The following is a 106,732-nucleotide window of genomic DNA, read 5'->3' as shown; positions in this document are numbered from 1 at the left end:
GGCAAAGTTGCTGTGTGTGAAGGTTATTTCAAAGGCCCATTTTTGATGAGAAATGATGCCTCATTTCTTTAAGGTTGAATCTGATGTATGATACATTTTATGTATAATATGAAAAGTAATTTTTTTTTTTTTTAAAGCCAGCAAGATCTCCTCTGTGTGTCTTCCAGTCATGGTAGATATCATCTCGACAGTGCTTGGGTGTCATGGGAGGCAGAGCATTTAACTGTAATCCACAGTGTTATCATATCTGTATAGTCAGTGTTTTACAGATGCCCATACATATTACCGCTTGTGTTTTTTCACTTTTTGTTAAATGATATGCAGTATTTTGGGAAGCAAAAATGTGGTTATATTTTTCAGTGTTTTTAGAGATTTTTCAGTTAAAAACTAAATATGCATTTTGAACATGGGTGGTATCTGATGCAATTTTTTTGTTTTAAAGCAACTCGGGCTAAGGATTCCCACAGAAACCAAGTTGTTTGACTGTAGCTGAACTACACAATATATTTCAAATTACATCATGATCATGACATTAAAGCAATAGTTTGACATTTATTGAAGTACACTTATTCACTTTCTTGCCAAGAGTTAGATGATAAGATTGATACCACTTCCATTGCCTGCTGATAAATATGAAGCTACATCCAGCAAGTTAACATATTCTAGCCAGGCTGCCAGCTGTTTTTCACCGTTTGCCGTCTTTATGCTTCGCTGATTTAACCAGCTGCTGGAGGTACCTTCATATTTAGCATTCATATGACTTGATGAGAAAGAAAATAAGCGTCTTTACCAAAATTACAAACCATTGCTTTGAAAAAAATAAATAGGCAGATCAATATCACTCTAACTATATTATGTATCTCAAGCACAGAACAGTTATCATTCTCTGCTTCCCTGTGACAGATACGTTCCACTGGTACAATCACATTAGAGTTTAGTAGTGGATGTTGGAATATTCTTACGACTGAATTCCAACAAGCATCACAGAGCTGCAAGCTCCTTCTAAACAAATACTCAAAGAGGAAAGGAAACTGAACCCAGCACTGTACTTTAAGCCCTTTGGGTGAATATTTATTGGAGTTGCATTTTACTCATTGGATTGAGTAACTGATGTGCTTCACATGGTCAGTTTTTAGTGATTGCCGTTTTTGCACCAAAGTAAAGGTGATTTTTCAGTGCGGGGCTGTACAGAGGAGAGACAGGCGCCTAGATCAACCCTGATTCTCCAGGGGCAAAACGTTTGAATGAATGAATGATTCATCCTCCTGTGCCCTCTCCTTCCTTCATTATAACCAGTTAAGCCAATACTTGTTGAGCTATAAATGAGCTGCTTGAAGAGGATGAGATGAGCTAAATTACTGAAGTTACCCTCCCCTTGCTACAGGACATGACTGCTCAGTAAAGCCCAAGAGGTTGCCTCAATTCAAATGAGTGTAGTAGATTGACCATTACTCTTTCAGTTATTTCCATTCCATCAGACTTTGAAACACCACCTGCACTTAAATGCACCACCCTCTGCTCTCTGTATCATGTCAAAGAGTTACTGAGCTCTGACACTTGGCTGCTGTCTTTTGTAAAGACGGACAGTAACGCCTCCTGCTGCTGAAGTGCACATGGCAGGGGAGATTTTTTACAGTAAGAGGCCCGAGTTCTGAGTGTATGTGTCTATGATCCAGGGGTTTACAATGTAAATAATAGAAAGTGGCTTTGTATTTGTTGCGTTTTGCTGTTTGTGGCGCTCTCTGTAATGATCCTGTCATCGTTTTAGCCAAAAGCATGATGCTCAGATGACTGTCAAAGGAACGTGTATCTGTTACTTTTCTGTGTTTCTTTTACAGAATGTCCAATTACAAAATGTACAATGACAAAACAATAAAGTGATGACATGTTGAATATGTAAATCAGTTTCCTGTGTGTTTTTAAAGTATTCTTAAGAGGGGGAATGCCACCAATTTCTACACATGCAGGTCAATTTCAGATTGAAGTAAGTGACAAAACTTTGCAGACATTGATTTTTCTCCACAGAGAATTAATCCTACTGACTTTGGTGATCCCCTGACTTCTCCTGTGGTGCCTTCATGAGGTTAACATTTGTGGTATTTCCAATTTTAACAAGATTTTTAATTTTGAATGTATTATTTTTTGGCTTCAGGTGCCGCTCTTACATGTTTCAGACAGTTTTTCATTATGAAAGTTTCTGTTAATATACATTGTGGTTTAAAATAAAACAAATTTACATTGACATCACAGTGTCATCCTCTGGTAGTCATGTATGCAGTGCATGGCTCATTTTCTCATTTCCTATCTTTGACTCTAACTGAACAAATATCCATGTACTCACTCAGTTTCCCATTCAGTAACGTTTTATCACTCAATTGAAAAAGAAAGTATAGTCTGTCATAGGATTTTCTGAAATACAATTTCATGTGTCATTTTTGTCTTGCTAAGGAACCCGAGTTAATAAATCCCTTACCATTCAATATTGTTAACATAGTTAGCTGTAGGCCGTGTCCCGTCCACAATAAGTGCAAGGCAACAGTGGTCTGCATATGCGGGGAGGCCTCCTCCTCAAAACTTCATCAGCTTCAACACGAATCGGCTGCAAAGTCATCGCACATCCTCTGTTAATAGTCTATATAACAACCAGTAATCTGTCAGCAGTAGCCAAATGCGGCTAAATGAATATTCAGAGCTATAACTAAACATTGTGGTAATGTAATAATCACAATGATAATATCAGATGAGCTGCTGGTGGGTGAAATAATACATGTTATTAATGAGGAAATCATTACATGACCTGCACTTTAAGAAACGATACAAGTGCAGCTCTCCTTCAACAGAGCTGTGCGCAATTACACACGCGGCACATCAGTTTAACTTTATTTAAATCTCTCGACAATTTTTAGTTCTGTGTTATAATTTAAAGAATTATAGATAATGGCATTTTTGGCATAAATTCATTTAACGTCTCTACAGCTGTTAAAGCCAACTGACAGCTGATCCAGCGCTGATCCTCTGTAGCGTCACGTGCGGCGACGTCCGTTTCTGATGACGGCTGCAGCTGACGGAATAGGCTCGTTGGAGATGAACTGCGCCTCGCCTGGAAGGTGGACGAGACCAGGCGGCAGCAGCAGGGGGCAGTGGCAAAAAGCTGCAGTCAAGTCGGACACTTTCCAGCCGCCGTCAAAGAATATACAGGAAGTCACAGAAATATTTACATCCTGTTAGAGCCATCTGTAGGCTATCTGTAGTTTGCACAACACGTTCGGATAGCTATGGCTGAAGAAACTGCACATGCGTTCTTGATCGCTGATGAAATTGAAGCAGAAGAGATCCCCGTACTTTTCCACTTTGCACATAAATTACACTGTGTTAATCCTCTTAATGGGCAGATGGGATGTGGTGTGATTTTTACTATTTAATCTCACAAATGTAACAAATAGAAATACAAACTTTGTACCAATGAATTGATCATACTTTTTAGGTTCACGGTTTTGAGGTCACACAAAGTGGATTTTTCTAAAATGAGAACTACTTTTCACTGTGGTCTAAATTTGTCAATCATAACTTTTTATTTGTTTAACTGTTATGATTGAGGTGAGAATCAGAACGACTGGGCAGATTTCAGCCCTTGGAAGTCATTTATTGAATAAGAATTGCCTACAAAGTAGATCTATGTAAAGGCACTGTCATTTATAAATCATACAATCCCTAAATTTAAGAAATTTAACTACTGAATTAATCGGAAGGTTGCTGGCTTAATTGTTGAAGTATCCTCGAGCAAGATACAGAACCCCAAATTGCTCCGGATGAGTAGGTCAGCACCTTGTATGGCAAACTCTGCCATCAGTGTGTGAATAGGTGAATGTGACAAGTGTTGTAAAGCGCCTTGATTGGTCAACACACTAGAAAAACATATAGAAATGCAAGTCCATTTACCATTTACCAACAGTTACGAAGTTGTTGTTTTTTTAATCAAACTCAAAGCAAACTCAAACTCAAACTGCTGGCACATAGGTAGCTGTAGACTTGGTTGATATTTTGAGAGCTGTGGGCATTTTTCAGGCAGGCTAAGTCTATTTAAGGACGTTATTGACTTGTATTGTGACTAAAACTCAGGATATTCAGGTTCTGCTGCATTCAATTTGAACTGAGTATTCATATTCTAAATTGCTGGAGAACCCATTTAAGATGAGATGTCTGTTTGTGTATGTGTGCCCATCAAGGTGCTAAAACATGGTTCGTCCTTCTGTGTTTCCAAATTGTTAACTGTCCAGAGGTCATATGGTCAAATTACAAAGTATGTGTTCTGATGTCTTGGTCCTCTTCAAATCCTCCTCTCAAGACTTTTTTGGGTTTCCCATAAGAAAATTCTACAAAACCAGTACAGTTTCTATTCTTGAGTTATGACACAGTTGGCAGCCCGTAAGTGTATGTGTGAGAGTCAGCTGAGTTGATGTAAGTATAGGTTAGCTCCATATCACTATAATTAGGGCAGTCTTGACACTCATTTATGCATGCAGCTCTCTGAGGCATAATCCAGGCCCTGGTCAGTATGAGGGTCAGACACTGAGCGAGGCATAAGCCACCAGCCAGATAGTCCTGAGATATTCTGGGATGCCATTTTAACTATTGTTTGTGCACTGATTGACTTTATAGCCCAGGGGTCTTCTGAAGCAGCAGACAGGTATCAGGAGGCCAGAAGGGCTGCAGCTTTGGTGGTTGACAAAGTAAAGACATGGGTGGGGTAGTTTTTAGGGAGGGCCATGGAGAAGGACTTTCAGACCAGGGTGGCGGTTCCCCTTTTTAAAAAAAGGGTGACTGGAGGGTGTGCTCCAATTATCTGGGTATCACACTGCTAAGCCTCCTTGGGAAAAGTTTATTGCAGGGCGCTAAATAGGAGGTTCTGTCCAATTATCAAACCTCAAATCCAGGAGGTGCAATGCAGATTCTGTTTTGGCTGTGGAACAGTGGACCAGCTCTTTAGCCTTGCAGGGTTGACGGGAGGTGCACAGGAGTTTATCCATCCCATCTAAATGTATTTTGTGGACTTTGAAAAAGGCACAGGACCACCACAGGATTTCAATTTGCTGCCTAATATTAACTGATCATATATTGTACATAAAAATATTGATCTAAAAAGTAACTAGCAGCTATAGCTGTGAAATAATTAATGCAGTGGAGTAAAAAGTACAATATTGTCCTCTGAAGTGCAGTGGAGTGGAAAAAGTTGCAGAAAATTCCATTGAAATGCTCAAGTAGTATACAAGTACCTGTAAATTGTGCTAAAGTAAAGAAGCCTACTTGGGTAACTGTACTTAGTTACATTCCACCACTGATGAAGTTATTATAATTAAAGTTCAGGAACTAGACCATGCCACCCTCCCTTGCTAATTTGCCACCTGCGCCTATCTAATGAAACCACTGGGTCTCATTAACACAAACACCCGTGCCTTTCCAATTCAATCTCCTGTGCAGACCTATATAGGTGAGCCTTACCATTCTCTCCTGTTCATCTCAAGTACTCTCCAGCATTGCCTCTCACAAATTGGGTTACCAACGAAGCGTGAAATTAACACTCAGCTGACTCAAAACATCACTGCAATGTCTTCTGCTGAGCTGCAGGAAGATGCTCTGAAGCTTACAGCTTACCTTTTAGTCTAGTATGTTACTACTGTACTAACAAAGCATGAGTGAGATGTCAGAGGAGAATAAAATATGGACATGTTGTTTATATACTTTCCAGTATTGCATCTCACCACCTAGCTAGGTAACAATATAACATTAAGTAAACACTCAACACTGGTCTCAGCCTCAAACCACCGCATGGTTGTCTGCTTAGCTGCAGACAGAAGCTGACGCTTACCTTTCACTCTGCTAAGATTATGTCACTGACTGTACTGACAAACTATAGCTGGCTAACTAGCTACCAAGCTAACTTTAGCAAGCAGATATGTCATATACATGGCCATAGACAGTTATGAGTTCACCAAGGTCCATGTCTCGGTAATTATTTTCTAAAAAAATAGGCCTATATTTTGTATGTATCTATACAGTATATGTATATATAAAATTAGAATTTAAAAAATGTGCGCTATTTAACTGTATAATCAGGAGTTGAAAAATCTGGTCAGTGTTTAAGTGTCAGTGTCGCACATCTACTTTAATTAATCTATTATTTTATAAATTCATGCACATTATGTTAAGAGGCTGTAGGTCAGCTGGTCTCAGGTCTGCTGGCACTCTTTGATTCTACCACAATCACGCCTCGGCATGACTGTTAAAAGCAGCATATGACAGAAGACACTATAACATGTTGACACAATATACTTTTTGGCATAACAGACATGGTTCGGTATCTTATGTCAGATGGCAGTAGGGTGAACAGATGGGGAGGGTGTTGTCTTTTAGTATCCTTTGGTGTCTGTGCAGCCATCTCACTTCACTGATGTCACTAGCCCTTTTCACACGGTGCATTATCTCTGCAGCGAAGGCTCGCCAATTCTCTGCATTTGTTTGTTCACACAGAACCAAGCAGCTCCAGTGTAAAGCCGCTCCAGTGTGTCAATTCATATAAGCCGCAGGCGATGCAGATCCAAAAGAGGCGTGACGATACAGATCATGACTTGAGATCTGTGTGGTTTTTTCAACGTTTCCTCCAGTGTCCACCTGTTAATCTAAACATGTACCTGCTGACTGTTTATAATAGTATGGATCCATTTATAATGTGTTGTGATTGAGATCCTGACCCACCATACATCCTGGAAAGTGACAGAGTTACATTTTTCCGCTCTAAATTACATAATTACATAATCACCATCAGTAAACAGCACACTGTCTGGCTCTCTCACTTGCGGGGAGGGATGCTGTTTTCTGGGGGAAAGTTCACTGAAGTCTCGATCAGAAGGGCTGGCTTCACCGTGATTTTTTTCAAGACAACACTAGACAACTACTATAGTGGACGACGACAAACACTTGGTGAGTTAAAGTTTTTTGCCAGGGACAGACGTTATTTTTCGGGCAGAAATGTGACTAAGAGTCAGTAGGACAGACAGGAGGACAGACAGGATGACAGAGGCTTCTCCACGTATAACTGCAGATTTTTTTTTCTTCATATAAGTTGCCAAAGACACTACCAGTTACCACATTACTGTTGTTTGGTCCCGTAAAGTTGCTTTGTGGGTAATTTCTCTTTTTTGTTGTTGAGTGAAGGATATGTTTAGCTGTCAGACTGAACACACTCCTGATCCATGTTTCCAGCTTATCCATTCACACAGACACCAGCTCACCTCTGCTGCGGCTCTGATACTACCTCCAGAGGCGGATCAGACCCGCAGTGAAACTGTCCCCCCTCTCCGCATCTGAAACTTTAACACCGACGTCGATGCGGAGAATCGGCGCATGATTCCTGCCCTGAAAGGGCAGTATGAACAGTGGTGGTTCTAGACCAATTTTACTGAGGGGGCCTGGCTGGGGCCAGAGGTTTTGTCAGAGGGGCACATTCAACCCGGGGCAAAAAAGACAAAGATTCAAAATCTCATTTGATTTATTTGTATTGTTATGAAACAACTGATTAAGCAGATTAAATAACAATGAAAATAACTGTTAGGTGCAGCTTTGGTTCATTTTCTCAGTACAAAATACAGTAAATACATCGACTGCCCTACTATTACAGCAACTGTATTCTGCGGTTTTGGTGATTTCTGGCAAACCGATCAACAAATCAAGATTCAGTCAAGATTCAATGCCTTTGCCCTCCTTGACTCAATGCTCAGTACACCCAGATTGCTGAGTCTCTCATCATTCATGGTGGATCTGAGGTACGTTTTCACCAGCTTTAACGTAGAAAAACTCCATTCACAAGAAGCTGTAGTGACTGGGATCACAACTGCTATTTTACAGAGTCTGTAGAGCTCAAAAAACACTTCTTTATATGGCTCAATGAACTGTACTAGCTCTACTGTATTGGAGGGTCTCTGCATCCCTATTTTTATTTTCCTGTCTAAGATCCTTCTGAATTGATGTAGTTCATGCTGCAGGTCATCAATATTTGAATCATACAATCGAGCAAATGAAAACAGAGCTGTCTCTTTCAGAAATGCATCTTTTTGGGGATTTAGAGCCTGGATGCTATTCATTAAGTCACAGTTTCTCTTAGAAAATCGTCTTTCAAGCTCACTGAGCATTAGATCGATGACAGGGTAGAAAAAGTTTGTACGAAACACGTCTTTATCTCGCTCTGACTCTCTCTGCCCAACTGTGGTCAGTACACAGTGCTCGCTGAGTTTCGAGCTTAGGGTTTTTTGTCGTTTTGCAGCTGGTGGTGTTGGATCACACTGCCCGAAAACATTCAACACTTCATCCCACACATCATCAAAAAACGACTCTTGTCTGAAATCAGTCAATGTCTGAACTAAAGCATCAACTAAATCTACAGCTTTGGAAATGTCAAGTGTTGAAGACTGTAGCATATCAGAGAGAAGTTTTGTTTCTCCAAACACTTTACGGAGTGTAACAAGATGCACTTTGAATGCAAGATCCATCTGTGCCAGCAGACCTCGTGCCTCAACAGATCTTTCACCATTACGTTCTTGGGCTATCTCTTGCAGTAGTCGCTTAAGGGCAGGCAGTCTATCCATGATGTTGCGTAGAGCTATAAATCGACATGCCCAACGAGTGTCGCATAAACGCTGGAGCTCTCTTGGTGAACCTTCGTACATGTCTCTTTGTATAGCTAGCCATTTAGGATGGACAGCTGATCCAGATGTGAACACATATAGTTTTTCTAGTAAGTAGAAGAACTCCTCTACCTCCAGGACAGCTTTGACTGTATCTACTAAAACGAGATTTAGACAGTGGGCGGTGCAATGGATGTAAAAGGCATATTTTGCTTCCTCTTTGATTCTCGCCTGTACCCCGGAATGCTTACCGCTCATGACGGAAGCCCCATCATAAGCTTGGCCTACGAGGTTCTTTTTGTACTCTAGACCATGATTTTCCAGAATGTTGACTATTTTCTCACTAAGCCCTGCTGCATCGAGCTTTTCTGTGGATTCAAAATGGAGAAAACTTTCATGAATAGCTCCATTGTAGTAGTACCTTAGAATGAGAGAGATTTGTTCCTTTTTCTTTACATCTTTTGTTTCGTCTGCCATGATGCTGAAGACTTCACAATTTTTCACTTCTTCTGTAATTTCAGTTCGAACCATGCCTGCTAAACAATCCAGAATCTCATTCTGAATGACTTTGCTTATGTACTTCGCACTATGAATGGAAGTCAACCTTTTTTTAACAGCTTTGTCGTGGTTAGCGATTGTGTCTAGAATTGCCTTGAAGTTCCCTTTATTATCTGAGTCTGCAGACACATTGTGACCTCTTTGAGCCATGTTCCGAGTGGCAGTGAGTAGGAGCACTTCCCCTATTGTTTTTATGTAGTCCCTATTTTCTTTGACCTGTCTGTTGTGCTCCTTGTTTAAGACATTGACAAGTGTTGCATTAGCTGCTGCAGCTTTCTGATAGTCCCTCCATGTAACCATGGCTTGTTTGTGCCGCTCAGACCTTGCATGCAGTGCAAAGCCCCCCTCTTTGTAAGATGCTTTCTTCCAGCTTTTGAAACCAACTGGCGAGTCAAAGACTGTGTCTGGGCTATTGGGAGGGCTAAAATGTCTGCAAGCGTAACAATATGCAGAGTCCAAGTGTTTTGAATATTCAAGCCAGGGGTGGACGTGGTACCAGGCTGCCTTGAAGCTCCTCCTCCTGTCCCCCATCAAGGTCCTTGGAAACAACTTTAGGTCTGGCTGCATTGGTGGGTCTTCTTTACATTTGCTGATGTCTGTGGACAAAGACAAACCAAATATGTAGGCTAAATAAACATATTCTGCAGGGATACAGCATAGACTGTATCCACACTGTTTAAGCACGCACGCACGCACACACACACACACACACACACACACTATTGTCTAAATATCCTTACTGTATTTATTAATTGTATTAATTAATTGTATTTTTATTGTATTCATTACATTCTTTCATTGTATTCTAAAGCCTAACCAGGGACTGAGACTTAAAATTAGCTAAAGCTAGATATCTTAAATGCATCACATTTTCCCATTTTGTAGGCATTGTTGTATGTATCATCCCTGATAAATAAACTTTAAAATAAAAAGTCTCTCTCTCACACACACACACACACACAGAGCAGGCAAATGTTTTTTTTTTCAACGTCACAAACCTGATGGTCCAGTGCTGGTGGATGCACATATATCTGTCTGCGTCTCACACTCTGCTTCACTCTCAGGATCTTCATATGTCTCTCTTTCCTGCTCTCTCTCTGTGGCCTCCTCAACTTCCTTCTCTTCAGCTCTCTCAACAGTATCTCCTGGCTCTGTCTCATTGTCTGTCTCGTGGTTATCTGTCTTTTTCGTGCAGAAATAGGACGTAATGTCCTTTTTTCTCTTCATTTTAACTATAGAGAAAATGCAATGGAGAGGAATACACAATACTTCAGCAACCCAGTATATAAATAACATTTATTATAATAGGTTACTGTTGCGGGTTTGCTTGGTTTTGTGTTGTGGTATGGTTAACTAACGTTAGCTAGAAGCTTGCAATCAATTCAAGTTGGCATTAACGCCTGTTCTGGCAGGCTACTGTTATAATTCAGAAAGTTAGCCAACAACATTGTTTGCCCAAAAGTCTTACCTTGTAACAGTTCGATATTTGTTCGTGGTAATCGTTGCTTCCTTCCTTGTTCCTTGCCGCCGAGTGGTGCAGCCTGGGTGCAGCGCACTAAAGCATCCGACTGGAATGTTGAGCCACGGTTTTAATCACCTGCTGTAGTGCCTTCCTGTCCTGGGCTGTGTCCTGTCCATGCTACCTTGTGAAGTTTCCAGTCAGGATGTTTTCTATTGCTGTGGTTACTGATAGTGGCCGGTCGTCTAGAGGTGGAGTAGACTTTACAGCTTAGTCTTTGTTGAGGAGATCAATGCAATAATAAAGTGTGTTCAGCTCATCCAGCAGTGTGGCCTCACACATGATGGGCGCTGTAGCACCCTATAATGTAATAATTTCCTGATAATGTAATAACGCCTGAAAATGTAATAACATTTGCACTTAAAGCTATGGTCTACGATTTGAAAGATTTGTTATTATTATTAACATCATTTAGATGGTGGTTATGACCCAGTAGTACCACCTACACAATGTGGAGAGTAAAAGGAACCAAAAAAAACCATTCTCTCTGGTGTCTGTAAAACTGAAAAGAAATTGACCAATAGGAACCATCCGGCCCGGATGGCTCCTATTGGATCAATTTTCCGATCCAATCCTCGCTCACTCTCCTGCTCCTGCTCACGTCTGGTCCCGACCCACTTCCGCATTTGAAACTACAAGCGGACAAGAGGTTTGTTTTGCCCTGAGCTGTTCAGCTGCCTCTGCTCGCCCCACCGACAAAGAGTCAAAGAAAGAAAGTGTCACTGTAAACACACAAACCGGAGATGTGAAACAAAGAGGGCTCAAACCGAATAAACATCGGGTCATCGTTTGAACGGTGGCGAAAGGTCCGTGAAGATATGGACCCGGTGCTGATACAGCAGCGTTTCTGTTGAGCAGGTAACCTTCGTCTTTATTGTGGATGTTGTGACACAGATAACTTTCATGCCGATGCTGCTGATGACTGTGAAAGCTGCCGTTAGTTTGTTTCTGTTATTAGACGTGCCTGTCGCTGCAGTATTGTCAACAATTGTTTACTTGTTCGACGGAGACGTTAGCCTCTATGCTCGCATTGTAAGCTAACAACAAGTCTGAGTAGCACCGAACAGCAGCTGGGACACACACAGGTTTGTTTTTCAGCCACAATGTGGAAGCGATCGTTGTGATGAAAGCTGACGGCAGCATCTGTTAGTCTCTTGGCCCTCAGTAACTTTTAGAAGTGGCTAACTTAGCTGTTGTAACTTATTACGTAGCTGTAAAGTAACGTAGCTGTAGCATGCTAATGACGTTACGCTAGCTTGGCTGTGGAGCTTAGCTGTGGACATTGTAATGACTTTCAAGATTTACGCGAGTTTCACCTTTCTCAGATCGTAGACCAGAGCTTTAACTCGATTGAAAATGTAATAAAACCCAATAATGTAATAACTTCACCAATAATGTAATAAAATAATCTGACTGATATTGTAATACAATTTTTACCGATAATGTAATACCTTATTACATTATTGGGAATTTATTACATTTTCAGGAGTTTTTTTTTTCTTCAAAACTGATAATGTAATACTTGACAGATAATGTAATATATATGTTCATTTTCAGTCCAGAGTTCTACATTTTGTGTAGGTGATTCACATGCTCCAAGCCCGCTGTGTATATTAAATGTGGTGACCGGCTCTGCACCGCTTCGCAGAAAACTTAAACTCTGCCTGCGTTCTGGGTTAAAGCAGATTATCCTGAGATGGCCACAAAAGCACTGAAAATCTGCTTCCATTACAAACATATTATCTTTGTGAAGCGAGGGGTTTTCCGAGGTGACGGCAGCAAAAATGAGATTACAGAGAGTTTATTATGGTTAGTTGTAACAAAGATGTATTTATTGAATTAAAAATGTTAACAGAAAACCATGTGACCGTCTGCAATCGTTTTTATATTATATGTGTAATGTAAACAGGTAAACATATGTTAGTCTTTTCTACAACAACTTTTTCACTTGAAAAAAAAATTGTCCACCCGTGAACGGTACACAGTGAAAAAATGCTGGGGAACCCCTGTCTTAAGCTATTTAGAGAAGTAGCCAAGCCTTGGCTAAAGTGTCAAGAAGTTAACATCAGTAAGAACTAGCATGTAGCCACATGGACGATAAAAACTAGTCTAAAGCCTACAGTACACTATTCTACCATTATCAAACTTGTTCTGGTATCCTACAGAAATCTGAAGGTATTGATGCTGAAACGTTGCATACTCAATTACCAAGTGTTCACATAAAAGGAGATATGTCTTTATTGGCCAGTCATCAGAGAGACACTGATCGTGTTCTACCTTGCAGGGCCTGTAGGTAGAACATCCGGGGTCAAACTAGCAGTAGCAGCTACAGGTAAACAAGCCGGGCTGTCGCGGGTGCGCGCGCAGCTCAGAGACGACATCTTCCAGGTCAGAGGTAGTAGATCAACCTACAGACCCCGGATGTTGACAATAGACGAGCCCGGGCTCAGAGGGGAATAGCGCTAGCGTATCATAACAAAATATTGGTGAAATGAACTAGTTTCATGGCAGATAATGCGTTATATAGAGGCTGTGTGTCGATGCCCCGTTACTCGCATTATATGGATATATCGGCGCTACACTGGATCTAATTTCATCCGAACGACGCCAAATGACACCAAAGTTATCTGGGTGAGTAAATGACCATATATTTTGCTAGAAATAAGGTCCAGGTTGTAAAAAACGGTAGTTATCCTTTAATACTGATGCATCAAAAACTTCAGTGTTGGTATTACTGGATCTTAGTGCTGCATTCGACACAGTTGATCACAACATGTTGCTCGACAGACTGGAGAAGTGGGTCGGAGTTTCTGGTACGGTGCTTAATTGGCTCAAATCTTGTTTAGAAGATCGAGACTTCTTTGTGTCGCTAGGTAATTGTGAATCTGAGCAAACAAAGATGACATGTGGAGTCCCCCAAAGCTCTATTCTCAGGCCACTTTTGTTTAATATCTATATGCTCCCACTGGCCCGGATCATGGAGTATCATAACATCTCTTACCACTCATGCTGATGACACACAGCTCTACATCACAGTGTCACCATATGACTACAGTCCATTACAGTCGCTGAGTGAATGTATCCAACAAGTCACTCAGTGGATGGGCCAGAACTTTCTTCAGCTCAATGCTGAAAAGAGAGAAGTTATTGTTTTTGGTCCCAAAAATGCAAGGCTTGAGGTCAGTGGCCAACTTCACTCAATTACACTAAAAACCACTGACCAAGCCAGAAATCTGGGTGTAGTTATGGACTCAAACCTGAATTTTAACAGCCACATAAAGACTATCACTAAATCAGCCTATTATCATCTCAAAAACATTGCACGAATTAAAGGACTTCTGTCTAAACAAGACATGGAAAAACTAGTTCATGCATTTATTCTTAGTAGGTTAGATTACTGTAATGGTGTCTTTACAGGTCTCAGTAAAAAATCAATAAAGCAGCTGCAGCTCATCCAGAATGCTGCTGCCAGAGTCCTGACCAACAGCAGGAAAATGGACCATATCACACCTGTCCTTAAATCCCTGCACTGGCTCCCTGTGAGCCAAAGGATAGAGTTTAAAATCCTGTTACTGGTCTACAAATCACTAAATGGTCTTGGACCTAAATACATGTCAGAGCTGCTGGTGGGATATGAAGCAGGTCTACAGGTCTACTCAGTGTCCCCAGGGTCAGAACCAAGCAGGGTGAAGCTGCGTTTAGCTTCCATGGTCCTCACCTATGGAACAAACTCCCTGAACGCCTGAGGTGTGCACAAACTGTCAGCTCATTTAAATCAGGGCTGAAAACATTACTGTTTACTGCAGCTTTCGTATAGTGTAAGACCTTTCTGTTTGCCACTGCCTTTCACCGAAGCAATTTTAAGGCTTTGAACTACACTGTAACTTTTATTTTCTCTGTGACTTTTGTTTTCTGTTATTGTGCTTAACTTGTTTTAATGTTTTGTTTTAATGTCTATATCTTAACTTGTTTTAATGTTTTGTTTTAATGTATTTTAAATGCTTTTATGCGCCTGTAAAGCACTTTGAGTTGCCTTGTGTCTGAATTGTACTATACAAATAAACTTGCCTTGCCTTGCCTTGCCTTTAAATGCTAATGAGCTCCGTCTGTCAACCCCTGCCTTGCCTGCTACACGTCCCTCTCAGGGAGAGGATGCCACTTATGATAGCGGTAGCATGCGCTAATGTTTACGGTGGACGTATCACTATGGCTCGCCGAGATGCTGTCGTTCAAACACACCAGTTTGACCCAGAATCAGACCCAGAAGGAGAGGCTCCTGAAGAAATACAGACTCTGCGGCTGCAGCAGGACTCCCCAACACAACCACCCGGCTCCCATCCCCCACTGACCTGCAACAGGTAACATCTAAAAACAGCTAGCGAAAGCTGTGTTTGTCTCCAACACAGTCTCCAAACTCTTGGACACTGTTCGCATAGTCTCTGTCTCCAGTCTGCACATGTTTCCAGACTTTTTACTGTGACAACCAAGCTCCCTCGTAATATTGTTAACATTAACCTCGCTTCAAACGCCATTGCATAGTGGAGTAGCCAATTTCAAGCTGACTTCACCATACTCGTAGGCAACTGTAAATACTATCAGAACGTGGCGACACTTAATAATACATTTTTTATTTGTAAAGCACTTTTCATAAGTAATCTCAAAGTGCTACAGAAACCAGAAACAAAATAAACAAAAGACTAAGAGAAAAAATCAGACACGTTAAAATCAGCAGTAGATAAAACAGCTAAAGGAGGAGATTAAAGTGCAGAGAGAGAATAAAAACATCTAGGGACGACCTAGGAAAGCCTGTCTGAACAAAAAAGTTTTAAGCCCTTTTTTAAAGGTAACCACAGACTGGGGTTGTCGTAGGTGTTCAGGGAGGGAGTTCCAGATGTGGGGGGCAGCAGAGCAGAAGGCTCGGTCTCCCATGGTGCGGAGTCGTGTGCGGGGCTGATGGAGGAGGTTGGTACTTGGACCGGAGGTTACGGGTGGATGAGTGAGGGGTAAGGAGGTCTTTGAGGTATTGCGGGGCGTTGCTGTAGATGTACCTGTGGCTCGGGTGCAGTTGCTGGGTCCCGTATGGTTGGGACTGATCCTTTTACAAGATTCAGTGTCGAGGCAAAGCCAGCTTTGTACTGACGCTCGTTACTGAAGCAGTCCGATGTGAAGTGGTTAGCACACACAACCCTAGCCGGCACATTGTCGTTAAAAATGAAACGCAATCACTGTCTCTTCTGTTCTTCTGTAGCTGGGACATTAGGCACTTATGTTGATTTTTACAACCAACAACAGAACACTTCTGGTTTCGACATGGTGCTTTCGATAGCGTAATGGCGGATCTCCAAGACGGTAATGCTGTACCTGGTGGGTGGAGACACTATGGGTGGGAATATTCAAATGACCGGTCAATGACGTCGGTGACCGATGCCAAATTTGACTGGCTCATCTGGAAACTGCAGGCAAGACACCGTCAGAAATCTGTATCTCACTCAAAAAAGCACGGATGGTCTTTTTTCAAAGTTTTTATGCGTATGGCAGCACCATAGACCCAAATCCCAGAAAAAGTGAGTTATTCATAATATGGGACCTTTAATGTCTTTTAGACATAGTGATCGTTTTTTTTTTATACCTTGTGTTAAACAAATAAACGTATATTGTTTTGGTAATCCCTTGTCTCGGTCCGTAATTTCCAGTCACATGATTAATTGGTTACTCAATACCAGGGGCGTCACTAGGTTTTAAGGACAGGGGGGGCTTAGCCCCCAGGAGATGCACAGAATGTGAGCGAACGTTTAATTTCACAAACAGCTAACAAAAACTGAGAAATTGCACGTTTTGGACAGATTTAACAGGGATATTTTACTGTGTAAATGTTTTAGGCCACCATTACATTTATAACACAGTACAACAACAAACACAGGAAGTACTGTATGTTTACAGCATATACATATCTCTCTTGGCTATCTCCACTTTCCAATCATTACTCTCCTAAATAAAAGCTCAAGTTAAATAAGTCTTATATGGTGCACTTGGACTGAAATGTTTCATATTTCATATTCATATCGAGTTCCATAAAATTCCAAGACTGTCTGCATCACAAATGACTCCATCCTGTGAAATCCTTTAGACTCACCTTTCCAGTAGAGGTTCCTCCCCTCTCACTCTCTCTGCTCCTCTGCCCTGACTCCTACAGGTTAATAGGGGTGGTGGAGTGATTATTATTAGTGTATTATTATTATTATTATTATTATTATTATTACTGTATTATCATCATCATTATTATTGTCATTATTATTATTATTATTATTATTATTATTATTATTATTATTATTATCCACATAATCATACGTGAATGAGCTGTTTCACGGTGTGCATCTGATGCTGGAGCTGATGCTCCAGAAGGAAGTCACCCCAAAGATAATATGAAGAGTGCACACCTAACTCTATAAACAACCAGGACCTTCACATTTCATTCCGGACTAACTAGCTAGCTACTGTAGCAGAGTTCTTTTTGAGCTGAAATGTAACTTTTGACCGCAAAACAACAAAGGTAAGACGTGCACAGAGATATACAGCACGCGTCTCACGCTGCCTCCTGTACAGGGGGCTCTCAGCTACAGAGTGTGCAAGCCAGGTTTTTATTTGTCAAACAGGGAGCATTTGGCAATTACGTGGGACTTTCTGCTGTTAGCTGGGGAGCTGCAGCTAACTTATTGTTACTATCAGCAGTGATGAATACTTACTCTCTTGAAAAAATTTCGTATATCCATTCTTGTTCACGTTCTTCTCCTAATGCTGCTCTAGTCGGTTCTGTGTGCTCCGCTCCCGGTACACACACTGCAGGTACCCAGGTACCGAGTGCAACCTAGGTTGCAGGGAAAACGTGGACTGGATTTCAGTGATGTGGGCGTGCTCTATATGAACAAGTGGAATGGACTGGATAACGACGCACTGACTCTGACTCTCTACCGCTTCCACTATGAAGTGAAGGGAAACTAAGATTTATGATCACAAGTTAATAATAACTGGTTTATTTATTTAAATTTAAAGTCTGGCCACATTATATTGAATTTGTCTGCACTTTTTTGTAAAAAAAAAAAAAAAAAAAAGGCCTAATGACGCCACTGCTCAATACAACGATGGCCTCCATTCCCTGCTGAATTCACTTGCTCCTGTTAAAACTCGGACTGTGTCATTCACCAACTCTGCTCCCTGGTTCACACCCCATCTACGTCAACTCAAAGCCAAGGGACGTCAACTAGAGCGGCTCTTCAAAAAAAACGGACTCTCTGTTCACAAACAAATGTACCATACCCACATCCTTCTCTACAAAGACACCCTCTCTTCAGTTAAATCACAATATTATGCAGGTCTAATCAGTGCTGCTGATGGGAACACCCGAGCCCTGTTCTCAGTGCTCAACAACACACTGCGCCCTCCGACCTCACTTCCTCCACATTTTTATTCCTCAGATCACTGCAATTCCCTAATGTCATTCTTCAATGATAAAATACTCAGGATTCACCAGCAACTGACCCCTCAAACTCCCGGCATTCCATCCCCCCAGGTTTTCCACGCCCCCTTCTCTCAAGTGTTGTCTAGCTTCCAACTGCCCTCTGCTGCTGACATTTCGGACCTCATTCTGAAATCAAAAACATCTACCTGTCAACTCGACCCCCTGCCCACTTCGTTAGTCACTGCCTGTCTCCCCTCCTTGTTACCCCTGATAACTGCCATCATTCACTCCTCCCTCACTTCTGGTTCTGTACCATCCACTCTTAAATCTGCTGCTGTTACACCTATACTCAGGAAACCTGACCCCAATGACTTCAGCAACCTACGACCGATCTCTAACCTACCATTTCTCTCCAAGATTCTGGAAAAAGCAGTGGCTTCACAGGTACATGCACATCTTCATAACAATAACCTTTATGAACAGTTCCAGTCTGGATTCCGCCCATGTCACAGCACAGAAATGGCCCTCCTCAAAATCACTAACGACCTCCTGATGGCAGCTGACTCTGGACTCTTATCCATCCTCATCCTCCTCAATCTGAGTGCGGCTTTTGACACCATCTCCCACACCACCCTCCTTGACAGATTAGCATCGATTGGTATCTCAGACACACCCCTGGACTGGTTTAAATCTTATCTTTCCGGCCGCACTCAGTTCATCCAGTTGAAAACTTTCACATCCCAACCATCTCCCCTTTCCTCTGGTGTTCCCCAAGGCTCTGTACTTGGCCCCATCCTGTTCATCATCTCCTCTCCCTTGGTCAGATCTTCCGTAAATTCAGCATCCACTTCCACTGTTATGCGGACGACACCCAGCTCTACCTTTCTTCCAAACCCACCTCCACATTCCCGCCCGCCTCCCTCTGTGACTGTTTACAAGAAATCAAAACCTGGTTCTCTTCCAATTTCCTGAGACTCAAAAGTGATAAAACCGAGGTTCTCCTCATTGGTCACAAATCCACTCTCACTAACACTCCAAGTTTCACCATCCCCATCAATAACTCCTCTGTTAGCCCCTCCCTACAGGTTAGGAGTTTGGGTGTCGTCCTTGACAGTACTCTCTCATTTCAAACCAACATCAATAACATTACCCGGTCAGCCTCTTACCATCTACGCAACATCAACCGCCTTCATCCGTCCCTTACTCCCAACTCCACTGCCATCCTGGTCCACACGCCCGCATCATGACCAGGATCCCATCCATCAATCACATCACACCTGTTCTGCAACAGCTTCACTGGCTTCCGGTCAAATTCCGCATGGACTTCAAAATTCTGCTCCACACCTTCAAGGCCATCCATAACCTCTCTCCCCCATACCTCTCTGACCTCCTCCACATCAACACCCCTTCCCGGACACTCAGATCCGCCTCATCTATCAGCCTCATTGTGCCTCCTGCCCATCTGTCCACCATGGGGGCCAGAGCCTTCAGCCGCTCTGCCCCCCGTCTCTGGAACTCCCTCCCCCCAAGCATCAGGAACATTGACTCATTCTCTACCTTCAAATCCCATCTGAAAACCCACCTTTTTAAACAGGCCTACTCCCTTGAGTGCCATGAAAGGCGCCTCCAAATAAAATGTATTATTATTATTATTATTACATGTAACTTTGAGTATCTGTGGCATTTTCTAGTGTTTGAGTTTGTCAGCATAACAATGTATGACTAAGTTAATTTTAAACCAAAGTGACGGCTCTGGCCACACTATGAAACGATACGCTGTCTCTTCTTGGCATACTGGTGTAAACAGGAATGCTTTATAAAAGGTGCAGACCACATTCTTGCAAGTAGTTTGAAGTTTCCACTCGTCTCGTGAATTTCTGGTGTAAATTTGCAAACGCCCCCCCTTCAAGAGCATTGCTTCCAGTGCCCCCTGACGTTCTCCGAATGCCCCCTGGGGGCAGCATTGCCCCTGTTGAGAAACACTGGCTTAAAGGCCACATGATTATTCGGAAAAAAAAACTCTTGACTCTTGACTCATAGAGCTATTCGATCTCATTTCTAAATGACGCGATTCACTCACTCCTAAGGAAAAAAAAAAGTGTGACAGGAAAATCCTGGCGGCGAGAGTTATGTTGTGCTCTTAGCGGGAAAAAAAGGAGCACATTCCAGTGTGCGGAACATTTTCAGGATTAAACCTGATAATGATGTACAAGGAGTCTCCAAAGCCCCCAAATTCATAATGAATCATAATGAACCTACCATGGATGAACAGTCATCCATGGTAGGTTCATTATGCTGTCTAACCATTCAAATAATACCGCAGCAAGGACCTGCAAGGAATTATTATTCTTTCGTTCTTTCTATACCAAGTAAATCACTTTTTGAGGGACTAAACACACTTGAAATCTCATGAAAATTTGCCCAAAAAAAGAGAAGTGGTGGAAATTTGAATTTTATGGGTTTCGGCTCACTAGTGCCCCCCTAAAACGCAGTCCCTGGGACTACTTCACCTGCATGTATGACATTCGGTCCACATGTGTATTGCACATAGACCTACATAAAAGTCTCTTGGTGCCATGACCTAAACCCAACAGAAAGTCAGCCATTTTGAATTAAGCATTCATTTTTGCCGATTTGCACGTGTTATACTTTAACAAAGTCGTACTACAGCTTTAACATGATCAATTTTGTAAGGGCAAATATTAACAATTTTGCAATTAGAATTTATTGAAGGCTTGAGTATTTGTTGAAGGGCGTGGCTGTGGCAAGGCAGAGAATATCAATCTTTCGCTAGGAAACAGGAAATTACTTTAAATCCACTCTTTTCACACATTTACATGCCAATATTTGCTCACAGTGCCCCCTACCGGCATCAGGAAATTATAGTTTTAAGGACTGACGTATTCATGGCTGGATGACCAATTCTGCCTCAAACAAGCTGAGAAAACATTCAAGACCTTGATGATGCTGTATTATGAACATTGTGAGTTTTCGTTGAAGGGTGTGGCTGTGGTGGCACAGGGAAGGCTGATGTGGTGCCATGAAACAGGAAATTGCTATAGCTCCAATGTTCATGTCTAATCTGCCACAAACATCACATGTTTGATAAGAGTCCCGGTCTGAACACATTGACATCTCAAATTTTGCTTACAGTCGTAGCGCCACCTACTGACAACAGTTTGCCACTTTGAATATAGTGCTCATTTCTGGCATTTTGCACGTGCTGTACTTCAATGAACGTGTCCTATAGCATTAGAGCAAATATTGAGTTATAATCATAGCACCCCCTAGTGGCATCAGGAAATTTCATATTTTAAACAGTGATGTACTTCTCCAACCCAGATGATCCGATCTGCCTCAAACATGCTGAGAAAACCCTTGAGACCTTGTTGATTCTATATTGTGAACATTGTGAGTTTTTGCTATCGCATTACATTTACAGAAAGTCTCCTTGTGCCACTGCCTCAAACCAACAAACTCCTCCTACAGCTTTAATCTAATCGGGGCGTTAGCTCAGTTGGTAGAACAGGCGTCCGATGTGCAGAGGCACTGACCTTGCTGCAGCGGCCCGGGCTTCGAGTCCGGCCTGGGCCCTTCGCCCCAAATCCACCTCAAATTTGGTCACAAAATCCTTCATGATAGTATGTGGTGAAGATTCTGAGTTCTCAATGGTTGCTGATGCAGTAGCAAGGAATTATTCACTATGAAACAGGAAGTTGTTGGACTTCTGTGTAAATGGTCCAGTGTTTCCAAAATGTTGCGTGTTTGATCAGAATCCCGCACAAAGCACTTATACTAGCCAATTAGAAGGTATAGTCATTGTGCCACCGACTGGCAACAGGAAGTAAGCATTGTCTGACAATCATTATTTCATTTACATGAAATTTTCATGGTGCTATCTATCCTTGACATGCTTAAACCTAATGTGTAATTACTCAGTGTTCTCTAGTTCCACATAGTGGACACAGTATGTATATATATATATATATATATATATATATATATATATATATATATATATATGTATATATAGATTTAGATATGTATATGAATTATAACTGCAACTATGTAGCGCTTAGGGGGTGCGGGGGCCGGTTCATCACTGCTTGCAGTTTTAATTTTGATTGATTCTTTTGTAGTGGCTACATTTTTAAGAAGAGAAAGAGTTACTCTTAAAAATGAGGAAAAAAAATGCAATAGGGTATGAAACCGCTGGTTTGTCTTTTAATAATTTCAACATAACACATGACAACTCAAAGATACAATGTACTGTACAATAAGTCAATAGTTCTGTTGTTGTTTTCATCATCTCTTTGGATCAACCAATATACAAATCTGTCACTTTTACATTGCAGCAACTGATTGCATGTGAGATATGTAAGAAAAAAGCAAGACTTCTCATTTTCTTTTCTCTGAAGCACATCATTTATATAATTCTCCCTGTAGTTGATAAAATCTGTGCTATATAAAATAGTAAGTGAAGTGAATGCAAATATTCTATTTTCTTTCACTTTTTTCTTTCCAGAGGTGGCTGTAATAGCAAGTGATGAAAATAAAATGGGCTAAGTCACTGAACGAGATACACAAAGAGGTTGGAATGCAAGACTTACATTAAGCTAGAAATATATAAAACTACATGTGGATGTTGTCTGCATCAGACAGTACCCAGTTTCCTTAAATTTAATTCATTAAAAGTAAAAACATAGAGAGGAGAGAAATAGACAGCATTATTAAAATTAAAATCAAATCAGTTTTTCTCAGGCTGAAACTGATGAACAAATTCCCTTAAAATGTTTATGCTCTGCACCTAGTAGTAAAGAGGAAAAGGTGAGGATAAGTGCTTTCCTAGTAGGTGCAGGTCGAGGTAATGGAGATACAGCCAAGCCAGGAACAGAACAACATCACTGTCAGAGGTCAGAGGAGGATCTCTCTGTCTATATGCAAGTGTTTAAAGATGACATATTATGCTCTTTGGGGTTTTCCCTTTGCTTTAGTGTGTTATGTAGCTTTTAATGCATGCCCAGGCTAAAGGGAGTTATTCCCTCCCACAGAAAACACTGAAATGCCTCATTTATATTCCAGCATTTACCTCCATAAATTATCTACGTCACTATTACCATTTTTACACCAAAATTAGCATGTTTATGCAGGTATTTATAAAGATGGGTAAACTCGCTAATAATCTGCAATTAACTCTGTTCACATTGCCTGTGAACTAGTTTGCCAGAGACGTGCTGGACAAATAGGGACCAATGCATTGCAGCCGATCATATACCTCATCAGAATTAATCCAGAAGATGTTAAACTTGTTTTAAAAAGTCTTAATCAGTAACATTCTGAATTAGACACAATGCTTTTTCCAGAGCTGATAACGGAAGTTGCTGAGAAGGGAGGCAACAGCTGTATCTTCAATACATGTCATAGCAATGTGCATGAGAAGGAGAGTAAATTGGCGCGTTCACCCAGGTCATGTGTTCACATCACAGCCGAGCAGGAGGCGAAAAATACTCGTGACTTCTGCAGGGTTAATTGAACTGGGAAGAAATCCCAATAATTTACATTAACATCTCTCATCTCATGAAAGGGGTATATGTGACACAGCACCACCTCTAGCTAGGGGACCATTCACCACCTAGGTGAAAATCCTGCACACCTCACTGTCTGATGTTTTCATGTAAAGATATATATATATATATATATATATATATATATATATACATATATATATATATATATACATATATATATTTTATATAAGGATGTATAAGGCACAGAGGAAAATAGACAGCTTTCGTTGGATATTTTTAACAAGACATTGTGACATTTTCCAGCCTCGTGAGTGGCAACAAAAATAGATATTGTTGACAAGATGTCTGGACAATTGACAGCTGTTTTTCGTGGTTACAGAACCAGGTAAGCCAAAACATTATCCTTTTCCAACATACATTTTAAAGTTTAACCTAAAGAAAAGTAAACATTTATTCTGACAGTTGGCTTGGAATCAACTTAATTTTTGATGGAAATATCCCTACAGCAACTGGAAAACTCTTGGGTATGCTTAGCATTTTACCTCGGACTGCTTTGAGGTCCAGTGCAAAGCTTAGCACTAAGCATGGGAACTGCTCTGTTGTTAGCTGCAAATATCAACACAAAGGCTTAGTCTTAAATCCCTGCATCTGAGGTTGTCAAGAATCAATGGATTGACTTTATATTTGATGGAAATAAGACAGAAATATCCTCACAACGACTGGACTATTTAGTTGCGAGTGTGTTTCACTCCTGAACAGCTCCAATAGCCTAACTTCACATGCTCATTTTGTGTGAATTTTACTCCAGACTTTATCAACCAGGGCCAAAAGTACAAGCTCAAGAATGGATCAATACCTGCTCTCTGTGACCTAACATCAAACTATGATGTTGTTAGTTCTGCCATGTTTTATGTTGTTTTACTGTTAATTTTACATGTAAGCCTGTTGAATTGAATGTTGGCTACTTTCAGTCTGGGGCGATGTAGGACTAATGTTGTAATAGCACTCAAGAGCCATAAAGGAATTGTTAAATTTGCTTGTGTTTCTAGCTTCCAGTCGGCCGCACTTCTATTGTGAATATCACCACAAGAACCGTTTCCTAACCAAAAACCGGCTAGTAAAATAAAACGAAATTCATATATTCAGTAAATAAATTTTTTCATGTATCTATGTCAATTTGGACATAGATCAAACTCTTACTCCCTGAGTGAGTGCTATTTAGTAGTAAGGAGTAGAAGTCACTATTTTGACTTTGGAATTCAAAATTATGAGACTAAATTTGAAGTAAAAGATAGTAAAGTTTTCACATATTAAATCTAAATGATAATAATAATTAAAAATGTCAATTTCATAAGTCAAAAAGTTTGATTTAATGAGTCAGAATTATGAGATACTAAGTTTATTGTGATTAATCATGTGTTAATTGTTCATTCTTCTTGAAGTGGGAATGGGCTTCTTTGCACATCAAAGTAAGTCCTTAAACAGGGTCCATTTGACCTCTGTGATGAATGACTAACTAAGTCTTGGAAACACCTCTGCAAACCTCACCAATACGAGCTCAGGTGGTACAACAGGCTTAAGATCTGTTGTTGTCAGTGATTCGCAGCTACAAGTATGATCTGACCACACTTGCATGTTCAACTTTTTACTTCTATCCTAAAATATCCAAAAATAAATAAATACAAAAAAATATCTTTTTTACCTACTTTAATGTTTAGTAACATTAACTTAAAGCAACATTTGAGTTATTTACCCACTTGGCACTGGAAAACAGAAACTGTGATTCTTGCATGAAGCTCATCTTTTTGGCAGGGGCAACCAGTTCAGTGACCATGGCGCTAAGCTCTAAGTGCTATATTTTGGGGTCACTCCTCACCTAATTTTGTTCAGTTACTCTAAAATGGCCTGAAAGTGGCATGTGAAAATGAATCTGTTGCACAGCCAGTCAATGACAGGTTATGGTCAGGTTGTTGCTTTGACACTACTCACATCAGTCTTGTTTCTCAGCACCTCAGAATGACAGATTTGTTGTTGCTGCTCCTTCAATCACTTGGCTATAGAGTTTGATGTAATAGATTTGGGAGACAAGGCAAGGCTTACCCAAAAACAAAAATGTTTCAAAGGAGAAGGGGCAGGGGGCTCTTATGTAGAAGGATATTAGTGAAAAGTCTATCAAAAATACTGTTATTCTTTTGGAAATGAGAAATACACAAAGGTGGATAAAGTCTACACATCAAACTAATGGGACAAACATATACAGGATCAATACAAAATTAAAAACATATGAACATATAAGCTGAAATTTTAAAAGAAAAAATACTCTTTTTTTAAAGGTTGAAAGTGCTAGAATTCAGATTAGCTCACAGAAACCCAGGGAGGACAAACTTAATACATGCCAAAAGCTTTTCCTTACCTTTTCTTTATTTAGGACTACATGAATGTTTGTTACAAAAATATAAATGCTCAATTTGATTGCTACAAATTTGGCTTAAGCCAAGAGGGTTTTTCTTAAAAACAACCTTTTTCAAAACTCAAAATAAAGATCAAATTCGAATCTTGCCATTTTTTAACATATTATGTAAAATCTTAAAAAGGTGCCCACAGCTAATTTATTTAGGATCAATAAAAAGTTTGATCATTTTACAAGAGCCATTATCAAAATAATGACTTTCCAGGTTAGACTACTAATAATAAGTGTAAAATAAATTTCAAATTAGTTCAGAACAGTCAGACTGTAAAGAAGCTTTTCCTGCATCAGTGCTTGCTGATTCTGAATTTCCAGCTGCTCCTACCTCCTAAGGGGAATATTCAACTGTCTACCACACAATCAGCTGCTCATTATTGGGGTTTAATATCCTACAGTATCAAAAATCGTATAACACTTGTAGCAGTTTGTAACAAGCAATCGTGCAAAAATGTAGTTTCTTCTCCCCAGGTTTTGGTAAGAAAAGTAAAACAAATAAAAATGAGGTGATGTGTTGTGTTGTTTTTCGAGGTCCTGTTTTACACAAACAGAAAATAATATATCATATGACAACAAACAAAACAAATATATGACTATGAGCAATACCCCGAGTTGTGCAGTCAGTCATGTTTCCCCCTGTGCTTTGAATGTCAAAGCCTGGGGATTCGGTGACTGCGTTCTTCCGGTTATCGCTGTATTTTCAGACCCTTTTCCTTTGACTCTAAAAAGCAGCAGAGAGAGCAGGAGGAGTACAGAGGGGATGGGGCCCGGGGATGATGAACACTATGTTGGTTCAGTTTGTGCATGTTTTCAGCTCACTGTCCATCTTACAAGAAATTGAAATGTTCTAGTGGTCTACAGTTGTTGTCCATTGGCAACCGTAGCTAAAAGCAGCAATATGTATTTTATTTTTTTATGTGCTATGTTTTTCCTGTTTTTTTTGTTTTGTTTTTTTCATTTTCACTCAACGTATAATGGCGGTTCAGGATCGCCTGTGCCGGTCTTCATCTATGACTAGAACAACATTTATGCACAACGTTAAGGATAGTTATGGATATGCCAATTATGTTGGTCATGCCACAGACAAAACACTAGATAAAAAGCACCTATTTCACTTTGAGGCTTAGGTTAACTTTGGGCTCAGGTTTTTATAGGCTGGTGGTGAGGTTAGAAAGGATCTAAACTCCAAAACAATCCAAAACCACTGAGCTTGGAGTGAAATCTGCTGGGGTTTCATCACAGCGCAGGGGTTACATATTCCACTGAATAAAGACCTATATTCATAGATTCATAGGCCATCCATTTCAGCATCCCTATGACACAATCTATCTAGTTCATATCCTAATTGATTATTAAGCCACTAACAGCCTTCTATAGAAACTTCCCATCCACAGTTCTGATTCAACTATACTAACTCAAGTACATGTAAAGATTGGATATGACAGAGAAAGCTTAAGGGGAAAAGCTAATACTTCATCCATTTGTTTGATCAAAAATGCAAGATACACACAAATGTAAACCTGCCAGACATCAAAAACATCATCACTTAGTATTAATACATCTACCTAAAATACACCTTACTGAGATAAAAGCAATAATAATATTCATTTTTGAGATATTTCGTACACTGCAATAACATTCTTTTACACATTTTTCCTCATCTGTCACTGTAATTCTTTTGTTTTTTGCCATTCACATATGTCGGGGTTCATTATTACCATGATGATGCAGCTTTTTCAAAGACTGCCTGAAGATGTGTTGGTATTTTATTCCAAAAATATAGATTTTAGGTGTGTCGGGCAGCCAAGAAACAGCTACAGTTATCATTACCATGGGGGCTTTTAAAGATATCTGTTCTAAGGAAGATAAGTGAAGGAAGGAGAGTGAGGAGAGAGTCTTTGTCTCAGGCAAAGACAAAAGGTTTCCCAAGGAGATTCCTAAAGGTGAAGTGCCTTCTGCAAAAAAAAGTGCTTCTCTCGAGGAACAGCGTGATTTTACATCATTTTCAACAAACTCACACATTTTCACATTTCTTTCTTTTTTCTTTTTTTCTTTTCTTTAAAATGTGTGACCTTGTATATGACTGGTCTATATGTTTGGAAGCTAACACGTTTCTTATCAATCATATGATAAAAGTCCATTTTTCATTTAGTGAGTGTTTTCATTCAAACTGACCTGACTCTAGGAGTATATCAGCTACAGATAGAAGAAAATAATGACATCCATCTACTTCTTTTTCTTGTTTGAAGAACACTTTTTTAGAGGCAGGCTAGCTTTTGTGGCTATACCCTCACCATCTGAGGGGAGATTTTAGAGTTCTGGTTAGATTATTGACTCAGTGTCTACATTTCCTCATTCCTTCACTGATTTCTTCCCTTTTCGTACTGATCATGATAGTTTCGGTTATTAGGTGGTTCAAAACTAAAAATGAGACACATTCTACCATGTTCTTACATTTGGAAAATAAAATAAAGTAAAACACAATATCCACTTCAAACTATATTTTTCTGGGTCACAACAAGACAGATAATCACTAAAAAATTATCTTGGATTTTTTTAATATTATTACTTTATAAAGTATGCAGTACCATGTCTTTTAGGCTACTGATCCTGCCCTCTATACTACTAAATAGGGGATGGAAGGGGGATAAAAGGGGAAGTAACTGGAAATTTAAAAAAAAATGGGTTAATACATTGCTATGTAACTATATGGTAGGAGGAAAAAGCCCAATAAAAGCTGCTTCAACTAATTTTCTCACCTTTTCCTTTTGATCAAAGGAGTTTAACTTCCTTTTAGGGCTTAATCAAAAGCTTTTGTGCGCTTTCATTTAAGGCTAAGTGTTCATTTGTGTATTTATTTATTCTAATTCTCCAACTTTTTGATCATGCCCTGTAAAGAACCACAGTCAGAAATATCCACGCAGAGCTGAACTGAGCTGTGGATGGTGTTGAGACCATCTTGGCTGGACAGGGCTGGGCCGACGACTGACTCTCTCACTGGAAGGCCTGGTGGAAACGAGGCAGTGTGGTAGTACTAAGGCTGGAGCTGAACACTGATGGGAGGGGGTGCAGGGGTCCGAGGCCCAGACCCCCGCTGGAGCTCTGCTGCTCCTGAGGTTGCGGTTGCAAAGAGGTAAGAGGTGCTGTAGCGACGGCAGCTGCTGCCGCGGCAACTGCTGCAGCATGGGGCTCGGCAGCATGCAGAGATGAGGAAGAGGATATGGAAGAAGAAGAGGAGGTCGCAGATGAGGTGTAGCCCATCACCAGCCCTCCTGTGCTCATGGGGTTGCTGTAAGGAGGCAGGTTGAGGGGCAGGAACCCCAGCAGGTGGGAGAAGTCCATGTTAGCAGCACACAGAGACTCAGCGATCACCGCAGGGCTCTTGGACAGGAGGGGATCTCCGCAAAGCTCATCCACCAGGCCCGAGGTGGGCTCCAGTCCGTCCTTGGGGGGTGAGGCAGCAGCGTGGGGTTCTGCAGAGGGGACCGGGCCTGGTGAGCCACTCTGCAGATCCATGAGGAAGCTCTCCATCTCCACTTTCAAGGGCTTATCCAGCAGGTATGAGGTAGATCCCAGCTGGTATTTGGGGGCTGGCTGGGGCTGGTGCTGCTGCTGGGGAGCCGGAGGTTGGTGGTGTGGCGGCAGTGGAGGGGAATGGTGGTGGTGATGATGGTGGTGATGGTGATGGTGATGGGAGTGTGGGTGAAGGGATCCAGGGGATTCCATGTGACAGCCCATGCCCATAGCTGCAGACAAGGAACTGGGCATCAGGGACGGGTGTGGGTGAGCTACCCCAGAATTAGACATAGCCTGGAGATGGTGGGGATTGTACATCCCCATCGGAAAAGGAGCCCCACTGGGGAACGGTTTTCCCATCATGGGGTCTTTGTTGGGACCCATGCCACACATCATGGGGCTGAGCTCCTCCTTCACAGAGCAAGGTGGTGACCCAGAAGCTAAAAGACCTAACATATCAGGAGGCTCCGTCTTAATTTTCAACAGCTCCTGCGAGTGGCTCTTCTTCACATGGCGTGTCAGATGGTCCTTCCTGCCAAATCGTTGGGCACAGTACTGGCACAGGAAGTCCTTTCGGCCCGTATGGACCACCATGTGTCGTCTCACATCCTTCCGTGTGTAGAAACGACGGTCACAGTGGTCACAAGGGTGTTTTTTCTCCTTGGTGCCACCAGAGGACTTCCCAGAGTGGCTCTTGAGATGCTCCAAGAGCACGGGTGTGCTCTCATAGGTCTGCATGCACACTTTACAGGTGAGATCCCCTGCAGTGGCAGAGTGCATGGCCACGTGGCGCTTATATCCCAGCTTGGTGTTATAGTGCTTCCCACACTCCTCACACTTGAAGGCCTCCTTGTTGGGGTCATGGGTCTGCAGGTGGTTCTTCAGGTGGTCTTTTCGGTGAAACATTTTCTCACAGAACGAGCACTGATGGGTCTTCTGTGGAGAGTGTGTGGCCATATGCCTGCAGAGGAACACAAGAAAAATGAGAGAATAAATGGTGGGGATGTTTAAATTACACATTCCTTATTATTACTATACTACACAATACTATATTATTGTCATGTTTGTAATGCAGTCCTCCAGTAGTGTGCATGCTAAAGTGACGCCTGAATTTCAACCAGTAAAACTCCTTGTGTCTTTGTGTACACAAATGAGTCACAGTGGTTTGCAATCAGAACCTAAATTGGGGTTTGAAACCACTTCCTGTGATTCACTGGATTCAAAACAAACCTAGAATGTTGATGAGTTTGAGACTTGAGTCATTTAAACCGGCATTGATTTGTTGTCATTTTTGGCCACTTATGGCAAACAAGCTGTAAACGCCTTCACCATATAAAGCTCATTTAGCAAAGGTGTGAGCAAACAGTTACTTAGAGAATGTTCATATTTGGGATTAACATCCGTCCTGAGTGACCTGATAACAAGTAGACAGCTTTATGCCTGTCAGTTCACACCTGGTATTATTATGAGTCTCCACGTGTGTCTCAAGTGACCACTTGTGATCAGATTTTACTTCCCTGTGCTGTGTGCAAATAAGCATGTACATCACTGGGACAAGTGAACATGACGTTTTTTACACAAAGTAAGAAATATCTTCTTGTTTAACATCAGCCAACTTAACAGAAATGCCCAAATAGTTAAGATTGTGTTGTAGACAGCATTTCATAAAGTGTATAAAGTTTCTCCTAACTCAACAACTCAAGCATTTTTTTAAGGGAGTCTGGGGACTTTCTCCATTGGTGACAAAGCAGTAGCATATATTTCTGTTGTCTTCTTTCATAAATTGAGTGTAAATGGTGAAATCAGTATAAACAGTGTGTTCAAACAGCTGCTAAATGTTGGCAGGTAAGACTTCAGCACTTTAGACACAGAAGCAGACAGGCTAGTACAGCCAAGCTGCCACAAACTGACACGTTTTACAAGGAAACACACAACTTCATGTTTTAGTGCTGAATTAACAAGAAGGAACGGATGATTTAGAATTTGTCGTCGCTGTTTTACAAAGTTTGTTCAGTTTTTTTTCACTTAAAATCATATGCTTTATAAGTGAGTCCGGGGATATTGCAGTTACTATTTCAATGGTTAGTTAAAACAGGCAGTGTGTTCACACATCTGCTGCTAGCATTGAGAGGTTAACAGAGCCTATGCATGTCATTTACATTACAGTAAACAGAATGAAAATGAGACAGTAATCCATTCTGCCTGTTGTTTTAGCTTCTTCTTCTTCTTCTTCTTCTTGTGTCACTGAGTTGAGTAGGCGGTCCTTCAGTGTGGCCCAGGACACATGTGCGTACACTCTGCTGTGTGGTCTGAGTGATCAGATCTCAAATGCCTCCTCATTGAGTGTTGGAAGTTTTCACACCTGTTCTTAGAGCTGTCCACTTGTGATCGGATCGACCAGGACAGATACTGATATCAAATATCTGTTTGTTAACAGCTGCCTACTCACACATCCAGCAGTTAGACAACAACACAAGCATTTATTTGGAGTTGGCTCCTTGCCCACCTGATGAATATGAGTCTAATATTCACTCTCCTTTTGGCTCTGTTTTATCTCCCCCAGGGTAAGTAGAGTACAGTGGGTTTATCGGCGCTTCTTTGCTGAAAACAACTGCCTGTTCATGAGAGCGGTGAACCAAAGCAGTAAAGTTGTAGGTTGTGAAACAAAAATAATTAACTGAAAGATGCTACAACTCTTTGTAGGGCTAGAGGGGAACTGCAAAGTGGTCCCTTTCACATACAAGTAGGCATGTGATCCTTTCTTAACATAAAAATATTTATACCTGCTTTAAAGATAGACTTCATTCAGTTATTGCTTTCTAAAGATCAAGTAACTATTCCTATACTATACACACAAACAAAAGTAGGAATTATACCATTTCTGAAGTGGCTCAATGGAGGTTCTCAGAAAGCTAAAGAAGCCATGAATTATACTACATTTAGACAAGAATGTGAATTGAGTGGTCTGATTAATGTGCAGTACCTGAAGAGTTTGTATTTCGAGCTGAAGGCCTTGGGACAGTGTGGCTGTGAGCAATGGAAGGGTTTCTCTCCTGTGTGACTCAAGCTGTGGAGCCGGAGCTTCTCTTGTGAGGCAAACAGGGCCCCACACACCAAACACTCGGTACCACCTGCTCTCCCTACCTCTTCTCCTTCTTCTTCCCTCTCCCTCTCCCTCTCTCTCTCTTTCCCCCTCTCACGCTCTCTCTCTGTCCGTGGTAGTGGGGCAGCGCTACCAAACAGCTTGGTGGCAGTCCGTTGTCCCTCTTCCTCCGGCGTCAGTGCGGTAATATGGTGTGAGGCATCGGCGGCAGCAGCTGCCATGGCAGCCCTAGAGTGCCGCTGCCATGAAAATTCACTTGTAGCTCCCCTGCCTTGCAGGCTCAAGTGGGAAGTTATAAGGGGTTTGTTGAAAAGAAGCTCACAGGAAGGGCCAGTGATCCAGTGGAAACATCAAAGTAAGCCAAAATCTGTGGTGAGATAGAAGGCACATGCTTTCAAGCTACCTGTTTCCAAGATGGTGGCAACATTGAAATTTTTTTTTCTCATAAAGCCTACTTTTTACCTGTTAAAATCTGACTTTTCCTTCTTTCGTCTTTGCACTTTCCTTCTCTTACTCTGCGTCAGTCGTTCCTCTTCTTCACTCTTGCTCTCTCCTCCTCACCCAGTCCCAACAGCTATGGTTGGCGGTGAGTGGGAAACACTGCTCTGCATTTTTATTGTTCTGTGAGGAGAGAGCAAACATGACAAACATCAACACAAGTTGACAAATAGTGACGGTGTCTTTTTATTATAAAGCTTTGACAAAATTGTCACAAAATGCATTAATACAGGCAACAACTCAAACCCTCAGGCAAGCAACTAAGAAATTAAACCTCTCCAGTCTGTAATTCAACAGGCCTGACTTTAAACATAATACAGTTGCGGTCAAATATTTCCATCCACTTGTAAAGAACATGTATATCATTGCAGTCTTCAGTTCCATTGATTTCTACAGCTCTCATTTCTCTGTGATGAGTGGAACACAAACTATTTTGTCACAAAAACATTCATGAAGTTTGGTTCAGTAATGAATTTATTATAGGTCTTCTGAAAATGTGACCAAATCTGTTGGATCAAAAATAGAAATTTTTTTAAGGTGATTATAGAAAGTTGTGTGAATGAAATGCTCTTTGTAGCATGGCCTCTTAACTTCTTCTGAGTTATTCTGATTGATAGCAGCTGGTGACTTTTCTGGACCCATTTCAATAGGGCTTGTTGACACACCCACTAGACTCAGCCACAAACACTACAATGGGAAAGTCTAAAGAGCTCAGCATTGATCTGAAAGAGCACATTATTGATTTGAACAAGTCAGGAAAGTCACTTGAAGCCATTTCAAAGCAGTTACAGGTCCCAAGATCAACTGTACAAACAGTTTGTAAGTATAAAGTGCATGGCACAGTTGTGTCACTGCCACATCAGGAAGAAGACACAAACTATCACCTGCTGCTGACAGAAAACTGGTCAGGATGGTCAAGAGTCAACCAAAAACCACCAAAAAGGAAGTCTGCAATGACTTAGAAGCTGCTGGAAGACAGGTGTCAGTGTCCACAGTCAAGTGTGTTTTACACCAACATGAGCTGAGAGGCTGCTGTGAAAGAAAGAAGCCCTTGATCCAGACGCAGCACCTTAAAGCTGGACTGAAGTTTGCTGCTGATCACATGGACAAAGAAAAAACCTTCTGGAGGAAACTCTGTGGTCACATGAAACAAAAACTGAGTTGTTTGGCCACAATGAGCAGCAATATGTCTGGAGGAGAGAAGGTGAGGCCTTTAACCCCAACAACACCAGACCTACTGTCAAGCATGGTGCTGGTAGTATTATGCTGTGGGCTGTTTTGCTGCCAGTGGATCTGCTGCTCTAAAGAAAGTAAATGGAATAATGAAGAAGGAGGATTATTTCCAAATTCTTCAGGAAAACTTCAAACCATCAGCAGAAGACTGGGTCCTGGGTGCAGTCAGGTGTTCCAACAGGACAATGATCCCAAACACACATCAGTGGTAAACAAATGGATCAATCAGGCTAGAATTGAGGTTTTGGAATGACCTCCCCAAAGTCCTGACTTTGAACCCCATTGAGAACATGTGGACTGTGCTGAAGAATCAAGTCTGTGCCAGGAAGCTGACAAATTTAGTTGAACCTCAACAATTCTGTCAAGAGGAGTGGTTAAATATTCAGCTAGAGGACAACCAGAAGCTTGTGGATGGATATAAAAAGCACCTAATTGAGGTGAAACTGGCAGAGGGACATTTAACCAAATATTAGAATTACTGTATGTATATTTTTGATCCAGCAGATTTGGTCACATTTTCAGAAGACTGTAATAAATTCATTATTGAACCAAACTTCATGAATGTTTTTGTGACAAGTAGTTTGTGTTCCACTCATTCATCACAGAGAAATGAGAGCTGTAGGAATCAATGAAACTGAAGACTGCTATGATGTACATGTGTGGATACACAAGTGGATATAAACTCATTTGCAAATTCCATTTTGAAAGCAAGTTTTCTCTGCACTCACTAGGGGGAGCTGAATGATAAGCATGACCGACATGACATGAACTGCAGAGGATCAGCATAAAACTTTTGTGAATGATGATTCTCAGTCACAGGTATACGACCATGTCTTTATTTGTATAATCATATGTGGAGACTGAAGTTAATTACACAGCCTCATCCCTCATGTGTCGTCAGATGACAGCATGGTGCATAAAGGCGGCTCTGTGTGTGTACATGTATGTACTTGTTATGAAACTGGATAAGGCTCCTGTAATCCTTGGGAAAACATAGAAACACACATAACTGCCAAGGTAGAGAGAGTGGAGTGGGGTAGGATGGGGGCTGGGCAGTGTTTACGGCACATACTTAGGCTCCATAGAACTCCAAGTCTGAAAGAAGTTTAAAACTTTCACACGAAAAAGGGACAGCATAACTGAAAACTGCACCAAAGCCTGAAATTGTTTGACAAAATAAAACACAAACTATACTCAACTGTGTTACCATGATATCGCTGAACCTGTTCTCTTGCTTTGGTCTCTGTGTTCCCTTATTTACCCTCAGTGACCTCTGTGACCCCTGCTAACTAACATACAGCTAAGTCCAAGGTTGAGTGGGCACGCCACTGATCGCATTGTCATTAGTCACATGAACTGACTAGAGTTCATCTAAGTACCATAAACGCATGTGGGCATACTGTATGTGACAGAATGCACACACACACACACACACGTACAAGGTCTGTACATACATACACAACTCCAAATGTAACAGCATTATTTCTGTGTGAGAGGTCAATGAGTTAAGAAAGACAGCTCTGATTGTTTTTCAGATGCTTATAATAACTATAATAGCCTGACATGCCAGTTTTCTTTGTTTCACAGAACCAGCTTGAAAGTAGGTGTTAGAAACTGTTACAACTTTTCCAAAAATACTTGTTAAGTGATTGGACGAATCATCTATCTGTCATCACAGTTTATCATGGGCTAACTTCATCCCATCAGATCAACAAAAGAAGAGTGCTACCACAAGTGGGGCCATTGGTAAATAGAAACTCTTGCCAGTCAGTCAAGAGAAGAGCAAAAATATCTTTTTCCATCAGGAAAAACCTTTCGTTGAATAAAATACTCTCTTCAGTTCTGATATAATTGATGCTATGGCAGCTACACTAACCTCTGGAGGAGCAGCCATCATTGATTTCAAACTAACAGCAGCTTCTCTCACTGGTCGACACATCTAAACCACGCTTGTAGATGCTAGGAGTTCCTCAAAGGATGCTTATTGGTTGAACCACTGTGTGTTCAGCCACAAACGCATAGCTTGAAGCCTAGCAGGATGGATACAACTGCCTTGTAGGTAATATAATTACATGTTTACACAGAAATGCACTAAGATGAAACCACAGGTTGGTACATGTGGCTAAAACATGTACATATGAGAGTTGTGAAGATACATTTTAGCACATGCATGGCTGTGTGCTCACTCATGCCTCAGTGTATATGTGCATACATGTGTGTTTGCTCTCATAATGTACATGTCTTTACAGTGGTGGTTAAGAGGACCTGACAGCTGTAGTGTTGTGTGGTGGTCATCACCCAGCAGGGCGGGTGCAGGGGGGGTGATACCCGTCCCATTGACCACCCTCAGGGAGCCCAGCTCTATTGTACAGCCTACCCACGTCGCACATTCCTGGCCTGAACCATGCCGTGTCGCTCTGTCCCTCTCCTCCGCACACAACAGCACATATAACACACAGTTCTGGCCAAATGCAACATCATGTACACACCCTCCCCTCAAGCCAGCATACTCAAACACACTCACAAAGGCGCACATACAGACAGGCAAATACCGTACAATGAACAGAATCCACACCATGAAGTTATAGAAATAAACCAAATAGTGGTTGAAAACAAAGGGCACACAGTGATAGACCATTTGGGATAGTTATTTCACACAAGGATGTCGTCAAGCTTGAAAAAGCCCAATTGATTCATGGTGACCATTCCAATATTATTACGCTTGCATTATGTATATACATAGCATTACTACTCTCTTTTCAATTAAATTGTTGTAGTTACCCTGCATATTAAGTCCAGTACATTTCTTAAGGTTCAAAATAAATACAATATTGGCCTAAGTCAATGTTATTAATCATTCATTTTGACCATCTATACCACCTCAGGCTGTCATGTTCTGCTTGATACACAAACTCTTTTAATGTGTTTTTATGTCTTATAATGTATATGAGTTATGTTGATGCTCCAAACAAATCCGAAGCAAGTTTTTTTCTGGGACAGTCAATTGAATACTCTATTTATATTATATTAATTAATTAAAATTAAGAAGAAGAAGAATTAAAAGAGAACTAATCTGTTACAAAAAGCGATTATAAGACATTAGTAAACATTAAAGACATTTTCATGTTTAGAAAAAATGCTATGTGACCTTTTACAGAGCAGAGCAGGTATTTTGACTGGTCACAGTAGTAACAGCACAGGTGTTAATAACATTGACAATGGCTCTGTTCTGTTTAAGTGTCCCAATAAGCGACGGCAGTGTGACAGGAAGCCAGCACGCACAATACCAGGACCTTGAAACTGAAGCAGCTAAAAAGAATTTAACCATTATTAACTTATAATTTGCCCCTGTGGTTCTCCTACTGTGACAAAAGGCCTAACCTATAGAGTGCTGCAGGGATGATGTTTTTTTGTAGTCTAATCCGGAAAATAGCGTCTCCCTGGTTCCCTTGAGAAAAAGCCCAGAAAAGTTTGTTTTTAATACTTACAGAATTTGTTTTTGTATTTGAAGATAATCTTCAGAATTGAAGACCACGTCAAAAGTAAAAAGCGAATGGTAGGCTATTAACGAACTACACTGAGGTCACCATTACTAAGCATCTTACTACACTATATTATATAAACATTAACATCCTCAAGTTAAGTTAGAGTTGCAACCAAAGTCTACCTCCAAAAGCATGATGATGTTTGATGTCTCCAACAACCTCTGTTATTTTATTTAGCCACGTTATAGCAACCAACATCAACAACTTTTAAATGGTTATTAACTGACGTATTTTATGTCATAGACCAAATGTAAAATATTTCTTAAGCTTGCGGGAAAGAAGGAAAGAAGTTTTAGGACTCATTCCTGCGGCCCTCTATATACAATCAATCAACCTTTATTTGTATAGTGCCAATTCACAACAAAAACGATCTCTAACACTTTCCAAATTGAGCAGGTCTAAACCATACTCCTTGATTATTTGATTTAGAGAGACCCAACACTTCCCCCATGAGCAAGCACTTGGCGACAGTGGCAAGAATAAACTGACTTATAACAGGCAGAAACTTCGAGCAGAACCGATCTCAATGGTGGGTCGTCATCTGCCTCGACCGGTTGGGTTGAGAGAGAGAGAAGAGAGAGAGAGAGAGAGAGAGAGAGTGCATGTGAGATACGTTGCAATAGGCAACAATTTCACTTTTCTGTTTTTTTATTCTTCAACATTAATACAAATATCATTTTACAGAGTCTACATAGATAACAAAGTAATTTCTCATAATCACTGCGATATTTATTCTTCCATACATCAACCATGTTGATGTGAGATATAGTGCAATTAACATTGTTTAGTTAACCTTTACAAGTGTAAAGTTGGACACTACATTGTGTTAGTATTACTAAGGAATGTTACATTCAGGTCAATATGCCCATCTGTTGTTGCTTGTATAGTTTGAGTTTGCCATGTTATGCTTTCAGCATACATTTGAGCATGCAGTACCTTTGATGTTATTCTGGAGAATATTCTGGACAGTATCTGTGATTGTTTTGGATTGTTGCAATAATAATAAACATACATTTGCATAAAGCAAGCATATTTGTCCACTCCCATGTTGATACGAGTATTAGAAACTTGAGAAATATCCCTTTAAGGTACATTTAGAACAGATTCAATGTGTGATTAATTAACTATGGACAACGATTAATCAGGATTAAATATAATCATCGATTGACAGCCCTAATACAAATATATATTTATGTAACGCCTGTTATACAGTGATGCACATAAGTTACGGAAGTAAAGGCTCGACTCCAAACCAGGCGTTTCAGGCAGTGCAGGAGCAGTGTTCTGTGGGAGAGAGTAACTCCCTTTGGCGTGGACTACGTAACACAATAAAGGAAAGGCAAAAAAACAGAAAGCATAATATGACCTCTTTAAGCTATAAATCTGGCTACTAACTACTCGAGGGTTTCCAGTGGTGGTCGAACTGTCTGTAGAAATCCCTAGAAGATACCAGAAGACAGACCCATTTCCCACAACATAACACTATTCCCCTGTTTTCACATGATTCAGATTAGTTGAACTTTTTATGAAAAACTGTATTCTATATCACTCTGCACCATGTCCTCATTTAGAAAGCATAGACATTAGCTATCATTATTTGTGATAACAGGTAATGATCACAGCTAGAACTAAACTAACATGAGCTTGAGCTTTGTTTGTGTTGTTTTGTTATATTGTAATCATCTTTCAATATACAAAGATATAAGACTATAAAATAGGCCTCAGGTGACCTCTACTGTGCCGGGGACTAACTGTGCTGAAAGGAGAACAGAAATGAAGAGGAAGAGTGAGAGAAGGAGGAGGAAAAGAAAGTTTCCAGTCTGACTCTGGGACGCTGTGTTTATTTATTAATTAAGCCCAGTTTGATCTCATATCGATAGACAAATTACATTCTATCTATTCTGGTTCAATTATTGCATCAATGCAATATTTATAATGTTTTTACACTACTGTGTTACATAGTACTGTATTGCACGATATGGCTACAGTATGTAGCATAAAATTGCAACCTATTTTGGGACAAAAAAAACCTTAATGTTGCAATAAAAAAGGAGAAAAAGGAGACAATTTTCTTTTTTATTCATTTACGTATTTTATTCATTTAAGTATGCATCATTGCTTAATGAAGCAATGATACATTTTATAGGCTAAAAAAATTTAGCAATCTATCAAAAAAAAGATCAATTAGATTAGATAAATTGATAATAAAAATAATCATTATTATCCAAATATCTCTGACATGTATCGTGAATTCAGTGGCAATCAATACACCAAAATAAAATATAAAAAAACAATTAATGCTATACAAAAATAATAATTAGTTGCAGCCCTAAATGTCAATAGTAGGTATGACTGATCTTTATGTCACACACTAAACAGGTAGTAGGTTATAGGTCAGAGCACACAGTGCTTCATAACCAGGGATTTCCGCCAGCACAAACAGCACAACTGCAGACATTGCCAACCACTAATCACACTTCACCATCACTGCAGTGATTACAAAGTAACAAACACACTGCAGCAAAATGGAACTTCATTCCAAAATGGCAGGCTGCTTCGACAAATAATCCACAGTACACTCACACTGAACCTCTGCTTACTTCCCCTCATCAAAAACGTTGAAAGCAGAGTTAAACTGCCACTTTCCAACTGCCGCGTGTCTTTAGTTTCTGTCCGGGATGAAAGAGCTTCCACATTCCTTTCCTGAGGGGTCAGAGGTCAGCCTCTGCACTGCCTGCCTGCCCGCCATGGCTCCCGCATGCTGAGTGACTAGTATTAACCCCTTCATGTGAGAAAGGTTTCAGGGTTTGTCAGATTTTTTGCAGCGCTGGTGGCACGATGCAGGACCAAACCAGGACATACCAGGCAAGACCAGACCACAGCAGGCTGGTTGCCCCGGCAGAACCGTGATCCACATAGCAGGACACTCAGGATACAGAAGCCACTTGACTAAACTATATGAACAAACTAAATATAGAAAGTGAGTTCACAGCCTGGAGCTTATGTGACAACAGCCACACTCGTGGGGAGAGGAGGAAGGGGGGTTTAGGGGTGAAGTGCTCCGGATACATATATGTGTGTATATATATATATTTATTAGGGCCAGGACTTTAACGCGTTAATTAAGATCAATTAATTACATAAAAATTAACGTGTTAAAAAAAATAACGCATTTTAATCGCACTTATTTTTGCACCGCGGAACGTTTCTCACTGGATGAGTTTCAGGCGTACCGATTATACTGGAGCACAATTATTTAACGAGTTAAAAAGCCGCCAACACTGATCACTGCCCATGGATCTATAAAGTTTTAATGTAGCCTGAACGCAGCTCAAACCGACCCGGTGCCTCAGCACTGCGACCAAGCTTTGATAAACACACCGGATCCGCGCCAGTTTATAGTATCCTCCTGTAGTTTAGCCGGTCGCTACTGTTTAAAAATTGCTCGTCGCAGTGGAGCTGAGAACAGCGGAGTTTCCTCTGCTGCAGCTGAACAGCTGACATGTGGTCAAGACGTAGGTAGCCTACAGACCTGTCACTGTCTCACGGTGCATAAGACTTCAACCTCAGAGCTCTCTGTCTTCAGACTGTCCTGACCTGTCCCTGAACATCACACAGGGAAAACATAGAGCTGCCTGTGTTTTATTAATGTTTACATCAGGCTGAGTTCAACAAATCAGTTTATGCTACTGTGATTTAAGTAGTTAAATACAGTAATCATCATAGTGTAGTGGCAGGAAAGACCATTTACCAAATAACGTGTTACTTAAACATTTTTCATTGTGCTGTGCTCTAAAAATAAACTAACAAACTAGTGCAGAGTCCTGTATAAGGAATGTTCAGCTTAAATTTTCCCCTTAAATTTAGGTTCTCAGGACAATCGCATCTTATCAGGTAATCGTTAATCGATCGATAAGGTCCATCAACTGGCGATTAATGAATGAATCGATAATTTGCATCCCTAGTCTGTTGGTCTTGGTTAAGTACCACCTTGAAAAAAAAAAAACAATGTTTTGTTGCTTAAGCTTACTGTATGTATTCAGTCATTATTCAATGGTATACTAAAACCCATATGAAAAAAATTGCTTCTCACTGTTCTCAGGTCAAATATTTATATGCGATTAAAAATGCGATTAATTTCGATTAATTAATTACAAAGCCTCTAATTAATTAGATTAATTTTTTTAATCGAGTCCCGGCCCTAATATATATATATATATATATATATATATATATATATATATATACATATATATATAACAATGCCAAAACACAGCATAAAATATGAATCAAAAACATCTATTAAATTAAGTGTGCATTGTAGGGCTGCAACTATCAATCACTGAAAATGAATCTTCCAATTAATGTCTTGATTAATTGATTAGTCAGTCACATCAGAAATCATTAAAAAGAAAATGCTGGTAAAAATATCCTCAAGCACTGTGACATCCAATGTCACTGTGATGTCCAAAAGTAATTTTAAATTATGATTAACATTTTAAAATGACTTGACAGGAAACTATTATCATGTGTTCATGCCTTCATGTCTGCTGTCGTTGAAATGCAGCAGACAGGAAGGCAAAATGAGAGGTCTGTACAAAACAGCTTAAAGCCCTCATCTATTTCAACAGTATTCCCTCTCTGTTTTACTCTCTTACTCCATCCGTCCTCCCTTCTCCCATCCTCCTCTATCTCCTCCCCCAAGTTTCAGTTCCTCTCCTGCTTGTGTTTTCTGCCCCAGAGTGAAGTTCTATGCATGGAGGGGGGTAGAGGGGTGAAGGGCTAGAGGAAGAGTTGCAGTCGCCAACCATAGCTCAGCTCTGCCATGCTAAACCCTCACCCATTCCGACAGTTAGTCCCAGCCACATTGGGCCGGGATGTGGCCATAAAACCAGCACTGCTGCCCTGGTGCCCTGGCTAAAGATAGCCCTGGTTGTGGTCTGGCTGGGGGGGAAGAAGGCAGGGCTCATCTAACTGTCACCAAAGAACACCTTCACTTCTCCACTGCCTACTTCTCCTGACCTCACCCTGCTGTTATAAGCAAGTGAAACAAGGCACATATTTCCTTAACGGTCACTATTTTCACTCATTTAAAGGCCTCATTTATATAATTATATGACATTATCTGACATTTTCTTGCTGATGACAAAATAGTGATTCAACCTACAACCAACTAACAAAAGTTGTACTGATCTAAACACCCATTGCAAATGAAGTCGGGGACTGACATGTCTAGAAACAGAAACAGTATTTTGTAATAACTAATAATGTAACCTGTTCACCCGTTTGCACACATGCAAGGTGCAGGCCTGCCCATTAGGAGGAACTTGGGTTAAAGCAGTTAGGGTGATTGTTTATTCAAAGCTGCTACTGTGCACTGTAATTTTTGTCCCACTGAACTTTTGCCACTGATAATGTCAGAGCAGAAACTCCTGCTGTTTTGACTGCGCAAAACCTGGACAGGTAACGTTTTAAATGAATAAAGGTTAATAGTCTGGCTCTGGTCCTAAATGCAGCTGTTGATGCTGTACTCTTAGTTACTTGTTTGAGTGTGTAGGTAGCCCTTTGGCCTTCACACCCAGAGTGAATGACGTTACTTATGTCACATAATGTCATGAGTTGCGCATGCAGAGCTGTTTCAGCTTTGCTAATGAGAAGATGCCAACCTTTGTTGAAAGCATGCCAGACAACTCAGTAGTTTTTAGCAATTTATAACCAACCAGATCATGCAAACTGTGAACATTTTATTTCCTCACTTGGAGAAAAAAAAGTGGCGGAGTAGTGCTCCGGCAGCACTACACCTAAGTACATTACCACTGTCACAAGCCTAAATTAACCAAGCTCAAAACAAATTTTGTCATCATGCCTTGATGAGCTCCAGAAATGTATTAATTGTCTGAATCTGGTGATAAGAGTTTAATATTCTGAAAGCCAAGACTTATTCAAAATTAAACAAAACCCCCAATCGAGCAAAAATCAAGATGTTGACATAAATCCACGTTTATCTAGAATTATGCAGTTGTGACATCTGTCACAGATGTAGGCTACTGTGACTGACTGAATCAATATTATTCATCCCTGGGTGCACAGAACAGCTTTGGCGTGAGTAAATTCAACCACGATGTACCAAGCCAGCCCACATTCATGAGCCAGCCTATCATACGTTAGCAAGAAAACGCAGAGCCGATCCTATTAGCGATGTTTGCTTAGGGAGGCAGGACTAGTAGAGAACAAGATCTGTTAACCGTTGGTGCACCAAATTTTTGCCGGGGACATTTTATTACTCACTGGATATTAGTGGGGACATGTCCCTAGCGTCCCTGCCCAATCCTACGCCCATGGTCATTACTACAGTATTACATGTGTACTCAGTAGTCATTACTACAGTGTTACATGAGTACTCAGTAGTCATTACTACAGTATTACATGTGTACTCAGTAGTCATTACTACAGTGTTACATGAGTACTCAGTAGTCATTACTACAGTGTTACACGAGTACTCAGTAGTCATTACTACAGTCTTACACGAGTACTAAGTAGTCATTACTACAGTCTTACACGAGTACTCAGTAGTCATTACTACAGTGTTACACGAGTACTCAGTAGTCATTACTACAGTGTTACACGAGTAATCAGTAGTCATTACTACAGTATTACATGAGTAATCAGTAGTCAAAAGGGGATGTCTTTTGGAGAACTTTTAATGCAGAAAATGGGCACATAATATGTCTTTCGTGGCGGTGGACTAAATGACCTGGGTGAGGGACATGTAGTGTGCTCTGGATTAACAAGTGACCCTGTTAGCGTTAACTGGCAGACAGCTGCTGGAGCTGGCGAGCTCTAGAGAAGACAGCCATGGGGACAGCCTGGACTGCTCCATAGACAAGACATATAAACACCTCATACTCAAAACTGCTTCAGTGTTAATTCCCGCTACAATATGTGTCTCCAGGACTACATTTTGCCATGATGCAAGCTTTTGGCTGGTAATTTACACCAGTTGTGATATACAATGGTAACCACCAAACATCAGACATAACTGTGACACGACTTCCAAAATTTTCTGTATGAATTAAGAAACAGGACACTTATAGCATGTTTCACAGTTAACACCAATGCAATAATTACACAGAAGTTTAACCACTTTATCTTTACCTTTAACTGACGACTCAAACAAATTTGCCAAATATGTCTGCTTGTCCAATGTAATGTTAGCTAAATAATGTTTACATTTTAACAAAACAACAACTCTGACCAATAAATCTAAGCAAATTTAAGAAAAACCAAATTATCTCTGTGTTGTCAGTCCACAGTATGCCCCATACAAACCCATTGCCATTATTTGTTATTAGCAAAGCAAGTATAGTAGCTGCAGAGTCCAGACTAAGCCTCCTTGTTGTAATGTTGGCTAAGAAAGACGATAGACTGTAATAGATCAAAAACAACTTGAAAATGTTATTAACAATGGCAATTTTGGCAATTATGAGACAAAGAAATAACCATATCCTTGTCTTATAATAGTTTACTCTCACCCCAAATAATGCAAACTAAAGGTGGCTTCTATTAAGCAGAAATAATGAGGATAAACTATGAATCGTGTTAGTCTAACTGCCTAAAATATATGGCCTGTTAGTAAAATGGTCTAAATGAACTTATGTTTCCCCATGATATGGCGTTATGCAGTGTATTGGTATGTCTATGCATGTTATTGTAAAGGGTACGAAAGCCAAAGGAGTCTGTCTGTATGCCCTGCAGATGATATGTGAGTGGAATAAAGGTTTTCTCATCTTGGCTCAGACTACAGTCTTGTGTTATTATTTCAATTTATCTTCAGAAGTATAGGCAAAACTTATAACCCTCAGCTACAATATTCAAGGTATTGAACTGGTGGGTTAGACTGCTGTTACAGTAGGTACAGGAGATTGGGGGTTCGAATCCCAGTCAGGGTGTTGCTGTCCAGGTGGGCCCTTAGGTAAGGTCCCTCACACTACCAGCCTACCTCAGTTATAAGTGGAGAAAACAGGAGAGTTAAACTGGCTCGATTGTCCAATAACATCATCTGAGATCTTTGTCCAGAAGAGTGCAGTCCTTGGAACAGCAAGGTAAAACTATCTATTTGTATTTCACGCACCTGTTTTGTTAAAGCGCATGTGAGACATACAAAATCGCGCTCACGGGACACAAGCAAATTGTTGTTGTTTTTTAAAACACATGCACGTCACTTCCCGGGCTCTGTACAAATGTTTTTACTGAACAATACGAAAATATGCACAGAAGACAATAGCACAGTATTAGTAAGAGTAACACGACAAGTATATTAGAAAATATTAGGTTTATCAGAGACATTAATTAGCATAACTTGTTATACTTTACTAATACATTCCAGCGTGTGTGTGTGTGTGTGTGTGTGTGTGTGTGTGTGTGTGTGTGTGTGTGTGCTATGCCTGTGCTGTGCTGACTGTTGAGGAGGATGCAGGGGTCAGCCAGGTTGTTGGAGGTTACACTCCATGCTGTCTATGTGACATAGGGAATGTGTCTGTTGGTGAGACTGAAGGCTATACACTCTAAGACATGCAAACACCTACACACATAGATGCATGAACAAGTCGTTGCCTATTCTTCCCACCTGAATGCCCTGGCCCACGAGTCTCAACTCAAATCCAGTCAAACAATTAAAAATGTGCATTCACACATAGAACACTTAGTCCAAGTGAAATTCAAGTCAATACATATATCATTGATGATTGTCTTTGACTTGTGTAACTATTTTATCAAAATTGAAATAACCCTGATTTTTTTGTTCAGAAGGGTGTAAAATATTGGTTTTGACACTGGTAGGCTAACTGTAGCTTACACAGCTCGCACAAAAATTAAGCTCAAGATTCCGTAATTTTCTGAAGTATTTTCAACCGGGGCTTTTGAGAATGCTCAGAATGCAAATCATTCTCTCTTTTGCCGAGGTTGGTTTTGAATTCCCTGCCATCAGTTTTAGCTTGACCTACACCCCATTTTCAATATTCTTCAATCTTATATTATTATATTATATTATATTATATTATATTACATTTTATTATGTTATGTTATATTATATTTTTTTTTTTTTGCAATTCAGCTATATAATCAAATTTAGTGTGTAAAAGCTAATGATGGCTCGGCAGATATTTAAAAATGAAGAATTAAAAATAAAAGTAGAAGTGGGAATTGTCAATGTTAGCAAGCTTCTGCAAATATCACCACAAGAAAAGCCTGTTTTTTTAGAATTCTGTGTGAGAAAAAAAAAGTCAGAACTCAAATAGTACAGATGTTTTACATTTCAGAGGACGCCATTGCTGTGGCGTTAAAGGTGCCATGACATGGCTGAAAAGGAGGTAGGACTTTTATTTTATCCTGCTGATTTTGCATTAGCTGCAGTGTGCACCAACAACCACCAGGTTGTGAACAGATCAGGGCCCTGAGCCTCTCTCTCCGCCCTCTGGAACCAGACACGCAATTTTATTTTCTCATTTATTCAGTCCATATCAAAGTGTGTGTGGAAGTGCATTAATTAGCGGTTTACTGTGTGTCAGAATCAAAATCCTGGTTGAGTATTAGTTTGTTACTCGGGACTATCTAAAGTTAAGGTTAGTTTATTGCACATAATGTGTAATCATGCATTGGCTCCATGCCAAGCTGCTGCTGGACAAACCTATATTTTGTTAACCTTTAAGATCTTGGTGTTATAAATAGTATAGGCTATAAACAGTAAGCAACATCTAAAATTATCCTCACTAATAAAGAACAAGCACTTATAATGTAGCCTAATAAAGCTTAACAGCTTAACATCAGAGCTGCCGGCTGATGTCCAGCACAGCCCACACACATGGGTCTCTGTGAGAGCTCCCCAGTCATCTCCAGGTAGAACAATTAATGCAAAACACTTACAGTATGGCTATTTTCAATGCAAACAGCAACAGACAATAAACAAGGCTCAAAATCAATGTGCAAATAAACAAAAATATAGGCCTGAACATTGTAAATTGGCACAGACATCAAAAAGGCTGCTGATCCTGCTCTATGCTCTGTGATATATTTTATTTTTTTCCATAATTTCTAGTAACTTCATCAAATGAATGCATTGTTTACAGTATGTGCGTATGAACACAAACAATAAAATGACATGCTCTGGCAGACATTTCAGCAGGTGCCAGAATGCTGGCGGTCCACACTGAATAAAACTTTGTGTTAACTTATTGACACTTTTCCCCACTCTGACTCAGGCTCTTTTTTAAAGATAAATGTGCACAGTCCACATATAGGGTCCGTGCATGAACATAATTCACTTGCACTTATTCATATTGCATAATGAAAAATGCCAGTTTAGGGGGTATTTGCTAATTTCATTGTCCTACCTGTGCTAATTCAATTGTATTTTGACGTATGTGAGCTCGTTTTTCAATAGCCGATGTTGTCTAAACACTGTTAACACTTTGCCTTTGTCATCGTCGCATTAAGCAAAGGTGTACAATGTGATTCGGCACACCAGATTGTCCATATATCCTATCATTCAACTTGTAAAATGAAAAGTGAACACAAGAGGTCAAGAGCCGGAAACAGAGACAGCTCTCCTTCAAAATAAAAGTTTCAAGTTTTTGAAGCATGCTGGCTGCAGCGGTAAATCTAAATATAGTTCAAATAGCTAAAGCTATAGCTAAATAAATTAACAAATCACCAAAATAATGATTTATTTATTTTATTCATCATTCATTCATTTATTTAGCCTAATTAAGAGAGATAATAAATAAACTTTTTCACATCAGATAGCATTCGTGGCATAATTATCTAATGAAGGAAATATCACAGTTTAACAGGTATGAACTATACACATTGTTTTGGCTATTTATCTTTTTTTTTTGTTTAGATTAACGACTTTTACTTTGAAGGTGACCTGTCTCCGTTTATGGCTCTCGACTTTGTGTGTTAAATTTTTATTCTTCAAGTTGGGACAAGTTGACATTCTGGTCCGTTGAAACGAATGGTGTTTAATTGTTTAATGCAACAATGACAAGTGTTTCAACAACATCCGCTATTGAAGAACAATCTCACATGCGTCAAAATACAATTGAAATAAACACAGGTATCACATGCAATTGTGTACACGAGAAACATTTACATGAAACATTATCACTCTGTCTTGGACGTTTGTATGTTTGAATGTGGTGTGTCACAACAAACTGGGATGGATCCAGGGGAAAGTTGGAGCTTGTGTTTCTCGTCAACACTTAATAACACCTAATTACCATTACAGTGGACCTTTTTGTTCACTTAACACTACATTTGTAACACTACAAATGTGCACTGCGCAACTGTGTCAAAATGAATATTGATGGCCTTAAACCTCTTAGTAGTTTTTTTCATCAGCAAGTTACTATAATAGCGACAGAAATAATAAATAAAGAAACTGACAATAATATCTGGCAACAACCACAGTATTGTATCAAAATCTTGGTATCCCAAATTATCCCAAATAATTATTCATTCTAATATATCAAATGGTATTCTTTTCTATAGGTTTACTAACTACCAAAATCATGAATACTGTGCTGAATATAAGGGATCTTACCTGTATTTATAGTGTAGCCTGATTCTGCACTTTACAGTATTCACGTCATCAGCCCATAACGTTACATGATGTTTTCACTGCTATGGCAACAAGTGGCAACTGCCGTTAGCATATATTAGCTAGTTTAGTCCCATCATCTAAAGAACAATAACCCATAAAATTACAATTTGGCATAGGTTGAACAAAATCAACAACATCCATAGTCTTTACAACCTTAACTATGTGTTGTCACAGGTTATATTGTCAAAATTAGAAAAATGCCTTTGAGCTGGCCGTAAACATATACCTCAGACTGTATGTTTCACTTATAGGCTTACGCAAGTACAAACAGTAACTTAATGTTACACATCTTTAGTTTATTTAATTTAGTTCACAGAAGAGCTGTTAAAGTTAAATATCAGACGAAGCAGTCATAGTAACATAGCGTTAGACTACATACATCTGCTTCCTGTGGAATCAACCAGTCGAAATACAGATAGCGCCTGTCATCAGGATTTTACTGTCATCATCAGGACTCAAGCACTCTGCTGCCACCTAGTGTCTACAGTTATTAAGTGCAACCCCCCCCCACCCCCCACCCCCGCTTCTTCTGTACAATTTCAGGAGCACCAGGCCAAAATTTAGGAGCACTACTTAAATCATCAAGAAGTGCAATACATTTGCTTTTGTGTTGTTTTTTGTGTCAGTCAGAGTGCATTAAAATAACAGGATCAAACACAGAAGTTTACAAAAATGCACATTGATAGCATTTCAATTAGGAATCAAAAATAAGGGGAACTATTAATACAATACAATTTATATTAGCTGGAACACTTGCAAAAAAATTAATCCAAATGACACTATTCAGCAGTAGTTAACTATGGAGAGAAGCTGCAATTTGGGGGCACCAAATCTTAATCTGGCCCAGGGCACTAAAATGAGTAGAGCTGGCCCTGCTTTGACAGTAGTGTCAGCAGCCCGACAGGAGAAAGGCTTCAGGTTGCGCTGGGATTGTATAACTTAACTATGAGCAGGACACACACATTTACTTTCTCTGACTGTGTGGAAATCTGATGTTTTCACATCATAGACTGGACTCCTATAACAGACAGTTACATCTGAGTCCACCGTAGGTTGAATATACATCTGCAGATGGACCTTATAGGCGACATCTTGTGTATGAAATGGCTGTATCCTCACAATACAGCGTTTTCATAAATTATGATAATCTGTCCATGGGTCACCTATCTGCCTCGGTGAGGCACTGTCTCACTCCCTCCCTTTCTCTGAAGGGGATAGGGAAGCACCGTGGTAAAAGTAACAAATGTGTTTAATTAAAACCGTGTATGTATTGAGGAAGTGCATCAGCTGATTGATCGTGGAATGTTTTGCTTGGTTTGTGATTGGTGTGGCAGCCACAGCAAAACATTTCTAGCAGAAATGCTCAACCTGGTGTTTCACGCAATGATGATCTTAAAAAAAACAAATCACTGAGGCATATTTGCAAGTCGCACAGGTTCTCCTAGGTATGGTTGCAAAATACAACTAAATGTTCACAGTCTTGAGCCCTGTCTTCCATGAATAGTCATCCTGCTTTCCAGTCAAAAATAACATCAACATGTTTTTTAAATGTATAATTTTTTACTTCCACCAAGGAGATGATGTTTGCACTTGTTATTGAGCAGTTCAATTTCTCATACATTCCAGTAGTGGAATATCGATAAATATCAATACTGAATATTTGAAACTGTTTCAGGACTCTTTGTAAGTGCTATATTGTCAGTTTCTTGAACACATTTCACCTCTCATCCAAGAGGCTTTTTCAGGAAATGAGACATGAAACGTTTTCAAGAAACTGAAACAAGTCCAGTTACCTACGATATAGCACTTAGAATTACCATGACCTGGATGACTGAGAACTTTCATCAACATGTTTCAATTCTCATTTTCCACAGTATTGATACTAATACCAGCTGTGCTTTCTCGCTCTCTCTTTTTCTGACAGTGTCCACCTGGGCCTACCTCCTCCCACTCCTCTGACTATGGTCAAAGGTCCTCTGGGTATATGTTATGGAGGTATTCCTTCCCTGTATTTGTTGGTTTGTAAGCCTGATCCATTTTGATCAAAATGCAATAGTTTTAATGCATGTATCAGTGTACACACACAGTGATCATGTGTACGTTCATGAGCATGAGAGTTAATAAAACAGAGAGCAGAAGTGATACATTAAGTATTTAAGTTTGCAGGGTTAGGGTTTAGCTATAACAAATTATTGGTATAGCTGATATTATTGTTGTGGCTTCTGTACATCTCCAAAAAGTCAACACAGGTGTATACACCAATATCCCCCTCACACACACACACACACACACACACACACACACTGGCACTCCCCGGTCTCAACTGCTTTATGTTGCTCAAAGAGTGGAGTGGAGCTCACCTGCATCAGGTGTGATCAGATCTAGCTGATTCGTCTCCAATGAAACTGGTCGTTTCTGAACTCAACTGAAACGTACCGCTTGGTGGAAAAGGGGCTAAGCTCTCCTTACTATTAGTATGATAAATTAACAAAATAAACTTACAAAATGTCATGGAAGGAAATGCACAGACCTCTATTTTCCTTGCTAAACAGAAAAATAAAACCGGACACCATTTGAATTCAAGTTTCTCTCTTTTACCAAACTAAAACAAGCTTAATTGCATTGTTAACTCATTGTAAAACATCACAACAGAGTCTTGGTTTGTTTTTCCACAGTTTAATTGGAATAAATCCTCAATTTACATAAAGGTTTTCAGCTCTTTGTGAATGTGAAAAGAATTATATGAACACATAGGAAGGACACTTCAGTAAATCACATATGATACTTATAATTCATATGTGACAAGATAAATAAGCATGTGTCCAGGTTTATATATGTCTTGGTAATTACTCCTGAAATAACATGGCCCTAATGTCAATAATTTACTTACTACTGCAAAGACAATTATGTAAAAACAAATACAGGATAACAAACATACAAATAACCAAAGCTGCAACTATCACTTCATGTGTAAAATTAAAAGGTCCCAAATCACTTGAGAACCTGTAGGTTCTTATACAAAGCACTTTTTTCATGTAGGAATGTGTCCACATTCACCAAACATGTTTATTTTCCACATTTGAAATTGTCTAAATGCCAGCAAGCCATTACTAAATAAGATTTGTGTAGAAGAATCAGTATATGTTGTATGTGATGGACAGAAAGAAACTATGTGGGTTTTGTTGATGAACCAATGCTGCGGAACATGAAAGCTGAGAAACTCCACTTAACATGAATTTTAGCTTATGGATATGATTAAGCGGTTTAAATGTATAGAATAATAGTTATTTTCAGCTGCCGGTGACTGTCTAGGTCTTTGAGGGTTCATCAACAACACAGCATATTTTATGAACTGGTCATATGTTTTACTGTTTTTGTAATGTGTAAATAAATAAATATAACCATCAAAATAGTAAAAAGCACACAACATCTCAGTGAGCAAACTGAGATGTTGTGTAGTTGAAGCATAAAGTAGCATACATCAGAAGTACTAATGGTAGAGTAGTAAAGTAAATGTACTTAAGAAAACCTGTAGGCCTGTGGCATTTTCATGACATTTATATTTACACCAGTTAAAGCAAACTTCATTGGCATTATTGGTAAGCAGTAAAAAACTGCCAAGTCAGACCATTAACACAGGATATACTGTTTGCCTGGCAGAGCTTTATCAAAATATTGACACTAAACACATGAACAGCATGACTGACTGAGTGTGTGTGTGTGTGTGTGTGTGTGTGTGTGTGTGTGTGTGTGTGTGTGTGTGTGTGTGTGTGTGTGTGCGTGCATGTGCGCGTGTGTGCATATGTGTGTGTGTTTGCCGAGGTGATTCTGGGGAAAGCCCTTCTGGCAGGGAGTCCTGGCCGTGACACGGAGCTCCACAGCAGCCAGAGATGTGGGCACAGTGCCAGTGGGCGTAACCCCTCCTTCCTCTAACTCTCTCTCTCTTTCTCACTCCAACATGTTTAAAGAGCTCAGCCTTTGCGGAAACAACAAACAGGCACAACAGCTGGCCTCCCTTACTTAAATACGTACATAATCACAGGATATTTACGGTATTAAAAATGTAATAACGAGTCCAAAGACATAAGTAAAGTCAGTAAAGTTGTGGGCCATGTAACCAACACAATCACCTGAAATGCAACAGTGAGCCCAGATAAATCGCTGTGACCATAATGAGCTACACATTTCACATAGTCATCAAATCCATTGTTCATATAAAATTTTAAGAGCATCTTAAATATTCATAATTTCCTCAGAATTCATGTGCATGATGTACAAACTACAAACTTCAGATTAAACAGACCCAAAGCCACAAAATCCCTTTCATACTAACTATAGTGGAGTTATCTCCCATTTTAAATTCTCAGCAGGTCAAACTGCAGTGTTGTCAAGTGAAATGAACTCAATGCACTAGCAGTTTTTCATCTAGTTTAAGGACAATTTTACTATTAATCAGTATTATCAGGGTAACTTACTTAATTTTTTCCATTGCCAACCTAAGCACATTTCCTTCTAGCGGAGAATAGATATAACTTAGTCAGTCCATATTATGTCGCTGTTAAGGGTCTATTTATTTTCGAAAACTAGAATAGCAGCACTCAGTAGAGCACATACCTCCACCAAGGCCCAACAGTCTTCTTTCATTCAATCAAACCTAATTAAATATCAAAATCTATAGCCCTGTATCACTCTAAATTTTAAACCACCCATAACTGCTTAACCATAATTTAAGATCACCAGATCTAGGATTATCAAATGGTACTCATAGATACCAGTCACCTTAATACACCTGATTTTTTTTCATTGAGATCCATGAATTATTCCCTGAGAAATTAACAAAAATGTGGAAAAAGTCCATTCTGACAATGTAAAATGTAAAATAAAAAAATTATTGGATCCGTTCATCTGGATCCACACCAGAAGTTAATGGGGTCTACTCTGGGCCAAGGACAGATGGACATGTGAAAACATAACCTTCTTGGCTGTGGTAATCAGTTTTTCACACCTCATTATACCTAAAGAGAGGTTGGTCGAAAATACAAAGTACTCATTTGATTATTACTGTGGTTTAATCTCATCAGCAATGTAAAACTGACTAATTTATTGTCTGTAGCATAGTTTTGTGCTTTATTAAACATTTTTTTATTTTCTTCTAAATTTCTATATGTGTGTGATTTACCTTGTATGTCTATGGCTGTTGTGTTGTCTGACAGTGTTCAACTCAAGTTGTGTTGATGTTTTGCAACCCTAACCTCAAGTTTGAGGTTAGGGTTGCAAAACATCCCGTATAATACAAAATTTTCCCGTATTGAAAAATAAAATGCACTATTCCTTACTGAATCAATACGGGATGCAACTGTTATGTATTTTCATGAATGCACTACTACAATGCATACACTACGTTTTGTCATGCTTAGAATGACAAAAGAAATACAGGTAAGACAACCAAAAAAGTTTCACAAGACATAGCAAAGATGAATGCATGTTCAAGTAAAAACATTAGTGTACATTTTGTCAATGTTCTGTCAGCGATGAAAGTAACCAGATAGAAGCAGTGACCAGTCGGTAGAATAGTTTCTTCAGGGCACAAGACATCAGAACAAAGACCGAGACAACTGAGTCTGGGACATTTCCCAAATTAAGTGTTCCTAAATTCTCTGTCCTATTTATTTTTTTCTTAATTTTGTTTTTTACAGTTTACAGATATAAATAAATATAATTATTTATTGCCTCAACATTTTAATGGTGATTTAACTATGCCACTAAAAACTAACATTTATGGATGAAAAAGTAAAGATCCTTTTTAAAGAATCCTTTTGATCATTGATCAGTGTCGGTCAATACAGCTTCTAGCAATCAGTGATTGGCCCCAAAAATCCTGATTGGAGCACCCTTTCAGATTGCTGCAGGGGCTTTTATATTAACAGACATTAAATTGCTATCACATTTCCATAATGAGGTGCTTGACAGGGTCTGTAGATTGAACAGCAGTTGTCTTATTTTTGAAAGCCAGTAGACCACAGAATGCAAAATGGCCTGATTACTAACGTCTAGTATGTGCTTTTCAGTGAGTTATAAGGCTATAAAACAATATCTATGTAAGACTGATGCACAACACACACACACACACACACACACACACACACACACACACAAACATAAACACAGGCACACAGTGATCATTTAGTTGTTCTGATTGAAACACATGCAGCCTGTGGTCTGAGCCAGTCCATCCAGCCGATGGTACTCTGACACTTTTGTTTCCCTGGGCTGCCACTAGCTCTCTCTGATTCAGATGGGGTCAGCAACAAACAATCTCTAAGTTTGGCAACGTCAGCTCTGCTTAAAACAACAGGCATTGTTAAAAGGGCTTTTGTTTACAGAAATCTACAGGTTTCAATAGATCCCACAGCCTTTACCACTGTGTCTTTCATTACCGCTCTCATTCTACCTTTAATTTCCCACTGTTATGTTTTCACCAATTTATCAGTTCTACATGTGTATTTTTCACGTTCATAGTGGAGGGGAAAAGGAGGAAAGTGTGTGTGTGTGTGTGTGTGTGTGTATGTGTGTGTGTAGGTTGACGGGAGGGGGAGTTAAAGGTAGACTTGTAAAAATAACATTCTTGCATAAACAGGGCCTTGAAAAATGGGCAGTGAGCTGCTTGCATTCCTTGGATTTTTCGAAACTTGATCACACTCTGAGAATCGTGGGTTGCAGGCACCTTAAGGCAAATGACAGCAATACGACACACAAGCAGGAGTGAGAGAGAGAGCAAGAAAAAGAGAGAACATAACAACATAACAAGAATGAGATGAAAAGACAAGAGAAAGCAACCAGCTGACAGGAATAGAGTGAAGAGAAAAATACTGAGAAGGGCAGATAACACATCCAAAACATGTACATGCAGGGGTATTTCAGTTCAACACTGCAATATGACAGTTTGTGCATTAGAGGGAAAATCAACTCATTTGTGCTACTTTGGAAAATAACAAAAAGGCTTAGTGACTTCAGTATACTACGAAAAAATGACAAAGCCCTACATTCACAGGGTTGATTGAATCAGATTACATTAACCAAGCAATGCTTCACCCATATCACCTTAACCTGTTCTTGCTCTGCAGTGACATAGAGCCTTGCGTTCCTATTAGCTGATTGTGACTGGACTGGGAATATCAGACTATCACCTCTAGAGGAACAAGGTGGCTCAGGGATACTTAGTTAGCATGTTGATATATATCTCTGCGACACAAAACATAGATGTCTTTGACATGAGGTCAAAACTGTTATTTCTTCAGATTCTGTAAAACTTTTTTGTCAATTTTTGAGTACACTACTCAAAAATAGTTAGGGTTATAGGGATATGGTTGCATTTATGCATGTGCATTGATGTGCAATAAAAGTCAAATGAAAGGTGTCACCTTATTTTTGGGGACCAAAAATATTCACAAATCACAGAATAAAAATTCAGATGTGTCACAGAATAAACAACCAAGTGAAACACTAAAATATCCCAATATCCCTAACAAATTTTAAGTAGTGTATTTTAAACCAAAATATTACATATTGCACCTTTAAAGAATCTTTTTGCAGAACCACCAAACCACCTTCAAACTGGAATATCAAATCCATATTGATAAAATTTGGTAAAACATCCCATCATACTCACAAATTCTCAGGAAAACCCTCAAAGTAAACTGTCCAATATTATCAATCTGACCTTCACTATCCTTCAGTTCAATATGCAATGCACAATGCAAGCTGTGAAACCTTGACAGGTGTAAAACATACTGAGGGACAGAAAGAAAGAAAACAAGAAAGAAAGACAGAAAGAAAGAAAGAAAGAAAGAGACAGAGAGAGAGAGAGAGAAAGAAAGAAAGAAAGACAGAAAGAAAGAAAGAAAGAAAGAAAGAGACAGAGAGAGAGAGAGAAAGAAAGAAAGAAAGAAAGAAAGAAAGAAAGAAAGAAAGAAAGAAAGAGGCTCTGTAAGCAGCTCTGTCTTCCTCTGAGAAAGGTTTAGGTTTCAGTTAAAATAGTTAACAGATTGCCCAGCATCCGTACCACAGCTCCTCATGCACACCATGGCCCCTCTGTGCCTACTAATGCCACTCCTTGTCAGGACAAAACCTACCAAATCAACTAGTCCACATTCTGTGAGTATTCCCCTGCAAACTGCAGGAGTACTAAATATGAAATTAACCACTGATAAATCAATAAAGGCATTGAGTGTGGGGTCCCCTCAAGGGGGTTTAAAGGTGAAATTCGCCATGTTTTATGTGGATATCCCAATCAGTGTTGATGGTAAATGTAGTGAATTCAGTCAATAAAATCTTCAGAGTGTTGTGTATTGACAGAGAAAGTTGGAGTATATGGTACACAGTCTGCCTACATGTACCAGGATGCTTTGCACGCAACCTCCTGATGGTCCACCCCCTAATACTTCCAAACCTACCCAGCATGTGGAGTTAGGCGTTTCAAACAGGGCTGTGTACAATAAGGCATCTGAAATGAAGTTAACTATGTCACTGGGAAGAAGAAGAAGAAGAAGAAGAAGAAGACGTCTAGTCCTACAAGCAGAATATCCATAGACTCATGTAGGTTATTTAGTAAATAAAAAGTATGAGAAAAAAAATATGAATTTATAACATTGTTTCACAATAAAAACCATCCAGATACATTGTAGAACTTTGAATAAATACAACAGAAACAATGATGTGAAAGATGACTGAGTGGACCGATGAACTAATAATCATTTACTGATAACCCGCATTGCAGCTACAGACAAATTACTAGTCATTTCAAGTAACACTAAAAGCAACAAGAGGAAAGATGCATTGACCTATGGGTTCCCAACCTGACCACTTTACCGTGTTATTTCATGGTATTAATAATGATTAAAAGTAATGATCAAAAGAACAGCACTTAATAAACTTTCATCTTGAATGTCGCTACAGCTGCAAGTAAGAGCAATATTATATGCCAAGTTTATTGGCTGTGGTCTGTCTGCTGAGAAGAAGAGCCTCATGGAAATTATATTTAAAAATAATGAATTGTATAAACAAATGAAACTCGTTGAAGCAAGTCATTTTGGCGTTTTCAAAGTCACTCTATGAAGCTGAGGCAGATTATTCTGTTACCACGGCAGTGAGCCCTCTGAAATTATTTGGTTACAGTTTTCATCAGGTCGGTTTCTCCCCTCTCCCCCTGGGAAAAGGTTCGGTTCAGCTTTAGTGTTTGTTTTCCACTTGCACACGCACAAACAGCTGTTGCATATGTTTTGAGAAGGGAAACCCTACGCCTACATATTTTCAAACTATATTTTTAATATGTTATAAATTACAAATGCGTTTTTGTTTTTGTGATTATATTTCTCAGGAAACAAGTGAGACATGAAAGAAGTTTTGTTTTTTAGCTTGATCTGAATGTATCAGATACCCAGAGGTGGAGACTACAAATCCAAGCTGAAGTGGTCTGTAGTTCTTCTGTAGAACAGTGACATCACTGTGACATCACTTAAACAGGTGAGAAGTGAGCGGGACCTATTGGTAATTAGGGTGTGGCCAGTGTTTTCCAGCTGAACAGAGTGTGCTAAATGTTGTGATATGTGTTAATAGTTTTGCGTGAACACAGTTCCAGTTTTAATGTTTATACAATGGAGAAAAACATAAGGCCAGCAGGTTCAGATTGAAACAGTAAAGTTGTCCAAGATCAAGTGTACAGTATCTTTAATACGTCTTTGAATTTGCACTTCTCTTTCTCTCCGTCTCTGCTAGTCTCTCTGTTTCAGTGTGTGTCTGAAAAAACAGTGCAGATGCTTTTAAATCTGCTTTTTCCTGACAGTTTTCTTTGTTGCAGAGGTCTGTCCATGCTAAAATGGGTGCTGTGGGTATTTGTTCATTTTCTTAATTTTCTTACAGTTTTTCTATGGCTTCGTATGTTACCCTTGTAGCCTCGGAGCAGTGGACGAACTTACAGAGCTGACGGAACTTTGACCTAATAGATGCAATGTGTACACACACACACACACACACACACACACACACACACACAGAGGAGGCCGATGATGTGACCCGATTGGCCAGGCTACACTGGGGCGGGGGGGTTGGGGATGAGTAGCAGGGAGCGAGGCAACATCATGTGACCAAGTCCAGCAGAGAGTGTTATAATAGGCCCCCTCTCGGAGTAGAGAGGCAGAGGCTGGATGTGAACCAAAATCCCTCTACCACACACAGGCTGGCCATTGTTGGCTATTCACTGGACTCCATCTCGGGGCACTTTATCATTCAATTAGGACAGCTTTCACACCGCACACCACAGAAAAGAGGCCTTCAATCAAACTGAAAACTTCACACTGGCCCTGGAGGGGACACAGAAAGGGGACTCGCAGTTGTCACCCCACTTTCATTTTTCCAACTTGTTGTTGTTAGCCGAGACTTTGAGTGCAAAGTGATGGGGGGGGGGGGGGGGTACCATTGCATGTTTGGTACCACGTGTGTGTTTATGAAGCTGATGGAATGCATTTGAGTGGGTGAGGGGTTTAATTTGGTAAGTGGTCATGGAGGAAAGAAAAACAGAGGGAGTGAGGAAAGGGGGGAAAATTCAAAGCTCTGAGAAGAGAATGGCACAGAGGAGTATACTTGAAGAAATAATGAGAAGGAGAAGTACACTTGAGAAAGGAGGGGAGACGGAGAAATGCACTGTGAAGGAGAGAAGAGAGGAAGCCCAGCTACTGATCAAAACACAGCATTAAGAGTGAAAAGCAGGAGGGGAGGGGAATGGAGAAAGCATTTCGATAAACAAGTTAGAGTGACTACAATCAGAGAAGCAGGTGTGTCAGCATCCTGCTGGCTATCAGGTTAGTGATCACTGATGTAGGCCCAATGCATGCAAGCCCCCCCCCGCTATCAGATGAGAAAAAGAGCTTTGGGGTAAAAAGTGTAATCCTCCTATTAAGTATTAATGATCAGTATATAAACATTTAATAACCAGTTTATAATACACTGTAATGTAGTTCTAAGTAATTATACAGACATTTTTATGAGTTTATTAATGTAATGGTCAACATCTGTAACTAGTAAACAGATAATTAATGATTAAACAACATGTCTTCAAATTTTATATTAAAGTGAAACATTGGTATTTATTTATCATGTTATAAATAAGATATTTTCAACTATTTTTAATTGTTTTATATTTTCAAAAGTAAATCTAATTATTAATTAAAACTGCGAGGAGTGATTAACAGGCGTGCTGCAGGCACCCAGACTGTGACTTTTCGACACGCCTCTGAAACGTCATGTGTTTTGGACTATGTGCGAAAGGGGTCAATGTGACATCCTGTGTCCACTATGTGGCACCAGAAAACACTCACTGATAACAGGTTAGGTCAAAGTATAGAGAAGAGATAGATCATAGTATAAAGTTAAGACTGGAGCACTCCATGAAAATGTTCTGTATATCAAAGAACGATTGTCACAAAGGGTTTACTTCCTGTTGACAGAAGATGGCGCAATGACTACAGCTTCTGTTTGGCATGTGGAAGTGCTATGGGTGGGACTCTGATCACACGTGAAATTTGGGAAAGATTGGATCATTTACACAATTATAACATATATTTGAATTTGAACATGTACAGTGGAGTTACAGCGATTTGTGTTTCATGACGAGACATTGACCTTCGCCTTGCCGCTACACACAATTTTCGCAATACAGAATCATCAAGGTCTTAAGTGTTTTCGCGGCATGTTTGAGTTTGATGTGGTCACCCGGCTAGAGGGAGGACCTCGCTCTTTAAAAAATGAGATTTTCGACCATGGACAGCTGAGTTAGAGCAACTTACTTCAAATCATCAATATTCACCGCCCCGCCACGGCCAAGCTCTTCAACGATAAATCAAACTTTAAAGAACTTTTCATTGCACACGTGTTGACATTGTTGACATGTTGAGTACAACATATGCAAACGCCCAAATTGAGCTTCTTGTTGGGTTTAGGTAGGTCATGGCACCAAGAGCCTCTTTTGTAGGTCTACATGTGATACACATGTGTACCGAATTTCATACATGTAGGGGAAAGCAGTCCCAGGGGTTGCATTTTAGGGGGCGCTGATGAGCCATTTTGAAACCCATAAAAATACATTTCCACTACGATCGAATTTTGTGCCAAGTTCCATTAGTTTTTGAGCACGTTAAAGCCCATAAAATAGCCAAAGCAAAGCAATCTTAGATGCGGCTGCTGCTGCTGCATCGGTGACCGCCATAGCGTTGGTAACCCACCCAACCAGATATTTTCCATCAGCTTATTTAAGCCTTGTGTAAACTACATCTCCTCACTATTTTTATAATATGAGCAAGAAAGAGGTTGTTAAATGTGAGAAGATTTTGGAAGTCTTGTCATTTATACACAATATACAAGGAGCTGCATATTGTAGCAAGTAGGGGTGTGCATCTCTCCCTTATAAGACTATTTGATATGTATCTAGATACATGGGCTACGATACGATTCTGGGACAATTGAATTCTGATTCCGATTTGGTACTATGTGATTCGATCCGGTTTGGGTACGATAAGATACAATATGATACAATTCTTTTTTTCATGTAGACATTAATTTTCTATTATAAATTAGAATAAGCCAATTCTTTAAAAGTGGCATTGCCTACATTCAAATAGATATTTCAGAAGACCAGGGAATCTTATGTATGAACTATATTTTTTTACTATTATGTATATCTTTATCTTAATCTGCAGTGTATAAAAAACACATCTGTTGTCTCATGCTGGATCTGAGGAACAACTATCCTGTTGTCTGGTTCTCCGTGAGCAGGGTCTCGCTGAGCTGGATCTGTCTGCATTGGACCTCTCTGAACTGGATGTCCCTGACTGTTTGTATCCTCTGCTTCCTAGTAGTCAGTGTATAAAACCCCCCCCTCTGATTAACAATCAGACAAATGTTTACTACTGATACCAAACTCAAAAGTTGAATTGACTTGGCAGTAGACTGTAAACAGTGTGCAGTATGGTTCAATTCAGCACATAATTTCAGTAGACAATGGCAGTTAACAGTGTGCAGTACTATCAGCAGTCACAGAATACAGCTATGATAGCAACAGGATCAAAAGCAGACAGGTCGTAAGTCCTCAGCAATAAATCAGGCTATAGATGTCATGATTACCTTAGACCTCGCTGAGTTGTACCGTCTCTACCACTGTTCTTAAATGCTGTTCTACAGAGCTTACAACCGGCCTGCCTTTAGTCCATTATTCCGTCCTTATAAAATCCAAATCTCTTCCAAACTTTTGATGTGGGATTTGACGGTGCATTTAAAATGTTGTCGGCGTTGTCGGACACGTTGCTTTTGTTTCCCTGGCCACACTACACTAATGTTTCTGTTTCCACATCTAGCGAGAGTCTCGCATTGACCTTTGAACTTCTACAAGAGTTTGAAGACGCTGTGAGGAAGTTGCTGCATAGCATCTTCACTCAAACGATTCATAACTTTAAAATGACTGATTGATCCAGAGGTCTGCGTATCAGTGTAGTCTTATCTTTAACTTTAAAACCAATTTCCAATTTATTTTTTTTACAGGGTATTCTGATCGCAACTTATCAAACTGCACCTAGTGGCCTTTCAGATAAAGGCAACAGGATAGGCTGAAAACTCAATAATAACAAAAAGAAACATTGTAAGGGGTCCTTAAGTTACAGAGGCCCAGAAAGGAAATATAGGGAGAGAGAGAAAGGGGCATGACATGCAACGAAGGTCCCCAGCTGGACCAGCTCTGACAGTGGACATTGATGTTGTACAGGACTAAGCATACAACATATACCCATTTGAGTATTGTCACACAAAGGCAAACTCTTTTGAGGTTAAAAAAAAGAAAGAAAAAAAGTGGCTTGACGATCCATAATTACATTTAAATATCTATGAATTTCGATAAGTCATAATGACAGCACACCTGCTGAACAGTCAAAAACTTTTAAAACATCAACAGTAATATAAAAATCTACTCAACACACATATTCAACAATTGCAAAACTATGATTAGAAACTAATGCAAAACTTAATATTTTTCTTATATAACTCTGATATGTAAGAACAACTGCAACTGCAAATTGTCAGAATGAAACTTCAATATACCTAAATAGCACTAGAACTACTTACTACTACTACTAAAAATATCTTTTTATAAATAGTTTTTTCTTTTACTATTCATAATGTGATTTAAAACAATCTGTTGTATTTTGTGAAGTGTTGTGTTTTCTGAAATGTTTTGTTTTCTGAAATGCTGTTGCCTTTTGCAAAATATGTTGTGTGAAATGTGTTTTCTGAATTTGTTTTGTTTTTGTGGGAATGTTGAGTTTTCTGAAAATGTGTGGTGTTTAGTGAAATGTTGTGTTTTCTAAAGTGTTATGTTTCTGAAATGTTGTGTTTAGTGAAATGTTGTGTTTTGTTAAATGTTTTTGTGTTTTCTGAAAGGTTGTTGTGTTTTGAGCCTCAGGGTCACTGTAGATCAGGTGACAAAATGTGTTGCATTATTATTAACCCACTAAATAAGTACATAAAATGAGATCATCCCTTGCCAGTAATATTAAAGTTGAGCTGAAATTAAAAACGTCTTTGTAGACCTATTTAACAAAATATGCCAAAAAAATGCAAAAAATAAATGTCTTTGTATTTTTATATCAAAATTTGTCATGTCAACCAATAACATTACGCCATCCAACCATCAATCAATCTTTAACTTTAAGTAGTGAGTGAGGGGCACAGAGCTAAGATTTCATGTCAGAAAGATGCAGAGTGTTTCATTGATAACTGCACAAAAATACAAATTTATATCTTTATTCACTTATTTGGGTGAAACTGAATCATATTTTATGAAGACAATGTTTTCCAGTTTTCCTTCTAATGTCCTCCGGCTGCTCTGCTCTGTGATAAACAAAGTTTTCTGATGTACAGATGGCTTTACTTGTTGTTAAAGTAACAGCAGCTAACTGTACTGGGCTCCAAGTGAAGACAGCCAGTGCCAGGTCCAAACACAAACTCTGAGACCAACTGCGACCAACATTATTTAGTGAGTAGGGGATTGCTGAGCAGGGCAGGGCGTTGTTAAAACTAATTTCAGAGGAAGGACGATGGGATGTTTCATCAGACGCTATGGCTACCTTTTTACTTTCTCCCTATTTTTCCCTGCTCCTTTTATACTCGCTCCTGAGTATAAATCATGAGCAGCGCAATCATCTGTCACTGCTACTGTAGCTGTATGTGTGTGTGAGTCTGGAATTACTCTCTCACTCCCTCTCTCTCTCCACACGGATCAGATTTCGTCCCGTCCACTGACTCACTATATGGCATCACTAGACTGGGCCATATTCCAGATACGACTGTGTCACTAACCCATACACACACACTTAACTCATTTGTTGAATCTCAACAAACGTGCCATGCATCACTCCTTTCTCTGTATGTGCATACTAGACTGTCTAGAACTGTTGAATTCCTTAGTTACAGCGCATGATACCAGTGACCACAATACTTCCACTTTGGCTCCCATCGCAGCTTCCATATGAACAGATAACAATAATAGGAATGCTGATGATCATGAATTCATTTTTACTTTACAGTTTTTCTTTTTTTTCCATTAATGAATTCATCACGATAAATAATCAATAACGATATCAATTGTTAGTTGCTACATTAGCCACCAACTCTGACCATGAGCTATTTGTATAAGTCAAAGTCAGCCTCTGTGTGACAAAGGTTTCTCATTGGCTGCCAGTTGGTTCTAAGTACACTTCAAAGTAAGTACATCAGTCAGTTAATCAATTGGTCAACCTGTTCAACTGATAACTCTTACTGAGGCAGAAATGTAACATTCACTCTTGACTTTGGCACTGCAATTGCCAAACAGAACCACAACTGTTTAAAAGTTGTTCTAGAGATTTCCTTTTAATCACACAATCTTTTTCCTGTGCCAGCACCACTGGAGGGCAGTGGGGGGCAATGCCTTTTTGAATCAACTTCGTGCCCCACAAAATCCTTAAAATACATTATATTATAATAAACAATAAATAGCTGAGCTGCTTCTGCACACGCATGTGTTTGTGTCCACATAGGCAGTGTTCTTGCTGCCTGCCCTATCTGTTTTCATGGAGTTAACCTTTGAAAACAGATAATTATCTGTAAATATGATGATGTGATTTTCCTTTACCCCTGCTGAAGAGCAACGAAGTGGGAGAGAGAAAGAGAGGGAGGGAGGGAGGGAAACAAAGAAAAGAGAGTGCACAAGAAAAAAAACTGCCTTATACCTGTTGTGTGTATTCTCTGGCTGTGACGCATGCGCTGCTAATGCATCCAGTGTGGCCAGCCTGTAACAGTCATCATCTCTGACTGTTGATTGATTACGTATTTAAATGAAGCTAGCTTGAAGTTTAGCAAAATGGACATAAGAAAATGGCTCTAAACCACATCCACACTACCAGAATCTACTACAGGATCTACATTTTAGATCACTTTAGACAGTTCTTCGACCTCAGAACCACCACCAGTTTTCAAATCCAGGAGACTTCTCGAAGCGCGATCAACAATGTCTCTGTCCTAGCTATACAGCAAGCTAGCCCTGCTAACATTAGTGCTGACTATTTAGCTATTTAAGATGCTATTACAGGGTTCTCGTTTTGAAACAAGCTAACTTCAAAAATATTAAAGTTTTCAACCAACTCATGGAGCTACGTTAGCTTAAAAAGCTAGCGATTAATAATTCTTGCTAATTAATTCTGCAAGTAACAGTCATATCAGCCAGCAAGTCAACGGGGGGCAGCTAGAAACAAGAACCCAGAATTAACATCTGTCTAAAATCAACTAGAAATACAGCCACATGCGGCTACAAACTGCAAGCAGCACTGAGTGGGTTTAGGTGAAATTTGGCTGTGTTTTTAATAGAAATGTATATGCTGGTCCCACAACACTGTATAGTCAATTTGGTGTTGATTGAATCAAACTTTAAAAAAGTAGATGTCACTTACTGTTTTTCAGATTAAGCCAATTAGCACCATATCCATCATGGCGGCCCGACAATCACCCAGACACTTAGAGAGCAGAGCACTCTGAGCTGGACTTGTGTGTCCAGTTTCAAGTCAGTCCAGCTTACTGCATTTGGGCTGTGGCCGAAAATTGCATTTGTAATAGCAGCACCATGGGGCCAATTTTGGCTCATATTTCTTGGGAAGCATTTCCACACCATTTACGGTTATTGGGCCAAGTTTTATGTTTCTATCTCATTCTAACTCATGGCAATATGAGCTGCAGCATGAATAATTATAAACCAGCGTGGTTGTATACCTCCATGCACGAGTGAAGTTACAATTTACATTCATATCTGTCCTGAAGTAAAATCAATGAGCTTGTTGCGGACCGCAATGCTTCAAATATGGATGTTAATGCATAGAAGCTACAAATTGTGAATTGTCGATGCTTCACACACGTTTAACCAAGCAGCACAGAAGATCTCTACAATCACCACAGTTGTGGGCACCAAGATTAGTGTCACCAATTCATTTTCCAACCAAATGTGAAGCATGTCTCATCACAATCTCCCTTCTGTTCCTGAGTAATGGTGTTAAACCAAGGCCTGAAAAGTGTTTTGCCAGAACATTATGATGTCACAGTTAGGGCTGTCCTGAATATCATTTTTGGTGCTTCAAAGCTTTAGTGAGAATTACTTAATTATTTTTGTTTTTCTACGATGGAGACAGCCTGTTTAATGGCTTTTTTTTTTTTTTAAAGCAACCTGATTACAATGACATTTAATCTTGTGAATTTATCAGGACAATTAGAGAAAATTAACTGTGACACTGCCAGTGTGATCACTTTAATGTCAACGCCACACAAAGCAAACAACCCTCACTGCAGAGTTTGAAGTCAATCCCACAGCTCCTTCTGCTCCAGGAAATTGTGGCTGCTCCCCTGTGTCACCCATACTGGTCAGGACGCACTCCAGGGCCTCCCTAATAGCGAGGCAGGTCAACTACGAGTGGTATACTTTATTTACAGTGTTACATGTAAATTACTAATGTTATTGTAGATCGCCTTCAGTTTTCTAATTGGTCAAAATAATGTACAGCCTTCTGATTTTTATGTCATAGCTAAAAAATATTTATGTCACTGTCCCAAGTTCAGTGAGGTGCTAGTGACTTTATTTGAGAGCTGTGACGCACAAAACTATCAAGCTTAAATCTCCTAGTCTAAAAATAACTAATGATAAATATAGCTGCTAGTGACTATTTGCTGGGTTCAAGCCTACTTAGCTCAAGAAACTCAAACAGCCGAAAATAAGACAATTGCAGCAATGAGCGAGATTTGGCATACTTTGTCAAATTATATCCACCAGGTTCAGAGGTGCAAAAATGTGGTATTTGTGGTGTTTTGGTAGACCTATTCCCAACCTCGGCTGGAAGGTATGTTTAAATTTTTGTGATGGTGTAACCACTCTTGGCCAATTTTTAATGTATTCAGTGATAGGCCACACCCACATCCAGCAATCAATATGGTATTGCAGATTTTGGTTAATAATCGTCCCCAGAGTATGCAAACCAAACTGGTGAGGTGAGGTTTTTGAGATACGCGATTTTGGTATTTGTGGTTTTCCTAGAAATGCTTTAATAGACCCATTCCCAACCTCAGCCTTAAGATATCCAAGTGTTATGATGATTGGACCAATGGTTATTTAGTTATGAGCAATTTATTCTAAGCCTCGCCTTTTGAGAAAATATTTTGATTGATAGCGTTTTTTTTACTTATCTTGCTCATTTATGATAGAAATGTGTATATCTGTCCCACAATGCTGTTTAGCAAATTTTGTGGTGATTGAGTAAAGTTAGAAAAAGTAGACTTGATAGACCTATATGCTCCAAGTGGATTACTACCACCTGGAGTTGTGTGTCAAATTCAAGTCAATTTGACTTACTGGGCCCTATTAAGAAAGTCTAAAGTGCAGCCCGCTAGGGCATTTAGGGCGTGTCCAAGTCCATTTTGCTAGTTAAGTGGTGCATAAGCTGGGCACAAGTGTGGCACATGGCGCAAAGTGGTGGTGTTTAGACTGTGAATCAGTCATGGGTGTGTTTTGGGCGGAACATAAATCAAACCAATCCAAGTGTCATCTCTCATTCCCTTTAAGAGCCAGGTGCACCAGGGCCTGACACACATTAAAGAGTAACACTCGTTTTCACTGAGGGACAGGGATGTGGTCCTCGGCTGCTGGACCCTCTGCCTCACCATTTCACAAACATCTGTCCCATCAACAACTCAGTTAGACTGCATAAGAAAATATAAACTGATATTTAACTGAGGTGGAGTCCCTCTGTGTGTGCAGATCTCAGTCTGTGGATCAGGTGGTACGGGTCATAAAAAGTATCATCCTGATCACTAACAGGTCGGGTGAGAGGGTGAAGTCCTTAATGAGGAAAATATTAAAGACATTGGCTGCGTTTCCCAGATTCGATCGTTCTTAAGGACTTAAGAAGGGTTCGGCTAAGAAGGAGCGCTAAGATACGGGTGTTTCCCAGATGCGTTCTTAACTGCCTTCTTAGGAGAACCTTAAGATCAAGCCAAAGAAGCTTCTTAAGAAGCTCTTATTGGGAGCTGTCCACCGCGGTGCTGCTGAAACTGAATCAATCGATGCCAGGCAAATCGATCACCCACCACTTTATCAGCGCACAAGTCACACACAGCGCCCTGTGGTCCCCCTACAGGTGCAATTAGGCTACGCATGTATCGTTTGTGTGTGTGTGTGTGTTGGGGTGTGGGTGCGGGTGTGTGTGTGGGTGTGTTGATGGCCGCGTAGTGCTTTATACCGATCCAGCACGGATCCACCAGGGAGGGGTTGTGGATTGGAATGAGGGTGCCATCCACCACACCGGTCACCCGGGGGATCCCAGCCACTGCGTGGAACCCTTGGTGGACCTGGCGGACCTCGTCCCGTGTGGTGGGCAACTTCATGTGGGTCCGGGCATGGCGCAGGAGAATCGGTGTCATAGCTGCCGCACTCCGTGACACCGATGCCTTGCTGAGGCCGGTGCCGTCCCCCACCACCTCCAGGAAGCTCCCCACTGTGTAAAAACGCAGCGCAGCCAGGAGCTGCACCTCCGGGCTGAGGCCAAAATTGCAGCAGGTTGCTCTCTGGATGTGTGGAGACACCAGAGTGATCAGCCGTTGGATCTCCGCACGGGGCAGCCGGTACTTTGCCTGGACAGCCCGGTCTGACAGCACGTCCAGTGGGGAGAAGTGCTGACGCACGTATGCATTTATGTAAACCGTCTGGCTTCGGTTCGCAGCGAGAATGTGCTGTATTGCAGCCATGGTTTCTCACACGCGCAGATTTTGGCAACGCCTTGTTGTTTTTTTATGTGTAGTACTATAAACTCATATATGCAGATGTGTGTGGAAAACTTAAACGTGTAATTCAATAAAAAGTTTTTTTTCCTTCTTCTTCTATTAACCTATGTTTCTTGCGCCAGTGGTCCGCAGCTATGAGCGCATTTCAACATTGAGCATTGTTTTATTATTTCGAAAAGTGGAGGATATAAATTTCCCTGACGCGGCTTGATCACTGAGCATTCGGGGGCTAAGAAGGCTGTTAAGAGTGGGTCAGCTCGATCTTACATTTCCTTCTTAGTGAAAGATCTTCTTAAGCTAAGAGCGACTCTGGGAAACACATCCTTCTTTCACAGCGTTCTTAAGAGCGCTCCTAAGAAGATCTTAGCACTTAAGAGCTTCTTAACAAATCTGGGAAACGCGGCCATTATCTGAAGCGATCCTCCAGCAGCAGAAACCATATGTGTATCTCTACATTAACATGCGCATTTGTGCACAAGGAACAGCTGATGAACTTTATTGATTATTTAAAACTCCTGACTCGTTTCCTCTGGAGAGTTTATAACTACAGCTTTCAGTTTTGCTGATTAAGGGGCCACGATATTTGTTACAGTGACATGAGTGTGTTCATGGAAATGTTTCAAATAACTGAAAGCAACCTCTCAAATCATAAAATGAGTACATGGACGGTGTGAACCCGCCTGTGTAGACGCATCTTACTGTCTCAATAATGCACTCTTTAAATAGCAGGAAACACACTGCGCCTTTGACCTTAGACCAGCTTTTTGTTGGTCTATGATGCCGTCGCTTTCTGCTGCCTCAGGATAGCAATCCGCCATCAGTGCGCCTGACCACACCTCACTTAAAAGCCCCATTCACGCTGCCCTTTCAGTGCAGGAATCATGCGCCGATTATCCACACCGTCGTCTGTGTGAAAGTTACGGAGAGGGGGGACAGTTCCGCTGCGGCTCTGATCCGCCTCACCCGCAGATTCCATTGGATATGGTACGGCTGCGTTACGGCTCCGCCACGGCGGCAGAGCTGATCCGTAGCACTCTAGTCTATGTATTAAATTCCACCAGGTCCGCTGCGCCGGTGTCTGCTAGGTCCCAGCTCTGGCAGTCCGCAGCCCTGCGGAGCAGATACGCAGGACTTCTATTCTGGCGGACGCCGCAACACAACGCAGCAATTCAGCCGAATTTAGCACAGAGCAGACAGGAAGTCAGACACGAAACAACAACAAGCCATCCGGATGATTTTCAAAATAAAACACTCCGTGTTGATACAAGCACAAAAACCTTAAAAAAGAGACAAATACAAGCTCTTCTTCTAATCCATCGGTCGGGAACACTTCGTGTTGTTGTGTTTGTAACACATACATATAACTGCGGTCGTGTGTGATTATGTAATTATCCTCGGTTTCGTAACTCCAGCTGATCGGTGGAGCTGCGCTGTGGCGGACTCAAAACGCAGCTGGTGAGGGTTGCCGGATGAGGCCGACGGATCAAAATCCAGAGCGGATCGGGAGTGTGTTGGTCTGATGGTGTTCACAGTCTGACAACTAAACAGATCACTCACTCATTAAATAAAAGAGAAATGACCCACAAAGCAATGTTACAGGACCAAACAACAGTAATGTGGCAACTGTTAGTGTCTTTGGCAACTTATATGAAGAAAAAAAAATACCACAGTTACACGTGGCGAAGCCTCTGTCATCCTGTCTGTCCTCCTGTCTGTCCTACCGACTCTTCGTCACATTTCTGCCCTAAAAACAGCGCTTGTCCCCGGCAGCAGAGCCAGGCTGTCATCTTCCACTATTGTGTTGTTGTAGTTACTGTCTCTGGCAACTTGTACTGAAAAAAATCAAGGTTACGGTCAGCCCTCCCGACCAAGACTTCAGTGAACTTTCCCCCAGAAAACAGCATCCCTCCCCGCAAGTGAGAAAGTCAGACAGCGTCCTGTTTACTGATGGTGATTATGTAATTATGTAATTTAGAGCAGAAAACGTAACTTTGCCACTTTCCAGGATGTATGGTGGGTCAGGATCTCAATCACAACACATTATAACAGCATCCAATTGATTATAAACAGTCAGCGGGTACATGTTTAGATTAACAGGTGGACACTGGAGGAAACACGTTGAAAAAACCACACAGATCTCAAGTCATGATCTGTATCGTCACGCCTCTTTTGGATCTGCAGCGCCGGCTTGCTATATGAATTGACACACTGGAGCGGCTTTACACTGGAGCTGCTTGGTTCTGTGTGAACAAACAAAGGCGGAGAAATGGCGACCCTTCGCTGCAGAGATAATGTCTGAAAAGGCCTATAGACCAACACACCCAGGGGAGCACAGGTGGGCACAGGTACATTTGCTATTTACACAACGTGGACGCTGGGCATGAAAATGACAACTGCGTCTGAAACTAGCAATGACAATTGCAATGACGCTGTGAGCCGCTTTGTGCCGAGCGTAAGATAGAGCCCAATGTTTTTTTTTTTTGGCAAATGTGGCCAGATTTGGCTCATAATATGTTGAAAAGCATTTGCACGCCATTTCCAGTTATTTGGTCAAGTTTAATTTTTCTCGCTAGTTCCAGCTCACAGCAATTTGAGCTGTGGCTTAAGACAAATAATAATAAACCAGCACTAAAACAATGTAAATGGACTTGCATTTCGCTGAGCGCTTTTCCAGTCTACTGACCATTCAAAGTGCTTTACAACACTTGTCATATTCACCCATACACATGCACATTCATCCACTGATGCCGGAGGCTGCCAACTGCTCATCAGGAGCAATTTGGGGTTCAGTATCTTGCTCAAGGACACTTCGATATGCGGCTGGGGGGAGCCGGGATTCGAACCAGCCACCTTCCGATTACTAGACGACCCACTCTACCCCCCCGAGTTACAGCCACCCCCAAATATAGAGTTCTGCACTTCAGGCTTGAACCCTAAGTAATGTGATGCATAGTGAATAATGTTGCACTGCTGCTGCTGGGTTATTTGGGATTTTTGATGTAATGCATTAAAAAAAAAATTATTTGGGTGTCGATTACTATGGCAACGGTTGAAGTTTTGAACCATTTGAGTCAGCCCTAGTAACGGTGAAGTTGACCTTTGACATGTTGGATAAATAAAATCACTTCACTTAAATTGATCCTATTACACATTAGTGTGAGATTTTGTCAAAATAAGTGTATTAATTCTTAATGGCCGAGCACGTTTTCTGAAGTGACAGTGACCTTCACCTTTGACCACCAAAATCTGATCAGTTCATCCTGAACTGATAACAAGAAAACATAATGCCTATAGCCACAGCTGTTGGCAGTGCAAAGGATTGAAATTACAATAAACTTGAGTTGTGGCCAAATCTGCCACTGTTATCATAGTCTGCTGTGCCATGCTAGAATGGAGCACTTGACAGTCAAAGAGCCTGTTTATACCTAATATTATCCGTCCAGGCTGTCAGCTCAAAGTATATCGGTTCATTACAATGCCGCATCTTGAGTGACCATTTGTGATGTGATCTCACTTCTCTGCTCTATATGCAAATAAGCACGGACATCTTTCTGTTAGCAGAGACAATGCATTGTTGATACAGTGTTACAGTTTTACAGGCCGACCAACAGTAGTAGGCAGCATGCTTGGACAAAGGACAAGTTTTTTACATAAAGAACAGGAAGGCCCACATAATTAAGAATTTGTTAAAGTCAGCATTTCACAAAGTTTATAAAGTTTCTCCAAACACAACAACTCACAAAACTGGGCAATTTTTTAGGGGAGTCTGGGGACTTTCCTTCACGGGCGACAAAGACATTTTTGTGGCTGTCAAGTGCAAACTTAAGAAAACACATGCAAACAGACCAAATACAAGTAAATTAAGAAAACATCTTTATCAATTTCCTATATGTATATGCACAGCATATAGGAAACACACTATTAATACACACAACACAACTAGAGTTGTTCCGATTCCGATGCCTCCGATACTGCCGAAAATGCCGGCATCGGTATCGGCGAGTACTGGAGTCCAGGCACCGATCCGATACCACGTAATTTATTAGCCTAGCTCCGTTAGCGCCGAGATTCTACCGGATACGTGTCCGCTGCGTTACGGCTCCGGTACGGTTTGGCTCCGTCGTCCTCGTCCGGCAACCCCCACCAGCTGTGTTTTGAGTCCGCCACAGCGCAGCTCCGCCGATCAGCTGGAGTTAAGAAACCGAGGAATTCCCGCGATGATTACATAATCACAGTTATATGTATGTGTTAAAAACACAACTACACGAAGTGTTCCCGACTGAAGGATTAGAAGAAGAACACGTATTTGTCTCTTATTTGAGGTTTTTGTGCTTGTATCAACACGGAGTGTTTTATTTTGAAAAGTAACCGGATGTCATGTTATTATTTCGTGTCTGACTTCCTGTCTGCTCTGTGCTGAATTCGGCTTTATACTATTCTTTTTAAAAATAAATGGCTTTCATTTGCTGTATTCATTCATTCAACAGCATAAGTATCGGAATCGGTATCGGGAGGGAAAAAATGGTATCGGAACATCTCTAAACACAACTAAATGTATGCATGTGCTGTGACAGCTAAAAACATTTCAATTAAGAGAAACGTTCAAATACACAAATGAGGCAAAGTTAAAAACACACAAACCCCGAGAACAAATGCAACAGAAAATCGCTGCATATCCAATCAACACAACAGAAGTGCTCCAGGCCTCTAGAGACCATTTTTGTTGATAACAAATGTGAACAGCCTTTGAGAAGCTGTTGAAACCTGGTATTACTGTAACTTCCATCCTTAATGATCCAATCACAAGTGGACAACTCTAAGTCTGTAATTTCATACCTGGCATTTACATGCACCTCCACATGTGTCTCAAGTGACCACTTGTGATCCGATATCACTTCCAAATAAACATGTTTATAAAGTTTCTCCTTATTCAACAACTCACAAAATTGAGCAATTTTGTCAGGGAATCTGGGGACTTTCTCCACAAACTTTTACACTTTTTACAAGGAAACACACAACTTCATGTTTTAGTGCTGAAACAAGAAGGAACCGATGAATTAGAATTTGACGTCGCTGTTACACAAAGTTTACGTTTCTCCTCACTCAAAAACTCAAAATTGTGCGATTTGTTAAGAGAGTCTAGTGATATTGTGGTTACTAGTTCAGTGGTTGGATCAGTTGAAACAAACAGTGTGTTCACAAACATCTGCGGCTAACATTGCCAGGATAATGTGATTTGCATTTGCATTTCAGTTAATCAAATCGAAAACAGACAGTGTGTAGCTGTCTAGCTTCTTCTTCTTCTTTTACAGATGACGTCAGTTGAGTAGGCGGTCCTTCAGTTTGGCGCAGGACAGATGTGCGTACACACTGCTAAAACAATGTGGTCACATGCGGCCAGACCACCTCTGAATGTGGAGTGATCAGATCTCTAATGTGTCCTCAATGCGGCTTGTGGGTTGCTCACACCTGTACTCACAGCCTGTGATCGCTAAGGATGGTGGTTAAAGTGAAAACTCTCGCCAAAATGCAACCTAGGCTTTTGTTGTGAAGGAACCCGAGTCAAATCTTCGTGTTAAAGCATAATTACGACGAAAAAGCCACTTTCAAGATTTACCATACTTTCGTTCCTCCATATTACGCCGCACTCGGGAATCGACGCTTCTCGACTGGCAGGACGGCTACTGTTACTGCTAACATGAGTTGTTCAAAAACCTTCTTTTTAGTAAACTCTGTGTACACAAACAATGTTCTCAATGCTCGTGTTCATGTGTAGAGACCCTGGTGATACAACGAGCAATGTTTCATGTTGTGTCGAGTCTTCTTAGTGTTTTAAAAATAGCTGTTTTGATGCTACCGTAATGTTGCCCCTAGCACGCAATTGAAAATGATTTTGACCCGAAAACGAAAGTACAGAAAATCTTAAAAGTGGCTTTTTCGTCGTAATTATGCTTTTACACAAAGGTTTGACTCGGGTACATTCACAAAAAAAGCCTAGGTTGCATTTTGGCGAGAGTTACACTTTAACTCCAGGTGCAACCAGGCTCATAATAGCAACAGTATCTAAATGCTGTCAGGGTTTAGTGAATGGTCAGTTGAGAAAGTTTGTCACCTGCTGTATAACTTTTAAAGCAACATGGATTAGAAGTCTTGCTAAAAGAGAAAGTCAACATCTACAATTCCATGACAACTGGGCAAACACCTGTTGATTGGTTGTGTTAAGTGATGAAGAGCTACAAAACAAAAAGGATGAATGGACTTCGCAATGAGACTATTTTGTCAACCCCTCTGCCACCCTTTCCTCTCACATCACCAAACTCTGATAAGTCTGGAAAAATAAAAGAGGCTTCAAAATATCACCAAATATGCAAACCTTGTTGGCTCTTTAACTGCAAGTCATTTCTGATTCCGTCTTGTGTTTATTTCCAGCAGTCCCTCTATGACTTAATCTGCAGCAGATCATCTTTGCAACCGACAGACTTTCCTCTATTACTAAGTCAGTCAGTGCCTAAGGTTAAGTACAAGTCTATCAGTGTCTGAGCGACGACCCCCTAAACCAACACTGTGTTTACTGCAGAGAGAGAAAAGCCTATTAATAAATCTGTTGCAGACAGCCTGGCGGAAGTGCCCTGGGGGCTGTAAACTCAGTCTTGAAGAGAGGGATGAGGGGCAAAACAGAGAGGGATGGATGGACAGAGAGACAGACAGAGAGGATGAAGAAAGAAAGAAGAAAAAGGGAAGGGAAAGAAATTAAGACACATGGAAATAGGGAAAGGAGGGGGAGCGGAGGGAGAGGAAAGAGTGTGTGTGTGTTGCATGTTGTAAACCATGGGTGCTGTTTGATGGATGGATCTAGGTTCTGAAAAGCCACAGCTGCCTCGCTCTTCCTAGAAAAATATCCACAAGGAAAAGTGGCAGTATGTGGTTCAAGCATCTAGCATCCTCTTACTATTTCTGACCAGCATACTGCAGGGCCCATCAGAATGTACGCTGATCCAAAAAGCCTCTGGGAGAGTGTGAGTAAATGAGAGCATGTGAGCCTGTGTTATTAACTTTGTGCCTATGCATAACAAAAATGAAGATGTAAAGGTCCTTTTTGTACTTTAATTAGCCTTGTAAATATCTGTGTATGCAACACAGTGTGTGTGTGTGTGTGTGTGTGTGTGTGTGTGTGTGTGTGTGTGCTGCACTGCACATTCACATGTCTGTTTTCAATCAGTCTATTTCACAGCAAAGTATCATTCTTCTCTCTGTCATGGCAGCCAACTCAATGTGATTAATGAATATAGTGCTGTATTTACTATAAGGAAGGTAAATGGTGATGTTTTGTGTATGTTTTTGCACCCATTAGACATTATCCCAAATTTAAAAAAAACATATTAATTGAATGTGAAATAGCAATAATGTTTATACATGTATGGTATGAATCACTCATTTTTCCTGTAAAGTAGGGAAAAAATAGGTGTTACCATTTCTCTGTACAATTTTATACCTTTAAATAAGTAGATGTACATTTGCTCAACACTTTGGCAATATGTATAGGATTCATTAACTTACAAAGAAAAATTTGAACTCAACACCCTCATACTGTCATTTAGACAGTAATATCTATTACCATTTTTAAATTTTAGCTAACATTAGCCAACATAATCTACTGCTGATTTAACACCAATCGGCTGGCAATATTGGGATAACGGTAGATACTACAACACAGTGTAACACCGGTTCAAGAACAGCCATAAAATCAGCATCTGACACAGTAATGTCAGTTACTCCGCAATATTAAATTAAAGTTTGCTAAAATTACCTGACATTCACCATCATAAGCTTATCATCACATCCGATAAAGCATTAGCAGTAGGCTGGTTAATAGCTAATAGAGTGCTGCAGGGATTACATGTTTTTGTAGGCTAACCCTGACGTTAGCAATGCCCTGTTTCCCTCGACAAAAAGCCTATGGGAATTTTCAATTGGATTATTGTAGAAAATAAGATCTGTGGCAAACACAAGTTTATGATACTTAGACATTTTGTTCAGCAAGATAATCTTCAAAAATGAACACTTTTGTGATATTTGAAGTGTAATTGCAATTGCCAGGAGTTACCATGGTCACATGACTTCAGCATCACCACCAATATGCTTCTTACTACACTATACTATACACACGTTATTATAAATTGATCCAATCCAAGTTGAAAAGTTAAAGTTAGAATAGACGGACTAGTGAGTAGATGAGTCTCCATATGATGACGTTTAATGTCCCCGACAACCTCTATAGTCTCAGTTGGACACCGGCTTTTTAAGACACATTAAAACTTTAAAATTCACATGTGGTGTATTTACCGTAAATTTCATGCAGTAGAACAAAACATGAAAATATTTTAAGCTTGTGTTACCCACAGAACTGATTTCAAGAATCTTACCAAAAACTCATTCAAAAAACCCACTGACTGTACGAGGAAACAGTAAGTGCAAATATGCTACCTTATTTTCAGGTGTAAGGACTCATTCCTGCTGCACTCTATGAACTTTTAATTTGGCAATATTGGGATAATGTTAAAGCAAACTTACAGCAGTGTCAGTTACTATTGAGAATTCTGGCCTTACACAACAATATAACAAAAGTTTGCTAACATTAGCTAAACTGAGCACTTTGAGATGCTGGTTGTACTATACCAAGTAAGTCTATAGCTGCAAAATCATGAAGTGTATTTAATTGAGGATTTATGAGAGGACAAATGTAATATGCTGTTTTTTTAAAGTTACACAGATACAGAAGAACCTATTTTAAACTGATAGCTTGCAATAAATCAAAGCTGCAGAGAAAAGCAAACTCCACTATGGGAGGAAAACACAATTTAACACACTCAGCTATGAGGGAAAAGGACTTGGTATTCCTGAGTTCCAGTACTGGTACAAAAACAATACGTTTTTAAATACTTCTTAGTTGAGGCATAAAAACAGTATTTCTCAAAATGTTAAGCAGCTGTACTAGAACTTTTACTACTTGACAGTTTTTGGTACTTAGTAAAAACACTTTTATTGTTTTCGTTTTATGGCCAATATGGAAAGACAAATAACTTATTAGGTAATGTACATTTTTGCACTCAGGTAATGACTGTGGAGATTCTGAAACATCATCAACACTCAAAAGAGCTGGAGATATAAAAGGAGCAATGACTCTCTCAATTTCTCATCCTGTCTTTCTTCTTGACTATCTCTGTAAATCTGACTTACTTCTGTTTCCATAACCAACATATATCTATCCAGTATCTCTCTTTTCTCCAGCCATCCCTCTTTCAACGTGACCTAAATGACCAGCGGCTACTGTGTGAAACTCACATTTAAAAAATAAATAAATGTTTCCCTGCTCATCCAATGACACTGGACACACATGCATGTAAACACATGTACAGGTGCGTACACAGAAAGTGTAAATACACAAACTGCACCCCTTGCCTTTGCACATACACACACACAAACACACACACACTTCTTCTTCTGCAATGCCATATTGTGTTCCAGTTCTCAGGCTCTGAGATTTTTCCCCCCAGCTGTCCTGAGAAAATAACAAATAGTACAATCTTATTGCAGCCCTTCAGCAAAAAACATCCATTCTAGCATGAACCCAGTGTCCCTTGTTCCCTCACCCATCTACTCTGCACCCCACCCACCCCATCCCATCCCTGCCTCTAGAAGGTGAAGAAGTACAAAGAAAGGGATCAGAGCTTTTCCGATTCTTCCCTGGTTATTAACTACCATTTGTCCCCTCAGAGGGCTGTCCCTCCCATTAACCCAACTGATGCTCTTTTCTCATGGAAATCAGCCTGCTGTTGCTGCCGCCACCACTGTCTCTGCTGCCATTACCACCGCTGCCTGCAGAGGTGCAAGGAATTGTGGGGGATTTTCAGAGGAGAAGACCTCTCTTTGGGCTCAAAAACAGCTCCCTCTCTCTCACAAACACACAAGCTCACACCATTAGTGCAGACACACACACACACACACATGCACGCACACATCTACCATCTCACCAAAAGCATGTGTGTGAGCTCTCACAGGCAAACACATTCACTCAATCACAAAGGCAAACATGAAACGTGCTGCCTCCAACCACAGGGGCATGGAAGTAATGTAAGGCAATGCATGGCAGTTAATGAGAAGAAGCTGGCTCAATGGAGCCGGCAGAGAATACTTGGAGAGCAGAGCAGCTAAGAATGTTTGAGCAGCAGAATAACATGAATCATCGGGATATTGTGACAAAGTATTTACAAGTAACAGATAAAGAAAAAATAATTTTAAAAAATCTAACCCTTAAACTTGCTTACAACTTTTTAGTCAAATGTCTTTGAACTAACTGTTCAATTTACAAAGCTCTATGGTGTTACTTTTTACCACTTAGGGAAACACAATGAATTTATTTTCACAAATTCACCTCTGATCCTTTAAAGTTTGATAGAACTATTAAAGCTAATCAAACAAGATACTGTATATGTATGTATATCTGTCAATGCACATAAAAACAGGTGCACCAGGACACAAACAAGCTCACTTAATGTTCCATGTTGCAGAAATCTTATTAAATCTATTAAAGCCCATGGAGTGGGTCCATCGCAAACAGGGTTGTTGTAGTGAGAGATCAGCAACTATCAACACATGGGTCTCAACTTGCACTACAACTGGCAGCAGCAAAGGCATTGTCTCGTGACAAACTCACTTCCATTTCCTTATTATGTAGCTGGAGGCCTTGATGGAACATTGCTTGACTTAGCGCTGCTGCAGGGGTGGAGGAAAAAGAAACACCTAAAGTCACTTTGACATTAATCTTTGGGAACTCTTGAGGAACTTTTAAGGCATGTAGCACTGTATGTATTCATCTATTTGATTAGTGTTGCAGCCATACAAAAATGTCTGCTTTGAGTTCAGAATATTTATTTTTTTATTCACCCCTAAATAACTGATTGTCTCCTTTTTCTACACAAATCATACAGTAAAGCATTAAGTCAGTTTAGAGCTTTATTCAAATTAGTCAGAGAGCTTAAATTTGTTTGCATGCTGTACTTAATATCTCACACAATTATCTCATAATTACTGTCAATCAAATGACAAGCAAAGTTGATGTTGAACGTCCTATAGACGGAGGGTATCTGTGTCATGAGAAACCCGCCAGTGCAGTTGGAATCTAGAGCTGAGACAAATAGTCGATTAGTCAATTGAAAAAAAAACGAATGTGCAACTATTTTAGAAATCAATTAATGAGTCTTATTTCAAACAGAAATATCAGTCCCCAGTCCTAACTGGTCAGTTTTGAGGACTTTGTTTTTCTTTGTCTTGTGTGATAGTCGGTTAATAATGTTGGGTTTTTGGTCTTTGGGCACAAAACAATAATCTGCAGATCTCAATTTGGGTTTAAGGAAACCAAAACAGGTATTTTTCACTTGTGTGACATTTTACAAACAAATCAATTACTTGAGAAAATCTCCCCTTTGGTTAAGGAGGTCTTTAAACATGAGTAACTCCTGTACAACCACAAGATGTCTGCTTATAGACTGTAGGCCTTGCTGATGTCATGAAAACATGTAAATGTCATCAAGTGCATTCTGTGTGCAGGCCCCATGTTCAACAAGCAAATAAACATCAGTAATAACTGATATAATGATAGTGCAGTAACTGTAACACCTAAATAAGAAACACTGTGGTGAAAGCAAACAATATTCTCACTGCAAGCTTATTGTTAGTTCCAATTGGAGTAGTACTTTCACGTGCATTTTCATGTGCAATATTCTACCGTTGTTTTTATGAATTATTTATACTCTTAACATTTGCCGATTATTACCAATAACAATATTACTCAATATTATCTACACTGTAGTTATAGTGAGATAGGAGGCACAGATTTTACATCTCTATTTCTAATAGAATTTCTATCTCTTTATGTAAATATATATGTATATAGTAGTCACATATTATAGTTTTAACACACAAATTCTTCACAGGTAGTTTATATGTAATTACTGTATACATTTTATCCTTACTTGTTTCTTGTTTTGTTTTGTTCTCTATTTATATCTCTCTATAGTATGATATTTCTATTGTAGCAGGAGTAACTGTAATACACCCGATTTTCCCCTCAGGGATCAATAAAGTACTTTTGATTCTCATTATTTTGTTATCTTAATGAACATTGGCTTGCCTACTTTTAGTTACCACAGCAGTAGCTACATTTCTCTTAATTCCACACTACTGATCGACAACAACTGTTAAAAAGTAGAAGCCTACAGCCAAGACAGCTATCAATAACAAGTGAATAAACTGAACCCCCAGATTTGAACCCCAACCCCCCTTTTGTGGGGTCTTGGTTGTTATTTACCCGCTTCCAAGGAAAAGCGCACACTCTCTCTTACAGAGACTCACACATGCAGGCAGAGACACAAAACTTCCGATCAGCGACAAACATGACAGAAGCCATAGATAACCTAGTGGAGGGGCTAAATATACATTCAGTCAGCAACAATGGCTTCAAGGTTTCAGTGTACGCCTGAATATCAGACACACAACTCTTAGTTTACTGGATGTAACCGTGAGATGGACACACACCAAACTGCTTCCACTTTACAGCGCCCTTTATCAGAGTTTTTCTCCTCTCGCAAACTAACACCACGGGACGTCCCCCTCTCTCTCTTCTGCAGTGGCATGCCACAATTTATAAATACTCGGAAATTTCTTAAAAACTCACCAGATCGCCGAAAACTTACAAAGAACATCAGACGTAAACAGCGAGGGCCGCTGGACAAAGTGCGCCGTGTTTTACAACTTCACTCATTCGCATTTGCAACATATTTGTCGACCAAAAAAGCCTCGCGGTGCACGGAGGCGATCGTAATCGTAATTAAAAGTTAAATACCCAGATCCTTCCACGCTGCCGCAAAAATGAGCAAAATTACGCAAAGTCCGATAGCGATAGTAACAACACATTCACAGTACTTGAAGTGTCGCTCACGTCGATATGTCACAATGCACGAGTTGAGAGTTAATATAAAGCTCGTAAAGTAGTTTAAAAGGCACACATGCACACGCCAGGACGTGCAGCCACATTATGAGGTCTTAGTGAAAAAAGAGTAGTTTACCCACCAAAAAGTTTCCAGCACCGCATTAGTCAACCTCACATGGAGCCCCGGCAACCTTCCATCCCGGACCGGACCACAAACCCGCCGTGGGAGAGCCCACGCCACCGCTCTCCGCTCTTTTCTCCCCTCGATTGCGTGTTTTAATATTTTTTTCCGATTTTTTTCAATAATTTTTTATATTCGGGGCCTGAGAGTGTGTCTGGCTCCCCTCAGGCTGCAGCGGAGTTATGGGGCGGTAAGCATTGTGGGAGTGTGACGTCAGGCCACTTTCACAAACTTTTTTTTTTTTTTTCAACCAGGGACAGCTTACTGGTTTTCAGCAGCCTCTAGCCAGTCCTCCCAGTCACAAGCCATACATTCAGTTATACACGTGCAGTCTGTAGGCCTACAAGTTCGGCCTCTGAAAAAACATTACAATTTTAAAATATAATAAAAACGGAAATTAATTTTTAATCGAATAATATTGCGGAGCCAATTTTGAAATATGACATAATAAGGTCTAATATTTGAAAGAACTGTATATTGTTGCCTATAGTCAAAGTTTAATAGACAACATCATCTATTGTTTAGCAATATATTATGTCGCTGATACTTTCTAGGCTTTTTTGCAGTTATTAAATATTACACATTGTTTTAAAAACTCCCAGGATTCGTGCTGATGAAATGGCGCTATCTTTATTTGTTGTGTATAGGCTTTGTGTTATCAACCTTTGTGTTGTCTCTGAAACCGAATAGAAATGAGATAAATAATGTGCTTTTCTCTAATGGCAAATGAACGAGGCTACTACATAAACAATGAATTTCCTCCTTATTAAATGTAGGTTTTTTGTTTATTTGTTGTACTTCTAACTGATCCTTTTGAAGGAAATTATAAACTGTCATAAAGTGTCATAACAGGAATCAGGCATATTAATAATGACCGCGGTGTCACCTCAATTTCACACTTTTTAATAACGGAAAAGTGTGAGAAAGTATGTAGACATATTCAAATAATTATTTTGAATCCCTATTCAATACCGAGATTTCCATCATTTATTAAAGTCAACACTTGCCAACAAAGTTGTTGTTGTTTTTTTTAATTTTTAAAAAAATCGATTGTTAAGTTGTTTAACAGAAGAACGAGAAGAAGACGAATCTGTCTAAATAACGTAGGCTACTCGACTCAATTCTGCAATTTCAGATTTTTTCTTCTGTTTGTCAACAAGTGTCAACATGGAGGAAGCAAACAGCAGCCCATCAGCAGGAATCCCCACGTGTTCAAGGCTACCGGTGGTGCTGGTGGGAGTCCCGTTTCTCCCACCTTGCGCTTTCTTTTTTTCCTTTTTTCTTCTTCTTTTTTTCTTTTTTTGGTTGTGGTGGTGGGGGGTGGGGGGATTACTTCCAGGGCACATCAACTCGTTTCCTCATCACCCTAACCCCCACCACCTCTTCCCAGCCCAACCAAGCCCGCAGGCTGAATATGCTTGTGCAGAGAGGGTAGGGGGGTGGGGAGCAAGAGTCTTCAATAATGCTGCCTTCAAGTGCTGCTCATATTTTATACTCATAGAAAAAATGCGTTTGTCTGTCTATTTCAGGGCTATTGCAGATAATAGTTTATTGAACATTAACAATAGATACGTAGGGTTATTTTTATGCCTGTTGGTTTATTTTACAAATGATTTGAAACATGACAGCCTATAGTCAATAGAATACTTTATGTTGCAGTGCCAGATCTTGATGCTTTAGATAAATTATCAAATAAACCTTGTTTAAAAAATACTAGGCTACTTTAATACTTTAATACTTAATTCCGTCAGACCACTAAATAATAACAATAATAACAATAACAATAACAATAATAACAACAATAATAATAATAATATACATCGCATCGCAGCGAACTCTAGTTGTGTTTATTAATATTCTGATTATTCTTGGTAATCTATCGGTCTGTCATAATTTCGACATGTCCGACCGAACATGAAAGCATCAAAAGCCTTTCGGCGTGTTCAATACAGGGGAGCGGGTTCGAAAATACCAGCTGTTGAGGGTGAAATGCACAATAGGCTTACCTGTTGCTGCAGTGTGGAGAGAATAGTTTGCGGTAGTGAGAGATGGAGACATATTTTCGATGAGTTGGGAGCGAAAAGACAGATACACGTTTGAGAACAGGCATCATTTTGGACCTAACATGAAAAGGTTTTGATACTCCACTGGTCCAGTGGAATTTTGTTCTTAGGGGTAGTGTTAAGTCGAAGTCCTGTTTAAATGCACAGTAAGTAGGAGGAAAACAGGATCTAAAACATGTTAGAAACTCTTTCTCGCCTGGTGGAGAGCTGGAGATGTGGAGGCATTTCAAGTAAAACAGAATAGGCCAGTGTTTGGTATTCGATTTGATTTTTAAAAAGTCAAATAGGTTTTTGTTTTCAAGCAAACATTTATTTTTGAAAGCAGCCCGAGAGGAAATTATTGAACACTGAACTAAGAGGCAAATAAGGTTATCTAGGCAAAGTTAATTAATATATATATATATTTATATATATTAGAATATATATTTAGTCTATATATATATAAATATGGAAGTATGTATATTTGTACATTTAAGTATAATAATAACTGAATGACATATTATGCATAACCTTCAGAATTGGCCTTTAAGAATAAGACAATTAAGACTGACATGTTTGAATCAAACGTTCAGATTACATTGTAGGCTTCAGTTCAGTTCAGTTCAAATGTAAAAAAGATTTCAGTTTGAGGCCATTGTTAAAAAATAATCCATCATTTTACATTTAAATAAAATATCCAAATATGAGACTTCATACATTACACGACTCTAAAACAAACTCTTCAAGCTCTTATGGCATTCAAAATTAGTTGTAAATGCAAGTTCACAAACCATTTTAAAGTGTCTGAATCTTACCAAACCAAAGACAATGGGTCATTTAGCCTGTCATGAATGAAGGTGAGAACATCAAAATAGATAGATGAGGGGGGTATAATTATTAATTTTTCATATAAATCGAAAGATAAAATTACTGAGTATAAACTGCAGTGTCACTCTGACCCTGTGCTATGACACTTTGGACAACCCTACTAGAAAACAACAAAAACTGCACAAGAATAGATGCATTTGCAATGCAAGCATTTCACTATTAAAGAACAATTAAATGCTTTATAAACCATTTATTAAGTGATTGTTTACTGTAAGCTGATGTTTATAAGACTTTGTAATTGGTTAATAAATACTGTGTAGTTCAACTATAAACATTATTTGGCTGGCCATTATAATGTCGCATAAAGTGTTACTGATGATAGAGAAACCGGAGTTGGGGATAGATGATGTGAAGCAGTTTCACTGGATAAAGAGGTTAGACTTTTTCATTATGTCATTGTTACTTCACTGGCAATACAGTGTAGCTGGTATGGCCATAGTCAGGCTGATTGCAGCTGCATGGTGGTGTGTTAATAGAGTTGTGGAATGATCTTATGACACCCCACATCATGTTGTGGCATTGACTTTCTCTGATATCGTTCTGTCTAGGACACCCCTCACATGCAGAAAGTACAGAACAACAACAGGAGCCGCCTCCAGAGCCCCACCCCCCTGGGTGTCTCTGGCTACCACACACCCAATCAGTCCTGATTAGATGCTCTGTAAGGGATGAGGAAGCCAGCCTTTCAGAATCTTTGATGAGACAACCGGGACAAGCGATGGGCTCCCTTGAATAAAGCTTTCATCAAGCACTGAGTAGAAACATGTCTGTCTGTTTATGGCACTGTATAACAATAGTCAGATTTCCAACTGCTCTCTCTCATTGCTTTAACACTCTGTACCTCACAGCTTTTATTTTAATACCATTATATTACACCAGCTTTAAAATCTTGCACACTCAAAGTTTCAAACAAATACACAGAAGGGCACTAATCAAGTTCTGGCCGCATCTACACAAACCTAAAATTAACATCAATGAACACAATAGCAATTAGTAAGGGGGACAATTGTTCACATCTGGCGTGTATTTCCTTGCCACCACCAGAGTACCAAGCAATCCCTATTTTCAGGGTGTGGGGTGGTGGGAAATGACTGTGTTTTATGTGTTTTGTTTAAAACAGATGGGCGGTTTACATTAGCGGAGATGGTGATAAACAGCTTCGAAAGGATGGGGGAAACCACCAAAACACACAGACAGGGACATCGCCTTCTCTTCCAGTTGCACAGACATGGCACTGACGCCTGTTGTGGACATGCTTGATTTTCCCGCTCAGTTTTGTTCTATCCAGCATTTTTTTTATTATAGCTGTGTAAAAGCAGGTTGTGTTATTCTAGTATGTTTTAATGTTCCTCTGTCTCAGAGTGAACCTACATTTATCATATTAGTTTGGTTCATGGACAGAAAAGACTGAAGAATTGTAGATTTAGATAGGATTTGGGGGTATATTTATTTTTCAAACACTTCTTAAGGGAGTTTTTTATTTAATAAATGGCCATAATTCAACCATCCAGTAGCACAACCAATATCAAAGTGCTCTGTTAATACTTTTCAACTTAAAAATGTAAGTTCAACTGCTGCCTTAAATATTTGAGGTAACTTAGGTTGTATAGTTAGTTCAAAGTCAGTTAAAGTCCTTGTTTTGTGAAACTTTAAGAATCAACAACTATTCAGTCATATTAACGAATGTTACAAACAAATTTGTTTTCGTTTGACATTTTCTCAGTTGAAGAGAGTCAAAGTTCAGCTGAGGTTGCTCCTACTGGAGCTTCTTTATTCCAGCATTGGTTTATAGACAACATATGACACAGCTTTCAGCTAATCTCTCAGTTAATAGTGTGAGGGGGTAAAGACTTAATGCAATACTCTTTATCATGGTTAACAATGTTTTCATTGTTGTGAATAGAAACAATCATGACTGATCTCTACATGTATTAAAGACACAAAGCAAGTTCCATCATGTATGTTTTCTTTAAAAAAAGGTCTCAGGAGAGTTTTAACTGACAAACAATGCATGTTGGGAAGTCTGCTAATATGCTAACTGTGTTTTTTTTAATAAGTTGGTTGAACAATGTACAGTATAATCCTACAACTCATTATTTCATGTCAAAAGACTTGAGGTTAGAAGAACTGTGTTTATACGTTAAGAAATGGTCTGAAAATAAAATATTGACATTTAAAGTTGAATCAACCTCAAATAAATACAACTTCACAATTTAAATTAATAAGAAAAGATTAGTTGATTCCACTAAATTCCTGTGTGACTTTTTATATTGTTTTTGAAGGTTAATTAAATACAGCTAAAAATCAATGTGATTATTGCTCACCAATAATTGTTTACACCAAAACAGATGTTCCACAACATGCCAATGCATGGAGCATAGAGGTTCTGCACTGAAAGATAGCTCATGATCACATATGATGTAACCACTGAGCATCTGTTTTCTGATCATTTCTCAGTAGCACAGAGTAAATGGTATGTGACGTCTATCTCAACTGATATTGACGGTTCTATGATGAGGTGGAGTATCAGGTCGCAGACAGCCAGCTCCTGTGGTCTGCAGCAGGTTGATAAGGTAGATGGGTGGAACATGGAGTGTCCTGACCAGCTGCACATCTACGTCACAAAGGCCTTCTGCTGCCAAAGGGGATCCTGGCTGAGATGAGATGAGATGAAGTAAAAAAAGGCATTTCGTTGACAGAGTTTTGTTTGTGTTAGTATACTAGAAACAAAAAAACTTTCTTTTTTTTGTTACTTTCATGTTAGACACTTTCTGTTTTTATCTACGTCACTAAGGCTGCAGACAGGTTTTTTTTGTTTTTGCCCCCCCCCCCCCAAAGCAAGGCAGTGCTGATCAAATATGAACCACGATCCTGTTCATTGTCTATTTGTGACCTAAAAGCTAGCCACCCTACTCTTTCCTGTGTCAATACGGACTTTGTTTGGAGCCAAAACCAAACACCGCCCGTCACGCAGTATGTCACCCATCACCAGGAGTGTTTATTGGTGTGGTGCGGCGCAGTGCATTCTGGTTGTTGTAGGTTTTCTACCTTATGAGCAGAGAGGAATACCACAGACATTTTTCTCTGTTTTCTCTGCTCGTGTAGAAGGCATTTCCAGATTAACTGTGTCTACTGACAGCCCAATTTTATGCAATATCATATCCAGTTTACATCTACTTCATTAAGGCACATCACTGCCATAGGAAATAAAAAATATATAGGCATTATGTCAATAGGGTTTTTTTTAGTTTGGCTATTTTCGGAACACCTCTAAATAAATATTTTGAGCCAAAATCACGTTTGTTCCTTTATTTGTTCATTTTATGTGAGATTGGGTTTTTATACATACCACATGCCATGTTCTTTTACAGTATTTTTTAGCACCCTTGCTGACAGATTTACAGTACAGTAACAGTTTAACCATATGTTAACCATATTTACAGCTAATTTCGTTGTTTTATATGTGTAAATTTAATATTAGAAAGCCAAAAGGTACACAAGATCACATGTAAAATTAAAGCTTAAAAAAGGAAAATTACTTTTTTTTTCTTCAGTACACATCACTAAGGGGCACTGCTGTCACAGTGGGATCCTAGCTAAAACTATTAAGTATTTTGTCAATATTTTTGTTATAACAATATCATAATAATAATAATAATAATTATTATTATTATTATTATAATCTAAACTGCAGTTTGAGAGACCAGGTCTCTCGAGCTGAGATTGGTAACTTTTTACCTAGTTTCATGTTGGATTAAGTTTTAATTATATTTTCAGAAAAAAAAACCTGTTTCTTCATTATTATGTTTAAAAGAGCTCTTAGTGGAAAAATTGTGCTTGGAAGACTTCAGTTGTTTCTATATTTATTGTCTCTGGATGCTGGATCTGGGAAATAACATCACGTATGCTCGCCATATAGCTTTCAGCTGAACTGAAAGCCAGGCTGTCAATAACATGTAGAGAGGTCAACAGTTTTTTTGAGGTTGACTACCTTATTTGCCTCTTGTGAAAGGAAACTGGCAGAGTGCTAGACCTGTTATTCTGGAGCAACAGCAAGTAAGACAGAAGCAGAGGTTAAAACAGAGAGGAAGGAAGGGGGAGACTTGAGTGACATATATACATAAGCAGATGTTTTTATGAAATGCAAATGTCACCTTCTTCTTCTGAAGCTTCTCAAAGTAAAGTCTTATGTGTCAGAGGAACTTTTAGACTCAAAAAGGGAAATGAAATTGTCAGAGCACAGGACAGTGAGTCAGACATACATAAAAAAAATTACATGTCATGTATATTAACAACTGTACCATTGATTGCCTAATATGATAAAAGCCATGGCAGTATCCATATCAATATCCAATACATTTTTATGTTTCATTTGGTTGTTATGATCAATGCCATTCGTTCACCTGAAGGAAGTCTCTCTTTCTCTGTCTTTTTCTCATACTCAGACTGTGAGTTGTGGTTCTTTGCATTGTTATCATTGCTGTCATCTCTAACAATGAAAAACAGTGTGTGTTCAAGGGATGGGGGAGGAGCAGACCAAGAACGACACAGGAAAAGAGGGAAAGAACAGCCAGCTGTCGAGCATCAGAGAAAAGAAAAACGAGAGTGACTGAATACAAAGAAAGAATATGTTAGACTGGGTTGGCTGAGCTGGAGGATGTGGAGGGATTAAGTATCTTCAAAGCAAAGGCCTGAGTAAAAAACATCTCAGAGCGTTCATTGTGAAGGACTGACAAAAACACACATTGATTTTGGTTTAAATGCACAGTATGTAATTTCTGCCACTAGGGGTCTCTCATTCAAAACAAAAGACATAAGTAGCATAGGATCATGGGAGTTTATGTCTTCATTGTTAAACAACCACCATCCCCGATGAAAATGTGACTGACTAAGAAATTATAGAAGCAGAAGTTATAATGACAAACAATCAAATTAAAAGCACTGTTACCTTATGTAAACATATATTTCTGGTTTGAAAATTGTTGGAAACATTTGGGATAATTTAAGTAGACAACTCAACAGAATATAAAGGTCTAGTCAAGGGGTTCTCATCGTGCATTGGATTTTCATTCAAGGCCAAGGGTCCAATTAGCGATAACCCTAAAACAATTTTTCTTTGTTTGTTTGCTGATAACAATTTGATAACAGTGTTTAATATATATTTTTTAATCTGCCTACATAGAAATGAATGGGATATAGGGATATATAATTATTTTAGCATTTATTGAAAATGCTGGTGTGAAAAAACAATAAACTAATAACAGCGCTATCTATGTATGTAGACGAACGAAAATAAGAAAAAAATCTAACTTTCACATTTTAAAAACCTTCGAATGGACCATGACCTCATTAAGGCCCCTTTTAATTTTTTGGTGTTTTGGCTGCATGTTATTTGTTAGATCATAATAATCTTTTTTTTAAATAACTGAAGTGCATACATTCAGCTGTACTTTGTGTAATAATGAAGAACAATTTGTAAGCAGATTATATCAGCTGTGTCACTCTGCATCTCAACAGTAGATAATGGTCTTAAAGCTGGGCTCGGTAAGATGGAAAAATCATATCCAGCCAGTGAACCCCGCCCCCTGCCTCTCTCCAAGCCACTCCCCCCAAACCATGAATGAGCACTTTCCGACAGAGTCCGAGTCCTCACCAGCGGTAGGAAGAAGAGTGTAACGTTACACCATTTTCATCACAACATCTAACTACAAGTAACTCCTCATGTCTCATTCACCTGTAAGTAAACACCTCATAGGATCATTTTGAATGTAAACAACCATCATAGCCAGTGTTAGTACTGATAGCTGTCAAGCTAGCTTTGTTAGCATTCAGAAATTGGTTTGAGTGTATTTTGATGTTGAAACTCATTGCTGGTTAGCTAGCAACAGCTGGCTATTGTTACGTTAGATATGGCAAAGCTAAAACATCAAGATTAGTGGTGGGCTTGCTACATGTTTATTTTTCTGTTTCCCTCAGTGATTCACAGACAAACAGGAATATTGTATTGGACTCATGATGATATGATGTTTTGCATGTTAGAGCTTCCATGTCGAGAGCCTCGTTGACTCTGATGACGAGTACACGGCAGAGTGAAGCACATCATCACATCAGAGAGGAATACAGGAGGGCAACCAGCAGCGTCCGAGGAAGTGGAGGCAGAGGCCGTGGATGTGGGAGGGCGACAGGTCAAGGAGCAGATGTTCATACGTTGAGTAGAAGATCTTCAAGCTCAAAGGATTGCACATGTACAGGTCAGCGTCTTAAGTAGAACATATCTGGTGCTTTTTCCTGATAAACAACACCTACAACTATTTGTGTTTGTACAGTATATTGACCAGGCATGTGACTTGGACACACAAGTGCCCTAATCAGAATCACATTTTTTGCCAAGCAGTTTTTCAGCATTTGAATTTGTGTTTTGGTGCATAACAATAAACACAGTAAGTAGAAACATGTAAAGAACGATAAAGGGCTGGTACTTCAAAAAAATGTAAGTATTGACCATTGAAACTGTCTGTGTTCACAGTATGCTGAGGACAGTCGAGCTCTGTTCCATGAAAATATCTAATCATGTTGCTCATCTGTTGCCTTACAGGCCAGAATTCAAGGACTACGTTTGGAGCAATCTCATCAAGTGCTGAACTCTGCCTGACACCTATTTATTTGTCGCTCTGTATTTACTCCTTGTTTTGCATTATCTCTAACATTTGAATAAAGTCTTTAAATATGGTAAATGCCTTTTCTTTACACTTCCAGCATAAACAACCATCCCATTAGAGTTCTGACTCTTTACATGATGCACTAATAATAACAACTGAATTAGGTAAGACTCTGGTTTATTCCATTTTTTGGAACACATGTAAATAAATAACACAACAAAAATAGTTGACCTTTTATCATTTAGACAATATACAGTACAATTAGCATTAACAACTTTATACAGGAAGGATGTCCAGAGGTTTCTTGACTGATTATAGACACAGATCTGTGTTGGCCAACAGGTCAGGCTGTTGATGTCGGTGCGGTCCCAACCCTGTACGGTTTTTACAGTAATTGTCCTGTAGAAAGAATAACACAATTACTTATCTGACAGTAAATACAGCTTTTCAAAGACCTTGAAATTACTTTCAATTTATTATTACACCACAACTTTGGATGCATTTAATGCAGTGACAAATATTCCTGAAAACAACCAGAAATAGCCTCTGTTACATCACAATTCAGCAATCAGCAAAACTTTACTTTCAGAGTTATTTACATGGTTTCACGTTATTTTTACTATGCATTTTGACAGTAGTGTGTACAAGCTCTATTTACTACTCTAGCTCTGGACTTTCTGTTGTACCTGGCCTGAGAGAAAGGAGTCCCAGCTTAGTGAAACTTTCATATTACTCTACAACTTTACTTGTCCAACTCCTCAACTCCTGTGACTGAAAAGTCATCATCTCTGCAAAAATTCTAATTATTACAATATTGGATAAGGATGGAGAACTAAATGTGTTTACAGGACATAAAGTTACATCTGAATGTGTTTTTTTTTTTTTTAAAGTAACAATAGAAGTCTGTGGTTAGGTGGGTGATGCTTATGTGATGTGTGGCAAGCGATTATTTATAGGGATTGTTAGGTGCATTGTGTGTCTATTTTCTTAAAAAATGTCTTACTAATATGTAACAGTCTCGAGCAGTAGGCTAACATGTGACTGCTAGGACCAGTACTTGAAGCATTTTCCCGGTGCAGCTAAAGAAATGATGCCATTCCTTTTTGTATTGTGTCCCTGCTAAGGAGCACATTCATGCACATAAAGCAAACCAACTTGATATGAAGGAAGGACACATGTACATATGAAATGTATCCATCAAAGATAAATATTACATGAATAACAGTGGTCTGATCCATGTTGCTACCAGCATCAACTTACACTCACCAGTCAGAGAGGGACTCTGCAGAAATAGTGTAGACATCAGGGCATGGTTCTGCTGTGAGCTGACTCTTTGAAGGGTGGATGTTGATGCGTCCCTCTCATAACTATAGGACACAGAAACAGGCAACATCAGCACATTTGTAAAACGTCTAGTTCAAAGTCAATATGAATGAACTTCATATAAATACTATCTAACGACATCTGCTTACAAATACAATGCAAACTATATTCAGAGATATATGTAATCTTCCCAGGACCTCTGAACAGTGGACTTGGCCTTTCACACGTGTAGCACACAAGAATTAGTTCGCCCCTCACATACAGCTCGTCTGGCTAATGTCCAAACAGCCCAGGGTAGCAGGGCATGTGTGAACACTGCTATATGGATCAGATCCACAGTACGTGTAAACGTTGGCCTGCGTGTAAACGGTGACGTTACATGTAAATATGTTTCATACGGCAGTAGTCTGTCATAGCTGGCTAATGATGCTAGGGTTGGGCTAATACATACGACAGCAACATAAGGAGCTAACGTTAGCTACGTTGACTACATAATACAGAGTAATAATACATTTCCCCCAACCAAAACAAACCAGCTCATTACCTGTCCAACAGAGACGCAGCTACCATGGCGTCCATTTTCAGGCCTTCGACTCCATCAGTTGTCTCCATTGTTGAACAGCCGCTCCAATGTTGACTCTCGTTTCACCTCTTGAGCTCTCCAACTTCTTTTTGTTTGTAGCCTTCTCCAGTTCGGTCTTTCTTTTCTTGCTCAGTTTGGCAGTACCAGCTGCTGTAGGTACAGCTGATAATGAAAAGTGTGGCTGTACTTTCTCTGCCATTCTTGTCCGTAAACAGTGAGCTCACCCCGCCACAGCTCCAGCAGGGCGGTGAATTGACTCTGGTCACACGCTATGAGTGATGATGAACAGGTAGACTGTCCATACAATATCTTCGGGTGCTAAAATTGATTGGATGAAGTTTTTATAGTCCTGTCACTGCCAGAGAGGATGGATTGTTTTTCTTTCTTTTCTAAATTATTTGATATTTTGATTGCTGTCTGGATGTTAAGAGATTGTATACAAATACAATAAAAAACATTTCTGAACAGAATTACCAACCCCAGCTTTAATGTGGCATATTTAAGCAATTAGCGGTTCATGTAGCGATCAGGTTAGCTGCAGGTTTGCAGAGAGACGACAGAAAGTTACAAAGGTGTGAAGCCGCATCCATATGTCCACATGTTGCCATTCTGGTTTTGGGCATGTTGAAGAACCTCTAATGACAGAGTTCTTGGGACACTGCTTCTTGTTTAATCTGAGTCTTTATCATTAAACACAGCACTGATTGGCTTAAGAGAATGTTGTTCCTGTAACATCAGATTCCAATATTCCTTTCAACTAATGTGTGGGTAACATTTGCACATTTTTTTGTGTGTTCTCACATCGTCATTCTGCATGAGCTGTGTCAAGTTTTCAATAGTTCATGTCTCAGTTAAGATTGAAACTTGCACACTTCATCCACAAAATCACTCTTGAGACCATCTTGCAATGGAATCACAGCAGCTGCGACGCCTGTCAGCATATTCACATTCTCACCCATAACTGCTCAGCAGTCATTACTATATCATTACATAGGTACTAAGTAATCATAAGTTGGTCCAGACTCATCTTCAAAGTTGGCCTTCATTTTTATCTCAGCTACACACCTGTGAAGTTTTAATGGCTGTATTAAAATGAAGGTGAACCAGGGGCATAAAGTGTGGGGGGGTTTAATACATTTTTGGGGTATAAATGCACTAATTACGTAGGATGACTATTTATTTTTAGAGCCTGATTAATATTCGGTTTTGGGGCTGATACCAATAAAAAATGTGGATATCATATATTGGCCGATATACACACATGCTTTGTATTTATCCCTCAAAAGTGGTTATCAAACACTTGTGACAAAGGTATGTGAAGAAGGCAGGATATTTTACAGCTTAACCTAAAGTTAGTCTGAAATTATATCAGTGCACTCACAGTAAGTTTCACTTTTTCTGTATTATCATTAAAAAAATAATAATCTAATCACCGTATATTGGACAACATATACGCCAATCAGTACCTTGTAAGAGGCCAATATCGCTCTGTCTCTGATTATTTTACATTATCTAGGTGGGCAGGGTGACACTTCGCACAAGAAGTGAGTAAATTAAGGGAACTTCCAAATACATCCAAATACCATTTTGCATCTTTACAATACAATACAATAGGTGTTGTCTGAATGTCCAGACTTACCCTGGCCTGTATTGTATGATTATTACAGTTATTTTATTTTTGGTTATTTACAGCAGAGGAAGTAAAAGCTTCAAGATCATTTTTTTCAGTAAGTTCAGAGTACAAATACTAAATGAGCTAATCTGTTTTCTAAATTAGCTTTTAAGGATTCTCACAATTGCAATTAGGAATTGACTCCCACATGAACATAATTTTTTGAGCCAAAGTTAGAGAGATTTATCTATGTGTTTGTTTGTCTATACTCATACTGGTTTAAAGTGATCCTGACTCAGTGAGGTGATGTCTGAAGTAGACAATTCTACAGAAAGATATTTGATTATTGAGTCTCATTCCCAAATCGTCAAATACCGATGCTTTGGGTTGGCCATTGGTATTAATATCCTATTAAACAATACAGAAGAATGTTTTTTTTCTTCAAACTTTAACTTTTATTGTTGATAAAGGTTCTCAGTCACCCAGGTCATGTGTGGGCAGCAAGGATTATATTTGCACTGAAAACTACGGATGCACGATATGGATTATTTTTTAGCTAATACTGATAATTACAAGGTTACATGTTTAATTTAGCGTGATTTTTTAAAATCACAAGGGTTTGAAAAACAAAACTATAATTGAGTCCTTTGTGCAACATATATTTTAGAAAAAGTAGTGTTGATGATGAATTGAGGTCTCACAGCCTGGCAAATGAACCTGCTCTGTAGTCTGGTGGTACAGCAGCAGATAGTTCTGTATTTGTTGTCAGGTGGCAGCAGGGTGAACAGACTGTGGCTGGGTGGGTGTTGTCTTTTAGTATCTTTGGGCTCTGTGCAGACATCTCACTACACTGATGTCACTGATGCTCTGTAGATGGTACCAGTGATGTTCTGGTGGTTTAAATCACCCGCTGTAGAGCCTTCCTGTCCTGGGCCGTAATGAACAATGACGGAACCTTCTTTCTAAAATCAACAATCAGCTCCTTGGTTTTGCTGATGTTGAGCAGTATATTGATCTCTGTGCACCACCCTGCAAGATTGTTGAATTCCTCCCGATATGAACTCTCATCGTTGTTTATTATACAGCTGATGATGGTGGTGTCATCCTCATACTTCACAATAGAACAGAATAGAATAGAATGCCTTTATTGCCATTGCACAGAGTACAACGAAATTTCAGTGCAATTCCTCAGTGGTCATACGGATAAAACACCAGTACACATTAAACTGACAGACAACTCAAACGCACAAAGTATAAAATCAAGTAAATAGGTAAAAGTAGAATAATGATAAAAAATATAATACATATGTATTGCACTAGTCTTTGTAAGAATACGACTCAGCGGCATGTTATTGCACTTTTACCAGATACATATTACAGGACAAAAATATGGACGCAATAGAGTTCTCCTGATGTCTGGGATTGCAGCCATGGGTGTATGGTGTGAACAGGAGGGGGCTGAGCACAGAGCCTTGGGGGGCTCTAGTGTTGAGCACTAACGTAGAGGAAGTGACTACCAATCTGGACTCTCTGGGGTCTGCTTGTGAGGAAGTCTCTAGTCTTCTTCTTCTTTAGTCTTTGAACAGTTCACGCACAGCAATTGTCGTTCACGGAAGCACATGCTGATTTGCCTCTGGGTTTTTTTGTGTCAGATCTCTAAAAACCAAAGCCAAGAGGAAAATCAAGGCGAAAACCCTGTGGGGATGAATTTGGCTTAAGCCAGGTTTAATGGCCATAGTACATCAGCAAAATTGACTCAGTTTATGGTGTGAAACATGCACCTACTTGCACAAAAGTCTGGTAGCCTTTGAGTTTGACAGAGTCTAGTTGATGTGTTGTGGAAAGTACGTCTCTCTGTGTGAGAGAGGTACAGGCATGTTGCCACAGTCACAGTAAAGAGCATGCTATTATTACAGTAGTCAGCCATAAAGTTTGTATATTCACTTATTTTGCAGCAAAAAAGTTACTGAAAGTCTCTGTGTTTTATTTGCTGCCAAAGAAGAGAAATAAAGTCCCCGGATATGTAAAATTATTACAGCATCTTCCTGTATTCTTCACAGTAGAGCTGTCTGGACTGTGAAAAGTTTGTCAGCAGCTACGGCTCAGGCTGAAGTAAACAAATCCCACCCACTTTTTAAAATGACTAGTTTCATTTCCCCCCACTTTTACCAGTTGAAAATGCATCTGTCTATCCACTCCATGCTCTTTTCAGAATGCTGCATCTGTGCGTTTCCCAAGAAGCTTTAGTGCAAACAACAACAACATAGAACAACAACAACAATACCATATGCTACATGTAACTGCTAGTGTAGAGCAAAAATACTTGTAAAGTGACTGTATGATTATTATTATTATTGTTATTTACATGAGGTGCAATAGTGCATCAGACTAATACAAAACAGCGACGCAGGACAGCATACAACAGGGTAACAGAGGTGATCAGATCAGCCCCTGAGCGTTGAGGAGTTGTATGGCCAGGGAGAAGAAGCTGTTTTGTATTCTGGTAGTGACAGACCGTATGCTATGGTACCTTCTGCCAGATGGAAGGGGGGAGAAAAGTCTATATGAGGGGTGGATGGGGTCTTCCACAATGCTGGTTGCCTTACGGATGCAGCGTGTGGTGTAAATGTCTGAGATGGAGGGGAGAGTGACTCCGATGATCTTTTCAGCTGTCCTCACCACTCGCTGTAGGTTCTTGCAGTCTAGTTGGGTGCAGCTACCCAGGAGGCTCTCTAAAGTCCCTGTGTAGAAAGTGGTGAGAGTGGGGGGTGAGAGGTGGGCTCTCCTCAGCCTTCTCAGGAAGTGGAGACACTGCTGGGCTTTCTTCACAGTGGCCGGTGTTAAGGGACCAGGTTATGTTCTCTGCCAGGTGGACACCGAGGAATTTGGTGTTCTTCACGATCTCCACCATCCACCTGTGGATGTGGATGTCCAGTGGATGGTGGTCCCTCTGTGTTCTCTGGAAGTCAACAACCATCTCTTTGGTTTTGTCTATATTCAGGGACAAGTTGTTGACTTTGCACCAGGTTATCAGCTGTTCCACCTCCTCTCTGTATGATGACTTGTCGTTCTTGTTGATAAGACCCACCACGGTCTTATCGTCGGCGAACTTGATGATGTGGTCTGAGTCGTGTAGTGCTGTGCAGACGTGGGTCAGGAGTGTGAACAGCAGTGGACTGAGCACACAGCCTTGAGATGCCCCTGTGCTCAGTGTGGTGGTGCTGGAGGTGTTATTCCCAATCCGGACTGTCTGGGGTCTCCCCGTCAGAAAGTCCAGGATCAAGTTGCAGAGGGATGAGTTCAGGCCCAGCAAGCTCAACTTCCTAGTCAGGTGCTGGGGGATGATTGTGTTGAATGCTAAACTGAAGTCTATGAACAGCATTCTGACGTAAGTGTCCTTTTTATCCAGAACAACTGGACTTTTTGGCATTCCCAGATACAGTGCAGCAGAGCACACACATTATTATTACATTTGGAGTACTGATGAAGTTTTACTGGAGTCACATAGGTTCTGAATAGCCATTTATACTGTATCAGTTTCAGTGCTGTGTTGATAGTCTGTGTTTGTGCTTTTAAACAAGCATTTTCCCACTCATTCTCTGTAATATCTACTTTTAAATCATCACCCCAAACATTGAGTCTCAAGTGTCAGTTGTCCTTTGATTTTGACTGTAGCATAACATAAATTACTGACAACTGGCCTCGATTATCCATCAAATTTAGAGTGGCTCTCTCTATAGCTGACATGGATGGCTCCTCTAAGGAGTGGGTCTGTGACGTTATGAAGCTGGCTTCTTTGGATGGCATATCTACGAACCAGCTGATCAAAGGACCAGGGACAAAGTTATCATTACCCCATATTGTGGAAAAATGGGAAAGTTCAGGTGCATCGCCTGTATAAGCATGTGCTTCATGTCAAACAGAAAGGATATTCTTGACAAATGGGTTTTTTGTCTGTTTCATATGTTTTTTAAAACAAGCAGAGTAAAGATATGACTGGAGAGGTAGACCCGATGTTGTAATGCATTCAATAGCTAGCCATGCTGGAGGGTCAGAGGGGGACCCTTGCTGCGTGATTCTGTGAAGACTAAAACGTTGGTATATCAGGTTATTTTTCAATATCTCAGTTGTTGGATCTGAGTACAGGAGCTTCAACCATTTGAGATATTTCTCATGTCCTACTGGTCTAGGAAATCATACAGTAACAGGGTACCCGCGGGGTCTTAAAAACTTGAAAAAGTCTTTAATTTGATAACCGTAAATTAAGGCCTTGAAAAGGTCTTAAATTTTGTTTACAAGTCTTAAATTTAATTCTCAAAGGTCTTAATTTTTCAAAACCATAACTGTATACTAAGTAAACTAACAAAAAAAAAACATGGAACGTTGCGTTGTAAAATGATTTTTTTCTCCGACTTTATCGATCCCCCACACGAGGTGGCGTTCCAATGCACTGTTTCAACTAGGAAACCTGATTTCCGCGTTTTCTAGAACGCAGCATTACGTTGGAGCGTGCACAGTCAGCCACTGACCCACCGAGGTCGTCGCTCGTGCAGCAACTTTGGGATGGGCAAGTGCAGATTTAATCCATTGTGGCTAAGTGACTCAAAATATGACTGGGTTCAGGCTGTACCAGGGAATGAGTGGGAGGCTCAGTGCAGCCTGTGCCGTAAAAAATTCAAGCTCGGCCCAATGGAACATATGGCCTTGGAGTCGCAATGAAGAGTGCTAAACATTTAGCATGCTCAGCAGCTACATGGAGGCAGGCACCCATATCCCAGTTTTGCGCGGCAAACCCGACACTAACCTCAACAGTCACCTCGGCTGCCAGCAGCACCGACCCCACACAGCCAGGTAAAATACAAGCTCTTTGTGGCTCGACGGCAACGCTTAAGGCAGAGGTGACGTGGACACTAAAGACGATATCGGACCACCACTCATATACGTCAAATGAAAATATAAGTGAGCATAAGACATTGGGCCTCATTCATGAATCGTTCTTACGAACAAATTTGTTCTTAAGTCCCACTTGCGAAGATTTTACGAAGATTGTGGCATTCATGATTTTTTTCTTATCCAGGATTTATTCTTAGGTAAGAACAAATCCTACAAACACTCAGGAGTACTCTTACGCACATTTCAGTGCCGATATGTTGGCATGGTTGTGTTTTCTTCTCTTGTGCAGTTCAATAAAATACAATATTACAGTGATAATTCTGTCATATTTATTTATTTATTCATTTCATATTTTTGGTAATTTACAGAGAATTTTAAATTTTAAAATTAAAATAAATTAAATGTGTCAATGACTTAACATTAATCGAGTAAATTGGAAACCATGCCATCAATTAGTAACCATTCGATAAATGTACAACTTATCTGCGACTCAAATAACCACCTACTGAACGTGGTCTCCCGGTTCCCAGGAGGAGCACACGACTCCTATATTTTCCAAAACAGCTCCGTGGGAACACACCTTGAACAAGGAGCAGCTGGTGACGCATGGCTCATTGGTACGTATCTTTTATAATATAATTACAATTTCCCATTAAAGTGTCTTTTTATTATAAAATTTTATATTTTATTTTATTATAAAATCTGCTTAGACTAAGGTCACGTTTATTCAAACACCTTGCATCTTAACTTATGACTCTCCCTCACCATTACAGGTCTGTAGGATAATCATGGCCTGCTGTGTTCTGCACAACATCGCTATGAAGCGTGGTGTGCCACTTCCCCCTCAGCCACAACACCGTGAGGATGTGCGTCCTGACGCAATGATGGGACCAGACTGCAGGCGCGCTGTTCATGTTCGAGCGCAATTAATTGCCTGCTTGTGAAGAAAATGCATTAATATTACAATTTCAGTCTAACAGTCTAATTCACTTTAAAAAAATAAACAAAAAAAAAAACTTCACCTGCTGCGCTCCAACCGATTTATTTTTTGCTTTTGGCATTTTGTTGCTGTTTGCTCTGTACTACGGCATCAGTGTCTACACGGCCCTGCAGTTTCTTTAATGGGCATTAATGGGCGGTTGCCTATGCTAATCCTATGTTAATTAGACTCACCTTGCACGCGCTCTCAATTTACGAGGAGGTGGCATTCATCAATGTAGGAACACAGCTGCGAACAATTCTGAGGCTTACGAACGCGTTGATGAATCTGACGTAGGGTTTTCTTAAGGAACCTCTTAAGAACAACTTAAGAAAGAATCTAAGAAGATTCTTAAGAAGATATTGGTGAATGAGGCCCATTGTTCTTTTGTGTAATGTATCTGCACACACACACTGTTTTGTTTCTTACAGTGTTGAGAGATTGCAGCAGAGTTTAGGGCTGTATGCTCCATTTGTAATACTTTTGCACACAGGCGTGCGCACGCACACACTGTATTGTTTATTAAAAGAAGTGATTGTTATTTGTCCCTGTGTTATGCTGTTATTCTTAGTTATTCTGACAGATTTTTGCATTATTTCATAAATGTATGCCAGAATAGGTGCAAGGTTGGTCTTAAATTTCATTGGACGTGGTCTTAAAAAGGTCTTAAAAAGTCTTAAATTTGAGTGGAAAAATCCTGGGGGGACCCTGAGTAACTGTGTGTTATCAGGATATTCTGAAGATAAAGAGACTCATAGAATGTTCTAATGGAGGAGTTTATTCAACTGGATCCACTGTATCTTTTCCATTTTCTAATTTGATTGAATTTATAGTTCTGTCTGATTGCATTTTTTTAACTCCATGTGAGAAGCTTGCCAGGTTTGCCACCTTGGTCACAATAAGACTGTTTAAACTAAAGGAGATTTGTGGCAATTTTACTAGTGGAGAGTTTATTATACCTAGCTCTCAGGGAAACAAACTTCTTATGTATCTCTGGGCTATCATTTTGGTATAGGTCTAGCTCCAAATCTTTCATTTGAACCTAGAGATTGAGTAGCTCTTTACCTCTAAGTCTTTGACTTAAAGCTTATTTAGCATATCATCACACCCCTGATGTAAGCTCTAAATGCTTCCCATCTTACACTTGCACTAGTCTGATCTGTATTCACACGAAAGTAGTTAAATATTACCACCATCTTGAAGCTATTTAACTCATGGAGATTAGAAAGTAATCAATACGTGAAGGTGTTTCAAGCACTTGAGTAGCATGAAAACTCTAGTTAGCGGCACAGATCAACAGCTGGACAGCTGAAGAAGTTGCGGGTCACGTCGCCCTCTCCTTGGAGGGAAGGGCTTTGCAGATACTCACCAACCTCAGACCTGAAGAGCTGCGAGAGTGGGTGGTGCTGAAGACAGCAATTCAACGTCTATTTGGACGCTGCACCCACGCCGATGATGCCAGAGATCTGCTCGCCAAGCGCAGGAGAGGAGTTGGTGAAAGCCTGGGTGCCTACGCCGCAGACCTATGCACCTACGCCCGGCGGGGACACCCCAACTTCGGTGAGGCTGTGCAGGAAGAGCTTGCTGTTCAGGCCTTTATCAGGGGCATCCAGCTTGAACCTCTGAAGGAACACCCTGACTGCAAGCCCCCAGCACCCTGACAGCAGCTCTGGAAGAGGCAGAGCGAGTGAAACACGTCCTATGCCCTGAAGGCCATCGCCGCAGCAATACCTACTGAGTGAGCCAGGCCACCTGTGAGAACAGTGATGAGGAGGAAGCTGTGCGACAAGCCACAACCTCTCCATGACAACGCCGCCAGAGGAGGCTTGAAGAAGGCTGCTACAGGTGCGGGGTCCTTGGGGGGCCTGGGTCAGACCCATGGACTATATCTGGACTGTGCCCTTGAGGGGACCACCTGCCGAGCCTTGGTAGATACGGGTTCCACTATCTCTCTGGTCCACCCAGGGATCCTGCCTAACTCCAGAAGACCACTGGCCTGGGGGTGGAGCCCCACAATGCAGTGCATCACTACTGTCACCGGCGACCGTGCCAAGATGATGAGAACCAGATTGCTTCGAGTGATGGTGGGCAGCCAGCAGACGCAGCATCAGTTCTGGTTGGCCAACATCCAGGATCCCTGCATCGTCGGCCTCGACCTCCTGGACAAGTGGGGGGCTGTGGTGGATGTGTCCAGAGCAACACTCTCCCTGGGCACTGAAACCACGGTCCTTCATAAGTCCAGCGACCTTGAGACCCCAACCCAAGCATCAGAGCTGCCAGTGAGGACCGCTTCAGCTGAGAGGACATCACAACCACGGTGTCCAGTGGCAGCAAAACCCCAGTTAACACCCCAGCCGCAGACCATGGAGATCGAGGGGGCCATCAACGACCTCTTCAAGAGGAGTTGTCAGGATTTGGACAGGGAGCAGCAGCACCAGCTTAAGGACTTACTGCAGACTTTCAGTGGCGTTTTTGCTGTCAAGGACGAGGACTGCACCCACACCAATCTGGTTCTCCACGATATAGACACAGGGGAGGCTCGCCCCATCTGTCTCCGCCCACGACGTCTTCCCCTTGCCAAGCGGGTGGCGGCTCAGCAGAAAGTCGAGGAGATGCATCGGGCAGGTATCATCGAGCCCTCAAACAGCCCTTGGGCAGCCCCAGCAGTCCTGGTCCATAAGAAGGATGGCACCTGGCGGTTTTGTGTGGACTACAGGCATCTAAATGATGTTACTCGCAAGGACTCTTACCCTCTGCCACGGATTGACGATGCCCTGGACTACATTGCTGGCTCCTCCTGATTTAGCTCCCTCGACCTACGCAGTAGTTATTGGCAGGTGGAGCTGACCCTAAGACAGCCTTCTCGATTGGCCAGGGGCTGTGGCAGTTTGAGGTGATGCCAATTGGACTGTGCAATGCCGCTGCAACCTTTGAACGCCTCATGGAAAGGGTCCTGGCTGGCATACCCCGCAACCGCTGTGTGGTGTACCTTAATGACCTCCTAGCCCTTGCTGCAGACTTCCAGGGGGCGCTCCAGAACCTGCATGATGTCCTCCAAGCCATCTGCCAAGCTAGACTTCGTCTCAACCCCAAGAAATGCCACTTATTCCGCCGAAAGGTCTCCTTCTTGGACCATGTCATCAGTGGTGAAGGCATCGCCACTGACCCAACCAAAGTGACTGCAGTCCGAGAGTGGCCAGCTCCAAGCAACGTTGCTGAGCTTCACAGCTTCCTGGGCCTAGCATCGTATTACAGGAGGTTTATCAAGTGTTTTGCCACCATCGCCAGCCCCCTGCACCAGCTGACTCAAAAGGGCAGGGTTTCCAGTGGAGAGAAGATTGTGCTACAGCCTTCTCCCAGCTTTGCTCTGCCTTGACGGAAGTTCCAGTGCTGGCCTTCCCAGACCCAGAGAGGATCTTCATCGTTGACACAGATGCCAGCAATGTGGGCGTGGCCGCTGTGCTGTCCCAGGAGGGGGAGAACGGTGAACAGGTCATCGCCTACTTCAGCCGCACACTCAGCAAGCCAGAGAGGAACTACTGTGTCACCCGCCGAGAGCTGATGGCTGTTGTCCTGGGCCTTCACCACTTCCGACCATACCTGTATGGGCAGAGGTTCATCCTGCGGACTGATCATGCTTCACTCACCCGGCTGCTGAACTTCAAGGAGCCAGAGGGGCAGTTGGCCAGGTGGATGGAGATCCTCCAAGACTATGACTTCAACATCCGGCACCGGGCTGGCAGACACCACAACAATGCAGACGCTCGGGCCCCTCGAGGCAGTCGCATGCCCCCTCGCAGCAGTATCAGGTGGGGGCACCGTTTGAGAGGGTTGGCGTCAACTTCCTAGGCCCATTCCCCACTACCGACCAGGGGAACCGCTACGTCCTGGTGGCCATGGACTACTTTACAAAATGGCCAGAGGCGTACGCGGTTCACGACCAGAGTGCCACCACCACTGCAGAGAAGTTGGTCGACGAGATGTTCTGTCGGGTTGGGGTTCCTGAGGAGCTCCACAGTGACCAGGGGCGAAACTTTGAGGCCAGGGTACTTCAGGAGGTGTGCCGTCGCTTGGGGGTTAAGAAGACCCGGACCACCCCCTGCATCCTCAGAGTGACGGCCTGGTGGAGTGGTTCAACAGGACCCTGGCTACACAGCCACCAGCGAGACTGGGACCATCATCTGCCCTTGGTCCTGTGGTCACACCGGACAGCAGTGCAGGAAACAACCAAGTGCACCCCTGCAGCATTGATGTTTGGACATGAGCTGCGAACCCCAGTGGACCATGTGTTTGGGCCCCCTCCAGAGCAGGAAGTGAGGGGAGAACCACGGCTGGACTATTATTACCACCTCCGTGAGTGGCTGAGAGAAGTACATGAACTCACCAGGCAGTCCTCAGCAGAGGCCGGGTTGCAGCAGAAACGGGCCTATGATCTC

General features: G+C 40.4%; 1 protein-coding gene across 3 annotated transcripts; it reads right to left on the bottom strand.

Moving 5' to 3' along the window:
- Window positions 1-22,419: 22,419 nt before the first annotated feature.
- plagl2 (pleiomorphic adenoma gene-like 2) lies at window positions 22,420-83,468 on the bottom strand. 3 transcript variants are annotated; one of them, XM_084366740.1, is made up of 4 exons: window positions 83,277-83,468; window positions 33,285-33,443; window positions 32,703-33,189; window positions 22,420-30,680 (listed from the first exon to the last, which is right to left on the bottom strand). In XM_084366740.1, the coding sequence occupies exons 3-4, from the start codon at window positions 33,041-33,043 to the stop codon at window positions 29,198-29,200; spliced, it is 1,824 nt and encodes a 607-aa protein (XP_084222866.1). In that variant the 5' UTR covers window positions 33,044-33,189; window positions 33,285-33,443; window positions 83,277-83,468; the 3' UTR covers window positions 22,420-29,197. The 3 variants fall into 3 exon arrangements, with proteins under 3 accessions (XP_084222866.1, XP_084222867.1, XP_084222868.1); XM_084366741.1 differs by lacking the exon at window positions 32,703-33,189; XM_084366742.1 differs by lacking the exons at window positions 32,703-33,189; window positions 33,285-33,443.
- Between the last annotated feature and the right edge of the window lie 23,264 nt (window positions 83,469-106,732).

The sequence above is a fragment of the Pagrus pagrus genome (assembly GCF_965226575.1).
Source record: "Pagrus pagrus genome assembly, chromosome: 11".
Classification (NCBI taxonomy): domain Eukaryota; kingdom Metazoa; phylum Chordata; class Actinopteri; order Spariformes; family Sparidae; genus Pagrus; species Pagrus pagrus.
This window is presented reverse-complemented; position numbering and strand designations above follow the sequence as displayed.

Bases quoted from the DNA above. Each gene is read 5' to 3' on its own strand.
- plagl2 (XM_084366740.1), bottom strand. From the start codon at position 33,043: ATGGCAGCTGCTGCCGCCGATGCCTCACACCATATTACCGCACTGACG. The intron at 30,681-32,702 runs GTACTGCACATT...GTTCCTCTGCAG, and splicing joins TCGAAATACAAACTCTTCAG to GCATATGGCCACACACTCTC.